Here is a 144,179-nt window from a genome sequence, read left to right as displayed (position 1 = left end):
TTAAATATTTCTATTAAGCTTTAATTTATTTCTTGTTTCAATTTTAGTTTTAGTACTTCAACCTAAACTTATTTTATTTCAATTAGCTGCCATGGCAATATTTACATTTTTTAATAAGTTTATGCCACTCAATATTTATAATTTATTATATTTCATTTTTTTCATTCCAATTAATGAAAACAAATTTTAATAGTTTTAGTTTTAGTTAACAGTAACAATATAGCCTAACTCTGTACTAATGCCATGATACTGATGTGACTTGTGGGAAATGCTGATGACATCTGGAAAGCTCTCTTGCAATTCCATGTTGCATTCAGGGTCCCACCCAAAATGATATTTCACAATTCCATATTTCCCATGTGATTTGTTCAATTGACGCTCACAATATGCAACTCATATAAAGTGAAAAAATATGAAAATTAATTGTGAAACTATCAGCTTCGAGCAATAGCTTGGAGCAGAGGCAGACTTTTAGTGTTATTCATATACACATATCAAACTCTGTTCTGCAGACGGTGATGATAGAATCACAGTCACTAAATTTAGCAGCATTATATTTAGTTTTTAGCTTTTCAGTTCAATTTACTTCTAAAGCAAACCAAGTTGTGCATCACAAGCATTGTGTGTTTCTTTGGTTCTTGTGTACTTGGGTCTGTCTTCTAGGATGCAATTTGCTTCACCTGTGATCGATTCCTGCAGTGCCTCAGAGACCTGTAAGGAGGGCTGTTAAATTTTTTTTAAACTGCTGCTGAAGCAGCACAAGGACTGATTTAAGTGTTTAAAAGACAGATGGTAATCTCTCCAGCTCTCTTTCTCTCACTCGTTCTCATTCTCTGTCCAAGATCAGGCCAGTCTCTTCTCTCTGCTGCTTAAGATAAGTTGTACGCTAGTGATTTGTCTCTGTCCGTGGCACCTGCCTCATTATTCCTGGTTGATGTTAAGGGACAGCTTAACCTATGCTGCTTGTCGACGAGAGCATTTGTCAACATTTAATAGCATCCTCCGCTGATACACCAGCAATCCGTATAGCCAAAAACAGGGAACAGGCAATAGAAGATGAGCCTAAACAAATGTCACGTACATCTTAATATCTGTAAGATAGCTTCATCAGTCGTAGTCAGTGGTTTATGAACAAACAACTAAGATAAACTCAATGAAAAACAAGTAACTGGTAGCTAACTATTTTGGAAAAACTTTTATAACTATGAAAGCTTGTTCCCTTTCATGGGAACTTGAGCTGCATTGTAACGCTGCAGGAACGCCTCTGCGTGATTGCATCGTGAAGCACGTATGAAATCAGTCCAATGGAGTGATGGAACATCATAGGCGGGTGACGTCACTGACCAGGAAACTAGAAAGCCGATTGAGGCAACTGCACTGATGGCATCCAGTTCTGAGGAATTGGATGTGGTTAGTGTAGCAACAGGAGATACTGAAGACTCGCCACTTCAGTCTCCTGCAAGTGAGGAGCTCATGGAGGTATTAACTCGTGCCGTGGCCAAGTTAAACATCGATTGGCTGGCCGAGAAACAAGAGCTCCAAATAAAGAGCAAATTAGATGAACGTTATTTACCATCTAGATCAGCTCAACCTCCAAGTCGGGGCTTACCATTTTTTTTTTGTTTTTACCGACCTGCTAAGAGACCTGGGGGAAAGTGAAGAAGTGGGGGTGGATGTGATTCAGGAGTTGCGTCAGTCAGCTGACTTAGGTCTCTGTGCCACCAAGGAGACGGCCAAATCCATCGGCCGGTCTATGACAGCCCTGGTGGCCACGGAGAGGCACTTATGGTTAAACCTTACTGACATCAAGGACAGAGATAAGACCTTCCGCCTGGACGCTCCACTTAACCCATCTGGCCTCTTCGGTGACGCTATCTCCACTGTCGCCGAGAGTTTTTTAGAATCTAAGAAGCAAGCAGCAGCACTGCAGCAATTTCTCCCCCGCCGAACCCAGGTCTCTGCGGGCGGGAGCAGCCGAAGCCGAGTACAAGCTCCACACATAGGGCGCAGCAGAAGCAGAGCGTTGCTACCCGTGCTCCCCCTCCAAGGAGCTGGGAGGCGGGGCAAAGCTCGCAGTCGAAGTCCTCGAAGGGCAAAGCGGATCTGAGGACCGTCATTGCTTCTAAGAGGGCTTTGTCGAAAAAATCCTGACGCCAGAAGAAGCGTCAGGATTCTGAGGGCGGTCCCCTCCAAAGTCAGGTAGCGTTCACCACTTTATACGGTGCCTGTCTTCCTTCGGTGCCCTCAGGGGGGCGCTCTGCCAACCCCGCCACAATGCCGAGAGGAGAGTTTTGGTGCAACCAAGCCAGTCGTTCCCTGCCAGTGCGCCGCTTCAGGGCACCGTGCTGGATGCCCTCGAGAGGCTGGTACCCTTAGTAGATTTTCTGGCAGAATGGAAACGTCTGTCAAACGTATCTCAGTGGGTCCTGCAGACAATAGAAAAGGGGTATGCTATCCAATTCAGAACTCGGCCACCCCAATTCAGCGGGGTTCTGCCCACGATGGTGGGCCCCGAGCAGGCTCTGGTTTGGGCACAAGAAGTAGATACTCTTCTGCGAAAGGAGGCTATAGAAAGGGTTCCTCCTCCCAGCAGGGTGTCAGGATTTTACAGCCGGTACTTCATTGTCCGAAAAAAGGATGAGGGATTGCATCCGATTCTAGATCTGCGCCAGTTAAATTGCTCTGTAGCAAAGCTCAAGTTCAAGATGCTCACAGTCAAACAAATCTTGTCACAAATCAGGTCTGAGGACTGGTTTGCCACGATAGATCTAAAAGATGCATACTTCCATGTATCTATCCTCCCACAACACAGGAAGTTTCTGAGGTTTGCTTTCGGGGGCGAAGCATACCAGTATCGGGTTCTTCCTTTCAGTCTAGCTCTGTCACCCCGCACCTTCACCAAATGTGTAGACGAGGCACTGACGCCCTTGCGCATGCAGGACATCCACATTCTAAACTACATCGACGATTAGTTGATTCTAGTTAAATCGGAGCAGATGGCGGTTCAACATTGAGATGTTGCTCTCGCACACATGAAGAAGTTGGGGTTGAGGCTGAACACAAAAAAAAGTGTGCTTTCTCCAGCTCAGAGAACCACTTATCTAGGCGTGGTGTGGGATTCGATTGTGATGCAGGCTCGTCTGTCGCCTGCCCGCATAACATCGATTCTCTCAGCTGTAACAGACATAAAGCTAGGCCAGTCACTCACTATCAAACAGTTTCAAAGACTGTTAGGTCTTATGGCAGCAGTATCCAACGTGATACCTTTTGGCCTGCTGAACATGAGACTATTACAGTGGTGGCTCAAAACCAAGGGGTTCTCTCCAAGGGGGAATCCTTTTCGTGTGATCAAGGTCACGCGGCGCTGCCTTCGTGCCTTAGTCACATGGAAAAAACCTTGGTTTCTGTCCCAGGGACCTGTGTTGGGAGCTCTTGGTCGTCACGTCACGCTAACGACAGATGCATCCCTCACGGGCTGGGAGGCGATTATGAGTGGTCGCTCTGCTCGGGGTCTGTGGCAGGACCATCATCTCACCTGGCACATAAATCGTCTGGAGATGTTGGCAGTATTTCAGGTTTTGAAACACTTCCTTCCAGACCTCAGAGACCATCATGTACTTGTTCGTTCCGACAACACATCGGTGGTCTCATATATAAACCATCAGGGGGGTCTGAGGTCATGCCCGTTATAGAGACTGGCTCATCAGATTCTCCTGTGGACTCAGGGGAAACTGCACTCAATCAAGGCAGTTTATATCCCAGGGTACCTCAATCTGGGAGCAGACATCCTGTTGAGACAGGGGCTGAGGCCCGGGGAGTGGAGACTTCACCTCGTGGTGGTGGTGCCCCTATGGGAGAACTTTGGTCGGGCCGATGTGGATCTGTTTGAGTCTCGAGAGACGACTCACTGTCCATTATGGTTCTCCATGACAAACCCAGCACCTCTGGGGCTGGACACCATGGTACAGGCGTGGCTGAGGCTACGTCTGTACGCATTTCCCCCGATTGCTCTGTTCCCAGGAGTTCTGGAGAGAGTTGGGACGGGGTCTGCCTGTTGCTAGTAGCCCCGTTCTGGCCGGCCCGAGTATGGTTGTCGGGCCTGATATCCCTTCTAGAAGGCTCTCCGATGGAGATTCCGATCAGGACGGACCTTCTCTCTCAGGCAAACGGGTCGATCCTTCACCCTCGCTCGGAGTTGTGGAAACTGTGGGCTTGGCCTCTGAGGGGGCCCAGCTCATAAACTCAGGTCTCTCAACTGAGGTTGTTGAGACCATCCTCCACTCCAGATCTCCCTCCACGAGGAAACTCTATGCCTTGAAGTGGAGATTATTCACTTCATGGTGCGGAATTCACCAGTTGGACCCAGTTAACTGCCCTGTCGGTGCGGTGCTGGATTTCCTGCAGGAAAGATTTTCCACAGTTCTATCCCCCTCCACAATAAAGGTGTATGTGTATGTTTTTGGGGAGACACCCACTTATTACCCGTTTCCTTCATGGCAGTATGAGACCGTTATTTTACAAGGCCTCTCTGTGGCTCCCTTCGAGCCTATCGAAGAAGTTCCTGAGAAGTTTCTCACCATAAAAACTATTTTTCTGCTTGCTATTTCATCTCTCAAGAGGATTGGAGACATTCAAGCCCTCTCGGTATCTCCATCGTGCCTGGAATTTGCACCCGGTATAGTTAAAGCTTTCCTGCACCCTAGACTGGGTTACATTCCTAAGGTCCCTTCTAATGTTGTAAGACCTATCGTACTGCAGGCCTTCTGTCCTTCTCCCTTCCGGACGTCAGACCAGGAGAAATTGAATCTGCTCTGCCCTGTGAGGGCATTATATGCGTATGTCCACAGAGCTGCCCTGTGGAGAAAATCAGAACAGTTGTTCGTCAGTTTCGGGTCACCTAGAAAAGGTCACCCTGCATCTAAGCAGAGGATGAGCAAGTGGGTGGTCAAGGCCATCTCACTTGCTTATGAGTCGGCTGGTCAGCCTTCGCCTTTGGCTGTTCGAGCTCACTCGACCAGGAGTGTGGCCACTTCCAAAGCGCTATTGTCAGGAGTTTCTCTCCAGGAAGTTTGTGATGAGGCAGGCTGGTCCTCACTGCACACATTTTTGAGGTTTTATGAACTTGACCTCAGCTCTACTCCAGGGGCGCAGGTGCTCTCGTCTTAGTGTGCGCTACGATTTCACACGGACGGTCACTTGCTCTTATGGCGACGTGGGTATTAGCGTTACCGCAGCGTTTTAACGCAGCTCGAGTTCCCATGAAAGGGAACGTCTCAGTTACGCATGTAACCTCATTTCCCTGAGTAGGGAACGAGACGCTGCATTGCCTTGCCATACTCCCGGCATGCCCGTAAGCAACTTGCTTCAGTTTTCCAGAAGCTGAATGAATGGGTTTTCGGGTAGGCTTTATAGTTTCCTGGTCAGTGACGTCACCAGCCTATGACGATCTGTTGTCAATCACTGGACTGATTTCATATGTGCTTCATGACACAATCACGCAGAGGCGTTCCCGCAGAGTTTCGACACAGCGTCTCGTTCCCTACTCAGGGAACTAAGGTTACATGCGTAACCGAGATGTTTCCAACTCGGAGAAATTGAAATAAAATGTTTTTTGTTTTTTTTCACTTGATACCTCACATTGCGATTTTCTCACAATTTTTATTTCGCAATCACAACTTTTTATTTCACTGCAACTTTACAATCTCACAATGTTACTTTATTATTTTTCACAGCTGCATCTTTATACTCATAATCGCGACTTCAAATCTCAAAAATGCAGCTGTTTCCCACAATTATGACTATATAAATTTCACAATGTGATTTAATGCTTTATTTCTCACAGTTGTGACTTTATACTCTAAACTTTACCTCACAATGACCCTTTTTATATGAGGCTTTTATTCTTAACCACCGTCTGGTATGGTGCACTTTGAATAAATGAGCATAGTTCTGACCCTGCTGGATTTAAGCAACTTAGTAAATGTTTGCCCCAGTTGTTGCTTAGCCCGCATTTTTCACTGTCCTATATCTTGTGGGCAATTAGGCAGATAAAAATCTCATAGCCTCACTTGGACAGTAACTTGATAAGTGAATGAATATCCTTGCAGGCTAGGATTGAAAAGGGGTCAGCCAGGCAAACTATGCCTACAGCATTCACAACATAGTGAACTGGGCTAATCTTACTGTTAAAGCTTGAGGCCAGTGCATGAATGGTAATATTTATCATATATTTACTGACAAATTGTGCACAACGTGAAGTTACATCGAGTGAAGTCTGAAGATAGTTCACATCCCCTAAAACCCCTATAAAGCAGATTCGGTTAAAAGCTATTATCTAACACTGTCATTAAGACTAATTACCTGCCTCAAGGGCAAGTAAACAGAGGATAAGTGAGATTAGACCTTGTTTGCACAGCTGATGAGTCCTGAGCAACCCCTTATTTCAAGCAGCTGTAGACAACCAGAGACAGCCGGACAACTGGACAAAAAGTCAATGATGATGTGATGAAATCGTGCATGTGGTCAAAACTTCATGATTGCTTCATCACACTTTTGATCACAGAGGTTTGTCCTGTGCATATGTCCTCAGTGGAGAAGAAAATCTGTAAAATGACAATCAATAAAAGCCATTACGTGGAACCCCATGTGACAAATCCATGCTGTGAAGCAGGTATTAAATTGATTTCTCCAGAACCAAGATGAATGCCAGGGATATAAGATTGAAATGTTTTACAATCCATGTCAACAAGTCTCTTTTTAAACATTTGTATGTATGATATCACACACATGCTATATAAGAAAGCTAAACAAAGACTATTTCCATCAGACAGACTTTAAAAAGGGTATTTGATGTGTGACTGCACTTACTGTCTCTGCTGTTATGTTCTTTCTGCCTGCTGTACCATGTTTTGCTTTGTTGCCTAGATTGCATGTATGTATATTTGCTATTATATTTCACATACTTAGAAACTTTTCATGCTTGTTATGAAATTGGTTGGTCCAATTTGGACAGTTTACAGAGAAAATGCAAACTTAATTGGAATAAATCGAGAAAATAAGTATGTTTTGAACACAACTGCATTTTCATTTGCTGATGTTTTTATCTCTTCATTCAGAATAAGCAAGAATGCATTACTATGATTCATTCTAGAAGACATTCATGTTAATGGAAGAGAGTGTTGATGAGGCAGAACACAGTCTATCAATCTGCACTAGTCCTATTTTTGTAATCCGTCAAAGGGAAATTAAAGATGCAAACCAAGACGTCTTTGAATTATACTGACACCTAGTGGCATGGATGATGCATTATACAAAACTGTAGAAATGTTTTATTTACTGTCAGCCATTAGTAATTTATTCCTTGAGATCACATGAAAGTGATCATGTGATCTCAACATAACCGTCTCCATGAGGTGACCATCTCTGGCCCTGTCTCAAATGACTTACTTGTGGACTTAAAATGGCTGCTGCATGCGGACGAGGGCTTAGGGTTCCATTTGAGACAGGGCTTCTATGTAAAATAAAACAGCTTTTATTAGGCTATACTGATATGACTGTGAGTCATATCACCGTGAGTGTAAATGTTTTTAATAGATGTGTAAAATGTACTGAGGGCTCATGTTATTTGATCTTAGGCAGAGATGTTTGTTTAATCTCTACTAGTAACGCTTTAGATCAAGAGTTTGTAAGGAGGTTCGTCTCAAACACCTGGCTTTGGTTGGATCTGTCTTTTCAAGCTTTACCTCTATCTCTCTTGTGCCTGTTCCACTTTCTCCAGCCATCTGCCAGAGAGGCAGAGAAGGACCCATTTCCCTGGCAATGTCTGTCAAGAGCCTCAAGGCCCACCAGTCTCTGCTAGTGCATCTTTCTTGGCAAGCCTTCCCCCATTCCATATGTCTGATTTGCAGGGCTGAGAAACTGCCACGGGAGGACAAGGTAAGAAAGAGCATGTCAGGGGGTGAAGAGAGACAAGCTGTTCCTCCGGTTTTCCTCAGAACATGGACAGATAGTGAGAGCGAAAAGCAAAAGTCTTTTCTGCTGGGGAATGTTCCTCTGATGTTCTCAGCAGCATAAAGACAAGGACACTGTTGGAAGCATCACTTAATTACTGTTACAAAATATGGATAATTAAACAATAATTAATGTTTATAGACAAGGTTGTAAGAAGTTGCACTCCTTGTAGTATATAACATGCTACTGGAACCAAGAGGTCGAGGTTTGGTTGGTTATCATGACACCATTAGCCCCTGCTGATAAATGTTGCAACCATCTGGCTGCAAAGAACTTCTTTCTATATTGATGGCAGTGTAGCTGTGTATTCTGGCATGTTTTTGTAACCAACATACAGTGTATATATTGTTAATATATAGTGTTTAATTTAAAAACAAAAATGCATATTCATTTAAATTCTTTAGCCATTTGGTTGTTTAACTTCTGCAACACTGTACTTCTGTTAGCATGGATTCGTTGCTTCTGAAAGATTTATTTGAATAGATCGAACACCTGCTTGTAACCTTGTAAGAAAGAAATTATTTAGAGTGTAAAGCCATAACAAATGGTCCCTTTACATTTTGTAACTTTCATGGTGCCAAATACACATGGCATTTCATTAAATACTCTCTCAAATTCCTCAGTGTTATCATCAATAGGCCCAAACTCCTTATCGCCCTCTGCCAGTCTTCTCAGTAAATATTTACAGCCGGGCTCACCGGACTTGAGGAATACTAACACAAAACCAAGGCCCTTTAAACAGCATGGGACTAGTGTGTAGCAAGCCATCAAGTCTACTTCAACATGACACTGATTAATACTACAAACATTTCCTCTAGCACATTCTGCAACCCCTTTTAATGAGTTCATTTAGGCTTGAGCGAACTGAAAGTGAATCACGCCAGCAGGCGGAGCTTTCAAATAGGTTGTCTGCGTTCAACACTTTCATCTAAAAAGAATGAATAGAAATTGGCTTTTAGTGTGGAAAAGCATAGGGGAAATAGCAGCCTACTAATTGCAATTTAGAGGGCCCTTGAGAGACAGAAATCATAGAAAGTTGAAGGCAGAGTGTCTTTTTTGGCATTAAGCCTACATAAAAAGTTGAGATGTCTTTTTGGCATTAAGGTATTTTTCCGGTATCGTTCAGGAAAATGTAAAATGTGAGAGTCACTTTAAAGAAAAGACCCATAAAGTCAACATGACATCAATTTTGACCATTTTTACTTTTTGTTAATGCAAGCTCTTCTTGTGAAAAATTCAACAGTGCACACATTTTTTTTCTTTATACAGAGAAAAAAAATTTCTGGGTAGGCTCAAAATGCACTTGCTCTTCTTCTCAAACCACTTTCCATTTTCGCTGACATCACTTGCCATGCATGCTGCTGTATAAGATTTAACCAATAGCTATTTATGCATTGTTTAAAAAAGAGCAATCAATCTGGCTCCATTCTGGTACTGTATGTAAGGTCCACATTTCAAAATCCAGTTGATTTCGGTATGATTATGCTTTTTCAATCGAAAATATGTTACATTGTGGCAAATCACTTTGCCTTTACAGATATCTACATGGAAAATGTAGAAGAAAGTAGCATGATATGACAGCATCAAATCAGACACATTGTTCTGCTGTGTTTCTAATGTGCAATTTCTATAACTGTCAGTTACTTAAATTCATTATATGTCAAGATTCAGGGCATGTCATTCTTTGAAAGACATTGGTCACCCTCATTGGTGACCCTTTCACAATAGCAGAAATTTGGTTGCAGTTTAGGAAATACTTTGTCATTATTTGGCATATTGACATTTATATGTGGGTGAACAGAAACAGGCAGAAATCAGTCTCAAAATCAGCATTTAACAATGCAACTCCATTGTTATATCTTTGAGTCCTGCATCCTCTTGATTTGTACTCCGTTGTGAAGGTGTCAGCCCTTGCTCAATCTCTCCCTCTGTCAATCCATAGAGCTGATTTCAAACTTCAGCAGCTAGACCCCTCAATTTCCTTGTTTTCTCACAGACACTTTCATTTAGATTTTGTCAAGATATTCAGCACATTGTGTGCATTGTTTTCCAGAGATTCCAGCCCCCCTCCACCAGCCTTTTGTGATAATATCAGGTAATGGGAGAATGTAGTACTCTGGAGAGGGTTGTTGATGAGAGCACATTTTACTCTGTATGAAACCACTATTGTTACTGCTTTTCAGAGTCATTAACCTGATTTACAGAACTTTCTGACTATCATAGCAGTCCACTTCACAAGCTACAAAATTGAATCACTTGAAAGGCTGTAAGGCTTTGAATTCAGAGGAAACAAGCTCACATCCAGTAAATTAACATACCTTCATTTAGTTTCAGACTCCACTGAGCGAGGGCTGCAGGAAAGCACATTTGTGATTTTCCTCATTCATGTTTGTTGTCATTTAAAATGTCTCTGTGTGAAAATGGTCTCATTCCCATTGCAGCAGAGATAATGAAGATTACAGAGTTTAGAGGAACTCTGTCCTGCTGTTGAGGCTGTGCCTTTACTGGGGACTGAGTGCAGAAAAGGTGTGTAAATTTTAATGTAAATTCCAATTGTTAATATATGTCTGCATTTGATCTGGGTAATTAAAGGTGCAGTAAGCGATTTCTGAGAAACGATGTTTAAAGTGCAACATGTCCTCCAACCAGTACTCTCATATAGGTCGTTTGTCACTTCCCTGAAATACGACCCATAGGAGTGTTTACTAAAGTTGCACCCCTATCGACAACAGGACACTTTCACTTTAATGCATTGGGTTTCATGTAGCGAGTGGTAGTGCGTTGCAATATACAACAATATGCAATCATGTGATCATACAATTGTGGGTTCATTCCCAAGGAACGCATGTGCTCATAAAGTGTATATGCACTATAAAGCACTAGGTTTAGGGTTGGGGTAGGTGTAGTCGTTAATAAAAAAAAATGAGTTTTGCTAAATGGAAATAGGACAAATGGTGGCTAAGGGGCCGTGTAAAAAGTCCACACATTGCAATTAAATGAAAGCGCATTTTAATTGGTAACGACGGTCATATGTCAATTCGTGACGACAGACGTAACACGACACTGTCATTATTTTTATGCCCACTAGAGGGCGCATGAATTTAAAACGTAAATATAGGTCATAATAAGGTGCTTGAAAAAACGGGAGGAGGACAGTCTCTTAAAGTGGATTGGACTGAGCACCACAACACAGTGTTGGCTAGTAACAGGACAGTTTTGAGTGTCATCGTTTGTCTGGAGCTGGTGTGCTGCTGGCAACTAATAACAAACTCTTGTTTGTACTCTTGTATACTGTATGTTAATTTTTTGTACTTCCTTGTCATTCATTCATCATCTTTGCTTTATTTTTCACAAAGCATTATTTTGCTTTGCTTCAGCTATGATAAAGTGACATGCACTCGTGCATTACGTGTTCGTTCATTTTGGGGGCAGAGCTATGAAGGGAGGGGTGTGTTTGTTTGGGTTGATTTCAAATATCAACGGTGTTTCTCAGAAATCACTTACTGCACCTTTAAGCAAAGTTAGGTGAAGATTTGGGGGATTGAGAACGTCTCACACATGTCTCACTTGGAGCTAAATTATTTATTTCCATTTTAGTTGTCACGTTACAGAATCTCTGCATAAATATGGCTGATTGGAAGTTTATTGAGTGCATAGCTAAAAATTTGTGTTGATTATGGTTCAAAGATGTCACCCAAGCTAAGTCTTCCTTATATGTGATAATATTTTGAATAGAACATAACTGAAAAATTATGTTTCCAGTTTTTGTGAGGGAGTCAGCTGTGAACTTAGTAACTGATCTGAATGATACATTCACTCACTGAGTTAGATCAAATCAATAACTCACGAGCAAGTTCATGACTTTTTCGTGAATCTTTTTGTTTGTTGCGTTGAAGAAACTGCCTATAGATGCACACACTGCTTTCCAGACTAGATTTTAAATTGTACATATTTACTTTTTGTCACCATTGGAGTTGCTGTCAGGAGCCCTGATTATTACGTTTGAGCTAGCATAAAGCCCTGGATACACTGCACGATTTTTGGCTGTCCCAGACGAAAGATTGCCATCGTGAAACAATCGTGGCAATTTCTGTGCTCGTGCAATCGGTGGTCCGGTACAAAGACAGTCGTTTTCCCGGTCTTGTGACCAAAGACAGCTTACGATCATTTTCTGACAGTGTCAGAAATTCAGCATGATCAACGCACAGTGTGTTTACTGCTACGACCTACTTCTACTGACCAGCCAATAAAAATGCGACATGAAATCAACGCGACATGGCGCTAAAACTTAAAACTGCTTACCTCAAGCTCTTTTTCCTTCTTCTTTCGCCGCTTCCTTTTTATTTTCAGCACATATAAAAACTACAACTGCCAAAGTGTGATTTATCATGGTCTTTTTGTTAACCAATCGCGCATGCTGATGACGTTTTATTCTTCTATAGAAACTTGCATCGTAGCTCACAAGTCAACAGATGCCATCATCGTACAGTCTACATGCATGTCGGACCCAAGTTTAATAGTTCCATGTTGCACAGTGTGATTTGTAATGATCTTATAGGATTGCTAAAATCATGCAGTGTATCCCGGGCTTAAGAGGTGAGTAAACTATCAATGCAATTAGTTAACACCTGTGCAATCATGAGGGAAAATATAGAGTTGCGTCTTAGCAACCACCCACAGCACAGTGGCATCTTCAGACAAGGTGAAAATGTTGTTGCAATTGTAATTAATGCTACAGCTAATTATTAATGTGTGGGGTTACACTTTGGCTTTTGTTTTATATTGTGTTTCATATATGTATTTCTATAGGATGGATCTGGTATGTATAGGATGGATGTGATCAGAGTATGTTTTGTGCCATTTGTAGCCTACCCATTGCTGTTTCTACATTATTTATTTTTAAACAAAACAAAATATGCATGATGTATTTGTGCATGTGTAATGTAATGAGATGGGATGTACAAGAAGAATTAGTCCAGGTTATTCTTAATTGTACAGCGATTACTTTTTTGACGGCAGTGTTGTAATTGTTTTGTTTTGTCTTGTCAGAATCAGTCAGATATCACTTGCTGTTTTATGAATGTTTTTATGAATGTCGAGAGTCTGATACTCAGTTGCCATTGGTTGTAATGCCACAGTCTGTATCTGGGTGCATGTCATCATTCTCAGCATTGTGTGTATTTTTTTTCTGAGGTGTGTTTGCTTACAAGCAAGGTTTCTTGCACTGATTCTGTCACTGTCAAATTAATAGATATCTGTTTGTACGTGTATAATATGCAGTATATATACTGTATGTTATGACAGATGAGATACATTATAGGCTGTGTCATTTTTCATGTCAGCGCTTTGCAGTGTTACAGAATCTGTGCGGCCAACATTTTTTTCCTCAACTAAGACAGTTATACCTGTCGTCTTAACATATGTGACACACATTGAGCACATTATGGGGGGAATTCGCTAAAAATCATTTGTGCACGTTGATAGCTGTTTATTTGCATATGCTGCTTTCATTGTCTAGATGTCTGGTTATAATGCTCCTTCCCATCATTTATTTATATTGTAACCCCTGCCATGATCAATTGAAAACATGGTGGGCAGTTAAATGAGTTATGTTAATAAAGTTCAGTATATACTGAGTCTAATTTACACAGAAGGTATGCATGTTTATGCTGAAAAATATGACAATGACTTGATTTAAATATATGGTTATATATGACTGGTTATATGTGAATACGGATGTTTGGTGAATAAGATGCAGGTTTTGTATTGATATATTGTGTGCAAAAATGGCAGAAGTGTTTACTGAATTCACTCCTACAGTAAGTGCTTTGTTTCTTGACAGTTGATGAAGCCTCTTGGATGAGTGTAAAGTCTTGGAACCACAAGAAATCCAAACAAATGAACTCTGCCTGACATTTTAATGTTTTTTTTATTACTAGCTAAACAAAACTCCATTAAAAACATCTCAACAAAACTGGACATTCAAGAATAGTAAGGACAACCCTCTGAGGTCAATTAAGCAATATTACATAAGCATGAGTGCTGTTTAAAAGCCACATTTCTAGCATCTGTAAAACTGCATTATTCCTTATCAAAAATATATAATTACGACATATGCTCTCAATGACAAATGCAGAAAAGTTAGTTTATGTGTTCATGACCTCAAGGCTAGATTATTGTAATGCTCTACTGGGTGGTTGATAGTCTGACACAACTGTGTTGTGCAGGCAGAGTGACGGGTGACCGAGTTGAAGCCGGAGGAACGAGGGAGCCCGGTGAAGCCGTAAGGAAGATGGCCACTGGTGGAGCTGAGGGAGGGAGGAGCCATAGTGGAGCCAACAGGTTGACGGGCCGAGGTGGAGTGACTGGACCAGTGGCTGTTTTTTGCATTATTGAATTGTTATTTTCCTGTTTATCACTGTAAAGCTGCTTTGAAACAATCTGTATTGTATGAAGCACTACACTGTAAACCCTAATGCTCAAAATACTTAATTGTTTTGAGTAGGGCAAACTTAAATTGAACAAATTAGTTCAGTTAAATTAACTGTTATGAGTATTTAGAACTTTCTTTTTCTTTTGAGTTCACAGCACTGACATATTTCAAGTAAACTGAACTGTTTTATTGTTTTGAGTTGTATGAACTCATTTCTTTTAATTTAGATTAACTTAAGTTTGACTGAAACTGGGCTGGGATTTCTAATTCCCAGCATGCTTTGCCCATGGCACTCGAAAGGGAGAGTAAATGCTAAAATTAAGTGATATATAATGTTTTTTTGTGCAAGATTAATAGTAAGGGAGATTTAGTAGTGATTAATGTTTTGTTATGCTAATTTAGAAGCATTTCTGTTAATGTGGGTTTTTAGAGAGTTAATATGACATTAATATGGTGACAAGTGGTGCATACGGCTTGGTTTGAGAGCAGGTAAGTTACATGTTTTAAGTTGCTGTACTCATTCAGGAAGTGTTATACCATACTATACCATGGTATCAAAGTGTATGAGTTAGCTAACTCAGTACTTCAAGTTAGGAGCAATTATCATGCATGAGTACTACAAACTCAAAACTTAATAGTTGTGCTTAATTAAAATTGGGAACATCATAACTCAAAAAATTTGATGTAACTGATTACCTCAAATTTTTTTAGTTAGCCCAACTTATTCGGGTTTACAGTGTATATAAATAAAGCTGACTTTCCTGACTTGACTTGTACTAGAGTATTAGCTGTTATTTCGGGTATTAAATATCAACACTCTAGGAATGCCGCTCAGCTAATCAAATAAGAGAAGCTAGCAACCATAATAAATGATTCATGTAAAAGATTAAAGAGTAGTCTGAAGTGGATTGAGAAAACCAAAACTATATTCACTTGTTGCTGTTGTTTTAAATATGCATTTGATTACTTTCACATGAAAAGGTTTTGTGGCAGTAAGACATAATTCATTTTCCTCTTTCTGTTTAGCTGTTTTGCAGGTCGGTGACCTTCAGATAGAATTGTGCGTTTCTCATCTCCTTGGCAATCTTTTCTAAGCCGGCTCTCATCTTTCCCATGATGAATTGGCCTGATCAGGAGGCAGAGTGGCTGATTAGCTGAGCTAGTGGGATATCCAAACAAGCAAAGGTGCTGAAGAGCTCAAACCAAAAATGATATAAGTGAAGTCTGTGCTGTGAACAGGTCCTTTCATGGGTCTGTTTACTTCAGTTTTCCCCAGTGCTTATTTGCTGTTTTTATAAGCATAATTTTGAGCCGTTTCAAGTGGCTTTTTGCAATCTGTGCCATCTCATCAAAATGAATGGGATCTAGTCGATATGTGTGCCATGTAAACAGATGAAACAGCCTGCAACATGCCATAGGTCTTAAAGACAGATATCAATTCCTGTCAGCTTACCTCAGAGCGTTTCTTCCACGAACTTACTTCAGAAATGGGTGATTACACAAGGCCATGCATAAATAAAAGTGACCTAAGAGTAAAATCCACCCGAGGTTCTGTTTAGTATGGTAATTCTCTAAATCCGACTGCAATCCTCCTTCCCAATCTATTGGTTTAATTTACGTTTACCCTAAAATGTATTCCAGTGTATTTTAATGCTTCTCTCAAAATTGGCAAATATATCTTCAGTGGGCCAGTGTCCTACTTTCTAAGTGCTTTAATTAATCTTGAGTTAAAGGCGAGACAACATCCACTCACATTGCTTTGGGGTGGGCATGGGGTTCAAATTTATATTTTCTTTGAATCTGATGATAATGTACCCCTCCACAGGGCTCTCTTGTGGTCTAGAATATTTGTAAATGGATATGTCTCTCCTATCATCCCATTAATCTCATTGTCACAAATTTTTGGCTGAGAGATGTTGGACCTGATTCTATATTTGTCCTCAGTTATTTATAGGTAACTCCAAATGCCTTTGTAATGATCCAATGACTCAATTTTGAGTAATGACTGAATGCATAATTTTGGCTTAGGTAATGACCATGATGATAATGATGGGTTGAAATGTCAAAAAATATGCCACAAATAATTGGCATACTTAAGCAGTTTTTTACGTTAACCGAATATTTTCCATCATTGACTGAATTTTTTAGCAGTGATGGAAAAATCTGAATGCCATATTTGAAATGTTTCTTGTGCTCACCAAGGCTACCTTTATTTAATAAAAAAAAAACAGTAAAAACAGTAAGATTGTAAAATGTTATTACAAATTAAAAGAGCTATTTTCTAAAACACTAAAAATGCCAAAACAGCTTAATAAATATGCCACTCTATGTCATGTTTCATTCATTTAGTGCTTCAGATCTGCTGTGAGATCCTGCCATGATTTGATAAGCCCTAGAATGAAACCTTTAGTATGAAATTCAACCTTAGTATAAAAACTCTACATGCAGCACTTTTTATCTACAGTTCAAAGAATAAATTTTTACTTACATTATAATCCACAATTGCTGTTCATGTTAAAGTGTAATCAATACTAATTGATGACAGGAAGTACTTATTTTTGAGAAGCATAAGTATATTGTTATTATTTATGTTGTTTATTAAAATGTGTGAAATGTGTAACATGGGCACTGTGATGTAAAATGTTTCCCAGAACACTTCAGCAGAGGATCGAGTAGGTGTAGAATGCATCATTAGTCCACTGGAAAGTGACCTCATATTCTGGTATTGATCATATCCTCTCGCCGCTACACAAAGCCAGTCTGCCTTTTGATTGCCTCCAGAAATGAAACAGTGAGGGAAATGCTGGCCCTAACCTGGTCCTGTTTTCAGACAGTAATGTTCATTTTACAATCTTCTATTACTGAAAGCGATAATTGGAAAGAATAACATCTTAGCACATGCCCTCTGCCATGAAGCTATTACTCCATCTTAATGAGGCCATCCATGTCATTTAAGTCAAGCAAGACGAAGCAGCTCTCAGCAGCAAACTAAAATACACCCCCTTGCACAATCATTAGACGACTAAATGCCCGTAATGTTTACACTGATCTTCAGGCTGTGTGGACAACGAAAGCACTTTATCCTCTCTGCATTGATTCTGCCATGGATCCTAAATCTCCTCCAACTGTTAAATGGGTAAAAACTGCATTACACTATTCCCCCAAGTCTTCAGCGTTAACACATTTTCTTCACCTTTTTTAGTGATTCATTTTATACGACAGGAAAATGCTAGCACTTCCTTGTGGTCTAAAGTCATTAGGTCTCATTCAGAAATAATTGCTTACAAATTGCATACAAATGGCCACAAAATAGGTTCTCGCACACGAGTCTGAATTATTCTAAGTGAGTGCCCACTGTTAGTAATTACTTGCTCAAACATCTTCATATGTCCTCATAACCATCATCTTCTAACCAGTAATGTAAGTTAGTTCAATCATGTCTCAAGTCTGGTGATCGCTAAAACTTTCAAGACCTCTGACGTATCATTATAGCCGTATGCCCTGTGGATTAAGCATTAGCCTCAGATGCATTAAACTATTAAGAAAGCACAAGTTTTGTACCATGTTGAGCCACAGGGCCTCTAAAGATGTGTGTGAGCTGCATTCCTCAACATACGTTGAGTCTCTTCAGGTTTCTTATTTCTTCTATGCTTCAGGGGATTAGCTCTGAAGAATATATTGATTTCTGCTTTTGTGCTTTTCTCAGAGAGATAATGAAAAGGTGGGACTCGATGGAAATTCAGCAACAACAAAGGGAGGAAGAGGCCTAATCTAAGTCGAAAGGCAGCCCGCCTGGCAGAAAAGCCAGAGGAGAGGTGGCTGTCGCGGTGAAGGGCCATGTGATTTAATAACTTTGAACAAAGAGCTAGCCTGATCTTTAATTATGCCACATGATAGGAGATGCAAGCCTCTTGATATTACCTCGCCAACCTTGATCCAAATCATTGTCTGACGGACCAAATGGAACATTTAGAAAGGGAGCTTTGAATGTGGAGATAGCCAAGGTTCCTTGGAAATAGGTAGGAACAGAGAGGTAGTAAGCTAAGAGGACATTTCGAGAGGAAAATTGATGGAGACAAGAGAGGGAATTGATAGTTAGAAGACAGGAAGCAGGCGGCAAGGTGATTATGCCCATCTCGCCTGTATGATTTAGTGCCCTCTAACCATATAATACAACAGAGAGAATTCATCAGCGCACAGATATACGGCAGGAGCCAATTTATACTTTAAGTTTCAATGATTTCCTCAAATGGAGCTGCAGGAAAATGTGGCTCTATTCTGTGAACACACTCTAACTTCTATATGGTTCTCATATAGCATTACGTACGTCTTCTTCTTACGTATGTCAGGGAAGTGATGACACATAGACAAATTCACAATGCTGGTACCATACCAGTCTAATGTTTGTCAGTAGCCCTGGTCCAGTTGGCTAATCTGTGTAGAACATGACAAAGGTGTAATTGCTCTTACCTTTTACATTTTCATTACCTCTCCAGGGAGTCTATTGATGCAGCCATTTATTCACCTTATTTTCCACGACAATAAGGTTGACGCCATTACGTTCATTTTGTCATCTTACTTCCGGCCGAGAGGGACCTAAGCTAGTCGCTAGTCGTAATCCTATAGCTGTAACGGTAGATGATAACAGAAAGCAAATATGTTAAGTATTATATGCTCAGTTAGGGGCTGCCATAACAATTGGATTAAGAAGAGAGAACAATTGCATCAACGATGCACTATGTGAAGCGGTCGGAGTGTTGCGGTGCACTTTACAATTTACACCCACCACCTTAAGACGAGGAGCACCTGAGGCAATGTTTGAAGTCGCTAAACTTGAAGTGCCCACCCAAGCTCCCTTATGTGTGTTCTTACCATTTCATGGACGGGAAGCTGACTGACGAACACCCTTACCCCGAGAAATGGCTCAGCTACGATGTTGCGGTAAAGAAGTCACTATGCTTCAAAATCACAACTCAACCTGAAGCCACCTACATCTGAATTTATTGCAGGGTGATCTTGCTGAAAGGTTTGATGTTTCAAAACCTGGTGTTGTGATAAATTCATAACTGCAAATTCAGGGTTTCTGGAATGCCTTCGACCAGGCGATGAAGTAATTGCAGACAGAGCAGACCATGATCTCTATGAAAGGAAGGTGAAACTAGTCATTCCAGCATTCACCAAGAGAGGCATGCAACTCCCTGAAGAAGGCACCACCAACACTAGGCGCATCGCTAGTGTATGTGCACGTTGAGCGGGTCATATGACTGAAAAATTTCAAAATCCTTTCTTACAACAGTTCCAATTAACCTCACCCCTAACGTTGATAAAATTTAGAGAATTTGCCGTGTGTATCCTTCTAAGCAACATAATTTCTGATGTAGAGGATGAATAAGTGTTGATTTGTAGGTGCGTTCCAAATCTGTCTGTGCTGTGGTTTTGCTTTAACTAATCAGTGTAAATAGTGTATGTAGTTATTTTTATAAACCTTTACAATGTGACCAGATGTTACCTGTTCTAGTTATTTTTATAAACCTTTACAATATGACCAGCTGTTACCTATCTGTAAATTATTTTTATAAACCTTTACAATGTGACCAGATGTTATGTTTTGAAGGGTTTTTTTTTTTATCTTTACAATGGCCAGATGTTACCTAACTGTAAATAGTTATTTCTATAAACCTTTACAATGTGACCAGATGTTGTCTGTCAGTAATTTTTATAAAACCATATCATGTGAGCTCTGTAGATTGCCCTTAAAACTTAAAGGAATTAAGTCTTCTGATTTAAATGGAATAAGTCATGTCAAGTTTGCAAATTAATTCCATCATGGTTTATTACATATGAAAATTAAATGGTTAAATATTACCTCTACATGAAGGTCAGTAAAAGGTGTCTCTAGCTTCCTGATAACACTCTTACAACTGATTTTATACAACTTATATTAAATTATACATTTTCTAAAACACAAATCACAAAGATATTTCTTGTTTAACAAAACTGATTTAAAATAATTCCAGTCTTCACCTACACCCTCTACATGCTGCTCCATCAACTCCTGACAGTCCCCATATGGTTACATCTGGCCACTTCTTCGTATCGTCTAACAATGACAATATGAGACCATCTGATCGTCGTATAAAGTTTTCTCCGTGCTCCCAATTTAAAACATTTACGGCATTAACGTTATTTGTCATTTCGCTAAAGTTATAGCTAGTTATAAACAATCTTCTAACTACTGAACTAGCTACCGGATGTGCCGCATCAGTTTAGCGGAAGTCGGATGACAAAATGCTGAAGAGCGACGTATTAAAAGTGGGCGGGGCGGAATAAGGTGAATACTCTTTTTCTGATTGAAAAGTCTGACTACAATGTGTGTGTACGCTTATGTATGTGTTTTTGAATGCAGTGCAATAACTTATGTAATGCAATAACTTATTATTCATCAGCTTGTTATATATTCCTCACTGGAATAAGTAACTGTTTTTATTATTTTGCAAAAGTGTGCAGAGAGTTTCTTATGGGCAGGGGCTCAAATGCATCTATCATCACTTTAATATCCAATATAACAAGTACTACAGTAATTATAATTATAGGCCTATATGCAAAAATAGACTAGTCACAATTATGAATATGGGACTACTGATATAAACTTCTTGTATTTTATATGTACAATAAGCAGAATAATTGCTACCAAAAAATAAATAAATAAATAAATAAATAGTGGACGAAAGGTTATGGCAACAACGTCTCAGATAGTCTGACACCAGACAAACAAAAAAACAAAACAAAAAACAGTAAACAAATGACTTTCGATTCATTTACAAAGGCACACATCAAATATGCTAAACACGGAAGCTCTCTTCAGTAGGTACTTATTTTGAATAAGTAATTTATTTCACAGCCACTAAAAAAATATGTTCTATAGTATGAATGTGTGTGTAGTATCAATGTAATCAGGATGTACATGTTCATTCGCCAACATTCGCCATGTTGTCATTATCCCCAAATAACAAGTTTGTGCCGGGCCAAATCCAGCCTACATCTGCCACACATGGTATGCTGATCTTGGCTACATGTGGCGTGGAATAATGGCGCTTGGGCGGACCGCTCCTGTTTACCAGATCTGAGCCACAAGCAGGCCATAGCAATGACACATGTCAGCCAAGAGCAAAGAAATAAACCAGAACTGGACCTTATCTGAGCCACAGAATCTTTATATATGATTTATAGAATCATCTTAGCATTAACAAGCCTGTTAACAAGCAGAATCACTGAAGGAAAGAAGAGAACAGAAAAAAAGAGACAAACAGAAACACAAGAGCTACAGCTGACTTCAGCCACAGCCTTAAGGCTGGAATACACTACACGACTTTTAAAATCTGAACGGATTTTTAAACAGCAGGCATCATACACTTGCCGACTTTGTAAATGGTTACAGAGAAAAGCTGGGCATCATACATTACACGACTGAGGATCACACTACCAGACTTTAAAATCGTTCCGAACACAAACAGAAACATGTGCCTCGTTGCCAGGAGACGCATGACAGGCGAAACAAGCGCAGGAGATGAGATGACCCGCAGTAGTGCGTTTGGTGATGGACAGGGGTGGGTACACACAGCAAAGAGTATACCCACGTAGAAGGCGACGTCCTTTACAGAACATTCGGGATGTTTCTAAAATGTCCTCTTTTGGTAATGAAAGTGATGCAGTTCAAGGTTCCTTATATGACTTTAGGGGGACGTTCTCTTTTGGTTATTTTATGGTCACATAAGAATGTTACAATGAGGATATTTGGGACATTAACAGAACGTTCCCACACTGTCCTCTGTTGGTCATTTAGTAATGTTCCCGATATAAGTTTAGGGGGACGTTCTATTTTGGTTATTTTATGGTCAAAAAAGAATGTTAAAAAAAGGACATTTGGGACATTAACAGAACATTCCTACACGGTCCTCTGTTGGTCATTTAATAATGTTCCCGATATGAATTTAGGGGGACGTTCTATTTTGGTTATTTTATGGTCGCGCGAGAACGTTACAAAGAGGATATTTGGGAAGTTATCAGAACGTTCTATAGTAATAGTCCCCTAAACATTCCCAGAGTGTCCTGAATGTCCCCTGAAGGTCCACCAAATAACGTCCCCCAACCCTTAAAAGAAACTCCACATCGTGACCGTCTCTTACCGGTGACCGGTTACCCCGCTAGAAATTTTACGCTCCCAGAACATTCTCAGAACGTCCCCACTGGTGTTATAGACATTGTCTAGTAACGTTCCGAGTACGCTTTAGATGGGCTCTTGATTCTTGATATTTTAACATTAGATTTTTCTTTGGCTGCTTTAACTGTGTTTCCAAAACATGCTTGTTACAGCAAAAATTGCAATAGAAATTCTGATCAGATGAATTTGATTATTTAATGATGGTGATTTAATCATCATGGAGTGTCCTGATTCACTGATCCTCTCCAGAGTCTAAACTCTGAGTGTATTAACTGTTAGTTTTGTATTAATTAAGTTTTATGGGTTTCCTTCTTTTTTTTTTTAATTCATTATACAGAGTTTTGAGCATTGTCTTTTAGACTCAAACAGACATCATGAATCAGCGTATGAACCTCAACAATGGTGACAATAAACAAAAATATTTTTTGTGACTTTAGTAGCTTGTTTTGTGATGCTCAGAACTAATGTTTATCTGAAAATTTTATCACCACTGTTGAGGTTCATATGCAGAATCTTGATGTCTATGTGAGTCTACATGAGCCTGTCTGAATAGTTTCTGCACAATGATAATTTTCAATCTATCAAAGCAGAACAGGATTTTACACATTATTGTAGAACGACTACAACATGAAAGAATTACAATATTCAGAAATCACTGAGTAAGACCACTGTATGATGATGAAATCATAAGCAATGAGCAACCAAACCCACTTGATCAAATTTTTTTTATAACAAATGTGCTTTAGAAACACAGTCACAACAATTGGAGAAAAATTGAAGTTAAAATGTCAAGGGTCAGGAGCCCAACTAAAGCAAGTGCTTACCTCCATAACGGTGACTTCAAACGTTATTATTTTTAATAAAACATCAACACCTCATTAAGATGTTTTGAATGAAAGTAATAAAGTCAGAGTGGCTTGTAATTAGTGAAGATGCTGAGATCTAGAGAGATCTGTTAGTGTTTAATGTTCTGTTTATTATCTGAGTTACCATTGTGCTGGAGAGTAGAGCCTGTGCTTCAGTCAATGATGAGCCAGAAACATTGATGTCTTGCTGCATGTTGCTTTATTTAAAGGCTGCAGTAACTGTGTAGTTGCTAATGCAGTGATACAGCAGTTATTAGCATGTGTTGTGATCAGCTAATGAATTACTACAAGTGAAAAAAGAAAAGGTTTTGTAATAATAATACAAAAAATACTTGTAAAGAGCCTTTTTTTTTTTGTAAGACACTTAAAAAAAATTAGTTTTTGTTTGAACAGCTGCTTTTGTTAGTCAAGGGACGTTCTGAGAACATTTCCAAATAAAATATGGTTCCTTAAACGTTCAGAGAACATCCTGAATGTTCCCTGAATGTTGCCAAATAACGTCCCCCAACCCTTAAAAGAACTCCACATCATGACCGTCTCTGAACGTACTGGGAACGTTACTAGGCAACGTCCTTAACACCAGTGGGGACGTTCTGAGAATGTTCTGGGAACGTAAAATTTCTAGCGGGGCGAAACTCTGATGCTTTTTTTTTGGGTAACAGCCACGATGTTAAATCAGTTCATGTGAGTACAGTGGTTCAATATTAATATTATAAAGGGACGAGAATATTTTTGGTGCGCCAAAAAAAAAAAAAACGACTTATATAGTGATGGCCGATTTCAAAACACTGCTTCAGGAAGCTTCGGAGCATAATGAATCAGCGGTTTGGAGCGCCAAAGTCACATGATTTCAGCAGTTTGGTGGTTTGACACGCGATCCGAATCATGATTCAATACGCTGATTCATAACGCTCTGAAGCTTCATGAAGCAGTGTTTTGAAATCGGCCATCACTATATAAGTTATTTTGTTGTTTTTTTTGACGCACCAAAAATATTCTTGTCGCTTTATAATATTAATATTGAACCACTGTCCTCACATGAACTGATTTAAATATGTTCTTAGTATCTTTATGGATCTTGAAAGAGAAAATGTCACTGCTCCCTATGTAGGCCTCACAGAGCCATTGGATTTTAACAAAAATATCTCAATTGGCGTTCTGAAAATGAACGAAGGTCTTACAGGTGTGGAACAGCATGAGGGTGAGTAATAAATGACAGAATTTTCATTTTTGGGTGAACTAACACTTTAAGGTCAAACAGTCAGTGAAATATCTCGGAATAACAACTAACAAATCGGCAAGAGAAAGACTGAATGACAATTTTACCCCTAAACTACAAAAAACTAAGACTATTTTCAATGGATGGCTTCAAAGGGACTTGACCATACAAGGAAGGACATTGCTTTCAAAGGCGGAAGGAATTTCAAGGATGGTTTACCCTGCCTTATTATTATATGTGGACAAAAAAACAGCATCTTCAATTGACTCTCTTTTGTTCAAATTTATTTGGAAAAATAAGACTGAATACGTTAAAAGGAAAACATTGATTAGGGACTACGCGGATGGAGGCTTCAGTGCTATTGATTTTACAACTCTCAACCAGGTGTTTAAAATCAACTGGCTCAAACAATGTATGCTGGGAGGAAATGCTCCCTGGTTTTTCATTCCAAACTTATTATTTAACCGTTGTGGTGGTTTAAAGTTTTATTTGACCGTTGTGGTGGTTTAAAATTTTTGCTGAGTTGTAACTTTAACTGTAACAAATTGCCAATCAAGTTAGCAAATTTTCACAAGCAGGCACTGGATTCATGGAAATTGGCTTCAAGCATAATTTTTCACCGCATAAATATATTGTATGGAATAATCAATATGTTTTGTATAAAAATAGGACCATATTTAACAAAGAATGTTTTGAAAAGAATATAATCTTTATTTCTAAATTCATAGAGACCTGCGGAAATCTGATTAGTTATGAAAAATTAATTAAGGAAAACAATATTAATATTACTCGTATAGAGTTTTTGAGGATAATTAATGGTATATCACCTAAGCTTTTACATCTTATTAAATCCTCCTTACATTACACTACATTAAAGGAAGAAACTCCTTGTTTAATGATAGGTGGAGTTGATTTGTTAGATAAAAAATGTAATAATAATCATATAAGAAAAATATTAATCTCTACGAGTAGTATTGCTCCTAAAGCAATTGGTTTGTCCAATAGGTTTAGTAGTAGATCCAGTAGTATTGCTCCTAAAGCAATATTATCCTTCCTTATGTTTGGTTAACATATGGTCTGCACATAAAAACTTTGTAATACCAAATAAGGTTAAAGAAATTCTCTTTAAAATCCTTCACAATTTTTACCCCTGTAAGTACTTTTATCTAAGTTTATGGATATTCAACTAGAATGTTCTTTTTGTGGATCTGAAAATGAATCTGTGCTTCATTTTTTTTTTTTAGATGTCCCATCACAATATCATTTTGGACAGAGATTTCAGTTTTGATTTTTACATCCTTTAATACCCTTTTTGATATTACAGAAGAAATGGTCTTATTTCTGCTTTCTAACACTGGTTCTGTTCCTTTAGATAATGCAGTCAAAATCCTGTGCATGCTTGGAAAAGGCCATATCCACAAGTCTAAATTTACAGCTGCGAAACCAAATTTTATTGTATTTTGCTCTGAATTAAAAAGTTTTGCAGATTCCCTATGTAAATTTAAAAGAAACAAAAAAGCAATTAAAACATTCCAGATATTAAATAAGATTATAAAGTCACCTGTGAATAGAGATACAATGTTTAGATGAAATCTTTCTATCCCCCCACCTAAGTCATAACGAAATTAAAGTTCTTTGTTTTTTGTTGTTGTTTTTTTGTGTAAATTATTATTATTATTTTTTGTGTATTATCTGTTTACTTTGTCCCTCGTACCAAGTCAGTTGTTCTTTTAATTGTTAAATTCAACTTTCAATATATGTTGATGGATTGAACGTTAATTGTTGTTACTTGAAAATTTAATTAAAAATAAAGAAATAAATAAAAACTCAAGACCAAAAAAAAAAAAAAAAACCGTTTACTTCATGCATGTCATGCGCGAGCTCACGGCTCCATCTAGCGGCCGTATTAGTAGAGTGCCTCAACATGATCACTCGTCAAGCGCCAAGCTTGTGGTCCGTGAGCTGGATAATGGTAAGTTTTTCCTTTCAGTCGTCTCCATTTTTTCTCGATCTTTATGACTTCGCACCCTTGATTTCCATTGTCTGGGCAGCGTATGACTGTACCATGTACTGTATTTATTAGCAACGCATATCATACACTGATATGTGTTCTAAAATCGGCTCAAAAAATCGAACATGGTTTAAATCCTCCGACTGGATGGATTCAAAGTCTGAAGCTAAAAAATCGGAGTCTGTGACCATCATATACTATGCGATTTTCCATGAAATCTGTCAGCTCAAATCTGCAGACTGGCTCTGACTTTTGGAAACTAGCGTCAACTTGTTCAGACTGTAAATCGGGGGAAAAGTCGTGTACTGTATTCCAGCCATTTTTTTTGTTTGTTTGTTTGTTTTTGTTTTTTTATAACTACATATTTTTAAGAAATGGTTTTGGATATGTTTAGAGGTTTGAGTGGATTTAATGGCTCAAAATATCCTTTTAATGCTAGAGTGTTACTAAAATGGTCATTTCCCTAAATATGTCTGTCCATTACGTTCATTTTATATTCTCTATAAAATGGTTATGTTTGAGTTTAGGGATAAAACATTTGTCTATAAAATGGTGAAAGGGAAATTATACAGATATCTTTATGATATAAAAGATTTGTAAATATTTTACGTCCATGTTGTATCTTTCACCATTTATTCAAACGTACAAAAAAGTATGTTTTGTGTCTGTAAAAGTTATGTATTAATAACTTATATAACAATGAGACCATTCAATACATTCCATAATTGAGGATATAACTTTTACTTTACAATAGGGGGTAAAATTGTCTTAGTACTGTTTTAATGGCCGTTTAGCCTTAATTATTGGCTTATTCTGGTCAATAAACTTGAATATCACTCAATAAGTGCCATAATTAATGAGGATTTAGCTTTCACTTTAGAATAGAGGGTCAAATTGGCTTTATTAGTACTGTATTAATGATAGTTTAGCCTTAATTATTGGCTTATTCTCATCAATAAACTTGAATATCACTCAATATGTGCCATAATTAATGAGGATTTAGCTTTCACTTTAGAATAGAGGGTCAAATTGGCTTTATTAGTACTGTATTAATGATAGTTTAGCCTTAATTATTGGCTTATTCTCATCAATAAACTTGAATATCACTCAATATGTGCCATAATTAATGAGGATTTAGCTTTCACTTTAGAATAGGGGGTCAAATTGCCTTTATTAGAACTGTATTAATGGCAGTTTAGCCATAATTATTTGCTTATTCTGGTCAATAAACTTGAATATCACTCAGTAAGTGCCATAATTAATGAGGATTTAACTTTCACTTTAGAATAGGGAGTCAAATTGCCTTGACCCCCCAAATTGCCAAATTGTCTTTATACTATTTTAGCAATTTATAACTGAAAATCAGCAGTAATTAAACACAATTACTAGCTTATTGTTCAGTTAACTTAATATAATGGCACAGAAATATAATTACATCACTACACAAAAATAAGATATGGCTTATTAAGTTGTAGATAATGATTAACAGGCATTTACTGTACATTCAATCAATCATTAATTACTAGGTTAAACTTTGTTTGTTTAATGTGTATCTTTCAAATGTTTAATAATTTGTAAATAATGGCTAATATGGCCTACTATATGTTAAGTTAATCATTAATTACTATTGTGTCCATGCTTAATTAAGGCATAATTGTGGCTTAATTAAGGCATAATTAATTCATAATGGAACAAAATCAACTGTCATTGAAATCTCATGGGGGTGGCGGAATGGATTCTGACAGCTGGATTTTTGCCATCGGATTCTGTTCCCCACATGGATCTTACACAATGAGGTTCTAATATTTATCAAACTGAGGACAGTTAGTTCATGCCAATAGCCTAGTGGTTAGCATGCTGATATATAATACCCTTATGCTTTGGGCAAACCAAGTTCAAATCCCAGCTCGTGGACTTTTCCTGATTCCGTTCCCACTCTCTGTTCCACTTTGCTTCCTGTCTACATACTGTCCTATCATGATAAAATGCAAAAACAGCAAAAAAAAAAATCTTAAAACTGATGCTGGTTAAGCTCCATCCAGAAACAGAATAAATTCAGAATCTTTTAAGCCACTACATCCAACATCTCTCATCATGGGGGTGGGGGAACGGATTCTGACAGCTGTATTTCTGCCGTCGGATTCTGTTCCCCCCATGGATCTTACGCAAAGAGGTTCTAATTTTATCAAACCGAGGCTAGTTAGTTTGTGCCAATAGCATAGTGGTTAGCATGCTGATACATAATACACTTATGCTTTGGGCAACCCCAAATGTTTTTTGCCTTTTTGCCATTTATTATGATATGAAATATGTTGACAGGAAGCAAAATTGGAGAGAGAAGGCAGCCGGAAAATTCCACAAGCCTGGACTTGAACCTAGAAATCTTTGTACACAACTGCACAAGAGGTCAACACACTGTCCACAAAGCTATTGGGAAGTTTGAGAGTGAGCCAGTTTGATAAACATTAGAATCTCACGGAAGAGGGGACCAGAATTCGATGGCAAATATACTGCTGTTAGATTGTGGTTATATTTCACAATATTACTGTTTTTTCTGTATTTTTGATCAAATGTGTATGTTATGGACTGGGGGAATGCACAGTGCATGCAGGGGGTGTGGCCTCAATATCCCTGCAGTAAGTAGTGTGCTGTGTGAATTTCAGGGTAAAAATTCAACTGAAATTGCCATTTTGAATTGCCAACCAAAATTATGCTGCAAGATATATATATTTTTTTAACTACATTTAAGTACCCTGTTATAGGCTAACCTGCAATTTTGCAAATTCCCTGTTTATTCCCATTAATTCCCGTTAATTCCCATATAATCCTGTTAATTCCCATGGAAAGTTTCCAGCTTTGAAAATTCCCGGAATTTTGCAACCCTAATTGTTAGAAGATTGTGCAAAGTGAGTTTATTGAAAGAGAGCTTCATTTATATATGAAGAACTCACACTGCCACTCACTGAAACACAGTTGAAAGATTAATGAATTCCTTGCTGTTTGTGTTTTTACAGTGTTTCAGCAATAAAACAATATATGTGCCACCAGAAGTCTCCGCCTCTTCTGTGTGCAACACATACGTAAATGTCTTTTTTTAATGTTAAAATATAAAGGAGAATATATATTAAATGTGATATAACTGGTCTTTTCTTATAGGGTTTTCAGTATGTTTTATCATCCTGTCTTGTGCTTTGGCATGAATTTTCTAAAATATTCTAAATTAGAGGACCCCCATTGTCCAACATATTATTAAGCGACCCTTATATTATAATATTAACAGAGCTATAACTATAATATAATTATTTAATAACAATAATTTAACAGAAACTGTAGATCATTATAGGTAAATTGGAGTGTCAATATAGGTAAAGTAATTAACCACAACTAATTTTTGGATTTCAGAACTTTCAAAAACTCTTTATGTTCCTCAATAAATAAAAATATTCAAAAAAGCCTGCACAATAACAATGAAGGAAAACCAGCAATTGCGAGATAAAACCACTTCTGTAATGAAAAATGGCAAACATTTCGGTCACTTTGTGACATTTTCCTAATAAATAAATTCTCAGTGCCACAACCTGAATCTTTTTCCCGATTGGAGTTTTGGTCTACGCACCTCATTTGGATGAATTTTTGAAGTGGGGTGAGTTATTCTTCTGTTGTTCCTCAATAAAAACAATATTTATTGAGCTTGGATAGTTAGATAGTTTTAACATTAATAATAATATTAATTAAAGAAAGGAATCTTATCTGTGGAATGGGATGTGAATAAGGGCTGCCCGTTGATTAAATGCATACAAGGTAAAGGATTGACATTTCATTCCTGGACACAGAGTAACTTCAATCCTACTCTAAAATAAATAATTGATACTGAAGCTCCAATCATCTGGTTTCCACCCTTGAGCTGCTGCACCACATTAACCCCAATTACAGTCTGGGGTTAAACTCTTTTCTGTCAATAAAATGTGGCAACAGCTTGTCTCTTTGAGGCACCTGACATTTTCACTGTTTCAGGTGTGGCTTTGTTATTCATCTAAATTATTTGCACTATTAAATAGTATATTCATTGTAACAAACTCAAGTAGCCTAGCTGATTTATTTAGTAATTTGAAATGTGTGCACAATTGACGCACGGTTACTCCCTGGTTGTCGTTAAGCCAGCTTGGGCATTTCTAGTGAACTGTTAGCTGTTCATTCTGTACTCGCTGTACCACCAGTGGTTGACTTTTTAATGTTGTATTCATATTTTAATGCAGTTATCACATTTCCCTAATTTGCCAATAAACCAGTTTTATTGATTGCAATAAAGACGAAGCTATTGGGACCGTTTAAGAAATGCTGTGTCTGTAATTAGACACGCACACGCATTATTTTTTCCAGCACTTCAAATGTTATTTTTAATGTGATGACCACAAACATTACTTGTTCATCCTTCTGAGATTGTCCCCATTGTAAAACCGAACGTTTCAAAATGTAGGAAATTCAACATTTGATAGAAAACACTTATTTAAAAATAAAAAAGACTACTACTATAACCAGCAGGTGGCGGCAGAGTAACATTTATTTGTGCAAATATCAGCCATTTCCTCTAATAGTTTTTTACTTAGTTTCGTTTTTGACTAAATATTAAACATTAGCCTATAAAATCATTAGGTTTCAAAATACATTTTGACAATGTGAAGTATGAAGTACTCACAAAATCTCATGAAAAACAATACATTTTCTTTTGAATGAATTACACAGAAAGCGAGCATTGTGTAAAAGGGAAACCTTTTTAATCACAGCAGCTGTCAGTCAGTGCAGCGCAAGATCAATGAATTCGGCACACTTGTTAAAACACACCTTTTATTCAATGAATCTAACTAAAGTGCACAATAAATATTTAATTTTTGACGCTTTTTTTCACACGAAAATGTGAAAACTGATGGTCGAATTGAATTTAGCCAAGGAGGAACACTGAGGTACGTCTTTATTTATTTCTTTTTTATGTCGTCTTACGTTTGAATAACTAAATTAATGCTATGCCTGACTATTTAAGTGACTATATTCTGATTATAGACTTAAGTATTACACTACTGATGCTCAACACACCAGCAAGTGACATCTCACCGGAAGTTTCCAGCTGGCTTATATTAATACGGAAGTTCTAAAGAACGCTCCGTGCAGTCAATTGCACGTCTCTGACATTTGGTACAAATCACATTTCCTACTTTCAGACTTTGAAAACAAATGCGATTTGGTAAATGTCACACCAGGTTGCAAATAAAGGAGATATATGCAGCAATTTAAGTTTTATTGACAAAAGAACTCTGAAACTAGAAACACGAACAGAACAACCACGTAAAACGCGAAAAAAACTGACCAATAACTGAAAGAAACACAGGGATTAAATAGACCAGACAAACCAATCAACAAAAACAATCCACAGGTGTATAACATAATGAATAATGAACCATTTAACCTTTTCGAATCATGTCTATGATTTGTGTGCGTGTTTTTGTGATTTATGAGGACACAAATTTGTATAATGACATGGGTATTACACTGGTATTATGATGTAAACATGAAATATGAGGACGTTTCATGAGTCCTCATATTTAAAATAGCTTTAAAAACATACTAAACAATGTTTAATAAAAAATGCAGAATGTTTTCTGTGATGGGTAGGTTTAGGGGTAGGGGTAGTGTAAGGGCATAGAATGTAGCCTACAGTTTTTACAGTATAAAAACCATTAAGCCTATGGAATGTCCTCACTTTGATAGTAAAACAAACCTGTGTGTGTGTGTGTGTGTGTGTGTGTTCACACTGCAAGTGACAAAACCTTTGCCAACTTCCGTACCATTTCGTAACACAGGAAACTAAACACATGTATAACCCACCCAAACAGATACAAAACCCAAATACTCCATTACAACTTTATCTGTACACACCACGGCTGCGTTTAACTGCACTTTTCCCTAAGGACTTTCCCTAGAGAGGCCATTTTGATGTGCATTCAACTTCATCAAGTGGGAGAAGGAAGTTTATTTGGACAGACCCTCGACCCCTTGATTTTGACAGAAAGAGTGAGTCTACTCAATATGTACACTTCAGGCAGATCCACAGACCGTATTGCCTAAAACAAAAGTTATAACTTCTGTGACTTATGACCTTAATTGACACTGGTCTGGGCTTCACTATATCTCTGCTGTCCAGTGAGTCACGCGGCATTGCCACACAGATTATGTTAAACAGGCAAAAACAGGCAAAGTGCCTGGTGTTGGCTATTAGGTAGTTGTGAGTGCAGGTGCGAAGTAAATTATTATTTCTGAGATAAACTAGTATAATAATAATATTTCTGAGATAAACACGCGTAGCTTGCCGAATTTATGGACACACAGAAGAAAGCCTTGTCTAGGCTCTGCCTCGGTATGGTATGTGACAAGCCATTCGTTAGTCTGGCTGTTTGATAAGAAAGAGATTAAATGTAGCTGCAATAAATGCGTTAAAAATCCATAGCAGCGGAGGACTATTATTCTGCTGCGCTGAACTGCAGAAGAACTGATGACGGCACGGTTTAATGTTTGGTTGACCAATCAGCAGAAAGGGGTGTTTCATAGAGTACCTCAGGGATGATGTGTTTTTGTAGGCCGCACGGGTTCCCTCGATCGAAAGCCTATACATTTTTCCCATAGACTTTTGGAAAATCACAAAAAATAAGCTCTGTGTTTAACAAAGGGTTATGACACTTACACGTTTTGTCTATCAAGATAATCTTTACAAGTTAACACAACATTTATACATTTTGAAGCCTAAATAAAGTCATCAGATATAAAAAGCTAACAGTAGGCTATAAATGGACTACGGCACACCATGGTCACCGATCAACATCACCACCACTAAGCTTCCTCAAACTTTATTTAGAAAACAACTTTATTTAAAAACATGTTCGCTGATTATGATCTGCGCTGTGTATGAATACTTATCCACTTTTTCATGAGAAGTGCTGTCCAAATGTCCTGTTTGTCATGATGACGTCTAAAGTCCCCGCCAAAGGAAGTAGTCCCTTTTAGCAATTTGTTAGCAACCGCCGTTTTTAAGACACAATAAACGTTTAAAAAATCACAAGCGGGTTATAACTGGTGTGTTTTATGTCATTGATCAAAACTTGAAAATATTTAGAGGCTTTGTTAACCACAGACCTTATTTCAGGAGATTTAGCAAAAACCCATTGACTTCGGAACCGGAAGTCCTAAAATGCTAACTCGCTTCCGGGTTTTGCCTACAAAAACACATCATCCCTGAGGTACTCTATTCCAGCCAACATGTAGACATCAAATATTTAAGTTGTTTATTCATTTTCTACCCCTGAACGAAAAATGAAAAATCAAGCCCAATTCTTGTTTTTCATTTTGTTTGAAAAAAATGAAAAACGAAAAAGGTGCCGTTTTTTTTTTTTTCATTTTCTGATTTCTATATTAGCTACATCAAAAAACGAATGACCTACTTTAACATTTCGAAATTAACCGTGTGAATGTAAAAGCTCTTGTGGCTTGTGCTGTTATTCAGTCATTCTGCAGTGAACTGTCGATGCGAAGGAGTTTTTATTTTCAGTCTTCACATTTCCAACTTCTAAATCTTCTAATAGCAGCTTTCTAATACAACTGCTATTAAAAGATTTAAAGGTTGCAAATGTGACAGCTGAAACCCCCCCCATCACAGATAGAATCTAACTGCCTCTATATGAGCACATTAGATCATATTTACTTCCTCATTAAATGTAGAGCTACTGAAAGCAACTTTGCAAGAGTGCAAAAGTGAAGTGATGTGGCCTTTGCTCAAATAGAGTTCAGCTGAGTTGCAGTGAGCATCTGTATATGATGGGGAGTTTTCGGCTTTCATATTTTCAGCTTCTTTATCTTCTAATATCAGCTTTATTAGATTGCAAAGGTAAGTGTCATTATATGAAGTCAAATTCTTTTAACCAACACAGAAACAAGATATATGCATAATATCAATGTGCTTTGGGTGTGTAAAGGCAGCATGGGTGTAACATGCATATGATCAGTGTCATTCATAGGCTATATAAAGGTTACTTATTTGGAAACTAACAATTCTTATTTGTTGTGCTAACAAATGGCTTCTGTTCTAGCTAAAATTGTAAAGCAAGAAAGTGTTTTACTGAGTACAGTCTTTGTTTTAATAAAAATTGTTTGGTGTGCAAAGACTTACCCTAACAATACATTTATATAAAATTGATATAAAACTCAATGGTAACGCTTTACAATAAGGCTCCATACATTAACGTTATGCATTATGACATTAACAATGTGCTTTACATTTGTTGCAGGATTTATTTATCTTTGTTCATGAGTTCATAAAAATACATCTGTTCACTGTTAGCACAGGTCCATTAAGTAATATTAACAGATACAACTTTTGATTTTAATAATGTATTAGTAAATGATTTAATATTAATAAATGCTTTAGAAGGATTTTTTTAATTGCTGGTTCATGTTAACTAACATAGTTAACTAATTTTAACAAATGGATCAGTATTGTAAAGTGTTACTAAGTTGATTTATGAATTTTTATACACTAGCAACCAAAAGAATAATTTCAGAAAATTTTTATTGTAAACCCTGCGGTAGTTTCCTGTCTTTCCATGTATCGGTTCTCTCAGGATGTTTCATTTCTCTTTTTAATTCCCCTTTAGCTCAGACAGAAAGACCCTGCAAGCAAGATTATCAGTTGGACATAAACTATGTTCAGGGTGACAATATGTCTTTTTCTTGCCTTACCACCACCCACGAGCTGGAGTCTCTAACAGTAAAACTACGCAGGACCAACCCAGTTAAAGACATCCTAATCTGTTCAGACACTTCTCTAGCGTCAGAGCATCAGAGATGGTCTGTGAGAAATGTTGCTGGAAATGTTACAGTTTACTTGAAAGACATCAGTTTATCTGATGATGGCCTTTATGACTGTCAGGTCTACAATGGTTTGGACTGCCTTAAAGTTACTCAATTTAACCTGAGTGTCATAAGTAAGAATGCAAATTTTTCAATCAAGCTAATAATCCTCATTGGAAAGCCATATACATATATAATATGAATACTAATGTGTTTCTCTGGTTTCAGAGTGTAAAATTTTGAACTCTGTTCATGCAACAGCAAATTCTTCAGTGTTGCTGCCATGCTCTGAACATTCACTGCAAAACATACCTACTTGGAAAATCATTACTGGTCACCAATCAACAGAAATAACCCAATATCGTCCTCCACACAAGCCCTTAAACAGCACAGAGAGAGTCGTGAAGCCTCTGTATGAGAGAGTGAGAATACAAGGGAATGGATCTCTGCTAATAAGGGATGCAGTAAACACTGATGGATCATGGTATCGGTGCAAAGTGAATGAAACAACCTGCTATGAGGTGAAGCTGGTGATGAAAGGTGTGTTTTTAATCCAATATTTTATAATTTAATCTAATTAATCAATATCACATGGGCAAGAGTGCTGCTGTTCTGAATATTACCGTCGAGCTAATATATAAATGGCATGACTGTGATATTGCTTTTACATGACAGATCAATAAACAAGTTAATTTAGATTTTACTAACTTAAATTGTAATTACAAAATGGCCAGGTGGTATAATTTTGCTCCACCAGTGAAAAAATCCTATCACAAACTCAAAATTCCTATGTTTTGCATCGTTTATGGTTGCTCAAATCTATCAAACCGATAAACCACAATGAACTTTTATCGTTTACATACCTTATATCGTTTCTTAACTTTAAAAGTTGTCACCTTTTATTGTGTTTTGCGTCTGCCGATACTGAAATGAATATGGATACCTGCTTAACTTTTTTGTTTTTGACTTGGTTAAATAATCACATTCTTCATGGTATCGTTTGCAGGGAAGAGAAGATATTTTATCCCATTGCATGATCATTTGGTGTTTTCACTTCAGTTTTGTAGAATTCCGTTTACAATGTCGATCTGGTTACCGTGAAAACAGTGTCACGCGCTGGGCACGTGCTGCTTGCTTTTGTTGGAAGGGTGTAAATGTAACTGTAGTTTTAATGTTGTCTTTGTAAATATTCACTTTCCCATATGACCACGGAGGACAATCAGATAGAGACAGAGCGCATTTAGGCCACGCAATCCAACCGTCTCCATTGACTTTGTATTGCATGAGGCTGCCTCCTTGTCATTTCTTACTTATAACAAAAAACAGAACAATGCCTTAAAGCTGCTGTGTGACAAAGTGTAAAGCAAACAAGCTAAAAACCCAGAACTAAGTTTTTATAAGCTACCGAGCCGTAAAAGCCAGCCTTTAAGGAGACAAAAGTTTACACCGGCAATAAGACGTAAAGCATCAGCAGGAAGAATGGGTAGATTTTGGGATCCTGACACTCAGTATGCCTCAGTAAGCCTACGTGTGTAGTAAACATTTTGTCACTGTTAAGTCAAATATCCAAATGTTAGTTTTATATATTATATTTCCTGTCCTTGATTACTTTACCCTCCAGTGGGCGTAGTTCTCATAGTAATATGACATGTCGCGCTCTGTCTCAATCGCTTGTATCCATTTTTAGTCCTTAAACTCTCGTTTTTTGGGTCGACAGCTTATAAAAACTTCTGGGTTTTTGGTTCTGGGTTTTTTTTTTAGCTTGTTTGCTGTACACCTTGTCACACAGCAGCTTTTAGACATTGTTCTGTTTTTTGTTATAAGTCAGAAATGACAAGGAGGCAGCCTCACGCAATACAAAGTCAATGGAGACGGTTGGATTGTCGCCACCTACTGGAGAGTCACTGAAAAATCCCCACTACTAATGGACAGGCTGACACTCTAATTTGTATAAGACCTGGAAATGGGTTAACATTTGTATTATTGTCTAAATATCTTATGAAGATGTTAGTAACATAAAACACACACTTTTGCCTGCATCACATGCATTAGTTTGAGTCTCCGAAAAGCCAAAAATAATTACTATTAAGCTGCTGTGTTTATAAAAGGAATGTTAAATATAACCCTAATTTTTTGATTTCTTAACGTAAAATGTTTGAATTTTATTTATAGATTATGGGACTTCTCATTCGACAAAAAAAATGGATACATTTTCCACAACTTGTCATACCTGTCACACTGGTAAGACGTAATATACTGTGTGTGTGTGTGTGTGTGTGTGTGTGTGCGTGCATGTACATGCATCTGATCAAAATAACCATATTAAATGGACTCATATTTAATATGCTTTTTTTGTGCCAAACTCAGCTGACATTCCTGTTGTCCAGACTGAAAGCAAAACTGACCTGAGTGCAGCAGTGACAACTAATCTGACAGTAGTGATGACCACAATAGTGTCTCTGTGTGTCCTCATATCACTGATCATCTGTGTGATTCATTTCAAAAAACGAAGGAGCAAAATCAACAGGCAATGTAGGTCTACAACTGAGGTCCTGAAATGTTTACCACTGTTGAATTGTCACTGTCATAGCAATGGCTTATTGAAAGGGAGAAAGAAAGTGATGACTATTATTGTCATCAGAACATAGTTCGTATGTGTATATTATACTTCCTGTTATATATTTATCCTTGACTGACTGACCAGTTATTCAAACAGAAACCAGGATCAGCTACACTGCAAACCCCCAAATATTTTTCTTCAAATTAGTGATTTTAAAGGTAGATGTTCTTTCTGCATTTGTAAGATATGATAGTAGTATGTCAGTAAGGGAAAGTTAAATGCTAAATTTATAAGGATTTAGGTGATTTTAGCTCTTCTGAGCATGTTTATACAATTGATGAGGTTGTGTTGCAATGAGAAGAGAAATGCAGCCTGTATGTTGTCTTCATGTTGGAAAGAAATGCCTTCTAAATTACTGTAACTTTTATGCTATAGTATGATGGTAGAACTTGATCAGAAGTACCTCTTTTTGTCTCTTGTAGCAACACTAAACTGCCAGTTTTCTGTATATTATTCCCACATTGCAGAAGGTAAGTGGCATTCTTTGTAAAATGTTTAAAAGACGTATAAAAAATGTAACCGATGACAGTATTTCTTCTTTTTTTTCTTTTTTTTCTGTTAGGATTGGATGTCCCAGTGTATTCTTTAGTGGAACAAAGCACAGGAACCATGACCACCTGTAAGTTACCACAAAGTATTTATATAATTTAATAATATATTTATGTAATATAATATTTATATATAATTAATTAACTGTATATGAAAAAAGTGTCAAATGAAAAAAGTTAACAGTTAAGCTGGGATAACACATCAGCTGAGATAACATCAAACTGGGTTGGACTACATTGCATTTCATGCTACACTAAAAGCATGATCTTTTTGAATGGATGAAATTAAACATCAGGTTTACAATTTGCAAATGTAAACATGATTCAAACAAATTCTTCTTCAATAACGGCAAGTGGTGTCAAAATAAATTTTTGAACTTTATCTCCCAACAGTTGGTGCTGAACAAACAGAAGAAGCTTCTGCATGTAAACCAGATGACATTTATGAAAAGTGAACATTGTGAAATGAATAATTGTTATTGTTTTTTTTTGTTTTGTTTTGTTTTTTTTACATGAAAGTCTTTGAGTAATTCCTAAATTAGTGCTTATATGGCATTTGTCACTAATTATAATAAAGGAGAAAATCTGTCATACACAAATAGTTCTGGGTGACACTCACAAGGCTCCCTGTAATGCTATTATGATTTTATTGTTTTTTAATACTCTAATGTGAAAGAATTATGTTGTCATGACTTTTGAAATCCTCAGTTCTTTCAAAAGCAACTTAAAGATTGTCAAAACAACTATTAGCCATTTTTTATCATACCACCAGACTGCCTGTGACTCTGAGATTTGTTTTGAGAGGACAGTCATAGCATGATACAGACTGATGATTTGATAACTGATCTGATGCAAGAATTAGAGAGTTGAAGTCTCATCATAACCACTGTTTATAATGTGAAGAGTGGAAGGTAAATTCATTAGATACATTAAATACATTTGAGAATTAACACACAAGGGCTGGGTTTGTTTCTTGTGAAAAAATTATTGTGGTTTTACATGTTATGCATCAGTGTCACGTTATATTGTATTAGTTTAATTACTTTTCTTAAGAAATCTGGACAGGTTGCACATTAAGATTTCATCATCACATTCAAGTGAAACCAACTAAAACCATCTTTTGGTATACTACCAGAAATAATAATAATAATAATAATAATAATAATAAACAGATTATAACTTATTTTATACACCATACAAAAGCTCTCCATTAAATTATGAACCTTTTTGTATTTTACAAAGAGGAGTCAAATCCACACCCTACACACAAGCACGCACACACACGCACACACACACACAGTGTATAGTATCACTGATCCATCCCAGTACATGGAAATTATTGCATAATATCAACTGTCACACTATTGCTATTTACACATTGCTGAAACTATTTTTAAGGAAGGGTCAGGTTTGTGTGTCATGCCTCTGCCAGATTTTCATGAATGACTTAGTATTATGAAAATGCTTTTTCTATGTATCATTTAACAAATAAAGCAATTTCAATTTAAATACAATTAAAACCGTGAAGATCTTCAAAAACAGAAGATCTTGCCACATTTAGACATAATATTCACACAATTGGAACGGCTATAAATGGACTTAAAGGGTTAGTTCATCAAAAAATGAAAATTCTGTCATTAATTACTCCGCCTTGTTCCAAACTCATAAGATTTTCGTTCATCTTCGGAACACAAATGAAAAACTTTTTGATGAAATCTGAGAGATTTCTGTCCCTCCATAGACAGCTACACGACTGACACTTTGATGCTTCAAAATGTTCATAAAGAGATCATAAAACTAATCCATATGAATTGAGTGGTTTAGTCCAAATTTTCTGAAGAGATTCGATCGCCTTTATATGATGAACAGATTTAATTTAGGCTGTTATTCACATATAAACATCGATCAGCAAACATAGAAGCTCAACCGAACTTGCCTGACGCGCGAGAACAAACCTCTTGCGGAAGCTCAAACATGCTGCGTAACACACGAGAATGAACCTCACTGGTTCTCACACATCAAGCAAACACGCTTGAGCTTCTGTTTGCCACAACTGATGTGAGTTGATGAATGTTTATATGTGAATAAGAGCTTAAATTCAAACTGTTCATCATATAAAGCGGTCGAGTCTCTTCAGAAGATTTGGACTAAACCGCTCAAATCATATGGATTAGTTTTACGATCTCAACGTGTCAAAGTGTCAGTTGCGTAGCTGGGACAAAAAGCTTTGGTAGCCGTGAGTGACTTTTCTAGACATATTTATAGGCTTCCTTAAGAGATGTAACAGGTTTGACGTTTTTTTAAATTTCAATTTGATATTATTACAAGTTTTGTGCTCAAATGTTTTGCAACTACAAGGTGCTTGCTATAATTTAATTATTACATTATATAATTGATTATATATATTATATTTATTATTGATTATATTTCTATAAAATCTACTTTAGTTATCAATTGTTTATATGAGTTGTTTACTATACAAAATCAAGGTAACAGTGATGACAAGTGATAAAGCGTGTCCTTGAAAACTTCAATGACAATGTCATATGACAAAGTTTTTAATTCATTGCCGCTAAGAGAAAACATGATAACAGGGTTGTGGTGCAATTTTATATACACATTTTGTAGAATAACTCTTGGATTTTCTTCTTTTTTCTGCATTAGCTCATTTATTATAATGTTTTTATTGCAATACACAATTTAACAGACTTAAAGAATGACAGAGACATATAAAGACAGGGATACAAATAGAGACTTTTGAATTTTCTAGTTATTTGGTGTTCCAGCATATGGCTGAAGCTATTCCTTATGTTGTATGGGCTATTTGAAACTGCTTATCAAACTACAGTTTAATACAGTGTCTGGTCTGGACCACAATGATGCAAACTTGTTAAATATGTACTTTCAGTGTGCATCCAATAATTACAGAGTGACACATCAAATTATAGGACTTTGAGATGGGATTGAGGTGAATGTTGACTATTAGGCCTATTACTCATGAGTCTGATTACCTCACTTGAGTTTGACTCTTCCTTGCTCTATATTATATATTTTAACTATTCAAAATATTTAATTGTTCATTATATTTATTTAATTTAGTTCACTAATTGATTGAGTAGGCTGCTGTACATTATGTATGTTAAATTATTATTTTTTTCCAATGGAGATTTAAATTGAGAAAATAAAAATACATACATTTTTCTTACTTTTTATTATTCTTATTCTTACTTATTATTATTATGAGACAAGCTTTACAGGTAACCTAATAAGTTTAGGCTACAGCTAATTTAAAATTCAATGTGAAATTGATGTGACCTTGAGTAGTTTATGCAGTCACACTTCTTGACGTCCTCCATCTTTTCTTTTGCTTTTAATAGGATTTTTTTTATAACTTATGGCCAGTCCTTTTCCAGCTATCACTCTGAAGTAGACATATTCTGTCGAATCACATTGCTTAATTTTCCGTAACCTCGGGATAGTGGAATGAGATAGTATCGCTCAGGTGAAACACGCCAACATGACAATGTTCCCGCGGGCTGAGGAGAAGCAAACGCAGAGATGGCGAAGTAATGAGGTCACACGACAGATTTCACTCTGACGCGTTATAAAGACCTGTGAAAAGAAGGAGGAGGAGGGGAGTGTCTGTCAGAAACGTTCAGCTCGCGGTGAGATCTGCACTGAGGCTATTTATTATTCAGCATATCGAACCAGATCAGAACACAACAAAACAAAACACCAACGAGCTCGCGCACGCAAGGGGGATATTCAACTTCTGCTGTTATTAACTTTATTTACTTAAGTACTATTGTCTTTTTAGTGTAGAAACATTAAGCTAAAATGAATCGAATGGGGAGTATGTGCACATTTGATGAAATCAGATGGGATGACAGAATGGTATGTAGACTTCGAAATTATTCACAATTTATTGTTTAATCTTTATAAAATATCAAATATGATGTTTGATTGTTTGTTTTTAAATGTATGCATATCTTTGCACAGGTCTGAATAAAGTTGTTTGACTATTTGAAACAAAGGCTACACATAGCCTACTTGTATGAATAAGTATAAGTGAAATTTAGTAAAAAGTAACTATTAACTACTAAATAACTACTATTAAGTTTTAAGGGAAAATGTTGACACATCTTAACAAAGTCTTCTGGGTCGTTTTCTCAACATACTCATAAAAGAGAACTTTGATCCCCCTCAGGCATTTCTTCCTGGTAAAATATTAAATGCGCTCCGTGTTCCTGATTGGGAACTTCTCTACCACATTTTTCAATGGTTTAGTGCTTCATTCATTCATTTATATCGTCAAAATGAAGTTTGTGAACCAAATTATCTAAGTGTGACTCTTTATTGATTAACAGTGTTTATAGTGGCAAGCTGCACTAAACCTCCTTTGCCTCCACTTGCCCTTGTCTGTGTGCACAACAGATGCTTAATCAGGTTTAATGTCACTTACTTGATATTTGGTTTCGCTAATAACCTGTGAGAGGAATTTCTGCCAGCACTAGTTTTCTGCTAGTTAAGCCAAACACCAGCTGTATCTGTTTCTGTTCAATCACCAGTATATAAAGTAGGCTACTGTAGGCCTGTATAAAGAGTGTTATGTCGAATTATGTGATTATTAACTTGATCTTTCCATCCAGGTTGACATATTGATAAGCATTGCTGGGCAGCCTTGTGCCCTTACCTTTTATGGTCACTTTTTGTACCACAGAATATAGGCTAAATAATATGAAGGTCTGTGCTTTCTACACGGAAGCTGGGCAAGAAGTCATAGGAAGAGAGATAGAGCTCAAGTATTTGCTTGATTGTGGCATTGTGATTGTTTCCTTCCTTTTTTTTAACATGATGGCCATTCGCTCTGACTTGACCATTCAAGTCTGACTTAAAGCACCGTACTGTATGTTTTTCAGCAGCTACAGTTTTTGCATGTATTTCATTTGCAAATATGAAAACAGAACATCATTCACTGCTTTCTCAACATGATGCTCTTTAATGGACTCGTCAAGCATTACAAGGTCAAAGACCATTTGAGATACATTCTTTAGAGAGTCACATGCTTACAGATTCTCTTCTGAAAGGACTTTCAGTGATTTCATGTAGTTCTCCAGAAGATTAGGGTGAAAACCTTTTAAAATGTTTAAAGTTGCTTTCATTTTTCACTTTTATTCTTTGAAAATGATTTGGAGAGGAAAAAGCAAACAAAAGCTCTTTTGTAGCTATATTGTTTTTGCAAGTTTGGCCGGATGACCTCAGGTTATGTAAGGCGTTTCCCTTTTTTTTTTTTAAAAACATTTTTTAAAAACCTTTGTTAAACCAGCTGTGTCTGTATATTTACTTTCTCTGTCCATTTTGCTCATTTACCGCTCCCTCCATAAATACCTCTTTCACTTTAGCAAGAGTCAAACAGCAAATATTTAACTTCAAACCTGTATTTACTCACTCTTAATGTGGCTTCTGTGCCTTTTTCATCAAGTTCGCATTATGAAGCAGGTTGCATGATAGTCATTAGCCCTCCTTGTGTCTATGGTTCTTATCCTAGAGTGATATATAGTACAGTACAGTGCATACAGTAAAGTAACAACAAATATGTACATTGTACTGTACACTTGTGAAAAGTAGGCTGGTTGTGTTGCCTTGAGGTGACAGAGTTCCACAGAACATTGCGGTGAAGTTATCTTTTTTGTCTTGTCAGCACTGGACGCAATAATGATTATTAAGGAATGAATAAACTCATTTTTTAGAAGAGTAGTGTGCAATGGCATTAAAAGGAAGGAAATGTGCTTTTTATGGTTGCAAAAATTAAGACAATTAAAATAAATGTCATTTTAGTGTATGTGTATATATATATATATATATATATATATATATACACAGACACATACACACACTAATATATATATATATATATATATATACATATATATTAGAGATATGGCAACTTAGGCAAATATTTTTGATATAGCAAGACATTTTGAACAACATTTCAGTGCATACTTTCATTTAAAACAACCCCTTTAGCAGATTCGTTATTCATTCAATGACGTTTGGCATTTCATAACCTTTTTATTTACTTTAAGTACTTTAAGTTTATAACTTTTATTAAGTTTATAAAGTTTTTTAAGTTTATATTTAAGTTCATACACTTAATATTTTATTAAAAAAGAATCAGTTTTTCTTGTTCTAGCATTGAGATTAATGATGCCATTATTAATGTTTCAGTTCACTCAGATTCAGTGTTTGTGTAAAGTCACCATTGTCTATCTACAGTCTCAGGTTTCAGCAGTTATTCAGATTTCTCGCGTGACCTTTACATCTTACCGAGGAAAAATGCTTGTGTGATTAGCCAAGTCTTTTGTCTGTCTCTTTGAGAGGTCCAGAGGCCTGTATCCAATGACACATTCCACTCACGGTTCTCTAATGTTCTCCCTCTTTTCATCACCCATCCCTCTCTCTATGTCCTGTGTGTCTCTCTCCCCTTTGTACCTCACACCTGTGTTCAGGTTTCACTCTGACCTGGTTTGATCTTCATTGAACAAACGCCATTGCTCTCTCTCCATCTGTTATTAATCGTCTATTTGTTTTCCTAATACCTCAGTGCCACCACCTCTCTGTTTTTCTCTATTTCCTTGGTACATAAAATATGCAAATCTCATAGAGCTATTGTATAATCTTTGAATAATGATCATTCCTGTGTGACAGTGTTTGCTCAGCCAGAGGCTTTGTGTGTGTATTTGTATGCATGTGTGTCCATTTAAATGAGCTATGTTGTGTTATCAGAGAGTTTTAGTATGTGACGCTATGTTGTAATGAATAGCCTGTTGTTCTGATGCCTCAAGCAGAATCCTCACAAACTCCTTTACACTCCTTCACATTTTTTTAATCCTCTCCCATTACAGGCGTGATAATTTTGTGTTAGGTGCGTGTCAGTTTGCAGGTGTGTGTGTGTTGTCTTTGTTGCTTTCTTGGGTTGAGGTGTGGTGTTGAACTTGGCTGGCTCGACTCTAAATGCTGCTTTGCCTTCTATGGAAACACCCGATTCGCACACAGTCACAGGACGTTCCTTCGTTAGTACCTCAGGTAAATATATTAATGCATAATTAATTATTTTGAGTTTGTTTACAGTCTTAAACGAACTTTTGTTGATTTTTTTTGTCATGTTTTTGTCAATGCTGACTATCCAGTTGCCTTCTGTCTAGTCTGCCCGTCATCTTGGTGGTGTAATTGTTGTTTTGTCTCGTTTATGGGATTGCGATAAATGTGTTGTTTTGGCCAGGTGGGTCGAGGTGTGGCTGTGTTTTGTCTAGTGATTTACTAAGTGGAACAATAATAATAGGGCTTTTTTTTTTTTACTTGGACAGCTTGCCTTTGCAAACTTGTATCACTAGACTAATTCTGAAATCCCTCCTGATAACATGTAATACACTGTAACTTCCAGCCTTACATGGAATGTTTTTGACCATAATGTCCTTTGTAATCGACCAAAATGTCAATTGCAGAGTGTGCTGCGGTAGTTTGTTGATATGATTTGATATGATATGATGATACATATAGTACCTGAATTGTGTAACAGCTGGACTTAGAGGTCTGTGCATCTTGGTTTTAGCTTCCAAAAAAGGTATGAAATGATATATATATATATATATATATATATATATATATATATATAATTTTATATTATGTTTACTGTTGTTGTTTCTGTGCACTAGAAGCTTCTTCTGCCACCGCTCCTGATCTCGACAAAACAAAAGATGTTTTCTCATGATCTCCCCTCGATAGAAAAAAAGTCAGCTGCAAAGAATTGATGAGCATCTGTCAAACATCATTCTGTAACCGCACAGATGTCCTGTTCCCTTGAGATGGTTGCCATAAAATAGACCACATGTTCAGAGTCAATATAGTGTTTGATAAAGTTGTAGCCTCTTCCTTAAGTGTCAGACACTGATTTGGAAGTAAAATAGCTTTGATAGTCAGAGCTATTTCAGCTTGAGTCAGTCCCTGATCAAAGTAAAAATGAATTTGCTCATCCGTGATGCACTTTAAAGGATTAGTTCACTTTCATATAAAATTTTCCTGATAATTTACTCACCCCCATGTCATCCAAGATGTTCATGTCTTTCTTTCTTCAGTCGAAAAGAAATTAAGGTTTTTAATGAAAACATTCCAGGATTATTCTCCTTATAATGGACTTTAATGGCCTCCAAACGGTTGAAGGTCAAAATTATAGTTTTGTAGTTTTATAGGCTTTAAACGATACCAGACGAGGAATAAGGGTCTTATCTAGCGAAACGATCGGTCATTTTCGAAAAAAATGTAAATGTATATGCTTTATATAAACAAATGATCGCCAAAAACCGTACTTTCGTATTCTTCAAAAAGCTTACGCTGTATGTCCTACACCTTCCCTATTCTATTTACGGAACGAACGCAGCGCCAGTTACATTTTTTCCGTAAGTTGAATAGGGAAGGCGTAGGATATACAGGTATCTGGTATCGTTTAAAGCCCTTTGAAGCTGCACTTAAACTATAATTTTGACCTTCAACCGTTTGGAGGCCATTGAAGTCCATTATAAGGAAAATAATCCTGGAATGTTTTCATCAAAAACCTTAATTTCTTTTCGACTGAAGAAAGACATGGACATCTTGGATGACATGGGGGTGCGTAAATTATCAGGAAAATTATATATGACAGTGAACTAATCCTTAAAATGTGTTTTGTTACCTCCAAACCAATAACACTTTTAAAGGGATAGTTCACCCAAAAATGAAAATTCTGTCACCATTTACTCCCCTTCAAGTTGTTCCAAACCTGTATACATTTCTTTGTTCTGCTATATGCAAAGAAGATATTTGGAAGAATGTTTGTAACCAAGCAAATCTCGTCCCCCATTGACTACCATAGTGTTTTTTTTCCTACTATGGTAGCCAATGGGGGACGAGATCTGCTTGGTTACAAACACTCTTCCAAATATCTTCCAAAGAAATTTATATAGGTTTGTAACAACTTGAGGGAGTGTAAATGATGACAGATTTTTCATTTTTGGGCGAACTATCCCTTTAAGTCAAGATCTAAATAAAACAAGATAGAAAAATAATATTAACATTAATTGTGTAATTTATATTAATAGAAATAATACAATAATAAAATATATAATAAAATAGTTAAATACTAAAAATAATGCATGACCTTTTAGGTCTTCTGTATACCTCTTTAAGGTGACTATATGAAAGCAAATCATGTTTTCACACATGCCAAAGATACTTTTCATTGTTTGTCAAAGGAATGAAAGAATACTTGATTACTTAATGACATACCTAATATTATATAATGTCATTTGCACTTTAATAGTAATTTGCCGTATATTGTATCTTATATTCTGTCTCATTATTACCTATTACTATATCATCCTTGTACCTTTGTACTATTATAGTGAACTCACTGCAGTTTCTCTATTTACAGTATACATGATGTCAATTGCACTATAACAGTCATCTCCCATTATACACCATTCACTCATGTCTCCTCCTGTTTTTATATTCCTTGTCATCTGCACTCAGCCCTATTCCACTGCCTTCTATATTACTTAAATAACACCTGCCCTAATGACAGTAAATAAGAATTACATCTAATCTAATAGAGTATGACTGGAATGTGTCTCATGTGAATGTGTAATGTCCTTTGTCACCTTTGTTCTGACTTTTTAGGCACTTGATCTTTACCCCAATAATGACCAGGGACATTTTCACAGTCAGTTCAGGCCTGTTTCCTACATATTTGTTAAAATGTCACAGTTTGTGCATGCAGTCTGCCACACACTCTTTTTTTAGAACTTCCCGTCCCCACTGTGACTCACTCAGACAACTTTTAGAGTCAGCAGACTCTTCTAGATTTATGCATGGACACACAAACAAACAAACACATTTGTCCATCGATTTGTGATTGGTTTAATAGGTCCACTCGTCATTGTTTAATATTTTTTGAACAGATTATGTTCCTGAAAACAATATACAGTTATTCCGATAGGTTAACATCAATATCTCTTAATTTGGTTACGTGAATGTTATCATAAGAGTGTTTCCTCTGATCTGTTTGTGTTGCCAAAGCTTTATAGTCTCTGTTTTGTCTCTTCCTGTGTCCAACAGACATAGTTTATGTTGTTGATGGGTGTCTGGGTTGTCATGGTGATATTCCGTTCTGCGCTGGAGTGCATTGTTCCGTTTAGATTTGTGGCATCCCGCCTCCGTTTTTGTTACGATTTAAATTTACATTCAAATACAAAGTTTTGGCAAAGCCTACAAGGCTCAAGAATTTTCCAGAAGCTGGGGAATGAATCAAATCAAACTTTGTATATATCCTAGAGACTGGACTGTAAATGCCTTTCGCTTTTGCTTTTTTTCTTTCACATTGAGTAACCACAGACACTCATGCCAAGCTTTAATGGGCCATTGGCCTCCAGTCAGTCTCTCTCTCTCAGAGGGCATTACTCAGTTTCTCCTCCCCACATGTTCCCCTTATCCGTACAGCTCCCTCCCTTTTGCTTTCTATAACGGTCTCTTTGTTGCATCCCTCACTCACATTTGTGCTTCTCTTCATGTCATTATTCAGAACGGGCACACAACGCTCAGACTGACTCTCCACGAGCAGAACCAGCAGCAGCCCACCACAGAGAAGGTAAATGTCTGTTTCTTTCTGTTTCACATGTAGTAAAATAGATGAGCGGTAGATGATCTGGTAGTGACATTTTTAGATTCAAGCTCTTTTAGTTTTTGTTTTTTATTTACATAAGATTTTAAAATATATTTGACTGAGTTCAGTGTTTCTGACTGAGGTTTTATAAGAATAAATACATGCCTGTTTGAAACCATTTCTGCATGGAATCTCTGATGTTTATGCTTTAGCTGAAGTTGTAGCAGAATGTTCCAGTATAATACCAGGACAGTAGTTAGTGTTATTGAGCCTGACTTAACTTGCTGTCCAATATTTATATTTATACATATTTATGTAAATTTAGATTTAGATCACATCAGATACAGTTTTGATGGTTTGTAGTTGTGTGTTGTATGCTTAAGCTTAATTATTTCTACTGTTGTTTACAGCCTGATTATTTCTGGTTATGCTGTGATAGTGGTTCTGTGGAATCAGTTCGGATTAACTTCAGTGGAATTACACGCCCACACATACATTCTCTTTGGTCAATTTCTTTTTATTTGTTTGTCTGCCAAAGTTCTTTAAACATAAGGAACATGTGGCTTTGTTCCAGGGGTCGTTCTTGTAGGACCAAAGGTTCTTTGTTTCAGATTCCAGAAATTGCATAACTTTCCATGTCCCTTTTTCCACATCTGCGTCCATTCCTGCTCTTTAGGGTTTTCCTGCTACCCTTTGTTTGTCAGAGTTATTTATACTTCGCATTTAGAAAGGGGCCCTTGTTTTCTGAAAAGACATGCAAATGTAAAGGTTGATTCTGAAAAACTTATGGACTGGTATAGGTTATCAGTTTTTATCAGAGATATCAGTTTGTATCTTAAATATATTAAATATTTTTTTAAAAATGACTATATGAAAACTCTAGACAATTAAGACATCATACTATTTAAATAAGTGGAAGTCCCGCTGGTTAAGCTTCTATATATTGTCACAAAACATAAAAGAGCTGTTAATAGACATATACTATGCATATACTATTGGCATTTAATATGTATTTTTCATGTCATTCCAGCCAATTGGCAGAGCTTTTGCTTTGGTACAACCAACCTATGAGAGACAGCCACTGAAGCCTGATCTGATCAAGCCATCTGAAGACCAGGGTGAGGTCATCAAGGTGGGTGTGTCTTAACATTTTAATTATTATTGATCATTATTACATGATCTGTATGACCTGTAATGTAAAAGGATAATTAAATCTGATACTAAGTAATTGAATTTGTAGCTCTGCCTAAACTAGGCAGAACTAGACTAAAATTTTAACACATTTCATTCAGGCATTTGTTGAAATCAGTGATGTCACTGCTTATGTGTTTTTTTTTTGTTGTTGTTTTTTTTTAATATTTTGGGTTTACTTGTCAGGTATATCTGGAAGACCGCAAAGAGGCACAAGCCAGACACCAACAGAGTCTAAAGATGCTCTCAGAGGAAGTTTCACAAATACAGGAGGTCAGAGCAAAAATACTCAGAAGCATTTCCCACTTTTCTGTGTTTGGCTGTTTTCAGAACATGTGTTTTAACTGTTTTGTACTGTGTGCAGGTGAGATACTGTCTAAAGAACCTCAGAGAGCAGATGGCAGCTAAAAGTCACAGAACAGAACATAAGGTGAGACAATCTGCAGATATACGTGTGCTCTTCTAAGCTGGATTAAGCATAAATGTTAACTAGCTCTCCTTTTCTCACCCTCAGCTGGTGTTATCTGGTCCTGGTCCCAGAAAAGTTACTCATTCAGTACTTACACAGACCCTAAACGGTTTTGAGAGACAGGTGAGAGTTTATGTGCCACGTTGCTTTGCACACACACACACACACAGGTTATCAAGTCGATATTTGATATTTAATTGTGCATGCTAATTTCCCCTTTTTATATTTAGAATACCTTTGCCATCATTGAACACCAAAAAGGAATAATTAAAAAAAAAACTGTTAAATATAAAATTTAGCAAATATCTAAATAAATATCATTTTTTCATACTGTACATTATAATGTTGTGATGCCTAAATTCTCTCTTTTTTAGCTTTTAGTGTTTTATTTTTAATATATTTTGACAAAATATGCCCATTTTACCATATACCTGTGTCTTCATCGAACCCTAAAAAATGAGTACTTTTTAACGCTGATAAATGTAAACTTTAGCAAATATCTAAATTAATATACATTTTTCATACTGTGCTTTATAATATTGTGATGCCAAAATTCGCTTGAATTATCTTTATAAAATATTGTCAACCTTAATATCTGCCATTTATTGATTGTCGGCCATAACATGAAAATAATTATCAGCTTATCAGTATCTCCAAGAATGTTAATATCTGTGAACCCCTAATTATCATACTAAAATAAAGATATTTTCTATTTTGAGCCATTCAAATAGCCTTTCAAATAACTATTCGTCTGTTCGCAATGACCAGCATGCTTCAGAGCAGTCATGTTATATAATGTGCTGTGTTAGAAAATCTGTGTCCTTTGGGTGATAATTGTTTTTTTGTTTTGTTTTTTTCTATCATTAAGGTAATTGCTTATTCACACCCTTATCTCTGCGATCTGTTGGCACAATGCATATCAACAAACCGCAGAAGTAAATACCCATTAGTGTATGTGTTATCCAGGAGCTGTTGAGGAATTAATCACCCAGGAAACCACACAAAAACGCATAGCTCGGGAAACATGTTAAGCCACCTGCAATAATTATCTTTGGTTCGTTCTAATCGCTGGTATTGGTTCAGCAGGTTTTAACGTTTCTCAAATTCTTCACATTCTTGTCTTTTGTTGCTTGATGAAACTAAATGTGGCGGCAGCAGATTCTTTTTAGGAATGAATAATGTGGATTATCCTCCCAGTGGGATGTGTGTGTCTGGGTAGTTAGAGCAGGAATATGGGTGGAAAAGCTGAGCTATGACAGCATACGTCAGTGTTTTAACACACACCCTGTTGACGCACGTACAGAGAAGATCCCTCCCTCTTTCTCTCTAACTTACATTGTCCTCCCGCGCTCACACACGTCTATAAATACCTGCTGGGAGAGATGTGGGCGTGTTTCAATGGAAATATTTTGTGGGACATATTTTGTTTATAACTAAGTGCCGTTTGCTACTATTTTTTTATTGCTTAAACCACTATGTTGTGTAACTAATGCAAGACACATGTAACAAGTACATGAACACACATACAAACTCATCTGTCACCAAACAAATTCCAGATTGTTTTCATTAACATTTTGTCACTATATTCTGTCTCTCCAGGATAGTATGGATGAGCAGGAAAAAGAGAAGATGAGGGAGGCCAGTAAGCGTCTGTATGCTCAACTCCAAGACGCAGAGAAGAAACACCAGGAGGAGAGAGAAAAACTGCTGGTTAGTCGCTTCTACTTTTTAGCATTCGCAGATGTTGTGGGTTTCTCCCTCGGTAGAAATCGCGTTCCGGGGGGAGAAATGGGAATGCGGGGGCACCGTGATGTGACCGCAAAGGGCACTTTCACTTTCGCGATCAAAGGGGCAGGGGCTCAAGGCCACCCCCCTGCAGTGGCAGACATTTCCACTGGTCAACTGGCTCAGATCCAGGCTGGGAAAGAACAGTGTGTGCAGGGGTGAGATCGCACATTCTTTCATGATGATGTTCTGTTTCATAATCAGCTACTGCTTGCATCTTATATGTCAAGGATTTCAGTGTTAAATAAGTAGCTGATGTCAAAACGATACTGTAAAAAACTAAACTGAAACTTCCTGTCTCTGTTGGTCTGATAAGGAATCATCTGCTATATTAAATACATGTAAAAAATAATAAACATTCAGCCATTCATTATTGCAAAATAAACCCTGATAGAGTGATCAGACACAAAGCATCATCCTGAAGTGGCTTATTTTCCTTTTTCCTGTTTATTTTCAATAATCAGTAACACTTAAGTTTAGGTGTTTAGTTTAGTTGTTTAGTTTACACGTGTATGCGTGTGACCTGTCCAATACTTATAGTTAGTTAATAGTGAGAATTGGACCCTAAACTAAAGTGTGACCTAATAATCTTGCTTATAATCACTGCTTACAAAACAAATAAATAAATCTTCCATTATTTAAATGTGCTTTCATCAAAAACTTGCTTAAATAAATAAATAAATAATCCAAAAGCAACATCATAGGTTGCTTTTATCAAAAACTTGTTGGCCTGTAAGGATATTAAATTTTTAGGCATTATTTGACAGAATTTGGAGATTTTTTTCTAACATACATTAACCATCATTGACAGCAAATATAAGTAAATATACAGCATATACTGTATATAATAATAAATTTACAATTTTAGTGATATTATATTCTATAGAGTTAGCTATGACTTATGGATAACTTTCCTAAGGTAAATGTAATATCAGGTGACAAATTGTTTACAAGCTGTTTTATTGAAAACTTACCATAAGAAGTATGAGATTGTCAGGGCCTTTGATTAATTATACAGTTTAGGGCTCATTGTACAAAACAATATTTGTCCACAGAATCCTATGATTGACAAATCAGATTTGAGTATTCCAGAAAGCTGTGTAATAGTTGAACATAAATGTGTCTTTTGTGCTTTGTGATTTAATTCTTTTTTTTTTTTTTGTCTGTGTTCATGTTCTTGTAGGCTGAGGCGCGTCAGTATAAGCAGAAGTTATCTGAGCAGAGTGAGTATCTGAAGAAGGTTCAGCAAAGCAAGGAGCAGCAGGATAAGCAGATCGAAGACCTCCAACGTCTCATGGGCGGCATGGAGCAGGAAAGCTCCACCCTCAGAGACCAGCTGATGACCAAAGAAGCCGAACTCCTGCAGCTGCACGAACTGAGGGAGGAGGGCCATGCAGGGAGGGAGAGGTGGGGGCTATGACATATCTTGCTGGTTTTGTCACATAATGCTGCTTTTTTAACTTTAAACATCTGTTGAGTGTTGTTGTAAACAGTTGCCTAATCATATAACAGGTTAGAAGAGCTGGAAAAGGAAAATGCGATTTTGAAAGAAAAGATTCATCACTTGGATGACATGCTCAAGAGTCAACAGAGGAAACTACGTCAAATGATTGAACAGGTACGTGTGCAAACATACACTCTCATATGAACTTTTGTCACGTTAGGCTCACGTACTAACACAAGCTTTCCATTGTTGTGTCATTTAGCTTCAGAACTCGCGCATGGTGATTCAGGAGAGAGACAGAGTGATCAGAGAGCTGGAGGAGAAGGTGGCCATGTTGGAGGCAGAGGTCAGTTTACAAGATATAAACACATCTAGGTGGGATTCACAATTACCAACAATTTTGGTTCTGGTTCCAATTCCTATGACTGATTCTAGTTCCTTAATGGTTCCATAAATGATTATTTTACTGTAGCATTTTTCAATTCTTTAAAATAAACAAATAAACAATAAACAGTTCTTTAAAAATGTGTGTTTACATTGACTTGTGACTTTTCACAGAGTCCAATCCAATAATTGGCCGTAACTACACAGAAAAAACAATTTGCAACAATTTTCTATTTCACAAATAATTACAAAGAAGTAACACATTGAAATAAACACGAAATTTTGAAGTAGAAACACTGATAGTATTTTCTTGTAACACGTACAGCAGTAATGTATATATGTATATAAGTGTATATATTAAAAAAATTAAACATACAAAAATGTGGTAACATTTCATTTAATAATAAGCATAAAATACTACTGATAAAATGCATAGTGTCATATGAACTGATTTTTGCTGCTTGTGTTTGATTCTCTAAAGAACTGACTCATTGGAGTCAATCATTCAGGAATCAGTTTGGCCACAATGGTTGTGCTGTGTCTGATTGATTCACTAAAAAGAATCGACTCTTTAGAGTCATTTGTTCAGGAATTGGACTACACTTGTTATGCTGTATGTTTTTGATTCACTAAAAAGAATCAATGAGAGTCATTCAGTTTTGATATTTTAAAAACATGGTTTTGAAAAAGAATCAGCTCTCGGTTTTCAACAATAGTTATAATTCTCCTGTCAATCATCTGATCATAATTTCATGAATTACTGCTGAAAATGCCCGCAAAATGTTTCTTTTATAAATCAAATAATATTCCTTTTACAGCATACAAAAGTGATTAGTGAATTCACCCTTTCATCTGCGATCTCATGAGTGTTTCCTGAAGTCTGACCTTTGTGAATGTGCTCTGCTTACAGAACAAACAAATGCGCGATCAGATGGATTACTACCTGGGGAGTCAAAGGTCAAATACATACCTGCCATCAGACGGCAATGCGCAGATTGTCTACAGGTAGGACATGCAAATTATCCCGATAGCTATGTGCAAATTATTTTATGCAAATTGTCACATGTGCTTGATAACGGACATACAAGCACACACATTCAAAGTCTATTTATGTGTCTCCTCCACAGCAAGCCTCTGAGACCTTCCACCCAGACCAACAAGAGTCTGCCCTTCATCAAAGTCATTGAAATTAAATCATGAACATTACCACAGCCACATCACATCACTGCTATGACCACCGCACCATCCTCCAATATCAGTGCAGGAGAATTCTAGCAACACAAATGACCACAGACTTTCACCAAAGGACATACAATTGCTTTAATGTCTAAAGGCCTTTTCTCCTAGAATGCTTCTAACAATGCAGAGGTCTGTTACTGTTATTGCTACAATTATTTACTACGAATAATCAATGTAGGTTTGACACAACAGGGACTGTTAAAGTGAACATATCTATTTTTATGAAGACAAGTGAAGAAAACAAAAATGAAGAACTCATTTGCATTATTGTGAGAAGTGTGAAGGGCTTCTAGATGGATGCTAGGGATATTTTGGTATTTATTTGAGGCTGGCCCTCTAAAGATGATGTCTTTCACCCAATATTAATGGACAGACAGATTGTGTTGCTCAACACCCTCATTGAGCTCGCTTTATCTCTCGTAATCTCCCTCGGTATTAACTCGGCTAAGCGCTTGTGGTATTAAGGGGTCTTTTTCTGAGTTCGAAAAATTATAGAGATGATAACAGATGGGGAAAACATTTTTATTTTATTTTATTTAAGGAATATGAAGTAAAGAAGGATGAAGGATTTTTATATATTATTTCGGAGAGTCCAGAGAGCATGGAAAGTGATCAGGAACAGCAGTGTTCCTTGTTTATCTTAAATAATACTGATAACTGATTGTGCTGAAAGAACTAAAAGGGAGACAGTGAGTTATGACACGCTTATCCTGAAACAAAAAAACTACAAAAAATATTTATTCTTCATCTACACGCTTTTCTCAACCAAAGAGAAACAGCGGGAGAATCCAATGACTCGCCTTCTATGAAAAACAAAGACGTCTTGTAAATGTTTCATAAGTTTGAAAGAATGTAACACACGTCTTCCACTGAGCCAGACTAGTTCAGGCCAGTAGAACACAGTGTGACCCCTGTTATCCAGTCCAGCCAGCTGCTGCAGTTACTCAGTTAGCCATTTACAACATTCAGTTAACAGATTTTTTTGGACCTGGTTAGAAAACTGATGTGATTGGCTGGAGCACCTGGTCACCTTAAAGTAATACGTAAACAGTTAATATCACAAAAGAGATTTATTTATACTTCATTAATTTAATTCTGGACAAGGGTGTGTTGAAATATGCATTTCATGACCGTGTTTATCTTCACTTTCACACCTTCACAGCTGTAGATAGTTTTGTGTATATTTTCTGTTTGTGTGAACTTTAACCTTAATGTGAATTCATTAGAAAGGCTTCATATTAGCATGCAACATCCTTTATTTTTTTTATAATAATATTTTTGTAGTAAAAAATGAGTGTAATGCTTGAATTAATGGCATCTTGTGTATTATATTTAAATAAACTAGTTTCATGAATGTTGTTGTCTTGCTTTTTCTCGTGTCAACAAAGGAATGTGGTTAATGGTTATGTGGTTGGTTTTATGGCATCTTAAAAACAATATAATACATGTCCAAACAACATTTTATGATATGGAGAGGTACCAGGGAATCTGACTACTGTCACAAACACAGCAGTGTTTTTATTTTGTATGGAAATACACGTGAGTCTCATAAGGTAACGATGAATGATTTCTGAAAGATCATGTGACACTGGAGACTGGAGTAATGATGCTGAAAATTCAGCTTTGTCATCACAGGATTAAATTACATTTTAAAATATGTTAAAATATATTAAAAAAGAAAACATTTATTATAAATTGCAATAATAGTTCACAATATTACTGTTTTACTGTATTTTAATCAAATAAATACAGCACTGGTGAGCATAAGAGACTTAAAAAAAAAAAAAAAAAGCTTACCAAGCTCAAACTTCTGAATGGTATAGTAATTATTTAAATAACATTACAGTTCTGACACAGAAGCCCATTTTTAATTGTTGTGTTCCTGAAATCATAAAAAAAAAAGGACTCAAGAGAGCTAAAAAATAATGAATAGGTTACATCCTTAACCAGTGATGTCTTTTTAGTGGAGACCCCTAAAGGCACAGCAGTGCAGGTACAGAAAACACAGACACTTTATTAGATCTGATAAGACTTTATAATACAGTGAAAGTCAACACAGACAGCTTCTCATAGCTCTTTATCTACATTACCATGACAACAACCATATCAATTAATGTCTCAAAGCACTTTGTTCCTCCTTATACCAACATGAACGAATTAAAAATTACAACTGCACGTAAAAAATAAGGACAATAAGCTGATCAGTAGCACAGAAAAGAATATTTGTCTCTCCCAGTTTCTGTTAGAATGATATCCAGCCTTGTCTTCTCTGACACAGGATCTTTTTTGGAAACCTCAAGGTTGTTTTAATATAAAACAGGTGTAAGAATGAATGTCCGTACAGCTGTTTTTAATCCACGTTTGTGCCAGAACAGTTATTCCAGTTAAAAAGAAAAGGGTAAACAGTAGCTATGACCTTTAAAATAAGAAAATGGTGTGAGTTCTGGCAGGACAACAATAAAATCAGAAATGTAACATTCTTGCATTGCTCTCACAATGACTTTTATCCCATAGATTTTGTTCTATCTTAAGTCATTCTCACATTCTCAATGTGATTTGAGGTTTTACTGCATCTCCCACTGTGGTCATTTCTACACGAAAGATTTTCCTGTGTAGAGCGACACTTCTGTTTCACAGTTTGAGTTAAATCTACACAGTTCCTTAAAAGGGTTTCGTCCTCTAAAGTGTGCTCTCTAGCGTATTATAGTTGTCTTTAAAATTTTTGAGCTCCAGGAAGTGTTTGGGCCTCTTGCTGCGCTGTCCAGTGGAGGGCAGGTAAGTAACCTGAATGGTGGAGGCAGATGAGGGGCCGGGGGAGCTGGTCAGATCTTTAGCTGCTGACTGGTGCTGCTGGTTTAGACTGGTGCTGCTGGAGTAGGACTTGACACTGTGGGAAATAAGGAATAACAGAGTGAGAAAAGTGATTTATGAGAGATGAACTGTAAAAAATAGACAGCAAAACTTACACAGCAGCCAGTTCAGCCAGATCTTCCTTATACTTCACAAACTCTGCCTCGCCAAACATCTACGGGGAAAGAGAACACAAGCCTCTTAAATATGTTCTGCAGCGCCCCCTGCTGTACAAAACCAATTAACACACATATGCACACTGGGACTGACCCCGGTCCCATGGCGAGCGCTGTCGTAGCCCTCCACTAAGCGATCTAGGAGCGCACCGTGACTCTTGAGCAGAGAATGAGAGTTTCGCAGGTCCAGCAGCCACTTCCTGTAGCGCCGCCCGGTCAGAGCACTGGCACTGCGACACAACTCGTGAAATGGGAGATCTATGTGTGGGACAGAGTTCAAAAATGGTACGGTTTCCACCAAAGTATTAAGCAACACAACTGTTTTCAACACTGATAATAATAATAAACGTTTCTTAAGCACCAAATCATCATATTAGAATGATTTCTGAAGGATCATGTGACACTGAAGACTGGAGTAATGATGCTGAAAATTCAGCTATAAATTCAGAAATAAATTTCACTTTAAAATATATTCAAATAGAAATCAGTTATTTTAAATTGTAATAATAGTTCACAGTATTACTGTTTTTACTGTATTGTTGATCAAATAAATACAGCCTTGATAAGCATAAAAGATTTCTTTCTATTATATATATATATATATATAAAACGTACTAACCCTAAACTTTATAGTGGTAATTATATAAAGTGTTACAAAATTTTGGTTTAGAAATTTATGGCAGTATTATAAATGCTAACAAAAACTAAAACAAACATATTTTTGTTGAAATATAAGAAAATAAAATTCATGACATTTAAAAATAAATTAAATAAAAATGGCCACAAATTAATTATGCATATTATAAACGGCATATTATAAATCCTGAAACTGTTCTGCATTTAATATGAAAATGTCCAAAGAAAACTCGACTGCACAGTGAAACTTAACAGCATTAGAAAAATTGTAAAAAATTCCACCTAATAGTCCTACAATATTAAAACAATATTAAATAAAACTAAGTAAACAAACTAGAACTCTGACAAAAAATAAATTAAAATAAATAAATTAGAAATAAAAACATCTAAATTACTGCATAATAGGGCTGATTTCTGAAATATGACATCATTAAACAAAATTAAACTGAACACAGCAATATCTTTGCATTCATGTGAAATTTATGCGAATTAATTTAAAACATCTTCCAGTGGTCTTGACCGAGCATAATCATTAAACAACACATAGGCAAAAGAGGGTCTTACCAGAGTCTCTGATGGCATCCAATGCTTGCATTCTGAAGAGATAATTATAACAACCTGCACAAACACAAACATGGGCATACGTTTTCATATCTGCAACAGTATTACGAAGAAAACTGCTAGGGGCTTCTTTGTTTCTCTCACCATTCTGGCCTTGATGCTTTAGTCGATCGTCATCTTTAGAGAGCAGATGTGGCTCATAGCGAATGTCATTCACTTTGGACAAACGGGAGTCAATCTCTTCTTTAAGGTCCTGTGAAAGATGCAGCTTTGCTTCAGTGCATTGCAAACTAGTATATACACAACAAAAATCATCATAGAGGTATAAAGAGAAAAGCAGCATCATATAAACAAAAGACAAGACTTTAAAATCAAGGTTATACTGTTTTGCACAAGGGTAGCTAGCTATATTGTTAAATCAATACAAATAAGATCCATGATAATACATGTGGTACAATGAAAATATTTATTGCACAAAGTACAGTGGAACATATACTTTTACCATTTATTGTCCTGTTGGGGGCATTTTGTTTTACAGCAGTGACCAAAATATTTAGCGGCTGTTACTACACTAAAATGGGACCAGAATTGTGCTACTTATGGTCTCAGAAGAATATATAGAATGAACATAGTATCAAATGTCCCCTACAGAGACAAAGTATTTTTTGGGTGTCAGGAGGAGCTGTACCTTCGGTGCATTATGACCCAGCGGGACGTGCGGTCCTCTGCGAGACTTCATAGCAAAGCGCATTATCTGCCTTTTCACAAAGATGAACAGCAGCACAAACACCTACAGAATGACAGAAGGGTTCAATCAACATATTACACACTCAAATACAATTCTGACACGGGCAATACAGGCTTAAAAGTTACTGAGCTGCCTATATAGACAGTATTTTTAGGCATCCTAGGTGCCAAATAATATGACGCTTTCTTGATGGGCAACTCAATACGTTTTGATACAGTTACTATCCAAAGTGGAAATTTCCATTATAATCCCCATTAAGAACTATTATTCACACATCTGGGCTGGAAATGCAGAATAGACGAAGAACAGACGGATACACATTGCTCCAGCCTTACTGTTGTTGTTGTTGTTGTTATTATTATTATTATTATTATTAAAGTATTCCGTTTACATGCTCAATAATACAATTATTATTATACAAATACTATGCAGTTTGGTACTTACCAGGCTTCCGTAGGCCATAACAAGTACAACATTTACACCGGAAAGAGTGTTTCCTTCTGCCATTGTGAGAATTTAGTTAAACGCTCATAAAAGGAAGATATAATTGATCGATACTGGCAGTCAGTTGTAAAATTCAGCTCGTTATTATTCAGGTTGACAGCGGCATTTTCAGGGGAGTTTTTGTTGACATCTCCTGCAGTCTCTTCGTCGCATGATTTTCATGGAAAAACTCTTCCGTCTACTCATCTTTGACGCCTCCTTGTGGTTTGGAATGAATACCGCAACATCAGTTCAGGGTTTCTCAAAAATGCCCTCAGGTCATGATGAGGTCAGCAAAACTATCCTTGCATAAATTATTGCATACTTCAAAATAAACTGCAATTAAATATGCCACCATTGCTGCAATACATTAGGCTATAACAGCCAAAATACATGTTTGCTGTTTAAAAAAAGTTCCCAAAAAGTTTGTTTCTGTGCTCCTTATCAGATAATCGTGTTCCTTTTTTTAAGGAAAGTTGTTTTTTTTCTCCCTTCTTATAACCACATGACGATGCCTTTCACATTCCATAATACTATTTTCAGAGAGTTACTCATACAGAAGTGGCATATAGGGTATATAAACTTACACCAATACCACTGTCTGTCATTGTTCCAAACCACAATGCTTTCCTGTCATCTTTTCCTCTGTGTGAGATTATAGCTCTCTAGGAGCTCACAAGCCACATGCACATGTACTGTCAATGCATCCAAACATTATGCACATGGTTTTTCAGTGTTCGACTTGTTTCTGTTGAAATGAAGTGAGCGGTGTCAGAACAGCTGACATAGTGGACAGCTGACCTTTATCAGATCAACACATTGAACGTGAACAATGACACCAATTCTTTCAGAAGGAACAGAGGTGGGTGGCAGATGCATGAAAAGACAACAAGGAATGAAATTGTTTTCCCAGTAAGAACAGATATCGCAACAATCATGACTTTATCTCACGCCCTGGTAAAATAAAATCTCTATATTGTACAGATTGTGGTAGAAAAATGAAGAAGAAAAAAAAAGCGAGGGGAGGGGGGTGCGGGTATAGACAAGTGACTCACTCTGTCCTGTTAAAAATAAACCACACACCATGCACTCTGCATTTGTCAGATTTGTATGAAAATCAGTGCGGAGATACTTTTTGGTATCAGATAAGGTATTAGTTTTCATAGCTGTAAGAAGGATGCAACGCAATTTAGCCACGAAGAAGTTAAATTCCTCCACTGTGACCAATTTCTCAAGGAAAGAGAAGCTGTTTTGGCTAAACAGCACATCAGACGACAAAAGATGGTGAAACATCTAATTATACTGTGTGTCCACAAGCAGCTCAACAATGTGGCTTATTTCATTTACTTTATCATTCCACACCGTCTGTCATTTTAGTGTGCTGCTTGCATTCACTTGCAGTCAAAAACTGGTAGAAAGAAACAGTTGCTGTTACATTTTTGTTTCTCTGAAACCACAGACTTAACCAGCTTCCTTTGCTGTTGCCATCAGCAGTCTGCATGTGTCTGTGATGCAAGACAGACCGTTGAAGGATGATGGTTACTGCACATGTACAACCGCTGTTAAGGTAAACGCATTCATTTATTTTTATTAATAGATAATGTTTAACAGTTATTGAATGTTTTTCTTTGGTTATATCACATTTATACATGTAATCAAAAACAAGTAGTACGTTGTTTTTAATATAATTTACATGCATATGCAAGATATAGGTTATACATAAAATATACAGATGTATACATATAAAACAGCACATTAGAAAGTGATTTTGTCTGAGTATCTTTTCATTCACATGTTTTAGAGCATGTAAAAGGTCTGGATGTCAAGTTTCACATACATTTAAAGCAAAACTCCCGCCCTTCTGCTCTCTCTCTCTCTCTCTCAGCCTCTGAGCAGCTTCTTTTGCAGCACTCTTCATTTGCTCTTGCAGCTGCAGGAAGTTGAGCAATTCAGCCCACAACTGTGCCACAGAATAACAACCAGGTAATCAATTGTCAAAATGTTTTGTATTTTTTTTACAAACGTATATTCTATTGTTAGAATAATGTTTAATTTAGATCAGTTTTAATGTGAGTTGCAACTTTTCCTACATCTTTTAAGGTCGTGTATGATCAGTTTTGCTTTGTATTGTGGCCTCCATCTACAGGCCCCTGTATCTTGAATTTATGTAAATGATGCTTGATGACGACTAACAGGTTAAAAAAATGCTCATGCAGTAGCTGTTTGCAAAGATGTCCTTGGCATTTCTGGGTCATGGTTTGCAAGATTCTAAAATTATGCAGTCTATTATTCAGCTGGTGCTTTTGGTTTCAGTTGAAGCATCGGTCAATGCTAGTCTATTAAAAAAAATCAAACTTCCCTTTCAAACACTTGCATTATCTTGCATACTCTTTATTCTTTGACTCATAATAAGACCATCTTTGTTATCATTCGTTGATGTTTTGACGGTCTTTAAGTCGTCAATGTTTGCCAACATTGGGCAACCATCTCTATAAATGTTTATAATCTCACATTTAGTCATATGTAGTGCTGCAAGTACTTGATTTCTAAGTCTCCAATGATCTGTTATTAACATAGGCCTTATATATAAAAAAAAAAAAAAAAAAAAAAAAAAAAGGATAACTGCTCCTTGCCACAACCACAATATAACAGATCACTTATTAGGGCCTGAGCACCGATCGTGTGAGGACCCTATTGTAATTGCTCGGTCAATTATTCTTCTTCTCCGAAATTAATCACATTTTTGAGGGCCTAAACGTGCTCGAAAACTCATGAAATTTTGCACACGCGTCAGAAGTGGTGAAAAATTACGTCTGATATCGGTTTCAGAATTAAGTGTGGCAAAATGGCTTGATAGCGCCACCTACAAAATTTCAATTAAGCGGCATTCGCGCTACGTTTCACATACAAGTATGAAATTCGGTGGACACATCTAATAGCCCAATACCTACAACAAAGTCCATAGGTGCAAAATCTGAAAACCCAACAGGAAGTCAGATATTTTGAATTTTCTCAGCAAAATTTTTGCAGTTTTTGCCATTTCCAGACATTGTACTTGAACGTAGAGCTTTAATCAGATCAACATCATATTTCGTCAGTCTAAACCAAATGCTTTTGCAACGTTAAATTGCGAAGATCTTGAGTTTTCGCTGAAGGGCGTGTCCGTGGCGGCTTGACAAAGTTCGATGCTTCGCCATGAAACATGAAGTTGGGCTTACAATGTCTAATCTGCCCAAAACTTCACATGTTTTATTAGAGTCCTGGCCTAAAGACATCTACATGCCAATCAGTTACAGTCATAGTGCCACCTGCGGGCAACAGGAAATGGCTTTAGGAAAACAGAGCACTGTGATTAACTCCTCATTGACATTTAACCAATACAACATCATATTTGGTCAGTCTAATCTTAAGGCCTTAGCGATGTTAAATTGTGAAGATCTTGAGTTTTCGTTAAGCGGCGTGTCCGTGGTGGCCTGACAAAGTCTGATGCTTCGCCATGAAACAGGAAGCTGTTGTAAGTCAGGCATACAATGTCCATCCTGCCCCAAACTTCACATGTGTGATAAGAGTCCTGGCCTGAAGACATCTACATGCCAATATTCAGTTAGTCATAGCGCCACCTGGTGGCAACAGGAATGGCATGCTTTATGCTGTAATTCACTCCCTGAAACACATTTATATGCCATGAAGTACCAAGCATGCTAGGAACATGTTTAATCATGCAACACTTGGTTAAGTGCTAATGTATGCGATAAACAGGAAATTGTTGTAACTCAGGCATACAATGTCCAATCTGCCCCAAACTTCACATTTGAGAAGAGTCCTGCCCTGAACACATCTACACGACAATATTCAGTTATAGTAATAGCGCCACCCACTGGCAACAAGAAGTGACGTGTTTAACACTGTGATGCACTACTAGCAACATACTAAAATATGCAAAGTACTAAACATGTTAAAACATTCTAAAACATGCTAGCAACACTTAGCTGAGTGCTAAAGCATGCTATTATATTTATGAAAGAGGAAGTTGTTTTTTTTGACTGCCAGTATCAAGGAAGTTGTTGTAACTCAAGCATACAATGTCTAATCTGCCTCAGACTTCACGTTTGATAAGTGCCCTGGCCTGAAGACATCTACATGCTAAAATTTAGTTAGTCATATCACCACCAGCTGGTAACAGGAAGTGTGGCAAATACAAATGACTAACATAGCCCACCGTGCTCTGTTTTCCTAAAGCCACCGGGTGGCACTGGCATGGGTGTGAGGGCCCTTTCATCACTGCTTGCAGCTTTTAATTTAATATTGTTACTTTACCATAAAGAGCTGTGAGCAAGTAAATATGTACAGAGAAAATTAATAAACGAAGGTGGAGGGTAGATGGAAGATGGAGCAGATAGAATAAAAGCTGCTCAGATAAATATATTTCTTCGCATTAGCATAACAAAACCCCTAATGTCAAGATTGAAAGGTGTGTTATTTGAAGATGCATAAGTTTCAAAGTGATATGTTAGTTATAACATCATACTGGTTAATTGTCAAAATTGGTGCAGAAACCTCATTTGAAGATATTAAACACAACTGGGGAGTTTGTCGAGGGGGTGAATATTTCCCTGATAATATAAAAGATGTTTTATTTGTTTTCCATTTACTATTGTTTCAGTTTTAGTGTAGTGGTGTTGGGATTAGTGTATTTCTATGGTCTTGGGAAGCTGACTGGTTCAAATTTGTAGTGATTTGTAGTAATTTTGTAGTGACATGACACAATGCATAATTGAATATGTGATTAAATACACATTGCATGTCATTTCTGTCTTTTGGAGCAAATGCACAACACCGAGGTCAACTGAAATTTAAGAAGTCAGTCCTTCATTTATCCAATATTTGAGATGATTGTCACAAACATTTACCTTAAACTCTTTAACATCTACTGAGTCACCAAGAAACCACGGAGCAGGAATGTTCTCATTAGACATAAAGGGTGTATATGTTGACAGGTGCGAGAGACAAAGAAACTGAGACACAAATAGATGGAAGGAGTAAAAGAGAGAGGCAGACTGAAAGAGACGGGGGAGGAGAGAGAGGTAGGGAAATGAGAGAGGAAGGCACAATAATCAAAGGGGGTGGAAAAGGGTAAGCATGTTGAACCAGTCAGGCGAGTTCTTATTACAGTAGAAATGCATCATAGAAAAATGACAGACTACAAGGAGTGAGAGAGAGCTTAAATGCACAAGGGAAGATGCGGAGAACCTGTCTCTCAAACTTCTAATGGACACAGAGGTCCTCTAAGGTACGTTAATTCTGTTTTAAGAGCTAAAACTCTACATGTATGATTAGATTATGTGACAGGTAAAGTGTATTGTTGTTTAAGCATGTGTGCCATGGGAGAACAGGTGTTTCTGTAAATTGACACTGACCTGTTTTCCTTGCAAAGTCTATAATGTTGCAGTCATATGGCACTGGTAACCTTATTTTGCAAAATACAAGGCACTAGTACATGGCCATTTGTGGTTATGAGCAACTTAATAACAAACTATATTTACTCTGTCAATGTTTCTTTTATTTGTTTTCAATCAGTTCAGGTTTATTTTCATCAGGTCTGTATTTGCGCTTCTGGAAGGTGTAAGTCACACCTCTTCCTCCTCCCACTCTATCTCTGCTTGCTGTTTGCTCATGTCTTTTATTTTAAACATAACTACAGAACTCTTGACCTATATATATGTTTAGTTTAAGACAACAAAAGCAATCTTTACAACAGAATAAGGTGGGGCAAACAAATCTGGAATGGAGCATTACAAAACCTTGATTCAAGTTTCAGTTGTTGATTCAATATTGTCCTGAAAGGCATTTAAATTGATTTGTATACAAATTTCTGTCGGTGTCTGCTTGATTGCATGTGACTTTTATCAGATGTTACTGAAGTGTCTGAATGAATTTCAATCTGCTGCTTTGAATGAACGTGGGTGTGTATGAGAGGCAGAGTTCCTGCTGGACTAATTGACATCATTCACAGATGTGAGATACAGTCTGAATGATGTTCTGTTTTAACCTTAATCAACAAGTAGAATCGGCCATGACATCCTCATCTTATCTTATTCCTTATTAATGCAGCAAATTTGCTCACCTAATGCAAGTTGAGTCGTATAGCTGGAGCTCACATACTTGGAAGTTGATACAGGAAATCAGCAGCCTAATAAAGAGATTGACTGGCATAAAGTACTAAAAAAAAAAACTAAACTTAAATGTATTCAAATACAAATTTTTATATATGTTGTATTTTAAATACATGTATCTGAAATACTGCCTTTCCCTGTTCATTCACACGTATTCATTGTAATGCATCCTCAGTAAGAATTATGTACCTTTAAATGTGTGCACTCTGACTGTGTAACATATGTGGTGTTAGACAGGATTGTAGTTTGGTGTGTTTGACCTGTTATCTGACGAGAGCTGAAGAGTGTGACAAGTAACATTAAGAATGTTGTAAGAGTAAACATGCAACAAAATGCACACATATACACACTGGTTCACTGATTTTTAAACCTTTTAGGAATGTTTGATTTTACAGAGTGAGGAATGCAAGTAAGGTGTTTGTCCAGAGTTTCAAGATGTTTACATATGATAGTATAGATGCTGTACGCCTGGAAGACATTTATGGACTCTCATTGTAATAAATACAGAGTTTCAGTATGTTGAAATCCTAAGATACTAGAACAAACCTGGGCAGGTGACTTGAAAATGCACTTTAAGCGTGTACACTGTTGAGTGGAAGGTGGTATATCTTAGTGGTTAAAGGTCTTGGCCAGGTTGTATGTTCAGACCATAGTACAGGGTTGTGATCCATTCAGAACTAAATTGAGAATGCCTTTTACATTCCAATTAAACTCTTGAAATACAATGAATTTATTAAACTTAATTTGTTTAAAGCTAACCTTCACATGTGGTTGTTGCCTTTACATCACAGAACAAGATAAGGAGCAGAGAGCACTGAGACCAATTACTAGCTCTTTTTGGATCCAGAGAGAGTGAAACATCTGTCAGAAGAGCAACAAACTGAAGCTAAAGTTAACAGGTCTCCTCCGCCACCCTGGATTACAAACACATTTTTCCAGATTTTATAACAATGGTAGGAAAATACAGCCCTTCTTAATTACTTCACAAATGCTGCCAATCTGAGAAAAAAAACGAATAAACATTTTTGATCAAGTTGCTGAAATATGTTAGCAACCAGCCTTCCGTTTATACTGTAATGAATATACTTTGTGACATTCAGAGACATTTAAAAACATGAATTTGCATACTGGAACTTCTGTATATCAGTTTCCTGAATCAGACACAACTGGCGACATAACTAAAGGTGCAGAATCATCCAGTGGAACAGCAGCACAAAATCATAGTCAGTCATCTGTAAAGACTTTTGGCTCTGCAGCTGCTAGATTCAAAATACGTTCAGCTAAAACACTTCAGCGAAAGGACCTGATGATGATAAATAACATTTCTGCAGTAAAAGTTGAAGACTCAAGCCAGAAATGTGATCCTGGTAAGGACCTCAACAAAGTCTGTACTTCTTCTGCTAGTGGTATCCATACTGACATTGATGACAAAAAGACAGGTACAAATTTAGGTAATTGCACTCGTAAGGACTCAGCTCTTTCCATCAATTCTGACAAGGGTGATGTGAGTGCTAAGCAGTCAAACACTCAAGAAGAAGAGAGTCAGAAAGCAAGTGAGAGGAGCAAAGGAGATGATTTGAGGAGATTTTACCAGTCAAATAAAAGCAAAAGCTTAGACTGGAGAGAAACGAGTAGTAGAGCAGGAAATGGGAACAGAACTGGGATGACTAGTGGGACCAGAGACTTTAATAATTTTATGACGCGATCCGATAGTTTTGAGAGAACAGAGGCAAACAACAAGGCAACTTCATACACGCAAGAGAATCAACCCAGTAGTGTTTCATGGAGGATTCAGGCTTACAGTGGAGCCAATCAGAACGCTGACAGAAAGATTTACCCAATCTCGGGATCTACATCTGTGAGAATGAACCGTGTAAATTTTGCTCTGGAACAGGCAAGCAGTGGCCAGTCACTTCCAGCCAGATTGAAGCCAAGACTTAGCCAAGGTAGTATCAGAGAAGGTAGCAGTCTCTGGGCACAGCAACAAGGTGAATCAAGTCTTGATCGGACAGACAACAGAATGGAATCCTGGGCCAGAGAGCAAGGACCTTCCAATACTGAGGAAGTAACTGGAAACCAAACAATAACGGAAAGAATTAATAAACTGTTTGGGGTAGATGCCAAATCTGATGCACACTCAAAAAATTCAATTGGATTAAAACGCAACAATACTCTAACTTCTGATAAATCATTTCCTAAATCAATGGACACTGTGGACTCTACTCCAAGTAACAGAAAATACACTACTGACTCTGTGTTTGAAACTTCTTCAAATTCTTCTGACAGCCAACAGGGGAAACCTTCTTTCAATGTAGAAAAAGCTAGATCATTGCCAAGAGGATTTTCAAAAACATACCTTGTTCAGAAGCAAGAACCCTCTACCAACAGGGAGAACAAAACTGTCCAAAGGGACAATTCCTCTGGATTAAGTTTTTCAATGTCACCAAAGCCTAAATGGAGTGCAGAAATGTCCTCTATTAAAAAAGTTGAGTCACTTCTGCCTGAAGACAATGAAGAGACAAGCAGAAGGGGGTTTACAGGCTCTCCAAAGTACTGTAGTCAGTCCTTAGAAAGGACCAGGAGTAGTCTGTCAGCAACTGCTCAATACAATGCTCGCAGGAACCAGTCTACATGTTCGGATAGTAGTTCAAGCATTTCCAGCCAGGGTGTCAAACATTTGTTAAACACTTCCGGAGGAATCAAGAAGGAAATTGGGAAAGTCAAACAATCAGATAAAGAGAGTGCAAAAAGACTGGACATAAATGAAAACAAGTATCTTGGTGGTTTGCAATATGGGATCACCCAACCCAAGTACCCACTAGCCTCAAAAGGTGCAGCACACAATGAAATCCATAAAGAGGAAGAGAAAGATGAAGTTTTCACAGGTGAAACTGAAGGAAGGAGAGGAGAAGTTGTGCTAGAAAAAAATTGTGTATCATCCTTTGATTCAGTGAAGAATACAATCAGCATGTTTGAATCTTTGGCTCAACAAAGCAAAAACACACCAGAGATTCTTCTTACCAGGAGGACCTTATCTTTACCAGAGCATCCCAAACCTGTGGCTCTTATAAGGAAGAGTGATTCAGATAAAAATCTACATTTTCGAAGGGTTGTGGGGAATACAGAAAGCCTAAGAACAAATTTCTTTAACAAAAGTTATTCCAATGAGGAGACTGAAGGCACTCTAGATACAAGTAGAACTCCTCATTCAAATTCCATAGTCAAAGTAAGACCAACATTAGAACGTCAGGAGACTTACAAAAAGAGTGTTGAGCTTGCTCCGGCATTCAAACAAATGAATGACTCAAGAACTGACCAAGTTAACAACATGAGGGATGAAGATAAAGCAACAACACTGAGTAAAAAACAAACAGATGAACCAGATTCTGCCATCACTTCAACCTCAGGGCTCAGAAACAAAGGGGCAATGGAAGAAAAAGCAGAAATCCCATCAATCTCCCAACAGTCAAATGTCAAAAATGTATTAAAACAACAGACAATTAATGTAAAAATAGTTCATGATGATGATGATGATGATGATGTAGAAAACACACCGACTAACTCTCCTGATACAGCCCCTCTTACAGTTAGCATTCAGAATCAGATTAACCCTGAAGCCATAACAGTCAATGGTACCCATCCCAAAGAGCTGCCCAATCTTTCTCAAAGCTTTACTCCTGTCCAAACAACCTATTCCTTCCTCAACAATTCGAACAATAACAACTATGAAACAAGGAATGATTGCACCATATCGACTACTAGCAAGGCTAGGTGGAGCTCCGATGAAGACGACGATGATGAGGAGGAAACTGAAACTGAAGAAGACTCTGACTCAGGAGAGTCATCCATGACCATCACAAGCAACATGAGCCAATCAGAACGCAGAAGTTTTTCTCTAAGGTAATTGATATGAAAAATAAAAAAGTGATACAAATGATTCAGGATGTAAAAAAAGAAAGACATAAAAATAAGACTAAAGTGAAATGTCAGCTTATTTCACAAGCACAAATCAGCAGGTTACCCTTACCTTGCATTTCTTCATGCTCCTGCCACCATATGCTACTGTAGCTCCTTTCCTTTAAAGTATTTTTATATTTCCACTTCACATAACCCCTATTCTCTGTTTTTATATATTTACCACTTACAGTCTTGTGGACCTATGTAATTATGGTGGGGTGGACTATAAACCATCAGATGGCAGTTTTTTAGAGGACTGTGAAGATTTGCCATCCACACGCTCTGCATCCTTGAGCTCAGACATCTCAGCCTTCTCTTCTGTGACTCTGTTGAGCACTGATGAACTGGATCGCTTACTGGATGATGTCAGGGGCTTGGGAGATGACACCCTGCAGGTAAAACAAGTGATATAAGTTTGTCTTGAAACATACAATTTGACAATGAAATAGATTTAAACTATCATGCCATGTACATTTTTAGAAATAAAGAAACCTTTGATATCATAACTTGTACCTCTGACTTATGACAGAAGTATGAAGATGTGCAAGTGGTTGTGTTACACAAGGAGGTGGGGAGTGGCTTAGGATTTACCTTGGCAGGTGGAGTGGATCAGAATAAACCAGTCACAGTGAGTATCACTAAATGCTATGTGAACATACCGATACTGATGGTCAAACAAAAGTCCACACAAAAAGCAGCAAATACAAAAAACTTAAAATTAGTTTAATACTAAAGTAATCTATTGTGCATCTAAAATTACTTGAACTCTGCATTTTACTGAAATACCAAATTTCTCTTTCTTTAATAAATACAAAGTTCTGGCATGAAACTCTAATGGACAGGCTAATAAGTCCTTTAACTTAACCTGCTCATAATCACATCATTATCTATAGGACACAAATGATTGGTTCCTGCTGTATTAGCAGCCAATAAGCTTGCACGCTCAATCTTCAAATACATGAGTTAGCATTTGCCTTAGCAGTGCAGCGCACTTCAGAAACCCTCCACCTTCCCCAGCTCCACCTGTATAGATCTGCTACGGGTAATTCATGTACGCTATATTGTACAGCAGCAGCGTGTCGTGTATGTATTGGCTGTAGCCCCGTACTTGCTCTGCAGCAGCAGCAGCAGCAATAATCAACACCAGAAGCAGCAATAAAGCAGCAACAGCAGATCTATTCCCCCAAGACCAAACATATCAACATTTTTATACCCATTACCATGCCAAACACTCTGAGAGTTGTCATGACAGAACTGGTAAATGTCCTTGTCTTTAAGATTAAATCCTAAAATGTTTATGTAACTTTTAAGTACACCATATTTCATTTTATACTTCAACACAGTTCAGCTGAACAATGCAATACAAGTTTTTTACTTTTTTGAAGTCAATGCAATTTGACTTTAACTGGAATGGGGTGTTTCACCCCCATCTCATCTCTTAGGTCCACAGAGTAATCCCAGGTGGAGTAGCAGAACAAGAAGGCTCTATCTTCGAGGGTGCTCGGGTGCTGTCCATCAATGGCACCGCCCTGCAGAACTCTGCCCACTGGGAGGCTCTGCGTACATTGAGAAAAGCGAGGGGGCAGGGCATGGCAGTGGTTGTTCTTCAGAGCAGTAACAGCAGAAAAGAGGCCACTGAAAGACCAGGAATCACAGGTGGGTGGAGAGATGACAAATGGGTGGTGATATGAAAGCAAGCATTTTATTATACACATGTACATATGTGGTTTTCACTATGAATGGGAAATCATCTGGAAATCAACCAACATTTTGGGAAGGTACTGTTTTAAGTTGTTTGATGATAATACTGATTAAGTTGCCTTACCTTGTATACAGGTGAGATAGAAAAGTGTGACAAAAGAAAGCAGTCTCTTGTGCAATCCCATGTTCATACTTTGTGTGTGTGTGCCCCCTACAGGCAGGAGAGTCCGTGTGATACTGAAAAAGTCCAGCTCCGATCTTGGCTTTAGTCTGGAAGGAGGGGTGGGCTCCAGCTCAGGAGACAAACCACTCACTGTACAAAAAATATTCCGTGGTAAGACCTCTTTTTCTCATATTCATATTCAATCATATTCAACACAACTATTCGCTAATGTGGATTATGTGAGAAAGTCTGGGAAAAGAAAAATGTTAATATGATTCTACCAATTACAAAAGTAAGGGCAAACTGCCGCTTACCTCACACCTTCTTGCTACTGGTATCCCTCCTGCACTTCAACACAAGAGGGCAATTTTGAGCTTGTGCTTAGTCTCATTCCAAGCTCTTTATGTCAATTTCTTGTTTCCAGGTGGACCAGTCAGTGAAGTGTTTCCTGGGGATGAGTTGTTGGAGGTGCAAGGTCAGAGTTTGGAGGGTATGATGCGGCTTGAGGCTTGGAACCTCATAAAGAAACTGCCCTCTGGTCCAGTGGAGGTCTTACTACACCGTCCTCACCAGCCACGCTGAAGACCTTTATTTCCTTCTTGCACCTTACTTCTCAAAGCGCTTCGCAATTCAGTCATAATTTAAACACACTGGTATAGTTTTTTTCCTCTAAGAATTAGCTGTTACGGGTTCTGTGAAGTTTTGCAAATGTTCAGTTCTGCAATTATGAAGTATCTTTTATTATAGTGTTTTCAAGTGTTCTTTTCTTTTTTTAAGATAACAATGAATTAATAATGCCATAAAAGCACTGGAGGCCTGGAGGTCATTCTTAAAGATTACTTATTTTAAATGTTTATGCACTCACATTATGCAACTATTATATTGTACAATTGTTTATTGTCTTTATCAGAAGTCATTATATATATTTTTTAGTTTTTTATGCTACATGTATATTCGTATATGTTGTCTGTACTGCACAGATCCGTCCCAATTAAACTTTTGTAATATTAAAGACAAAAGCAGCAACTACATTTCTTTCATAAGTGATTTCATTTATGATAGCACTTACATAACATTTCAATGCATTACTCTTTTTCATTAATTTTGTTAAGTAATTTTTAATTAATTTTGTTAATTTTTAAATGATAAAAGTGTAACAGAATATCTATTAAGAAATTGCATCTTTTACAACCATTATGAAAACTAACTGTAGAGACTAATTGCAGTTCTCCTGAAAGATCCATAAGTTAACTGCCTTGCTCAATCTTTAATTCAAACCAAGCAGGTAGTTATGGTATATTGACCCATCCTGTAGGAATATACTTAATACTTTCAATCATATATACTTAATTTCAATCATTTCAATCAATGCTTGGTTGAAACAGCAATATTATTACCAATCTAACATTACATGTGAGTTTAGACAATGATGCTGGCTTTGGGGAAGAAATGTGTACAGATGTTTGAGCTAGATAATTGCACAATTATTTAATTTTCATGTCATCTAATCTTACAATGTCAAAATGATTAGGTTATCTGGATGGAGCACGATAAGTGTTTTACAGCAGCAAATCATAGATCACTAAATCTTTCTTTTGCTCTCCTGCATGATTATTAATGATTTATAAAGGGGTCATGGTCGGACAAGCTATGATGTGGATGTTGCCTGCCTGATGTGGGATGTTTGTACTCTGCGAGTATATTTAAAACAAGGTTTAAAGGTTAGCTGAGCTAATAGACACAGACTGAGTTCAGAAGATCATCTGTGAACAGCACGGCAGCAGCAAGTTTTGCACAAAACCTCCAAGCCAGTACTAAAAATGAGTCGGGTAAAAATGATAGTTAAGAGGATGAAGGTGAAAAATGAACTGGCACGGCAGATTATGGGAGAGATTTTAGGCACTTTTGTACTTCTGGTAAGTTTTTGCATAGTTTTCACTATTAAATAAACTGAGCATAGTTATTGATTTATAGATATTGTTTATATTATTGGCACATGTTTCCTTATTGAAATATATTTAAGATGTTTTTTTTTTTAATTTGTCATTTAAAACTCATCACTTTGAAAACAAATTTTTTACAATATTGTAAAATTTGTTAATGCATTAAGTATCATGAGATAATAATGAATAACACTGTTTACAGCATTTATTAGTCAAGGTTAATGTTAATTTATAAAAATACTATTGCTCATTGTTAATTCATGTTTGTGCACATTATGTTAGCTAATGTTAATTTATAAAAATGTAAAGATATAATACTATATGTAAAAATGAACATTAGATTAATAAATGCTGTAAAAATATTGCTTGTAAGTTAACGATACTACATGCATTAACTAATGTTAACAAAGCGTTACTAAAATACCATGCTTTTGGTTAGATATTCTGACAATGCGTTTGCCAATGCAATTTAGGAGAAGCTTTTTATCTCAAGTAATGTGCAGTCCATTGTATAATATTCCAGTGCAGCGTCAATTTATGAGTATTAAATAGGGTTAGTCCCAATAGCAATGTTACACAAGAATGTTGCAACATTACTGAATAATACTACAGCTGCAATTAATCACAGTCATGCTGATAATCAGACCAACAGCTTAATTGAGAGAATGATATTTTTTTTATTCAAAAGTTTGATAAACAAGATGTTAATATGAAGTAACTTGTTTCTGGCAAAATTTGGCCAATTTATTTATTTTTTCTCCACCAACAAAAATGGTTCCGAAAAGCCAAAGCATCAGGCTTTGCATGTCACCAAGCAACACAGGAACAAATGGAGCAAAACATTCTTGTGCTTTAATGCTAAATATCAATGCTATCATTCAATCAGAGGACCATAATACTATAACTGTTGTATACACAACTAAAATAGACAACTAAAATATGTCATTTGTTTTTCTTTGCTGTAGCTGTTTGGTTGTGCTGCAGCAGCTCAGGCGAAAACCAGCAGAGAAACTAAGGGACAGTCTCTGTCTGTTAGCATGGCCTTCTCTGTAGGCGTCATGTCTGCCATGTACCTCTGCAGGGCGGTATCAGGTAAAATGGTTATAGACTGGGCTGTTGGGGCAGTTAAGGAGAAATCCTTTGTAATGTTACTCTTTTTTGGATCGACATACACTGACTTCTGTTTTCATATATATATTTTTTCCTCTCTCTATTCCTCCCTAAGGAGCTCATCTAAACCCAGCTGTGTCTCTGAGTTTCTGTGTGTTGGGAGACCTAGCCTGGATAAAGCTGCTACCTTATTCTCTCGCTCAAATATTAGGGGCTTACCTGGCCTCTGGGCTTGTCTATCTCATCTACCATGGTAAGAAGAGAGAAATAAAGACATCCTTTCTTTAAGATACACCCTGTATAGTATCACCATTATATTTTTGGCAGTATTGTGTTTTTGAAAAAGAGAGGATAAATAATGTTTCTCAACCCTCCTCTGCTCCAGATGCGATTATGGAGTACAGTGGTGGAATTCTGACCGTATTTGGTCCTAATGAAACTGCCAGTATCTTTGCCACTTACCCAACAGATGTGGTATCAGTGCAGACCAACTTCCTTGATCAGGTCAGCAAAATGACTATGGCAGATTAGACAAGAGCTCTGTAGTTAGTACAAAAACAGTACACATACTAATAATATAATAAATCAGTTTAGTTGAATCTAATCTGATCTAATATAAAGTGCTCTGAGGCAATATAACGTTATACAACATACTGTAATAAAAAGGTGTATGAAGCGATTTTCAAACACAAGTCAATTATCAATAGATCTTGCCAGCATGCTGGGTCTTCTGGCTAGACCATAATCTGTCTCTTGTTCGCCTGTGTGTAGGTGGTTGGCACAGCCATGCTGATGTTGTGCATTCTACCTCTGAATGATAAGAGAAATGCTCCAGCTCCCGAAGCGTTGCTCCCACCCATTGTAGCAACTGTTGTCCTAGGGATTTCCATGTCAATGTCAGCTAACTGTGGAGCAGCCATTAACCCTGCCCGTGATCTTGGTCCACGACTCTTCACATTCACAGCAGGCTGGGGCCCAGAAGTCTTCACGTGCGTACTCAGATGAGCCTACTAGATCTATTAACATCAGATTAAGGGTTTTGTTATCTCTGCCCTTACACCTCCTACCTTTCAGCTTATCTCTCCTCCGATAAAACAAATTACTGGTATTTCACTTTGCTTAACTCATTAACGTTTGCACTGAAGTGTGTAACCAGTGTTTCACTTCTCTATATGGTCATTATCAAACCCTCTTTTTTTGTGACCCAAACAGGTGCTATGACTACTTCTTCTGGATTCCATTAGTGGCTCCTATGGTGGGGGGCGTGGTGGGGTCCATCATTTATCTGGTCTTCATTCAGTGGCATCTGCCTGAGCCTGAGGATGAATCTGAGGAGTCTGAGGAGATTAAAGAGCAAACAAAGGTCATGGAGCACAACAACAAAAAAGACGAGCTATACCTTAAAATGTCTTCTTTTTAAAAGAATCTGCCTCACAGCATTTCTGTTTCCCCTCTTCTCCCTATTATTTCCGGACTGTTTTATACTGTAAATAAAAATGTGGAAATGACACAACATAAAAACTGAGGGAAAATGTACTCAAGGTGGACTCTAAAATCTTTCACAGCAGAGCTGAAGCCTTGATATACCGCTTATTATTTCCAACTCCCCAACCCCCTTTTCTCCTGAAATATTAAACTGGGACTAATTTCAACTATATGTAGATAATTACTATCACCTTCACTGTTCACTATTTCAAACAGTAGACGTGAATTAAAAGATTTGTATATAGTATGTACAGTATATTAGTTATTCTAGTAACTCTTGTTGGAAGATAGATTTGTTTGTTGTCTAGTGCACTCACATGTAAGTGAAACAATATGCTGCATGTAAATGTTGTGTCTATTACATCACAGGAATACATTGGGATGATTGTGTGCATATTTATAGATGTCATGTGGTGTGCATTAACAAGTTCACAAACAAAAAGTAAAAAAGTGAGTGGACCTGTTTGAAGCCCTTATTGAGCAAATATTTATCTGGCTTTTTAACTTTTGGGAATAAGTATATTGATTATACGTTCTCAGAAGGCAACTTTACTGGCATGGAATATCCCCTATTGAGAGAAATGATTTCACCATGCATTAAATGAAAGACCTAGCTATTCAAAAATAGTGTCAATAACTGCAACCATGACACAGGAATACAAGGATGGCAAATATAGCAAGAAGTCATATCTTCTGTCATAATATTACTGATCAGTATAGAGCTTTTTAGGTCCTATTTGGTTTGATCTGAGAAGAGACACTATGTGAAGTTGTACGTCCATGAACTTTTCCTTAGTGTTTGGGGTCACTCTTTCAACACATTAAAGTAACTGGCTAATAATTCTGGGAAAATTACTTGGGCCTTATGTAACAGATTTGCAGATTACAGCTTGCTGGACAGGAAGTCTTTCAAAACTACCTAATTCACTACCAAGTTAACTCTGTGAGCTCAAATCGGCCCAGATGTGTGGTCAAAATATCCACAACCATATAAAATCTGTTACAATCATACTACGCAGTCATATAGTCATCATTCCCAAATTTATGTTGGATGACAACTTCTAAGCTGTAGTACTGGTATTTAGTAGTATTCAAACACTATTACTGACATCAGAGATCCTCAAAAATTAATGTCCATCTTGCCCCGGCCACATTATAAGCCGAATAATTTTTAATGATCAGTATCAGGGTTGCCAGGTCTGCATTTAAGCCGAATATTAATTATAAATGTTAACTAGATGTGTTCACTACCTGTCTAGGAATGTGTGTTTACGCTGACATATTAAAAAAAAAAAAAAAAAAGTTTGTCTTTTCAAATCTTCTATCATGTGTCATTATATTCATTGAGCTGGCTCATGCGTTTTATGTTTCGCACTTCAGAAATGTGACGTAATTGTGTTAAGGGAGCACAGTAAATGTAACAAAGTGAAAGGTTCAATGAAGGAGGAGGCAGGAACTGGTGAACGTTCAACAAAGTTTAATGAACTTTTCCCCGTACAGACGACCCCATTGTCAAATGACCCCCGTTCACATGGATTCGTGAAGACAACTAAAAACGCTGTATTACGCATGTCAGGCCAGTAGTTGGTGATGTCACTTTGTAAAGAAACACTACGCACCTATAGACTGAACATGTAATATGCATGTTCACGACGTTTTAACAAATTTGAGTTTTTGTAGTTTACACAGAAACGATGCCTAATAAGAGGTATCGTTTTCAAAAACATGCACATTTAAACTCATTTTCAAATGTTTGCATTTTCAGGTCCCCAAAACAGTGTTGTCATGAAAATTAATTTGCCAAAACGCAGCCCTTAAAATGGCCGACTCCCTGATCAGTGCCCTGTCTAGTGAACTAAGGAGCAGATTCAGACGCACTGTTACGTCCCTCGTTAGTTAGATGTTATTGGAATATTATTAGACATAACAAAATAGTCGCACGTGTGTGTAATGGCAGTAACGGGAAGGCAAAAGAAAAAGGACAGACAACAAGCCAGCAACCTCGTTGCAAAGTTAATTGCATTAAATATAAGAAAGTGAAGTAATAATGTATTAAAGTAATAAATTGTATATTTACAATATATACAACGTAACAAGAATAAACAATCAACAAACGATCTGGAGGAGAGGAAGGAGCGAGAGAGTGGAGCTTAAATCAAAGAACTAAATATAACAACAACAAAAAAACCTAACTAAAGTTAAGGAACTAAACTAACAACAGAAAATGTAGAAAGAAACATCTTCAGCGTGCAAGACACTATAACTAAACTATACTATCTAACAAAAAAAAAAAAAATACATAATTAGCAGCACCACTCTTAACACTAGTGTGTCTAATACATACCGTTATCTACGTGTGTAAATGTAGGTCGCGACCTGCTTACCTGACCTACAACTTCTCCAGCCAGGCTACACAGCTTTGAACCGGGACATGAGATGAAGGTTTCACGAGTACAACGGTCATAAACATTCAGCATTTCAAATCAAGCACACGAGCGCAAACAAACACGGCCAACGAAACAAGAGAAAACTGATCCAACTGCAAGATAGTTAAAAGCAGTGAACCCCCAGGCACTGATCAATCTCTCAGACTGGTCTCTGAAACGAGAAAACAGTCCTCATAGAGCGTGCCTTCTCTCCCCAACCCATGCTGTGTTCGAAATACCTTCATTCACTATTCCCTACATTACTCCACTAATATAGTCCACTAGAAGGAGTGAATGAAACGAGTAAGTGAATTCGGACACTGAGTGCACCGGAAGGGCTGCCGATTTCGCATAGTTTGTGCTGTTGTTTAATAATCTTTTGAAATGTAGCAAACTGGCAGCTCCAGTAGTAATGAATATTTATGTTGTACTAACATGTTCAAAACTTTTAAACGATTTAATGATCAATTAAAAAGGAATTTATACCTGTATGATAATGATGGACCAGCGTGGTTTGGGAAATGAATGATGATTGATTCAGCTGCGGGCGCCATCTCCTGGCGAGACGCGGGAATTCATTCAGCGCGCGACTCTCACAGTGCATTATGGGTATTCTCTAGCCGTTGAGCGTGCATCGGTTGTACACTCTTTATTGCGGTGCATTGTGGGATTGAATGAGTGTACTCAACATCGTCCACTATGGTTTCGGACACCACTACAAATGGCTGTCCCCTCAAATAGTGCCCTATTTAAGGGTAAAGGGGCGATTTCGGACACAGCCCCAGAGTCTGTTTTCTAGCTGACTGACGCCATTGAAGTTTTGACCAGCGATTGGTGGCGCGATCCCTGACGTCAGAACCTTACGCCAGCAGATTGACAGACGGGTCGTCGAATCGAAATTCACACCTGAAACAAAGTCTGACACGCACACATATGCAGCAACATATGAAAAAAAAAAAAATTACATAGCACACCTTAACACGCACCCATAATAAATAGCTACATAGGCTTTTTAATTTTTAGCTTAACTGTCACAGAATGGAACGCACAGTATTGTGGGATATCAAAGGCAGCGAATAAAAATCAATCAGATGAAGGTATATCAGTGCCTTAATGCCTTCCTATCTTGGAATGCATCCTCTAAAGACAGCATTTTTAAACTTTCGGACGCAGCATAGATGCCTCTGGCCACTGGATCGTACGTCAACGTCACCACCATACTGGTCCGGGCAACTTGCCATAACTCTCACAAGTGCTGAAGACAGGTCTGGCTGTAAGAGATAGAGCTAACGACTTGATTACTTGTCATCAAATCGTGGCTCATATATATTTTTTTAAGCCTGCATATTTTCTCCCCATTTTAGCCAGTGGCAAGCAGGACAACACAAACCTCAAGGAAGGCTGAAGAAAGCCTGTCAGTGGACTGTTTTCTGCATTTCCAAGAGACTGTACCTCTTCTGCCTATTATATTACTACTTATACTACTATATTATTGTATTATCCTTATATTCACTATTTTATTTACTATTTTTATTTTATTGACTATTATTCTACAATTTATACTATATATATACTATTTGCTATTATTACTAGTTATTATATTACTAGCTACTATACTCATACTCAATAAACTCAATTGTATTTTTAGGATATTAATAATAATATAGGCTATTATTAATAATAATATGCTATATAATAAAGTTTCTATATGCTGTATATTGTACAATTACAATTTGACTTTATATTATATTTCATACAATTTATACTGTACTGAAGTTGTACTTTTTTTGTTCTACAGCTGTAATGTAAATGTTTTACCAGACCCATTAAGGATTACCTTATAATTATTGTGTTTGTACTGATTTTGTTTTTCCTTCTTCTCAAAATTGTGTACATATGGAGAACAAGTCATTCTGAGCAAACATGCTTAGTGAATTTATGATGTTTGAGAGGCTGAAAGATGAAAGCTGTGATATTAATGTTGCCCAGAAGGAACCACAGGATAAGAAATTTTTTAAGCCTAATCTTTTTTCTATCGGTTTCCATCCCTTTGAATGGAAATAAATGCATTGATTTAGTTCATTTGTATAACTGGTGTACTGACAGTATAGTTTTATAATTAGTGTAGGCCTACATAGAAATTTGTAAAATGCTTATAAATCACTAAATGTTTAATTTTTAAAATACTGTGCTGGTTCCTAAAATAATAAATACACAACTAGTTATTAGTAATCAACGGCATTATCGTTTTTATTTTTTATGTTTGTGGTTTCAAATTATTGAATTGTTTCGCCATCGTGCACTGAATGAAGAATCATAGTGTGCCCAGCAGAGGGCGCACACGACAAACCAAAACAATGAGCACATGGTAAAAGTCGGTACTGCCCCCATGCTGCACTGTGAACAAAGTTACAGACTACATCTGCTGCATTTATTTAAAACTGAATGATAAACATTATTCAAAACCATACTAAATAACAGAATTAAGGTGCGTGCAGTCATCAGCAATGTTTAGCCACACTTACTGGAATAAATCCGACATTTAACAAAATTGTATTCAGGTTTTTTTTGCTTTTACAGAAAACATTACTCTAGAGCAGTGCAAGACTGAAAGTGGGAAAGAGCAGATGCAGATGCAAACACCGCCCCTCCACCCCCGCCTCCCTCATCCTATTACTATGAGCAGCTGCTGGCCTATCGAGTCCGATACACTTTCACCTTTCAAGGATGTTTTGATCGTCAAGGATCTCGTGCATCCGATAAATAACCTATGTTGCCTTAACCCGACTGGATACCTGTAGAGAAGGAAGAAGCCACAGACAACAGACATGTCTGAAATCAGCATTGCTTGCAGGAGGAGCTGATAAAGGTAATGTGGTCCTCGCTTATCCGCCAATAAAAGCTTTACTTTTAGTTCAGTATAAGGCTCTACATATAGGCTAACAGCGTGACTTCTGAGGAAACTGTTAGAAAATACTTACATAAATATCACTGTTTTTCTCTTCTTTTTAAAACTGTCAAAGTAGCTTTGTGAAACTCACAGCGGCGTTCTGCGCATTGTAACATCCTGCTTTAACATTTGCTCTATATTTTGTTGTCTATTTCGCATCTATACCATACAGCCATGTAATATAGTAAAAAATATGGCCACCTAATGAATGCGATGAACTAATTATTCTCACAGATGAACGTATGCCAAGTTACTTACGCCATGCATTTTGAAGAGCGTTAAGCAGTAAACTATAAATGTCAGTTCACTTGTGGTCGCATCTTATCTCAACTGTGAAATATTTTTGAGCTGCGCATGTCTCAAGCTCCAAATGATACTTTGACAAATATAATGTTGATATAAAATGATAAATGGTAGATGTCCATCTTGGTAATACCTTCAAACGGCATGGGAACATATTAACCATTGATTGATTGATTGACGTGGTACAAATCACGGGTTTATAGGCCTACTTTATATATAACTTTTGATAAGAACATTACCCCAACATTACATTATATAACTAATGGTTAAAAGCATAGTTAAAAAAAAAAAAAAAAAATAGTTGAGTAAGAAATAGGCCTACCATGCAAATTATGTTTATGTATCATCTCCACAGCCCCCTTCAAGGGAAACCCGGTTGAAAACCCTGAATTAAAACCCTAAATGATTTGCTGTTTGTTGTGTTAAAAAGAATATCAGACTGTTTCAGACTTAAAAATGTGGGTTCAGAATTTTCAGGTCAGGTATTTGCAAGTAACTTGTAAACTTAATTGAGCCAAGGATTTAAGCTAGTTCTTGAAATTCCTTTGAGGGTAAAATTCTGACTGACAGCCAAGAAATTTGTTTTGTTGTGCTTGGAGAACCAACAGTGTAATAATTCCCTAGAGAAGAAAAGCATATTAACCGCAGGGGCATGACCAATTATATATATATATATATGTATATATATATATAACTGTAATAATTATTAACATAAATATATATATGCATTTGGCCACATATGAGTAGAGAGTGAGAGAGCAGACCCATCATTTTTTGTAGTCAATATCATTATCGTGGTTCTGGTTTAATGGTGATTTCCTGTTTGACCTTTTGAGACAACAAGCATGAAAAATGGAGGTAAAAGATATGGGAAGCCAAAGAGGGCTGAAGAATTACTGGAAAATAAACTAGATTAACATGTACAGGAGCAAAATACATAAAATATGCTACACATATGCTGATCGCAAATTATAGATCATAAAACTCAAACGCTGACTTGTTCATCCTTACATGAGCACAAATATATAAGAGTGTCTTTTCCTCTCGATTAAAATGCAAGAGCCACTCAAATTATTCAGTTTGCATTGTGTGACAGACTGTATATTCTTTATGCATGCATGTAACATATGTGAGAGAATCCATGCTGCCTGATGCTGAGTCAAATGACCTCCTTTACACCACTGCAGTCTGAAGATGTGTACTTCTCTGACTGTTTATATATGAAATGGCTTCCAGATCTGGGATATTTAGTGTCAAAAGCAGCCTGTTTACTGGGTCTGTCCTTAAGTAGCTTTATGCGTATCAGTGTGTGTCCTTGCTTGTGTGTGTGTGTGTGTGTGTGTGTGTGTGTGTGTCTATCTGTGTTGTGGGTCATTGGTTTTGACCTGCTGGTGTGTAAGCCTCCAGTCAGATACATGGTAATAGACTCTAATCATAGCTGACGCACATGTGTACCAGCTTGTCTGTCTGTGTGAGTGTGTGTGCATAGAATGAAATATTCCATCACACCCGAGTTAACCTTTAGTAGTTACTTTATACTGTGTTTTGCATCTTTGGATACTATCGTCTCTGGATTTGTTATTTTTTGTGAGAATATTTTTACCTGCAGCAGCATATAGTTCTTTTTTTTTTCTGTTCTCAACCCAGAGGTGGCCTCCTCCTACCCAGCCCTTCCCACGCTCTCGAATAGTCTGCTTTGATTGTCTACATAAAATGAAATCATATCTTTATTGTGGGTATTCAAAGCAACAGATCATTGTCAGTAATGTTCTGAGGGCAGCTCAAAAACAGAAAAATATCTCTCCGATGACTCTGCATTATGACCCCTGTTGGTTAAGGAAATATAAAAGTCAATATTTGCAAGCCAGTTATGATGACTGAAATTTCCTTCAGGGAAAGTCAAAATGCCTTAATGTGCGTAATGATGATCATGGACAAAAGCAATGAAACCAACGCATTGCTGTGTTGTTACTGAACCATAGGCATGATATTGAAATTCTGTCCAATACAGATAAGCCTCTATTTTCACGTTATGGACGATATTATAAATCTATACTGCTTTGTAAAAAGAAGGGAAGGTAAAACATTTTAAAACAGTATGAAAGATAAATATTCCTTTCAGGATCTTCTGTAGATTGTTAGAATTTAACTTTTAATAATAAAGGAAGGATAACTGCAATACTGGTAAGATTTAGTGCTCTTAAAGGGTTAAATCTTTGCCATAATTAATTGCTTCCCCTTTAAAATGGTGCTAGTGTTTCTAAATCACAAAATTGGGAGAACAATTTCAATATCCAGTATTGACAGATGGGTTAATGACTTGACGGGTCTTTTTTTTTTTTTTTTTTTTGTCCAAAGGCCTTAATAATAATAGAAAAAAAAATGACATCCAAAGCATGTAAGGTAGTACAACTAGATCTCTTTTATTGAATTCAAAAGGTTTTAATTTTATTTTGCTACATACAAAGGTATTTTAAAGATTTTGAAGTGTCAAAAGGTCATTTGGGTTAACTGTCCAAAAGCCAATACAGCCATTTCATGTGTGATTAAAATATCTTAAAATGTAATAAATGTATATATTTTTTATTCTGGCATGATTTTATAACATCATAAATCAACATAGTGCAAAATGGTATTGAAATTATGTGTAGAAGTCATTGCTTTGTTATGAGAAAGAATGTCTGGAAAAATGAATTTCATTATTTAATATAAAGGGACCATTTTGGATCAAGTCATGTGGTCAATATCACGTGACAAGATGTGGCATCATTCTGACACCTGCAAAGAACCACATGGTTGTGAAGCAAAGTAACTAACTCTCTTTTAACTATTTGAAAAATTAATTTTTTCACTTGCTCATACGCATGTCCCGAAACATCAGGTCATTCGGTACATACAACCGCTATAAAACATGGAAAATGTTGTAATATTTTAAAAACTTGTACTAAATATAAAATGTTTGATTGTCCTTTTGCTAGCTAGCTAGCAATCTAACTAGCATTGTTCAAAAATATTTGGTTTAATCGAATGACTTGTTTGGTGACAAATTTTGTCCATCTTGTAAAAAATAACAAAAGCTGAGTTTATTGATTATAAAAACCACATAATCTCATTGCTAACACTTAATAAAACATCAAAATTCAAAATTAATTATATATCCATTATGTTTTTTTTTTTTTTAACACTGTTAAAAACTTTATTCGTCAATGACCTGGATACAGTAAATAAGAAAAACAGATATCAGCTGATAAATTACATGATGTTGATATATTGAACATTCATAATAAACCAGGTCCCTGTATGGAATGTGGTACATTATAAACTGATTTATACTGATTTTTTTATTTCAAAATACAGTATTTGATCTTTAACTGTGTCTAATTATGTGATATAACACTGCAGAGTATAGCTTTACTTTCTGTTATCTATTGAGGTTTAATTTGTACCATCTGCATTCATGGAACCTGTTTTTTCATCATTTGTTTTATTGTATTCATAGTAAGCAGAACCACACTAATATAGAAAAGAGCTTTTCAACCTCCTGTTGTATAAAATTTCTAAACCATTGAGCGAGGTGCTGTCTGCCTCTATATTCCCCGTGCTTCAGGCATAGGAGACAGAATGCAGACAGCATGTGGCATCTTCAGAAAGAAATTTATTGGTAACCAGACCCACAGACATCAATGTGTTTCTGGAACAAACCTAACCAGACCACTTCTATCACTTAGCATTAGCATTTAGTCTTATTAACAGTGATGTTTCCAGTTTTGTTTTATAACTAATGTGTACATGTAACCACCTCAAACAATTGTCTTATCAGTTATCTTAATATTATCATGATTAGAAAATTACAAAAAAAATTTCTAGGTATCACAAAAGTTAAGCATTGAGATTACGGCGACAGGTTCATTAGCAGTGGCTTAGTTTTAGCTGACTGATCTGCATACTGTCGTTGTCAAGGATTAAATATCATTGAATTTCCTGAGTGAGCGTAAACTGTTGGTACGTCCCCTGTTTTACCCTTGAAATCCTGTTGACATTGTGGTTCTCTCTCTCCCTCTCTCTCTGTCTCTTGTTGTGTGTGTGTTTGCACGTCGGTGTAGATTTTCCCATGGGACGGAGCGGCAAAATTTCAGAGGTGTGGAAATGTTCAGAAAGAGACCTCCCCCAGGTAAACAATTAGCTACTCTCCCTAAACACACACTTTTAAATTTAAATATCATGTTGTGCTCTGAATTTAAAATACGCACATGCTCATCTAAGAGGGCTCTGAATCTTCAAAACAACTCAGTCTTCACTCTCATGGCACTTTGTAACTATTTAATGTTGTGGTTAAATTCGTATGAATTCATACAATCTCATTTGTACGTTTTTGGACAATCTACCAATTCCCCACTAATGGTTACGTTAGGAGCGGACCTTCATGCTTACTTTTTTCTAAAATTGCTTGCTAACGTACAAATCATAAAAATTCATACAAAATAATAAAATAGGTATGTTTTCTCATAACAGAAGGTTGCTCAGCTCAAGCAATGGTGTTAATAAAAGTTAGCCTCTTTGATTTCCCAGTAGCCTAGTAAGATATGAAATATCTTCTTCATGCATTACACTTTTAAAAATAAAGGTTGTTTATTAGCATTGATAGTTCCATGCAGAACATTAGCTTGAACCATTAGCATGAACATTTTTATAATTTTTTGTGTGAATGGTTAGCCATGGGTGTGATATTGTTCCAAAGCTTGGATCTTGTTTTCACTGTGGTGCAACATCAAAAGTTAAACACGAACACGTGAGTTGGGAGGGTTCCTTCCTTTGCACGAGATTCCCCCTCTCTCTACACACTCTGAGATACATACAGACCTAGCACGTGCACAGACACCTGACTAGTCCAGATGTCTTCCGCAGTGCCACCCCTTCTTACCACCCTCTTTGCCCTGGTATGTCACTGCCCATTTGTCAGAAGCCATTTTGGCTCTGAAACGTATTACTGTGTGGATATTTTATTGCCAGAGGAGCCAGTATGGTCGCTGTCTCCTCGTGTCTTACATCTTTCACAGCTCTGCAGTGTAAGTTGCCTCGGCAACCTCATCAGCGAGTTCCTATTGGCCACATCCTTGGCCAATAGAACGGCTTTCTGATTATGTCATATAAAAACAACGTCGTAGTTCTTCTAGTGGCGCCGCTCAGTGTTATGACAGGGTCCGGTGAGAGTGTTGATATGTCGTCGTCAGCGTCAGCCCAGTCAAAAACCTATATTTTTAGCTGTATGTCAATTCATTTTTGCTTATTTGGGAGTTTAAAGCCATATCAATTTATTAGACTGTAACGTTTAAGTAAAAAAAAAAAAAAATTATACATGCATATCTGAAAAGCAGAAAGTTACTCAAATTGAACTGCATTTAAATAACAGTTGTATATAATTCAGTTCTGTGAAAGTGTAATCGATTCTGATTCACACCGAATGACCTGAACGACTCTGCGGCAAATCAAAAGGGAGAGGGAGTGAGCTAATTTACCGCCGCGACTGTAATTTGATGTCTTCCACTCACCGCTAGTCATTCGGCGCCGGTCTGCAGCTGCCGCGCGCACGTTTCTCCGTCGCTCCGCTGGCGTGAAGTCCGGTTGCTGTGTACGCAGAGCGATATAAATGAAACAACGGTGGGACAACATGACTATCCCAAAAGACATCCCAGAGAAGTGGTTTCCAATCATTCTCCCTCTAAAAAGGAAGAAAGAGGGATTAACCAACTCGACAAAAATAAGAAACGGAGCAGGTACCTTTGCTTTGCGTTGTCACTTGTTTACCACAGATGAATTAAGTCTAGCTGGTGATTTTTAGTATTCTAAAGTACATAACATGATATTCATAGTGGAATAGGCTAGAGGTCATTTAAACTTTAAATCAATAATGTAAAATTTATTTTTATTCTTATTTTTATCAGTGTTTCATCCTCCTTGAACACTTCCCTGCCATGTAAATAAAAAGCATTTGTGTTCTCCCATAAGTGTTTATTCATTCATTATTTCACTCTAATGATTGTCTCACAAAATCACACCAATATCCAGTGAACACTGTGTGCGTGTGTATGTTTGTGTGCTTGTATGTCCCATGACCTTGTGATCGTATCCATCATGCTTTCCCCAATCAACACTCACAGTCTATTCACAGCATCTCAATTCATTTTACATGTAAAACAGTCTGTATAGTCTCAGGCTTTAGAAGGGCTTGTTATTGAATGTTTTTGAGATGATTGCATAACCTAATTTCTACAGTACATTGAAAGTAAGTCTTTTTAAGATCAGTCACATGATATATCTCACAATATTTAATTCACTCACTTAGACTCTTTCTCATCTGCATGTTTTCCATGCCTCATCACAGCAGTTTATTTCACAGTATGTTAAATGAGTGAACTGTGTAAACTGATTATCAACATGCGGTCTAATTTTTTGTAGGTTCGCCCCATTTAAATGTAATTTATGTAATGAACACAGCCAGCAGTATTTTCACTATCATGCTTTGTTGATGCAACACAGCTTATATTTTTCACTAAAGGTAATAATTGTTAGAAATGTTTTTTTGTAAACCTTTGTTAGTGAAATTAAAGTGTCTGGATGGTGAAATGTATTTAGCTGTTGTGGCTTAGAGTTGAGCTTGACCTCTCAGATTCTGTGACGCAGACTGCAACTGAACAAGCATGGCTGTTTGTTTGGGGATTTTAAGTTCAACTTTATGTGTTCTTTTTTAGGTCTGGGGGATTTTTACACTCAGTTGCCTTAATGTATGTGTAGTTATTTCAATTTAGTATGTACAGTCATTTGTGGTACATTTTTTTGTGATTTTTTTATTTTTATTTTTATTTATTTATTTTTTTTACCTGTTCAAAAGGCTGGAAATGATTATGAGATTTTTCATTTCTTTGTGTTTCTGGTTTATTTGTCTCACTTTTCTCATGTCAAGATATGTTAAGATTTCTGTCACATCATATCACAGTGTTTATCACACCATAGTCTCTCTCATTATCAGTCACTAGACAGATAGCACAATTTGAAAATGCCAGAATGACTCAAACAGACAACAGGTGTACAAGACCAGCAGTTTCATTTCAAATCAAGAAGAGGCCTAAAAAATCACCTTTGCTGTCTTCTTTGTTACTTGTTATCATTCGTCAAATAATTCAAATGTGATTAGGGCCCGAGCACCAAAGTGCGAGGACCCTATTGGATTTCAGCCATTTATTAGACATTGTGTTCCTTTTTCAGTCATTTAAAGGAACTATCCTTAAGTTGACCTTTAAGGCCAAGAAATATCCAGTAGACAAGCCGAAGACACATAAAAAATGTCTTGTGGTGGACTTTTCCACCTTGGGTAAGAATAGTTATTGTCTTAGTAATTACAGTAACACTGTTCCTGGCCTTTTCAGGGGTTGATTTCTTAACACTGGGTTTGAATGTCTCCCAGCAGTCTAATCTGACACAACAGTGATCATCTCCTGCATGACCATCTTATCTCTGTAGTGCATTTAACATTGCCATTATCATCGTTACTTCCAATTAGAGTTATAATTTAAAGGTTTAAGGGAGATAAGTGTCTTTTTGTCATCTCTGTAGATAATTTATGCCATCAAAATGGATGTAGCTGTATTTTATATGGCAGTGTTAGGTATAAGTCTGAATGTATTGCATAATTATTATAACGAGAAGGGCTTAAAGGGGGAATTTTCTACTAGCAAGGTTGGCTTTTAATAAAATTTGGCTTTCTCTGCATTATAAATGTGAAAAATTGATTAGAGAAAGCAGAGAATAAGGGCTGTGGCAATCTCTGTTGATGGTGGCACTCTCTGTTCTCAGAAATGCAGAATTTCGATCTGTTTTTACAAAAGCCCTGGAACTGTGGAAAGTCCACCAGATGATGCAAAATGATGCAGTTTTCATCATCCAGCAGACATTCACTGAGAAATAGTGTAAATGGGGATATCTGGGTGCAGGAAGCACAACGAAAGAGTATATTGTTTATTTCCATATGCTACCGACAGTGTGAAAGTACAAAGCTGGTTGAAAATCGAAGTGCTGTACTTTCAGTCAGCTAGAAGAACTTGCACGCAGTACACACTTTAAATCACACTTTTATGATATGCTGAAAATTGTATTTATGCCTTATTTATTTGTATTTTTTAATTATACATTCTGTGTCTTCTCCAGTGTGTTTGAGTGCCAACTTCTCTGGTTTGTTATAAGTGCAGTTGTCCAAGTGCTTCATATATTTTCATATGCACACACACACATCTAAAACAGCCTCAAGGAACATGTATTTGCCTTTTGCTATACTGAGTGCATTTTGTTTTTATCTGGAGAGAAATGTTCTTAGTTGCAGTCAGTGGGTGTTAAGCCTGTCCTTATGTGAACCCCTGTAATTCCTTGACTCTGAGAGTCTGCTAACTTACTCATAGACGGTCATACTGTGGGGCAGTTGTAGCCTAATGGTTTGAGAGTCTCAGTACAGGCAGGAAAGAGTGGGGGGAGTGAATAAACAGCGCTCTCTTCCACTTTCATTACCCACAACTGAGGTGCCTTTGAGCAAGACACCTAACCTCCAATCGCTCCCTAGGTGACACAGCAAAAATGGCTGCCTGCTGCTCCAGGTGTGTGTTCATGGTGTGTGTGTTCAGTACTCACTGCTGTGTGTGTGCACTTGGATGGGTGAAATTTCAGAGCTCAAATTGGGACAGGGACACCATACTTGGCTACACATCACGTCTTTTTTTTGTTTGTTTTGTTTTTCACTTTATATTGGTGGTTTGGGTGGATGGTTTTGGTCAGTGCAGCTAAGGAAAGAAGAAATGGATGGAGGGATAGATGAGTCAGCCAGCTGGGCATATGAAGGCACATGGCAAAGAAGGAATGGGGAAATGGGAGCAGACTGCAAGAGGAGAGAGTGCAAAAGCAAGCAAATGATGCAGAGACTGAGATGAAATTAAGGTTCATGTGAAGGTCATGTGCATATTTTATCAGATTAACAAATGCCTCATGATGGCTCAGCATATGTTTTGGCATTGGTGTGTAGCATAGTAAACTTTCCCTCACCATACAGAACAGAAGGACCTTACTTTAAGGAAGACCAAAGAATGTTTAGAAGTAAATAAAGACAATAACAAACACCTCTTTAGGCAAATGCAACCAATTTACGTGAATGCATTAGCGAGTATTTTGCCTCTGTTAAGGATGGAGTCGTTGTATTTGGCTCGTTCCTCTGCTGTGTTTGCAGAAAGGTTGAAGTACAGTAGCAATTAGCTCACCCACTTTGAGGTTAATTTGAGCCTGTGGCTTGTCTCTTTTAGACGTTAAATGAGACGAATGCTTTAAAATAGTGGAGACAACAGGCACTTCAATTGTGCTTTAGTGCTACTTTGACACGTTGATTAAATGTGTGCTGTTTTTGAGACCTGACTGAAAGTTTCCCTTTGATAGGAATTGATTGTGTTCTTTTATATCAGGCATGGAGTAATGGCTGCTGAAAATTCAGCTTTGCTATCACAGGAATAAATTACATTTTTAAATACATTGAAATAGAAAACAATTGTAATAATTTACAATTACTTTATTTTTAATATGTAATAATATTTCACAATAGTACTGTTTTACTGTATTTTCCATCAAATAAATTTAGCCTTGGTGAGCATAAGAGTTGAAGCAGGTTTGTGAATGTTTATGCCAAAAAATACTTAATTTTAATTATGTATGCTTATCATAGAAAAGGTGCTTATCATAGAAAAGGTGTATTCAACATGTATTTAATGTTGTTGTTGTTTTGAATAAATTAATAATAGATACTGTTAAAAATGAGCATAATGTCAATCACAGTGAAGCTTTCCATGACTTATAGTCCATCTATGCACCACTGGCTAACACAAGACATACTGTATGTACTGCAACATTGCACATCCATAACTTGCTGGTCTGTTTGAATTTGCAGAGATTTGTGAGCTAGCGTAACGGATGTCCTTGGCAGTAATGCTGAATCATAGCAATAACGGCTCCTTCTCTGTCAATGACTGTTTTTTGAGAAACACCACACAAGCAGCGTTTCACTGCGTCTCTTGCTTGTCCTTGGCTGTATTAGTAAGGGCGCTGTGTTAAAAGTGCTTAATGGCCCAGTTTGCTGAGGTGCTGTCCGGATGGAACCAGACTCTCCGACGGCCTGAGCCATTATGTCATCGGCAGCCAATAGGCAGGCAATGCACTCTCAGACTCTGGCAACAGCAGTGTTGCTTTCCATCAGAACTGATAACAGAGAGGCAGAGAGTACAACAGATAGCCACGAGCAAGGGAAAAGAAAGATGTGACCTTGAGGAAGAGGAAGAAAGCGAAATAATAGGGGATGAGTACATAATGAGGGAGTGATGGGACAGGAAGGAGATAGTGTACGAACAGAACATTTTCATAATTGCCGTGACAGACACGGCCCGCCCCCGAGGACTTATTTTTGAAACCTATCAGTAGGTTACTCTAAATAAAAAAAAAATTGACAAAAATGCCCATCGCTATTTAGAAAAATTATTACAACTTTATAGTTATCGCTATCATTATAGTTATCAATCTTGGTGTGAATGGGCCTTTAGTCTATATACATGGTGCATTGTTGACCTTCATGACCTTAGGAATGGTATTTAAGTACATAGGCCCTGTCCCAAATGGCACACTTCATATGCAGTTTGGGGCTTGTGGACTTACAATGGCTGCTGTGTGAGTGTGTCAGTTAAGTCCATGAGACCATAGGGCAGGGGTTGGCAATTAAGTTTGGCATCGGGCCAAAACAAAATTTCGCCACTAGATAGCGGGCCAGAACATAGTCAAAGGAAATTAATTGATGTAAAATGCAACTAGAATTGCCTGTGACAGACTCTTACAGTGTCTTTTGTAACTGGTATTGAGCTGTTACTCTGGGACAGTACAGTCATTAACAAAAGCCACATTTGTGTTGCGGTGTCCGGGTTTTACACTGGATAAATTAATAAAGCAGAGTAGTGACACGTAACCTGGCAAGTATATTCATTCACCAACTTGCAACACAGATCGCCTTGTTAAAACATATGTGGGAGATGCGGAATGGATAAAAATAACTCAAAAAATAAAAGAGGACTTGAGTAAGCCCAGTAATGGCATGTTTGAGTCATGCTCTTAACGAACTATGTTTTATTTCCTCTTTCCATATTGTGAATAATAAATGTGTATCATTTTAATTTGCTTGTTAGCTACACAATGGAGCCTAACTTATTGTAACAATTATTTGACGTAGCCTACTTTTACACTTAGAATTATTCCTTGGCATCCTCGCGTACTAAACTGAATTTTTAAAAATTGTTTGTGTGAGGTAGGCTATTACGTCGTGTGCAGAGTGATGTTAACATTTTAGCTAGTTGGTGAGAGAAAATGGCACTATTAAAGAGTCTAAAGAGGAAAGTTGACAGCGAAAATAGGGCATACAAAGAAGAATGGAAAGACAACTATGCATTCACCCTACCTAGTTTTGTGAATGCAAAGCCGGTGTGTCTTATCTGCAACGAAGTTGTCGCTGTTTTCAAAGAATGTAACACCGTGTCTACACCGGGCGCGAGCGGTGCGATGCGACGCGTCAAAAGATAATAGAACCCATTAAATCAGTACTATTGTCCACGCTGGACACAACACATTCCCGACAGTAAACGGATTCTCCGTTCTGTTTCTGACGTAGCCTAGTCCAAGTGCTTTGCAACGGTCGGTTTGTCGCGTTCAGTGTAGACAGCTTTTAGCTGTTGAGGTGCGACGCAACGCGATGCAAAAAAGGCGAGTCTGGTGTAGACGCGGTGATAATATTAGAGGCGAAGACGAGACGAAGATTCAGAACCCGCCGCTATCAAAATAATCTGGCTGCGGGCGCGGGCCAGATATTATTGCTGGCGGGCCAAGAGGCGACACTTTGATACTTTTTATGTAACAGACCCCCCCCCCAAGTCATACAGGTTTGGAATGACATGAAAGTAAATGATGACAGAATTTTCTTTAAGGGTAAATATTAGTGCCCTAACCCAAGATATACAGGTACATACAGAACACAAAGGAGTGTTTTTAATAGTACTGCCCCCTTGACAAGCTAAATGTAAGTTTTTTTTGCTGATGTGTAGAGATTTTTTTTTTTTTTTTTTTTGTGGCAGCATAAGGTGTATGTGCAATTGCTGTGTGTTTGCTATGTGGGCAGCGCATATAAACCGGACATTATAGGGGAGAAATATGAGAGCGCCGAGCTATCTTAACACAGGAAACCACAGACAATGAGAGTCTTGGTGACTGAGCTGAGGACCAGAGCAGGTGTGAGGGGCTCAGTGCAGGAGGAAACAGGCTACAGACTGGCTATATCTGTTTGCGTGCATGGGTTTATGGGTTTGACCTTTTGATGCAAACATACAGTAAATGGTGCAGATGCAGCTCTTGGCCATTCAGCAGGCCTCTTTCTCTCACTATAATGCAGGGAGTAAATGAGGTCAGTCTTTTTTTGAAGTAGAAGATTCCTATCAATATTACAGGAGCACGGAGCGAAATCAGATCAACTAAATGCTTCAATGTATCTTCATCTGCAAGCTACTAGAAAACTACAGTGAAAGGTTTTGTTGAGGGTGAAGAAGAGATGAGAGATAAGAGTGAGTTTCGGTGTCTTTTGTCTTGAGAGGAGATGTTTTGCTCAACACTTCCTTGGTCTATCAGCTCTAGCCAGCAAAAACTAGACTGTTTGGAAATTCATGCTGGTCTATGATCTTTTCAGCAGAATAGAGCAAAGGAACATGTCTCCTCCACTAAGATGCAGCAAGTCACCCATGGATAATATGATGTGATGACACAGACACACACACACTCACATACAGACAGACAGTCTGTCACATGGAGTGGCCATTACCTAACACAAAAATAACTGTGCAGCTGTGAGCACAGGATGTGATAGATGCATAGTGAAGTGAATCCGACAAAGACATTTTCTACAATTTCTGTCAAAATAGGAGGAAACCAAAAGAAAAAGAGCTTTTCTCAGAAACAAGCTGTTTACTACACACTACTGTGTGTTTTTGTATCGTGTATGTCAGTCTGGCTGTAAACAGGTGTTAAGGGTTTAATGTGAGCTTCTGAAACTGTGAGTCACGCTTTTAACAGAAGTGAAAACTTAGGTTTATGACTAAATGCTAACCACAGTCTATTCTGTCACAGACCTGTTTTCAACCTCATCATGCATAAATTAATCTGTCACACTACAATTAGCCATTAGTTCCTTCTTCCTTTTGTTTTATGCTTGACTTAGCAACCACAGCTCGGTCTCACTTGATGAAAGTTGGTGTTTAGCATTGACACAACCCTCTGACCGTATAGTTTGTCTTGTGAGGAACTGAAAGTTACTATATGCCACTCCCACTGGATGATGTCTTTAAGAGTCTGACTTTTATGGCTGTAGTAGTGACCAGCGAGCTTCTTTTCACACTGAATAACTGAATTTTTCCTCAGCAAAACTAAAGTGCATTTTGCATGTGTTGATTGTTATCCATGGAACACAAAATCTCATTCATTCACAACATTTTAAACGTTCTGTTTCTATTTCAATTCTTTTTAAGCATTTCAGAAGATTCAGATGAGGGACATTAGCAAAATTTCAACCCTGTTAACAAATTTATAATTTAGGGTCGTTTTCCAAACATTCTATTTTTGGTTGTTATTATTTTAAGGTTAGCATAATGTTCCGTCAACATTATTTTAACCTATTTTTATCAACATCCTATGAATGTTTATTTGTAAATTTGCAACAAAGTAAATATGATCAGTTTCCTTAATGTAAATATAGCGTAACAACTCCACATTCCAGGTACATTGATTTGTAATATGTGCAATACAGTACGTGGAACGGCACCTTAAAGGGTTAGTTCACCCAAAAATGAAATTTCTGTCATTAAGTACTCACCCTCATGTGATTCCACACCTGTAAGACCTTAATTCATCTTTGTAACACAAATTAAGATATTTTTGATGAAATCTGAGGGTATCTGAAACACACATAGGCAGTAACGTCATTGTACCTTTTGAGGTCCAGAAAGGTAATAAAGACATTGTTAAAATAGTCCATGTGACTACAGTGGCTCAACATTAATGTTATGAAGTGACGAGAATACTTTTTGTGCGCAAAAACAAAACAAAAATAACGACTTTATTCAACAATTTGAACCGTTGTCATACATAGTTGACGTTGTGAACTCAGTGCAGGCTTCCTTGTTTACGTCCGAACACCAACTCAGTATTGGCCGAAGCGGAACACGTGAGCACCTCGACGCATGTGTGTGATGCTGACGCAGGAGCCAGCCAATAATGAGTCGGCGTTCAGACGTAAACAACGCTTCGTAACATTAAGGTTGAACCAATGTAGTCACGTTGACTATTTTAACAATGTTTTTACTACTTTTCTGAACCTCAATGCAATAACATTGCTGCCTATGCATGGTTCAGATACCGTCAGATTTCATCAAAAATATCTTAATTTGTGTTCCGAAGATGAACGAAGGTCTTACAGGTGTGGAACGACATGAGGGTGAGTAATTAATGACAGAAGTTTCATTTTTGGGTGAACTAACCCTTTAAAGGAAATCACTTTGTAGAAACTGAGAAAATATGTCAAACAAAAAAAAATTGAAGACACTTTTGTAATGTCCACTTTAAATGTATCCTTCATCAGCCTTTGTTTATTTTTTATTTTAGATATTTCAGCCTGTTTTTACATCTAATGTTTTGTTTTCTTCACAGAGGAGGAAAGGAGAGTCCGAGCCAATGATAGAGAATACAATGAGAAGTTCCAGTATGCTGTAAGTCACACATTCAACCTGTACAGCTTAAATATGACTCAAGTGTACATTTATCTTCTGCCTATTCATCTCCCTTCATCTCTTTCCTTGTTCGCAGAACAACTGCATCATGACCTCAAAGTACAACATTGTCACCTTCCTACCAGTCAACCTGTTCGAGCAGTTCCAGGAAGTTGCCAATACTTACTTCCTGTTTCTTCTCATACTGCAGGTATATGCTCCAAGTAAATGTTTATTATGAATGCTGATTATGTGCAGATAAAACAGTAAGGTCATTTTCAAAGGTCTGTTCATGGCTGTGACCATGACATTATATTAATCTACTACGCCTAAAGGCTGTAGTTAACAGCACATGGACACCCATTAACACTCATGTTCTCGCTAATTACTATTGTTAAGTGTGTTACAAATGCCTAAAAATAATTGTGTGTATGTTTTTGTCTCAGTTGATTCCCCAGATTTCCTCATTGTCTTGGTTCACCACCATTGTGCCTTTAGTGCTGGTACTGAGCATCACTGCAGTCAAAGATGCCACCGATGACTATGTGAGTCTCACACTCACACACACACACACACACACACACACACACACACACACACACACACACACATACACGCATACAGTAATTTACTGTACCTGCGAAACTCCCCATCCACACAGATATATTGTAACACTGATAAGATCACACCACAACTACCACACAAAAAACAGCCAGACACACACAGTTCACACACATCTCTGTTTCTCTCACAGTTTCGTCACAAGAGTGACAACCAGGTGAATAACCGTCAGTCTCAGGTCCTCATCGGTGGCATGTGAGTCTTATATTAATATACACACTTCCTTTTACATTGTGTTTACAAGAACATCTGCTAAGAAACTATAAATGTGTCTGAGCTGTTGCACAAAAGGTAGTGAACATAAAAGTATGTATTATGTATTTTAGTATACATAATACAAGTAAATTGTAATTTATAATTGTAATTTGTAAATTCACACAGCATATATGTGTGTATATGTGTGTGCATAATATATATATATATATATATATATATATATATATATATATATATATATATAAATATATATATAATATATATGTGTGTGTATATATATATATATATATATATGTGTGTGTGTGTGTGTGTATGTGTGTGTGTGTGTGTGTATATATATATAATAACATCACAACAATTATATAGCATTTTTCCAACAATCACAAAGCACTTTTTTCACTTTCTCAGTCTTCAGAAGGAGAAATGGTTGAATGTCAGAGTGGGTGACATCATCAAACTGGAGAACAATCAGTTTGTGGCAGTGAGTTTTCCTCTATAGTACTTCATGACATTAATTAATTAAACATGGTTTATTAAAATAAAAAGACACTTTACTAGCTCAGCAGTCCCAGACATTGCTTTCAGTAATTCATGGTCATGTGCACACTTACAGTGTCTGATGGGATTTGCTCTTGAATACTGCACTGTGATATTGATCCAGTAGCCAAGGTCTGATTCGCTGATAATGCCGCTGGTTATGTAACTCTGTCTCCTGAGGATACACAGCAGCTTAGATGTCTTGTTAATATGCTAATTGCACTTATGATCTCACTGTATGCCAGTGTTATTTTAGTATTATTTATATACTATTGTAGTTTTTATTAATATTTTGAATTGGCTTTTATTTTTAGACTTTTACAAAGTTTTAATTTTAGTTACATTTTTAGTAATTTTGTTATTTGCATTTGTTATTTTTATTAGTTTTTCCCCTTAAAATATTAGTATTTAGGTTAATTTATTTTTATTTAATTTTTACGGTTAGGTTCTAATATTTTATTTAATTTCAGCTTAATTTCAATGAACAAAAATGTTTTAATAGTTTTAATAAAATGTTTTAATACTGTATATTTGTTGCAGGCTGACCTGCTCCTGTTGTCCAGCAGTGAACCACATGGCCTCTGTTACATTGAAACCGCAGAACTGGATGGGTAAGACTGTGTTTATTTCTTGAGTTTGTCCTGTTGATGTCATGATTTCATGTTTACATTGCGACTCAATTCAAAAAAATGTCTTTGTTTTTCTGTCACAGCGAGACAAACATGAAGGTGCGTCAGTCTTTGTCTGTTACCTCAGAGCTAGGAGATCCTAATAACCTGGCCCAGTTTGATGGTATGTCATTTGGTATTAAATGCACTCCAGTTAGATGTGAAAGTTAGTGAGAGTGGAAATAGAAAAGAGAAAGAGAGAGATGAGCAATCTTGTGAACTGATAAATGAGTGAATATGTTTGTGTACAGTATGTTTCAGATTTGCAGAAGTGCATGGAATAAGAATAGAAAGGCAATAAAAGGAACTGCATAATTTCAGAAGGGCATTCCAGTATGAGTTGCACTCACTGATAGCTCTGTATATTTGCATGTACTGTCTGTGTTGTGTAAGCACAGATTTACTAAAAGAATTATGCAAATCAGGTAACAGCACGAACTCATCCAAAAGAAATCTGTGCTGTGTGGTTGAAGCTTGATTGTGACATTCAGCAGACTGCAGTGATTGGGCAAACTTTACTAGCACCACTGCACCATCATTTGATGAATTGCATGATTAATAAAATAAAATAATAAAATGAAACTTGTATTATTAAATAAAATAAATTATAAATGCACTAAAACTTCCTCAACTGTTTTGCCCAACTGTGAGTTAGTGTACTAGAAAAAGAGAGAGAGAAAAAATATACTGAGTCAAAGTGTGAGGAAAGTAGTGTATGTGGTGGACAGTTTCTCAGCAACATTTCTTTAACACCCAGCACAGCGTTCTGCCACGCACACACACTCAAGCCATCAAACCTGTGTCAGCACAGACCACCCACGCTTCCTGTTTTTTAAAGAACAACAAAAAATTCCAAAGCTCACAATTGTACCAAGGCCCAGGATGCTGAACAGTTGGTCATGACACATATTACATAAAGTGGTACTGCTTCAATATTTTCATTATGTGTGACCTCATATTTTTACTTCTCTCTCTCGCGCTGTGTGTATCTGCAGGAGAAGTGGTGTGTGAGCCTCCAAACAACAAGCTTGACCGTTTCTGTGGGACTCTGTATTGGAAAGACTGTAAATACCCCCTCAGCAACCAGAACATGCTGCTCCGAGGCTGCGTACTGCGCAACACAGAGAGCTGCTATGGCCTCGTTATATTCGCAGGTTGGTGTGTGTGTGTGTGTGTGTGTGTGTGTGATTAGTTTTCATTTTAACCTGTCATAATGGTACATCTCAGGTCCTGACACCAAGCTGATGCAGAACAGCGGACGGACTAAGTTCAAGCGGACCAGTATAGACAGATTGATGAATACACTGGTGCTCTGGGTGAGAAACTGTTGACAAACACACACTCTCCTACAAACCTCTGCTGAATGTGTAATGATTTGAGTACCAAAATTTGTAGACAGCACATACTCTGCAAATTAATGTTTTGAATGTAAATAAACAGGCACACAACTCAATAATTAGATAATTTTCCCCTCCTCAGATTTTTGGGTTTCTGGTGTGTATGGGAGTGATCTTGGCCATAGGAAATGCAGTTTGGGAAAAAGAAGTGGGTGCTCTTTTCCAAAGTTTCCTACCCTGGGACCCTCCAGTGGACAATTTCCTGTTCTCTGCCTTCCTGTCCTTCTGGTCCTATGTCATCATCCTCAACACAGTCGTGCCCATCTCTCTCTATGTCAGGTGAGAGAGAGCAAGATGAGGAGAGATGAAGGATGTAATGAAGGGAGAAAGTTATGAATAATCTGGAAATGAAAATACGGAAATGGCCTGAAACACACAAAAGAAAATGTTTTAAACAAATGGTCAGTGAAAGGTGGTGCTTAAACCTTAAATTTATTTAAGCTGTTTTATTCTGTTTTTATTTTATATGAGGTTTGTCAACTATGTTTGTGACATTTGTGTGATTTTGCAATTTTCTAGTGATAAACAGAGCTAAGCATTTCGTTTTTTCTTCATTCAAATTAGTTATTAATTTTTTTTATTACATTTATTTGTTTTATCAGGGTTATTATCGATAACTAAAGATACTAAAAACAATTTTGTTAACTGAAATAAAGCTTAAATAAAATATACTGTAAATATTAGATGAAAAAATTAAACTACATGAATTTTACAAATGTTCCCATGGAAGCTAACTAAAATAAGTTTAAATTGAAGCATTAAAATTGCTAACTGAAAAAAAAAAAAACTAAAACTGAAATAAAAAAACCCCTAAACAGTAATATTTAAAATAAATAAATAAACAACATGACAAAATGACTAAAAATTAAACTAAAATTAAAAAATATAAAATAAAAACTGATTCAAAATATTAATAAAAACTGTAATAGTATATAAATAATACTAAAACAACACTTAAGTTGTATGATTTTAGTCATTGGAGACTGTCTAGAAGGTCAAGACCTCTGTGACAGGCCAAAATCAGAATTTTAAGGGGGTTCTTTTTTTTTTACTCTGTTAATTTTATGTAAGATAATACTTTATCTTTTGCTCTTGCTTATTAAAAAGTTTAGAGTCACCAAAGTGTATCATATTCATGAAAAAGGCCTATTAAATCTATTTCTCTAGATTTTTTTTTTTGTATTAGCTACAGTTAAATTTATTCTTAATACATCCTTTATGTATTGTTCTGTTTATTTTATTTTGATTTTTTTGTTGTTTTCATGTTTCCTCAGACTTTCCCTAACAGGTAAGAGAGAGAGCCCATAGACTCCCCCTTTTTTCTCTCTTTGACATAGCAGCCTCCCATATAACATAGTCCATATAACACCACTAAAGTCCTGATCCGAACCCTTGTGAACCAGCTCTCTGAATGAGCGCTAACTCTGCTGTGCGGTCCAGTGAATGTAACCCACCTCTGACTGGTGCAGACTCATATAGGAAGAACTGTAGCGTGGCACTGAGCAGCACCATGGCACAGCACACACATACTCATAGTCTATTTGTGCATTTTTTTTAATGAGATTTGTGAAAATCTATAAATTAATATGATTTAATCTTGCTTTTAATGGTCTGACAGACTGTTGTGCTATTGTCTGTGTCAGCTGCACGCTAAATAGCCTATGTCTGTAGAACAGGAAATCTTTGTAAATTTTTGTGTGTCTGTTATATTTTGTTGTGAGTTTGCCATGTATCAGAGGTCTGTCATTTTGAGTGTTTCTATAGGAAATCACGTCACATTTGCATTGTGATAACCCTTTGTCTGTGTCTCTTTCCATCTGTCTGAATCTCTTAGTGTGGAGGTGATTCGTCTGGGTCACAGTTACTTCATTAATTGGGACCGGCGGATGTTCTGCAGCCGTAGTAACACAGCAGCGGAGGCCCGGACCACCACACTAAATGAAGAGCTGGGACAGGTGGAGTACATCTTCAGTGACAAGACAGGAACCCTCACCCAGAACATCATGACCTTCAACAAGTGCTCCATCAATGGTCATGCATATGGTGAGGAACACACAATACTTGCCCTTATATCAGAGGTATAATGTGCAAATAGCTAGTCATTATCACAGTATCAGTCTTGTATCATCTTGAAGGGGTTTATATTGTGATAATGGCTGTTACCTTGCTTTTACACAGCTAAATGGACATGAAATTAACAAATGAACAGATAAAACGATCAGTGAGAGGTTAAATGGTTGGTTCACCCAAAAATGAAAATTCTGTCATTAACTACTCACCTCATGTCGTTCTACACCCGTAAGACCTTCGTTCATCTTTTTTGGAACACAAATTAAGATATTTTTTATTAAATCTGAGAGCTTTCTGACCTCCAATAAACTGCAACGTTATTACCACTTTCAAGGCCCTTTCTGGTAGTAAAGACATTGTTAAAATAGTCCACGTGACTAAAGTGCTTCAACCTGAATGTTATGAAGCAAGACAATACTTTTTGTGCATGAAAAAAAAAAACTGACTTTATTCAACAATTTCTTCTCTTCCCTGTCATTCTCCTACTCTGTTCACATAGTAAATACTGTTTACTCAGTATTGTAGCACAGAGGTTGCACGGAATGCATTTATTTACCAACCATGATCGCAAATAGCGCGGTCAAGATTCTTGTTTGTATTTATTAAAGTTTGTCACAAAGAAGGTTCGCTTGCTGATTTAGTAGCAGCAAATCGCACACGCAGCCTCGTGAAGGAACACAAACTGGCTATATGACACTGTCATTGGAGCAGAATTTCACAATGAACATCTCTTAAAGGATTAGTTCACTTTCATATAAAATTTTCCTGATAATTTACTCACCCCCATGTCATCCAAGATGTCTTTCTTTCTTCAGTCGAAAAGAAATTAAGGTTTTTGATGAAAACATTCCAGGATTATTCTCCTTATAATGGACTTCAATGGCCTCCAAACGGTTGAAGGTCAAAATTATAGTTTCAGTGCAACTTCAAAGGGCTTTAAACGATACCAGACGAGGAATAAGGGTCTTATCTAGCGAAACGATCGGTCATTTTCGAAAAAAAATGTAAATGTATATGCTTTATATAAACAAATGATCGCCTTCCAAGTGCTTCCACCAAAACCGTACTATCGTATTCTTCAAAAAGCTTAAGTGAATGTCCTACGCCTTCCCTATTCTACTTACGGAATGAGCACAGCACAGTTACATTTTTTCCGTAAGTAGAATAGGGAAGGCGTAGGACATACAGCGTAAGCTTTTTGAAGAATACGAAAGCAAGTTTTGGCGTACCAAATTCTTATTCTTTCTATTTCTATTCTTATTCCAAATCGCCTTGGAAGGCGATCATTTGTTTATATAAAGCATATACATTTACGTATTTTTCGATCGTTTCGCTAGATAAGACCCTTATTCTTCATCTGGTATTGTTTAAAGCCCTTTGAAGCTGCACTGAAACTATAATTTTGACCTTCAACCGTTTGGAGGCCATTAAAGTCCATTATAAGAAGAAATATCCTGGAATATTTTCATCAAAAACCTTAATTTTTTTTCGACTGAAGAAAGAAAGACATGAACATCTTGGATGACAAGGGGGTGATTAAATTATCAGGAAAATTTTATATGAAAGTGAACTAATCCTTTAACTCCAACATAGATGTCGGAGTTGTCAGAGCATCAACGCTTTTTTGCAGTGCAGAGAGAGCACATATGCATGGTTGCCAAGTTGAGAAGATTAAGAAAAAAAAACCTGTTTAGAGGATTTATTCTTTTGACATCTGGCAACCCCAAACAGGAAAGATAGTGGAGGTTTGTTACCAATGCAAGATAATGGAAATGTCAAAATAAAAAAAATGTTTTGGGGACAAATAATCAGCGGGGCAAATATCATGATGATTATTTTCTATTAATCGAGAGAAGCAGAAATCGTTATCACGATTAAAATACAAATAATCGTGCAGCCCTAAGTGATAAACATTTAAATGATTATTAAAAAGTAAATCAACAACAACAGTAATAATAACAATAATTTGTTATTTAAAATTAACATATAAGTAATTAAAAATAAAACCAAATAATAATAATTAATCAAATAAAAAGCTATGCTAAAAAGGTTGCAGATTGCAACAATTTGCAAAAATTGTATCTATTTTAAAATCTGATTTTTGTGGTATTGTAATAATTAAAGTTGTATTAAAAAAATAGAAAAAAATGAACAATTAATCAAATATAAATAATCATAATAATGGAAAAAAAGGTTGCAGGTTTAAAACATACAGTATAGTTGTCATGCTGGGATTGAAGCAGCATGAATTAAAAGATTAAGTTTATTAAATCAAAACAAAGAAACAAACTGTCAGAATGCATAGAATTTGGCAAAATACAATCAGAATCAACCTCAGATATGAGCAAGATCAGACAAAGAACTGAAGAAACACAGGGCTTAACATACACAAGCAAACTAATCAATGAAAATGAGGTACAGACGCATAGAATGAAACAGAAACTTAACCACCATAGAAACTACCTCAAAACATAGAAACCTAACCAAAACACGTGCAAAACCAATACAAACACAGGCAAGATTACACGTGACAAACAAACTAGAACTCAGATATCCCTTACAAGAGTCACAAACACAGATATGTTGTATTGTATTAGATTTGAGTTACAAGTCTCATTTCAGTCTGTCTCTTGTTTCAAGGAGACGTGATTGATATTCTGGGTACTCAGCAAAAGGTCAGTGCAATCCAGATTCACTTAGTGGAATTAAAGAAGATGCTGTCATTGTTAAAATATTGCTGCACAGAAAGAGCTAACATAGTCTGTTTTTCTCAGAGGGTCCAGCCCCTGGACTTCAGTGCTTGGAACCCCTTAGCAGACCGGGGCTTCTGTTTCTATGATCAGTCTCTGATAGAGGCAGTGATGGTGGGAGAACCAGCAGTGCATGAATTCTTCCGGGTCTTGTCTCTCTGCCACACTGTCATGAGTGAGGAGAAGAGCGAGGGTAAGGATCTGGAACAGTCTTTAAGAGTCAATTATCTGCCTTACTCAGTTATTTCATCCAATGCAAATGTTTAAATAAGGTTAAATAAGGAAGCTGTTGACTTTAATATTGTTAGGATGGAGCAATTCTGGATTGTAATATGATTATTATATCTCATTATCTGTCCTTGCTTATTCTCTCTGTCTTTCACTTCCTAAAGGAGAGCTGGTGTATAAGGCTCAATCTCCAGATGAGGGGGCGTTAGTAACCGCTGCACGTAACTTCGGCTTTGTGTTCCGCTCTCGCACACCCGGCACAGTCACCACACAAGAGCTTGGCAAAGCGGTCACATACACGCTCCTCGCCATCCTGGACTTCAATAACATCCGCAAAAGAATGTCTGTTATAGGTAACACAAGCACACACTCTCATTCCTGCATCTTACATAACAAAAATAATTTGAATATGGTTGTAAAATGCACAGTATGAGGTATATCACAAAAATGGAAGAGCTGCCACGTAAAATCATTTTAAAAGGGAAGTTTTAACTAACTTTTGAGCCAAAACTAACACTTTATTGTACAGTTAACTGTGGCAAACTCCATAGTGTACAGTTTTTAAACATTGTTTAGGCTGTAATGCCAGATGGTTTAGTACTGTGCAAGAATGAAAGAGCCAGTAAAATTCCCTTGGGACTAAGAAATCTAGATACAGCATAAATACTGCCCTGCCAAGCATCATAAATAAGTGGAGCATTAGCACTAAATTCAATACACAAAGTGGTGCTTACATTGCAGCAGGCATTTTATTTTTGTTTATATATTGTCATTTATGTCCATTTGGTCTGTGTTTACATGGAGAAGTGAGAGATTTATTGAATGCGCTGCAGAATTTTCTCTAATCAGTTTTGTTAATCATTTTTTCCACATAACAATGTCCAAAATATCTTAGAAGATATTAGATAAAAGAAGATATTTTGATTTATGACTTATAAAATGAATGATATGCTTTGTTAGATTTTGCTAAAACAAGAAAAAATTATTTGCCATATGGGTAAAAAAAAATACAAGATGACTATGAGATAATGGGAGCTATAATAAGAGCAGAGCTTCTGCCATCACTGCAGAGGCACAAGCACAATATGTAATTTAATGTGTGTGTGTCTGTGTGTCTGTGTGTGTGTGTGTCTGTGTCTGTGTGTGTGTGTGTGTGTGTGTGTGTGTGTGTGTGTGTGTGTGTGTGTGTCTTAGTGAGGAATCCAGAGGGCCGTATTCGTCTGTACTGTAAGGGGGCAGACACTGTGCTTTTCGAGAGACTTCATCCTTGCAGCCATGAAGTAATGAATATCACTTCAGATCATCTCAACGTGAGTGTTTTCATTTTCGTGTTTTGTTGTTAGATTACCTTGACCGTTTGTATCCAATATCAAGTCCTAAAATTACTCTCAAGGAGAAGCCAACTGTCTGCTGCTGTTAAACAACAGAGCCCTCTTGTGGATGTTTTAATATTGAAAGTTTATTAGTTGCACTGTTACTAACATTATATGAGCTTTTGTTGTGATTTAGTTATTTGTCTAGCAAACAAACAACATTTGGAATATCAAAATATAAATAAAAATAGTATGTGTAAATAAAATGAGGTTGCAAGTAACAGCCTAAATTAGGCTGAATTTTCAACCCTATCACTGAGTAGGGGTTAGCAAGTTTGGGACCATATATTTGTTTGTTTGTTTTGTTTGTGTTTCTCATAATATTTATTATAGGGAAAAAATTCAGGTAACAGGGTTGAAAATTTTCTATTTTTGCAATAGAAAGAAAATAAAGTTGTAAAATCATGCACACAAATCCTATTTATATATTATTTTAATTATATAATTTATAATATTTTTACTACAGTAAATCAAATATCAACAGATTACACTAATATTCTTTTCGAACTTTCTATTCATCAAAGAATAATGAAAAACCATGTATCACGATTTCCATAAAAATATTAAGCAGCACAACTTTTTTCAACCCTGTTAATAATAAGAAATGTTTCTTGAGAAGCAAATCAGCAATTTAGATTTCTGAAGGATCATGTGACACTGAAGACTGGAGTAATGACAGGAATAAATTACATTTTAAAATATAATAAAATAGAAATCAATTATTTAATATTTTAATAATATTCACAATATTAATGTTTTAACTGTATTTTTAATCAAATAAATGCAGCCTTGGTGAGCATAAGAGACTTCTAACAAAAACAAAATCGAACTTTTAAAAAAAAGTTTTTAATTGTTGATAATAGTTTATCTAATATATCTAATGGTTCTCACAACAAAACATACATTTAACATAATTATAAAGTGACATTTATCTTGCGCTGATTTGTGTATGTGTGTTGTGTTTATGTAGGAGTATGCAAGTGACGGGTTACGGACGCTTGCAGTGGCCTATCGGGATCTGTCTGAGGAGCAGTGGGAGGAGTGGTCAGAGCATTTCCGTGGCGCTGATAAAGCCACAGACTGCAGGGATGACCGGCTGGCTGCTGCCTATGAGGTGATCGAACAGGACATGATGGTATGTTTGTGTGTCCAATTCATTTGTTTTTTTTTTTCCCCATACTATTTTTTGTTAATAATATCAATTATTTAATACTTGTTATAGTTGTTGGGGGCCACGGCTATAGAAGATAAACTGCAAGAGGGTGTTCCTGAAACCATTGCCATTCTCTCACTGGCAAACATCAAGGTCTGGGTGCTCACTGGAGACAAACAGGGTAAGAACTGCATTGGATTCTAATTTCTTGCAGATTGGCCACAATAAATGTTATTTACTTGACATAATTACAACTTTAATGAGTCTTTTCCTCCCTTTTGTGATAGAGACTGCAGTGAATATTGGTTATTCCTGTAAGATGCTGAGGGATGACATGACGGAGATCTTCATTGTAAATGGACACACTGTCCAAAGCGTACGCGAAGAACTGAGGTAGAATGCTTACGTTTGCCTGATTCGTCCATCCATTGATCCATGAAATATGAGAGATGAAAAATTTTTGTCATCCTGTTTTGTTCTGTGTTTTTTTTTTTTTTTTAGGAAAGCAAGAGAGAGAATGCTGGAGTCATCACGCACCAGAGATGGAGGGAAGGAAGTTGAAGCTCAGGGATTGGGTGGGGCGTGTGCCTTTGGAAATGGATGTGGAGGTGGTGGTGCTGCTAACTGGTTGCCTGATGAGAGTAAATGCCCCCCTCCTCAGGCTCCGCCCCCCTCATTATTAGAGTCAGTCAGTGGAGAGTTCGCCCTCATCATCAGTGGACACAGCTTGGTAGGTGGGAGCAGCATTCAGGAATGTAATTTGAAGGAATGAGCCATGAGTGTTTTAGGGTACGTTTACACAACAAAGATGTACTAAAAACGGAAAAGTTTTTCCTTTGCATTTTTTATTTGCAGACGACACCATTGTCAAAACGATCCTCATTTACACAGATCCGCGAAGCGAAAACAACTAAAAATGCTGTATTATAACAATACACGCCTATATACTGAACACTGCACTGTATAGACACTGTGCTTTTTGAGAGACTTTATTCTTGCAGCCATGAAGTAATGACTATCACTTCAGATCATCTCAACGTGTTTGCATTTTCGTATTTGTTTAATTCGTATTTTCTTGTTGACTTACCTTGTCTGTTTGTATCCAATATCAAGTCCTAAAATCTGCTGCTGTCTTTTTAAGTTAAACATCAGAGCCCTCTTGTGGATGTTTTAATATTGAAAGTCTATTAGCTGCACTGTTACTAACATTATATGAGCTTTTGTTTTGTCTAGTGAACGAACAACATTTGGAATATCAAAATATAAATAAAAAGTATGTATAAATAAAATGCGGTTGCAAGTAACAGGGTTGAAAATTCAGCCTAATTTAGATAAAAACTATCACTAAGAAGTTTGGGACCATATGTTTGTTTGTATTTCTCATAATATTTATTATTGAAATAATATCTTATTATTATTTTATTTTTTTCAGTAACAGTGTTGATAAGTTTCTATTTTTGCAATAGAAAAAAAATAATGCGGTAAAATCAGGCACATGAATCCTGTATAATATTATTTTAATTATATAATTTATAACGTTTTTACTACAATAAATTAAATATCGGTTCAACAGATTACACTAATATTCTTTTGAACCTATTATTCATCAAAGAATAATGAAAAACCATGTATCACGGTTTCCATAAAAATAATAACCAGCACATATAAGCAGCACATATTAAACAGCATGTAACACGCATGCGCATGACGTCACCATTTTCACAAATTTGCATTTTTGTAGTTTGCATGGAGACTTGCACTTTGAAACTCGTTTTCAAAAGTTTGTGTTTTCAGGCCCCCAAACGCCATTGTCCTGTAAATGAATGGCCAAAACACATAAAGAGTTTTCAAGTTCTGTGTAGTGTAAACAGACCCTTGAACAGTGTCACTTTTATTTGTTTTCATTTTCATATTTATGGTTAATTATTTCAGTAAAATTTATATATTTCAGTTTTAGTCATTTTAGTGCTTCATCTTATTTCAGTTAGTTGCCAAGGCAACATTTCTAATTTTTGTTTTAACATTTCTAGTTTTTCATCTAAAGTTTTTCATCTAGATATTCTAATAATATCTAATATAAATATTTTATATATATTTTATTTAATTTCAGCTTTATTTCAATGAGCAAAAACAAATTTTAATAGTTTTAGTTACTAAAGCAAAACTGGTTTAATTCAGATCCCATTTTTAAAAATCAAATACAAACCCGATTCCAAAAAAGTTGGGACACTGTACAAATTGTGAATAAAAAAGGAATGCAATGATGTGGAAGTTTCAAATTTCAATATTTTATTCAGAATACAACATAGATGACATATCAAATGTTTAAACTGAGAAAATGTATCATTTTAAGGGAAAAATAAGTTGATTTTAAATTTCATGGCATCAACACATCTCAAAAAAGTTGGGACAAGGCCATGTTTACCACTGTGTGGCATCCCCTCTTCTTTTTATAACAGTCTGCAAACGTCTGGGGACTGAGGAGACAAGTTGCTCAAGTTTAGGAATAGGAATGTTGTCCCATTCTTGTCTAATACAGGCTTCTAGTTGCTCAACTGTCTTAGGTCTTCTTTGTCGCATCTTCCTCTTTATGATGCGCCAAATGTTTTCTATGGGTGAAAGATCTGGACTGCAGGCTGGCCATTTCAGTACCCGGATCCTTCTTCTACGCAGCCATGATGTTGTGATTGATGCAGTATGTGGTCTGGCATTGTCATGTTGGAAAATGCAAGGTTTTCCCTGGAAGAGACGACGTCTGGATGGGAGCATATGTTGTTCTAGAACTTGGATATACCTTTCAGCATTGATGGTGCCTTTCCAGATGTGTAAACTGCCCATGCCACACACACTCATGCAACCCCATACCATCAGAGATGCAGGCTTCTGAACTGAGCGCTGATAACAACTTGGGTTGTCCTTGTCCTCTTTAGTCCGGATGACATGGCGTCCCAGTTTTCCAAAAAGAACTTGTTAATTGGGAATTGGTGATCCTCTGCCCATCTTGACTTCTGAGAGACACTGCCACTCTGAGAGGCTCTTTTTATATCCAATCATGTTGCCAATTGACCTAATAAGTTGCAAATTGGTCCTCCAGCTGTTCCTTATATGTACATTTAACTTATTGCTACCTGTCCCAACTTTTTTGGAATGTGTAGCTCTCATGAAATCCAAAATGAGCCAATATTTGGCATGACATTTCAAAATGTCTCACTTTCAACATTTGATATGTTATCTATATTCTATTGTGAATTAAATATAAGTTTATGAGATTTGTAAATTATTGCATTCCTTTTTTAGTCACAATTTGTACAGTGTCCCAACTTTTCTGGAATCGGGTTTGTAAATGGTATTAATATCAAGTCAGATAGAAGATATATTTTAGCTGGTTTAAGCTGGTCTGACCAAGCTGGTGTTTTACTTGTTTAGCTGGGCAGGCAGCCTGACCATCTGAGTGCCCAAAACCCCTCTAAATCCAGCTCACAGACCAGCAATCCAGCTTAGGCTGTTTTAAGTCATTTTTAATTTTCCTGTCTTTCTGGGTCAGGCTCATGCATTGGAAGCGGATATGGAGCGCGAGTTTTTGGAGACGGCGTGTGCTTGTCGAGCAGTGATCTGCTGCAGAGTGACTCCTCTTCAGAAAGCTCTGGTGGTGGAGCTGGTTAAACGACATAAGAAGGCTGTCACACTCGCCATCGGAGATGGAGCCAATGATGTCAGCATGATAAAGAGTAAGAGAAAAAGAGATGCAAACAGACATGTTCAGCACTTGTAGTCTTCGCCAGGACATTTACACTTTCTTTTTGACAGCTGATTTGTTTTTGATGTGCAAATTTTAGGGTTCTCTGAGTCAAATTACTAGGATTGGTTAAGGCTATGAATAATAAATGTTCTGTATACATTACAAATCATTGCCGATATTGTTACTGTAACTGTCACCATCAGAATCTCTATAATATAATGTAACGTAATTATTATTGTGTAATTATTATAAATACACTACCATTCAAAAGTTTGGGGTTGGTAAGATTCTTTAATGGTTTTGAAAGAAGTACCTTTTTTTTTAAACCAAAACCACAGTAAAAACAGTAATATTATGACAAAAGTATATTTTAAAATAAATATATATTTTTTTATTTTAATACCATTTAAAATTTAATTTATTCCTGTAATGGCAAAGCTGAATTTTCAGCATCATTACTCCAGTCTTCAGTGTCACATGATCCTTCAGAAATCATTCTAATATGCTGATTTGCTGCTCAAGAAATGTCATATTATTATCAATATTGAAAACAGTTGTACTACATATTTTTGTGAAAACAAAATTAGATTTTAAGATTTTTTGTTGAATAGAAAGAACAATATTTATTTGAAACAGAAATTGTTTGTAGCAATGTCAAAATATTGACTGTCATTTTTGATCAATTTATTGCCTCCTTGCTGAATAGAAGTAGTATTTAAAAAAAAAAAAAAATCTTACTGACCTCAAACTTTTGAACTGTAGTGTATATATTATTGTAATATAATTATTATTTGTAAAATTTTGAGCTTATTCAGTTTATTTTGAAGATAATTAGCAAGGTTTAAAGAATTAATTTCCTTTTTAATTGCATTCATTTAGACTCATATATGATGCACAGGTAATGATTACAGATAAAGTACAGTGTATGTTTTAATCCACACAATCTCGTCTTGTGGTAATTCTTGTAACCATGAGAGTATGGAATCTAATTTAACTTTTTTAATAAGTACAAACTGTGTTTGAGTTCCTTTTTTTAGACTATGCAAAGGTGCCCCAGAGAAACCAAATTAGTGATGTTCGTTCCTTCGTTCAGTTTGTTGTTGTTATATGTGGTTGTGTCACTTCCCTCGACTGAGCAAAAACATCTCCGAACTCTGTCCTTGGGCTCTCACAATGTCACAACTATATTTCAAAAGGCTGCTGTGAACATGGATAACGAGATGTGGAGGATGTGGTTTATGTCTAAATCTCTTTACACCATCCTGTTCTGTCCCAACTCAATATATTTACACACACACAAGTTTTTGCAATGTTACATCTTCTGTTTGTTTGATGCTTTGGGTGTGTTATGTTCAGGGGATTCTGCTGGTGTGTAGCAGTAAAGTGTCAATAAAAAAAAAAAAAATTGTTCTTCACACTAGTACCATTGTCAGTCAGTCTTTTGATGACTGTTTCCTGCAGTTTTAATATTATTTAGACTGATTCACATCACTTTGGATTGTCCCAAATCTATGGTTTTAGTAAAAGGGAGATTCAGGTATTAGTTCATCTGCCTTAACCCAACATGTGGAGCGTTACTTTAACCTGACCATCCGAGAGCTGACACCCAAGAGCAGGGGTTTTCAAACTGGTCTCCAGGGACCCTCAGGAGACCTCAAGTGGGTGGAGACATGAGGGGGAAAAAAGATATAATGTGTGTGTAGGGGTGTCAAAATTACCATGATAACTTGAGACATTCAGTATGTTTTACGCAATAAATGTGTAAATTTGCATAATCAATTTACTCATTTAATGGATCAGATAATAGCCTATTACTGATTCGAAATGCTAGAATCTTTCATAATGTGACTGAATTGTGATTGTTAATTACAATTACATGCATATACAAAAATACAAAATTTAATCTATATTCAAATATATGTATATATGAATGTATACATATAATTATATATAATTATATATATTCAATAAATATAATTATATATATTCAAATATAAATACAATTGTTTCGGGTATAGTTCAATGACAAAATAAAAGGCAATTATTTAATTATTTGTTGTTGTTTTTTTGTTTTTTTGTTTTTTTTAATATGACGTTTAATATTTTTCTCGCACAGTATAAATGGATATTATACATAGCTTAAAATAGAAGATTAGTGCCCAGTTTCACAGACAAGGCTTAAGCCTTGTCCTAGACTGAAATGCAAATTTGAGCTGTTTTAACTGAAAGCAACTCGCTGACATATCTTAAAATATGTCAATGCCATTGTTCTGTCTTAAAATGCTCACCAGTCATGTTTTTTTTTTTTTTTTTTTTTTTTTTTTTTAATAGGGCATGTTTATAAAAGCTACTTAAATGCCCTAATTGAACTAAGGCTTAGTCCTTGCTTAATCTGTCTATGAAACCAGGCCTAAATGTTTAGAATAATAATATTTAGCATGTTTAAAGTACAATTAAGTAACCGTTTAAAAATGTTAATTACATTGAATTAACACAGTAATTATACTGTTTAATATTAAATAGCATTAGAAAACATTGTAGAGTATATTAACTGAAACTAACTTGATATTATTATAGCTGATTACTTAAGTCCAGTTTTAAAATAAGGCAATTGGTATCCAAATATTGTAAATTAAATAAGTAAGTAAATTGAACTTAAAACTTACAGTATACACTATATTGATAAAGTATTGGGATACCCCTCCAAATCATTGAATTCAGGTGTTGCCAAGCGACAGAGAAGAAACCTTAAGGATTTAGAGAGGATCTGTAAAGAGCAGTGGACCAAAATCCCTCCTGAGATGTGTGCAAACCTGGTGACCAACTACAAGAAACTTCTTACCTCTGTACTTGCCAACAAGGGTTTCTCCACCAAGTACTAAGTCATGTTTTGCTTGGGGATCAAATACTTATTTCACTCACTGAAATGCAAATCAATTTATAACCTTTATATAATGTGTTTTTTTCTGGATTTTTTGTTTGATATTCTGTCTCTATCCATTAAAATAAACCTACCATAAAAATTATAGACCCCTCATTTCTTTATAAGTGGGCAAACTAACAAAATCAGCAGGGGATGAAATAATTATTTTCCCTACTGTATATTGAACCCCTGAATTACCAGCTAAATCCAATTGAAAACCCCTTAAGTAAGATCAAATATTAAATTGAACTGCATTATCTAAACTTGTGTTTTTCTCCTTCTGTAGCGGCTCACATCGGCGTGGGCATCAGTGGTCAGGAGGGGATCCAGGCTGTGCTGTCATCAGATTACTCATTTTCCCAGTTCCGTTTCCTGCAGAGACTTTTGCTGGTACACGGACGCTGGTCCTATCTGCGCATGTGCCGTTTTCTCTGTTACTTCTTCTACAAGAACTTTGCCTTCACTATGGTGCACTTCTGGTTCGGGTTCTTCTGTGGGTTCTCGGCACAGGTGGGAGATTCATTCTGAGGCTCAAAAAAAAAAAAAAGGTTATTTATGAGGTGATGTCATAACCTTTGTTTACTGTGATTTCTTTTATTTAGACTGTCTACGACCAATACTTCATCACTCTCTACAATATCGTATACACATCCCTGCCTGTGTTAGCCATGGGCATCTTCGATCAGGTAAGAAAAAGAAAACATACATCAAATACTCATTTTTGTTTACATTTTATAAGAAACTGACTTCTACCTCAAACATTGTCTATTTCAGGATGTTCCTGAACAGAGGAGTCTAGAGTATCCAAAGCTGTATGAGCCAGGCCAGCTTAACTTGCTGTTTAACAAGCGAGAGTTCTTTATCTGTATCGCACAAGGAATCTACACTTCCGTGGTTCTGTTCTTCATTCCGTACGGTGTTCTCTCTTACGCCACACAGAGCAATGGAGTCCCATTGGCAGACTACCAAACTTTTGCAGTAACAACAGCAACGGCCCTTGTCATCGTTGTCAGCGTCCAAGTGAGTCCATGTCGAAAGCTGTTCAAGATTAGCACTTAAATAGGGCTTTTGAATGTATATATGGTTTAGTGCTTCTCATTTTGTTATTTATGTGACAAGAAATGTCACAACTATTTTTAATGGCTCAAGCTTTTTGTTACTACTTTATAGATTGCTCTGGACACGGGTTATTGGACAGCTATAAATCACTTCTTTATATGGGGCTCTTTGGGTACCTACTTCACTATCCTCTTCGCTATGCACTCCAGTATCCTGTTCAGCATCTTCCCAAAGCAGTTTCATTTCCTTGGTGAGTCAGCACTCTTTGGGCCAACAGAAATCTTGAACAGAAACCCACATTTGATAACATCTATACAGTATGTGTCACAAGGACAACTTATCAGCCAATATCATCTGGAAATGCAGCATTACTCTATATTCAGGTTTTTAAATTTCAAAATAACTGTTTATGGATACACTACCATTCAAAAAGTTTGTGGTCATTAAGATTTTGTTGTTGTTGTTGAAAAAAAGTATACTTTTGTTCTGAAAGGACACATTAGTCATAATTAAAATAATTTATAGTATTTGTTACAAAAAAAATCTATTTAAAGTAAATGCTGTTCTTTTGAACTTTGTTTATCAAAGAATCCTGAACATTTATCATGGTTTCCACAAAAATATTTAGCAGCACAACTGATTTCAACTTTGTTAATAGTAAGAAATGTTTCTTGAGCAGCAAATCAGCATATTAGAATGATTTCTGAAGGATCATGTGACTGAAGACTGGAGTAATGGCTGCTGTAAATTCAGCTTTGACATCACAAGAATAAATTACATTTTGAAATTTACTAAAATAGAAGCATTGTATTAAAATAAGCAATATTTTTACTGTATTTATGATCAAATAAAAGCAGCCTTGGTGAGCATAAGAGACTTCTTTCAAAAACATTTAAAAATCTTACCAACCCCAAATTTTTGAACAGTAGTATACATATAAATTTCCTTCATTGGTCAAGTAGGCTGCACAGTAAAACCATGTTAAAGGAATAGTTCACCTAAAAAATTAACATGTAAACATACATTTCATACAAAAAAAAATAAATACAATGAAAAGTCTTTAAAACACGCATGGACTTTTAATTGTATGATTTTGAAATTATATGTTGTTTGTATTTTATCTTGATCCAAATGTGTGTGTACATTTGGTGTAAATATGTGTTGCTTAATTTGTTTTTATGTGCATATGATGTGTTAATTAACCACAGGAAGTGCCCACAACACACTCGGACAGCCAGTGGTATGGTTAACTATTGCTCTGGCTACCGTCATCTGCATTGCTCCAGTCCTTGCTTTCCGCTTTCTCAAACTGGATCTTAAACCTCAGCTCTCAGATACCGTAAGTATGCATGTGACCCTAGTTTGTCTGGCCTAAATCTTAGGCCATCTTTGAATTAGTTATTATTCCTCATTTTATGTTTATATTTAACCAAACATTATTAGTCTATCACAGTAAAGGTCTGTCTTACACAATACTTAAAAGGATTATATTTAATAAATGTTCTCAATTTTCTATTAAACGAAGTAATGTTGTTACTTGCATTGGTGTTAGTGTGAGTTAAAGAGTGTTTTTTTAATGTTAATATTTAATATTACTATAAACATTTTAATAATTAATGTGGACATAATCTTGTTAATTAATGTTATAATATTTCTTTATATATATTTGTATCTATTTGCTTAAACACAAATATAAAGGTTAAATATAAAGGATAAAACAGCATTTAAAAAAAAATGCTCCCCAGTATTAATCGTTGAAATTATATTTCTGGTTGTTTGAAAATTATGTTAGGTTGATTATTGCATATTCTGATTTATAACTACCAGAAACTACAAAAAGTGTCAAACCTACTGATGTGAAACAAATATGATCTATATTTGTTTCACATCACTAGGTTTGACACATTTTGTAGTTTCTGGTAGTTTCCCCTCACACTCATCCTCATCCTTTATTACATTCTCACTGTCTTTCTGCAGGTGCGCTACACTCAACTTGTGCTGCAGAAAAAGCGGAAGCCTGGTGGGCGTGTGGGTCGTGGAGTGGGTGGTTCTGGAGTAGCTAGTGGCAGTGCTCTTGGTCGCTTGGGGAGAGGTGGATCTCGGCGCTCCGGTTATGCATTTGCGCATCAGGAGGGCTTTGGCGAGCTGATCACTTCAGGAAAAAATATGCGTCTGAGTTCGCTGGCTCTCGCTAATTTCGCTTCCCGCCACAGCAGCAGTTGGATCGATACCCTTCGTAGGAAAAAACATGCTAACAGCCCAGGTGTGCAGAACACCCCGCCCACCGGAGATGACAGCGCCGCCTCCTCTCAAGCCCCGCCCCTTTCCACATCTTCTTCAGTAAATAGTCGTCAGGACACAGTGGCAGGCGAGGCAGGGCAGCAATGCAATGAACCCGTCCTCACTCACAGCCCTGATGATATCGCTCTCAGCGTGCTCAGGTGTGCGGACAGAGAGACTGGAGGATATAGTACTGGAACCGTGCAGGTAAATAAACATTTGAAAACAAGTTCAAGCACAAATTGTATACAGATACACCACACACAGGCCAACATACACAAATATTTGACACTATCCCCTGCGAAGGCCTCCTTTTCTTTCCTTTCCTTTCCCTATGTATAAATAAAACATTATCAAAATTATTCCAGTTCACAAAGATCCGCGGACACGACTAATTTTTCTGTATTATGCGGACCAGACAAGTAATTTGGCAATATCACTTTGTAAAAAAGACCAAGCGTCTGCACGCATACACATTCAAACATGCAAACCTATAGACTAAACTCGTAAATGAATGGCAAGAATGCATTAAAGGTCTTCGGTTTTCAGTAGCAAAGGTGTCATTTAAGTGGCCCTTAAGTAAATAATTAACAATTTTTACAACAGAAGTGATTCAATCAAAAACCTACTTTAGCTCGATAATAATATTTTTTTAGAGCTGCTGTAAAGCCAAAACAGTCTCTGTCATTTAATTTTCCTATTATCACTGTGAAGCTGCTTTGAAACAATCTGTATTGTGAAAAGCGCTATATAAATGAAGATGACTTGACTTGACCTTATACATTATACAGCACATGACAGAGGGTTGATTCAGAGTCCCTTTAAGACAAGTCATTTCACTCGGCTGGCCATCTTTGAAACACCTCTTGGGCATGCAAGTGCAACTCCTATCTCTTTGAATGGGGAAACATCAAATTCTCCAAAGCTGTTTGCCAAGCTTTCGATTAAATTTCATATTTGAAATCACCAATGAAGTCTGACAACAACTGTCTCATAAATTTTTTTTTCCAAATGCTCGAATCATGACAAAAAACTGTATTTTTTAGGCTGGATCAAGCTAATGCGCATGCGCAGACCTAAATGCGTGTCTCTTGTGCCTCGTTTCGGAGGCGCACATCTGACTGTTTCTATAGAAACCGGTGCTTCTAACGGCCGCTGCAGTAACGCGATGACTTTACCAGTCGGCGATTGGCTCTTATTTTGAAGGCGGGACTTATTCCGCCATATTGCGCGTTACACTTTCTCCCATTCAAAACAATACGAGTGACACGTCTTGTGTTATTCTATAGTCTTTGGTTGATTCTGCAGGCTCGCCTGACATTTTGTGGATTGACAAAAAAAGAAAATTTCCCCAAGGAGGAAACGGCCGGAAGCAGAACTATTAAAAACACTTTCATTTCTCACTTTTTGCACATAGTAGTGGTCTCTGCTATAGTTGTCAGGAGTTCCTCATTAATTAGAAAAATGCTTATTGTGTATGTGATTCATTTTTTGTAATATATACATTATTGTTTAAAAGTTTGCAGTCAGAAAGATTTTTTGTTTAAAAGAAATTAATACATTTATTCAGCAAGGACGCATGACATTGATCAAAATTGAACATTTAAAAGTGTGTGTGTGTGTGTGTGTGTGTGTGTGTGTGTGTTACAAATAATTATTATTACACAATATACAAATTATCAACTTTATTAGGTCTATGGTGTAGACTATGCAAATGTTTAAAATCTGAAAGCCTAGCTGTTTTGGATTTTTCACTTCTTTTTTCCTCTCTTTACTTTTTCAGTGCTTGTTCTTTAGACATATATCTCACACAGTGGAAGAGTTTCTTTAAATTGTCATCTTAAAATGTTTAGCTTGACTATGAGATGGGACCAAGCAGCTGTTGTTGACACACCACTTTACAAAAAAAAGCATATAATAAATGCTGATCATTAGGGATGCACCGATACCAAGCTCATGTACTTGTACTCGTACAGAATTTTCCGTGCACAGAGACACCGGCGGCAGCAGCAGAAACAATGTCAGTCTCAAGGAAGTGGAAATACTTCAAATTAATGATGACAACTGCATGCTTTCAATCACAATTCGTTATCGATTAGTGGAGGCGGGATAGGCAGAATCGCGTTGAATGACACAGACTAGAAGTGCTCCCTCTCGCGCGCTCTTATCTCTCTCTTCTTTGTGCTCTTCCTGGGCTGTTAGTCTCAGAGAACTGGGATCGCACGATCAGTTCTCCTTGAGCGATCAGTTCTCCATCTGGGTGAAAACAGGATATGTGTCAGTATCCATGGATTCGGTCTTAAAGGGACCGTAGCCTATATTTGTAATTAATGTTAATAAAACAACAAAATATGTTAAATAAATGTATACATGGTAAATAAACCTACTGTATCTGAAAAACAAGTTTATTTAATTTGTATCTATATAGTAGGCCTATTTGTTGTATTGTTTGTAATTTGTTTGTAAAAAAAATTTTATATAACAACAATTATATATATTGGTAATTATGCCCTTTGAAGGTTACTGGACAGTTAAGTTTGTGACAAGCACATAAAAATTATTACTTTTTTCATTAGAGTAATAAAGAAGCTGTCCTACATTCATTAGTCTCACTGTGTTGTGCTTGGAAAACTGCAACATCACCAAAAAAAAAAAAAAAAGAGAGAGAGAGAAATTAATAAATGTATAGGCATCGGTATCGGCGAGTACTAGAAAAAAAGTATCGGTACTCGTATTCGGTCCTTAAAAATGGTATCGGTGCATCCCTACTGATCATGTACATAGTTGTGTTTGCAAAGGGGGGATTTAAGAGCAAACTAAATTTGCTGAATGATTTCTGAAATATTACACAACACTATTTAATTAGTAGCAAGTAGTTGTGGTCTCCCCAGTCCATTGTTTTATGTAGGAAGTTATACAGTTTTAGCTTCAGTTAAATAATAGTAATGTGAATCTATATGAAACAGACCACTTTCCTTTCAATAACAAAATAAACACACACAACAAAATGGCAGCAGTGAGAAAACAGCAGTTAAGAAAGCATGTGATCATAGTGATATGGATGTTTGCACCAGCTCTGCAATTCGGCACTCCGTTCAGCTGTTGGTAGTTTAAAGGTGTTTACTAGTCTGAGAAAACTTTTCCAGAAAGTTTGATTTGGCAAGCTGTTTCGAATTCCTGAAACAAACTCCAAATGAAACTCTTTGTTTTGGCCTGATTTTGTTGGAAATTATGTCATGCCAGTTCATTTTTCGATTTTGCTTGAAGTATATCAGGGCCTTAAGAGGCACATTTATTCTAGTTCATTTTATGTAGGTAATATGACCATATTTTTTCTATTGTTTGTTAGTCCTTTTATTGATTCTTTCTTCTAGGAAGCACCGTTTGTGTGGAAGGGATCTGGAGCTCGTATCTGTGGTGCCAGCAGCCCTGGACCTCCTCCCATTGCAGAAGAAACTTCCAGTGGCGATTGATAGATAGACAAGAACAACTGGAATCCTTCATGTGGATGCTCATGTTTCTGTCTGAGGACATGGCCAGAGAAGACAGCGCCCCAGACAGTTTGGGAGTAAACACTTAAAACACACATGGAAATGGATGCAGATTCAGTAGACAAACTGTATACAGACAGCAAAAAGAGTTTCACTCCTCACATTTTCTTTATTGTTCCCATTCTCTGATTTCTTGTCAGTGAAAAGGACAAATTTTGTTTGACTGAGTTTTTCATTCTAGCCAAGTTATTAGACTTCAGACCAAAATAACATTGCCAAGGCTGATATCAGTAGCACACCTGACTATCCAAGTAGGTGACATTAATTTGGAAACAAAGGAAATTCTCCCAGTTTTTTGCATTACATATCAATACATATCACAATACATATCACAATATATTAATACATTACACATATAACCGTTTCAAGTAATGGTTATACAAGTATTACTGATAACTAAATGGCCTGCAGATATATCAGGTTTTAAGTTTTTTTTTTTTTTCAAATTGAACAGTTCTATCTATTTCATTTGAAATCTCAGTCAGGTCAAGGATTGTCTTTATCTCTATATATTAAGGGTGGTTTATCTTCCGTTTTTTTAATCTCACAGTGACTTGGTGTCATACTGTTAGGACAATTTTGTCAGCAAATTGTTTTGCTGAGTCAAATACTTCAGCTTTTTGTCTGTTTGTTTCTCAAAGGTTGTGTGGCAAGTGAAGGCAAGTGAATTTCCCATGTGCTAATAGAAAAATCTGCAGATTTTCTGTTTTTCCCCACTGCTGAAAACAGCACTAAGATGTGTGCAGTTCTGTGTGATAAAACACTACAGTTCTCAGTGAGAACGTGACTCTGCTGGATGAACCCGTTCTTCCTCATCCATTTCTTTGCACCATGTTGGTGCTCCAACCCTGACTACTTGACTAGAAGTCCAATTCAACCCCAAACCCTGCTCTGCTGGACCCTTGAGGGTCTAGCCATTTGCCCAACAGGGGTGCATTGATCCAGTGGACTGTGATAACAGATGTGTTTGGATTTTTTTTTTTTTTTTTTTGAAGTTGGATTAAAATAATTCACACAAGAGTTACCAAATGGATTCCACCTTGACCGTTATGGTCTAAATGTGGCCTTTTCCAGTGTTTGAATTTAGGTAAATGGGCTAATAAGAATATAAACACAATGGTGTGTGCGTGTGTTTTATTGTGTGATAGACCAAGAAAGTTGATAAAGATGTTTGAAAAGTTAATGAGCTCCATACTTGTCCTGTTCCCTGTATAAGTTAGACCTAGCTCTCATACTGTTAAATAGGTAACAATTATATGCCTTAAAAGCTAAATGTGTGAGTGTGTGTTTTTTTTCAATGTTTATCTCTTTCTATCCACACATTAAAGTATTTAAATAATATTGCCATTACAGGTTACAGGTCAACTCAGAATCTAGTAGTGGCATGGTCCACATGACTTGTGAAGTAAACAGTAGATAACTCTGCTGTTGTGAATGAGCCTAGTGAAAAATGAAAAATAGATATGATTAAATTATTTTAATTAAGTAAAAAAAAACTGTGTCTAACTGTGTTTAATTCAACAACAACAAAAAATTAGAATTGTTATAATTTGCTCACCATCGTGTCATTCCAAACATGACTTTAATTTGTGGAAAACAAAAGGTGAAATTTTGCAGAATTGTACTGCTCAGTTTTTTCCATGCACTAAATGGGAAATGAACATGTCAAGCTTTAAAAAGGATACAAAAACACCATAGTGATGCCCGTTTTGTGAACGATTTGTTCTTCTGAGTCGGATCTTATCGCTGAATCAATTCATACGGTTCACGACTTGTTTGAATGATTCAGTCACGAATTGGGCTGACTCGGTCTAGAGTTCGTCTCTCAATGATTAATATTTCACTGGAGGAATTATTAAATAATCAATGAATAGCGAACATGGACTTTTTATGACGATTTTATTAAGCTTTTGAAGCTTGAATTTCTCCTTTTGTGTACTACGGATGACAGAAAGTCAACATGAAACTATTGCTAACTTCAAAATAAATACGTTTCCATCAGCACCTCAGATGTTATTTCGACTTAATATTCTGGTGACCCTCAGCAACATAGTAAATCTTGGGTCATCTACTTCTCTGTAGTATAAACCTGACCGCAAACAGAAATAAATATTTTCTCGTTCTTTGCCTTGTCAAATAGGAACTTGTTTGTCTTTGTGGTTCGCAGTGTCGCAATAGCGGATTTGTTAGTTATAGATAGTCTAATGTGCGAGAGGAGAGGAAGGGGCAGCAGTCTTTTGGTTCTCTCACAAACGAACGAGCTCCAGGTCGCAATCTTACCTTGAAGCAACTGAAAATGTTTTTTGTCAAACGAAGAGTTAATTCTTGTCCCAGATCTGTACAATGCTTCAAATAAGAACGTAACAGTTTTAGGTTGTCGCTGTAGGCTATGCGTTTTTCCCTTTTAGGCTGTCTAAAATATTGATGTGAGGAAAATGTAAGATCATCTCGTTAAACTTGCTGAACGGGTTGACATTATGACCCGTTTTACCCATATTTCATATTTTGGTGGCTGATTATTTTTTGATAGTGAAAACTATAATAATGTGGACCCGATCTACATTCATGTTTCTCTTCGGTGTATTCTCTGCGATTAAAGTTCAATCTGCCCAAGAAGATGAGCTGTGTCCTCGACAAGGTAATTAATCTTTTAATTTCAAAATACAATCGAGATCTTTTCTTTTGGTTTCAACTCAAGAGTTTTTGTAATTAACCCAAATTAGTTATACTTTACGCATATTACAGTAGGCAATATTTTGACTTTAAAAACCTGAATTAACTCTTCCATGGTGTTGTTGGGTTGTAGTGAGAGTGATTCACTTCTGACTCGGTGGTTAATGATTAATGATGAGCGCTTGTGGTAAAGAAGCTAAAATTAATAGACATTCACTGAGAACTGTAATAGTCTAAATATTGATCCTATTTCATCACGGCACTTTTATACAGTTTATTGTGAGCTGCAAATAAACAAATCCATTAAGCCCACTGGAGAATGGGAGTAAAGCAAGAATTTGTTTCTTCAGCTACAAGCACTTTTATGTTCCAGACAGGGGTTAGTTTTATTAGCTACATTATTTTATTTCATTCACATTTTCTTTTATTTTTTTATCTGAAAGTCACATTCAAACTGTCTTTGAAACTTTTTACCATGCCTTCATCATTTTTTGTTTTCTATTTTCAATCTTAAAATTCGAAAAACCATCATAAAAAAAAAAAAAAAAAAAAAACAGTTAGGACTATCACGTTTTATTTTTTTAATAATCTCGACAGAGTAAAATAAACATTTATTTTGTGAAAATGATTTATATTTTATTTTTTATAAATTATTTATATCTGTATCTGAAATGATTTACATAATGGACATTTCACTTTTGGAGAGAATTTTTATTATTATTGTGCATCAATTACAATCAAGTTATAATGTCAGATCATGCAAAAATTGTGAAAATATTATTTAACTGCATTTCAGATACATCATACACGTATGATTTTAGACTTGGCAAAACAAAAGTGTCTGCTTTTTCATTCTAAACATGTAAAAAAATTAATTTCCACCACAAAATGATCTTAAATGAAATATATAATATATAATTTTAAACAAAGATGTGGTGGAAATGACCATGACTTTCAGGACAAAAAAAAAATGTGTATGTCCACTATTGGACATTGTTAGTGGACAAGTTAAAAAAACAAGTGAGAGTTTTTTTTTTTTTTGTACAGTGAGAGCCATAGTTAATTAACTAATTAATAATAATAAAAATAATAGGTGTCAGTGAGCATTTAAAGGGGTATTTCTCTGGTAATGTATTAGCAAGTGTTTGTGTATGACACATAAAAATGAGGGATAGTATGGACATAGTATAGATTTTGTAGGCTTTCAGCAATTATTTATTGTTTAAAAGTGCCATGAACGTGGAGATAAAAAAAAAAAAGATTTATCATTTATTTGGTGTTGTGTTGGTGTTTATCTGGTGTTGTATTGCCTTTGCATCTTGTCCACTGGTGCAGCGAAAGAGTGATTGTTAAGAAGTATCTGGGGGATTTTAAAGGAAGTGAAAGCAAAAGTGCTTCTTTGTTGTATAATTGTGTTCCATATTTAACCAACGCAATGAACTGTGGGTGTAATATACTGTGTATGCTCCCAGCTGTGCGCAGAATGTTCTGAAAAGGATTATTAATGTGATTAACTGCTGTATTTTCTTGTTTTAAATCTTCTTTAGAGCCCCTTCCTGGAGTTTTGGTCTTGAAATTAGGAAGCAATGTTGTGCTTGGCTGCAGAGGCCATGTCACTGTGGACGACGTGCTGTTGGCTTCGACCAGTGTCATGAATAAAAAATACAGAAACAAGCAGAGAGAAGACATCACTGTCAGCTGGACATCCAAAAGAGTTTATGCTAATGCTACACAAATAACCAGTATGAAGGGAGATGCTACAATTGGAACATACCAAAAGACTGATTCTGGTATGTATACCAAAACTAAAGGGGACACGACGGTCACTATGAAACCCCCTGTAGCCATAAGAAAGGAACAAAGCACTTCTAGACGAGTTTTGCGTGCTGTCAGTCAAACTGCTGGACATGAAGAAGAGGCCTTCGGTATCACCATGGGCACAGATCCTGATCTAGATGATTATGAGGACTATGATTATGAAGAGGAAGGCTCCAGGGTTACACGAGGCATCAAAAAGCGAACACGCTGGACTCTCAATGGACGACAAGTGCATGTTGGTGTGGAAAGGGGTGGGATTTTAAGACGTCCGCATCTCAGCTTGGCAGATGCTGGGAATTACAGCTGCTACAGAGGAGAGAGACTCATTTCCACATTCAAAATCAGCGTAGGGGGTGAGGACTTTCTTTCGCAAGCATATTGATAAATGATTTACAAATATAGAATACGCAGAAGAAATTCACATTCTTGTGTTATTTACACAGCGCCTCCAGAGAGACCCACTGTCTTTTGCTACAGGAAGTTTCACACTAGTAAGGTCCGCTGTGATTGGACGTCCAAAGATCCGGTAACCCCACGGCCGCTGTGTTACCTACTTCTTAATAGAGGGTGAGCATGTGTTTGGTAAATGTACAAAGACAGACTGAATTTATTTAGCGGCAATCAGCACTTTAGGAATAAGTGACATACTGTCATGCCATTCCAAACTCGTATGCTTGTATTTTTAATCACATTCAGTTTTGTGTGATGCCTGATTTCTGGAGTGTTTTAGTCAAAACACACAAGGAAGTACTGATTCAAAGTCTTTAATAAAATTAGCAAATAACCATGATCACACTCTACATACAGATGACACGGAACAAAGAACAGACAGAACTCACGGTTTAAATACACAGGGGTAAACAAGGAAGCTAAATGAACAACAGGTGAACTAAATTAGTAACTAACTGGCACACGCTAGGAAACTAAGGCTATGTCCGAAATCGCCCCCTATACCCTTAAATAGGGCACTATATGAGGGGACAGCCATTTGTAGTGGTGTCCGAAACCAGTGGATGTTATCGAGTGCACTCATTCAATCCCATAATGCACCGCAACAATGAGTATCCAACTGATGTACACTCAACGGCTAGAGAATACCCATAATGCACCGTGAGAGTCGTGCGCTGAATGAATTCCCGCATCTGACCTGAAGATGACACCCGCGGCTGAATCATCCATCCATCCATTTTCCAAACTGCTGGTTCAATGTAGCTACAGCGTAATATCATTCAGGTATAAATTTATTTTTAATTATTAAATTGTTTAATTAAGGTTTATACATGCTAGTTTGCTAGTTACTAAGTTTCAAATGATTATTAAACAGCAAGCACAAACTATGCAAAAGTAGCAGCCTTTTCGCTGTCATTCACTCCCTCAAGTGGACTATATTAGTGGAGTAATATAGGGAATAGTGAATGAGGGTATAGGGAGTGTTACGATATTCGGCATCTGTTTTGTTTGTTTTTTGTGTGGAGTTTTTGCTCTTTAAATGTTTGTGCAGGGATTGGTTGCTGCAGTCAGAAGGTCATTGGCTGTGCCTGCGGCTGCTCCGTTTAAAAGGGCGGTGCTCTCGGAAGATGGCGAGCTCATTCTGGCGTTGGCCTGCTGGCGTGAGGAGCTCCAGGTTCCTTCTCCCGTCGGCAGATCTTGAACCACTGTTCCTGTTTTTGTTTGAAGTTATCTAATTAAGTTTCTGTTTATGCTTTAGGAGCGTAGGGGTGTCCTGCCATTTATTTTGACTTTGTTTGCGATTTGTTTGTTTTAGGGAGTTAGGGAAGTTGATTGTATTTTTGTTTCTTTTGTTAGGGTATTTATTTATTTTGTTTTATAAGCTATTTTGTTTGTTGTTTTGGCCTTGGGGCACCCTGAAGTTATGGCTCCTTTTATTTTATTTTTTTTGTATTCCACCTTAATAAATCTTTTGTGGATCTTATTTTGATGTCTGTGGTGATCTGTCGGCTGGAGTCGGTTTCCCCGTTATCCATCAAACTCACGTCGGCCCCTTTTCTTAATAGAACGGGGCGTAACAGGGAGTGATTTCAAACACAACCTAGGTCAACATACAAATGGCAGGGAACCTGAACAAAAGACCAAAACACAATGAAACTAAACATAACTGTTACATGTGATATATTAAATATTTATATATAGTAAAATATATATAACAGAAATGTTTATAATAAAAATGTGTATATAAAAATGAATATATATATATATATATATTCATAAAGATTTTTACACTTCAAAAGCGTTTTTGCATTTTTTTTTTTTTAGTCAATATGTCTAAATATCTCAACACCCAAAATCGTACCTGCAAAAAAAAAAAAAAAAAAAAAAAAAAGATTTTCATGAAAAACAAAATCAGCATATGGATTTGGAATGTATGTAAATCATTTCAATTATTAAACCACATTAAATTAAACAGCATCATCTGATCACTTTTGTGCACTTCTTTTCCTCCCTCTCTTTGTCCCTCCAAAGATTGTTCGGTAACATCACTCATGTACCTTGTTCATTCTCCCGGTCCCGCTGTTGGTGTGCTTTCCCTGTGGAGGAGGGTGACAGAACTCTCCATGTGGCAAAAATGTGTGTGTCTAACACAGCAGGCAGTGCCACGAGCCCTGAACTCAGCTTCAAGCTACACGACATCAGTGAGCGCTTGCATGTTTTTCTGTCCTGTAGGATGTTGATTAGTTACTTTTAAAAGCATACCACCAATTTGTCTGTGAAATAAAAATCTCTTTTTTTTTCTCTGTAGTTAAGCCAGACCCCCCAACCAGAGTGGTGGTGAGAGCAGTCGAGGGCCAGAAGCATATCCTTAAAGTATCCTGGTCTTATCCCAGTTCCTGGAAGCATGGCTTCTATGTCCTGCATTTCCAGCTGAGATACCGACCACAACTCGCAGAGCAGGTAAAGTTGGAGGGCTTGTATATACATATGCATAGATTTTTTGGATGAAATGACTCAGTGGCTTACATTGGGTTGTGTGTAGAGTCTGTGTCTATATTTATGAGTGCTTGTATTTGTATTTAGTACCAGCCAGTGTTGATAGATGATAGGGCTGACAGACAACAGTCCTGGACAATTTATGATGCTCTGCCTAACACTCAGTATGAAGTGCAGCTTCGGGCCAAGGATGAGTTTGATGGCGTCTGGAGTGACTGGACTGATACTGTCTTGGCAGCCACTTGGTCAGGTAACAAAATACATAGTAATTTTTAATACTGCAAAGAAAACACTGCTATCAGTAACATTTAATCAAAAATGTGCCAAATAATATGTGTGTGTGTGTGTGTGTGTGTGTGTGTATGAATAATATAAGATACGTATACAACTATATACAAATTTGATCAATTTTGGTATATGTGTGTGTATATAATATACATCTATATACATACAGATATATACAAATTATATCAGTTTTGCTATATGTGTGTATGTGTGTATAAAAATAGCATACAAAACTGTTCAAGTGATCCACTTTAATCAAGCCTTAATGAATCCATGCCTTAGTGGGAGTCTTTGGCACAAACCTGTACTATTGATTTTAAGAGAGCAAAGATCAGTGTTCATCGGACAAAAGCCTCTAAAAACATTGTTTTGGGTCCCATCCAGATGGTGTGCTTCACTGGGAGACTAGAATGTATTTACACTGTTTGCATTGGGAAAAGCATCTGGTTGTCTATTGGACATTGAGCTTTCAATCAACTGGGCAAGCTCTCAAAAAGGACTTTCCAACAAACGTTCAAAATTGCAAATGACAGCTTTAACTGACAGTGTTCAAAATTCAAATCCACCCATTAAGTTGAAGACCCATTTCATTGAAGTCTTTCACATCGCATTAAGTGTAGTGTTTATAATTGTAAATATTGAAAAAATACAGTCTCTATACCATAATCCATATATGTACGCATTATCATTGTCTTATTTTCTAGCGTAAAATATGCAAGAAAAAAAAATACAGTGAAATTGCTTAAAGAATGTAATTGATCAGACTGTATTTTATTTTCAATATTTTAATCAATAATTCTCTAAAAATAAGTCTTAATATCTTATAATGTTTTGCTGTAGGAGAAGCAAAACAACAGATTTAAGGTTACAACAACCATTTATTTTTACCCTTATAAACACATTTGTACATTTGAATGTTTGATTGTGTTTCTTTGTAGATCTTGAGACGACTACTTCCTCTGAGAGCAATACCTTGGTGAGTTGATTCAACACAGTACCACACACAAACACAGTAGCGGCTTTTCCACTGTCGGGCCAGTGCGAGTCAGGGCTAACAAAGTGCCGTGCTGGGCCAATAGCCTCGGACCTGAAGCACCGAGGCCAAAATCAAGTTGCTTTTCCACTGTCGGGCCACTTCCCTAAAACCCGCCCTTAACACGCTTCCACAGAACAACGTCACATGACCTCACCATTTCACCAGTTGACTGAAAACTAGCTAGACCACAAAATGAGCACGACAGAAGCAAACGTTTGGTCTTTAATTAAAGACTTAAGATTCCAACATCAATAGCTGACCAATGTTTTACAATAAAAAAAAAGTTACAGTAACAGTAATTTATTAATTTGTATCAGGAGTGCACATCAGTCATGCTGAATCAAACTGTTTTTTACCATTTCACATAAAAAGAGAACACATACCTATTCGGTTACACCTGCTGCTTCCATTTATTTACAATCACAAGAATGCACAAAACAACACCATTAAAGGGATAGTTCACCCAAAAATGAAAATTTGATGTTTATCTGCTTACCCCCAGGGCATCCAAGATGTAGGTGACTTTGTTTCTTCAGTAGAACACAAATGATGATTTTTAACTCCAACCGTTGCAGTCTGTCAGTCGTATAATGTATGTCAATGGGAACACAATCTATAAGAGTCAAAAAAACATGCACAGACAAATCCAAATTAAACCCTGCTGCTCGTGACGACACATTGATGTCCTAAGACACAAAACGATTGGTTTGTGCGAGAAACCGAACAGTATTTATATCATTTTTTACCTCTAATACACCACTATGTCCAACTGCCTTGCGCACGGCATCCGGTGCGTGAGGTGTGTACGCGCTCTGGCGTACACACATCATTTGTGTTCTACTGAAGAAACAAAGTCACCTACATCTTGGATGCCCTGGGGGTAAGCAGATGAACATCAAATTTTTATTTTTGGGTGAACTATCCCTTTAAGGCTTTTAAATCCAAAGGATTTATAATGATAAATTAATAATTTACACATTTAAAATATCATACGTTTACGTCACATTTCGGAGCATTTCTATTAATTTATACGATGATTACAATCAGAGGAGGTTTAAGCGATCTCTCCGTCTCTATATACTGTTATCCTTTCAGCCAGAGCAACAGAGGGAGCTCATGAGAAGAAAACAGGAGTTATGAGTTATACAAGTTAACCAGAGTGTGTGACAGATATGCAGAGGCATTAGTCCGGTATCAACAAAGGCAAAGGGAAGAGACAGATAAAACATTAAACCAAATAAATACACGATTATAATCATATATGAGTAGTCTACATTCCTAATGCAGTTTCTGGTATTTTCCATAAATGTGTATATTTATTATTGCAATGATTGGTATAAGTAGTCTTTAGCATCGCATATAAATATATTTCTGCCTCATACGGTGATCAGAAGTTATTTCAAACAGTCTCTGAAAGTGAGTTTTGAGCTGAAAATTGTTTAAAATGTCTTAAATGTTGAGGTTAGCTGGTAGTCTGATATAATAACATGGGAAATGAGCAGTGGTGTTGACCGTCTCCTGACTCAGGTAAACTCCACCTCTGTTTATGACCACTCCTCAAGCCCCTGTTGGCCTTCTTTGGAACAACGTATTAGCTACTGACATTCTGTACATAACGGAGACCAGCTAGAAAGAGCTGTGCAGATAAACCTCACTCCTCTGGCCTCAAGAGGCGCACTAGCAACTGACGCTAGAGGCTGCAGTCTTTAGCATCCTTGTTAGCGTGCGTGCCTGCCTCCCACGCCGGAGACCCGGGTTCGAGCCCCATACAGAGCGGGGCGAGTAGGACCTGAGGGGTTACATTGGTGCCGTGACCCGGATGGGAGTGAGGTTTAGGGGTGTGAGTGTAGTGGAGGCCATTTAGTAAGAGCTGTGCAGATAAACCACACTCCCCTTGCCTCAAGAGGTTTGCTAGAGGCTGCAGTCTTCAGCTTCCTTGTTAGCATGCCCACCTCCCATGCTGGAGATGTACAGTACATGCATGCATGCATCCACATTCACTCATACGTTCACATTATCATATTTAAACCTTGTCTTTATTATCTCTTCCGTTCTCTTCCGCCTTTCAGGAACCCTTTGAGATGTTTCCTGAAGGTTCTGGAGGATCTGGAGAAGATCCTGGTGTAGGTGAGTCTGAGCAAGAAAACAAGGGTAACATCTAATTGTTCTCCTTAAGGTACCTTTACTCACACATCTGTTAATTCTATAATGAAACGAGAAAGGAAATGAATGTGGTACATTACTGGAAAGTCAAAACAGGAAATGGTAACATGTTTGAAGTTTAACAATGTGCTGTAATTTCCAAATGTTTCAGCCTTATGTGACATTTCACCTCTATCCTGTCTCACTCTTTCTATTTTCAGGATCAGTAGTAATAGTTGGAGCTGATGATATTGGACATGCTACTGCGTGGCTGTATGTGTCGTGTGTTTTTGGGCTGTTTTTTCTTGTAGCCCTCACCATGCTCACAGTCTTTTTCTTCAGGTAAAACTCTTTCCTATCTCATCCATCATTTAATATCCATTTAGCAGTTTCTTAGCTCTGAAAATGTCTCTTAAAAAGTCAAAGTTGTTCCATTAAAGTCTGTTTCTTTCTCCATTCAAATCTTTACCGTTTTCATTTTGTTCTTGTGTCTTCTCAGGAATAAGCTGCATTTTATGTCTAGATTAGGAAAACAGACTTTGCCCTTTACGTTGCTCCTTCATTCCTCTCGCCCTTTTCCCGCTCCTGCTGCCTCTGAACAGCTTCCAGAGGAGGGAAAGTCACTGATGTCACCTCCCAAGCACAGCCTGCAACACTTCCTTCCTGTTGAGCAGGAGGGCATTCATCTGCATAACATGGATTATTTCCTGTCTCCAGGGTCTGAGAGTGTGAGGGTCTGACTGAGGGACAGACATGAGTAGATGAAACCTCACTGTAGTAGATACACTGTGATTGACTAAAGGTCACACACTGTGTCTTTGTTATGGTTCAATAACAGTATTATGAGTTTGTAAAAAAAAATTGTATACAAAGTAATTCACTATCCTTTCTCGATATTTTTGACTCCTTTCAAAACTATTTGTAAATAAGTATTTTTAAAGCAACTTCTACAAAATGACCATCTGTTGGGCAGTCTCACATGTGAAGCTAAAGCACTTTTTATAAGTTGCTCTGAATAAGAGTGTTGGCTAAATGCCTTACAGGAATGTTACAGGTTCAGTACAAGATAATCTTATTCAACACACACACAAATGATAATGCTAATGATACAGTGTAGATTTTAACATTGACAGATTTGCCCCATTCACTTCCATTGTTAAAACTTTTTAAACTTTTTCAAATGTGAAAATGGCATACAATCATGTATAATTTGCAGTGCTGAATTATATTTTAATTTCTGTCTGTACATTGCTTTTTAAAATGCATATTGTTCCAGCTTTATAAAGGATAGTGACTTACAAACCCCAAAAAAGTCAAAGGTGACAATGGAAAGAATAATCCTTTCAAGTGGTTGTGTGAGATAAGGGAGAACAAAGATCTTGGCAGATCTTGGTTAACACAAATTTGAACAAATTTCTTCAAATAAAGAAAGAAATCTATCGATAAAATGAAACCGAAACTGATATAACTGTTTTTTCATGCCATCTGTGTGTGTGGACATACTGGAGCATCACTGGACTAAACGTACAGTAGACCGGCAGTGAAATACATTTCTACTAGAAATCTTCACATCTGCACAATCAGACACTGAAAACCTTGGAGGACAACCTGTATTCAGTTTGTCAAACATCAAGAAAATATCAAATTTAAGATTTATGCTCTGTTGATGAGGCAAACCAGAAGGTAAGAGAAAACACTTTATTACGGCAAGTGTAATAATAATTAATTGTGATTAATTGTGAAACTCAGGTGTGATGCCAACATTTTTTTTAAACAAATGTCATATCACTATCTTTGATAAAAAATAAAAACTATCAATTTATGTTGTGATTTTTTGGGGTATTTTTTAATTTATTTACCTCTAAAAGTACCAGATTTTTTAATGTAAAATATGCTTGTTTTTATTTATAAACTTAAGGATGATCCAAGGCACTCGAATAGCGAAACTATTTTAAAAAGTCTTTATTTCATCTTGGCTAAATCTTAAAAACAGGTAACACGTACACAGACTGCACACCTACGCGTTGCAGCCGTCGCTACTTTCTTCAAAGAGAATCACCACATTTCCAAAAAGAATTGCTACTTTCCTAAAAAGGAATCACTACATTTTCAAAAAGATTCGCTACTTGCCCAAAAAGAATGGCTACTTTCTTTAAAAATAATTGCTACTTTCCCAAAAAGAATCACTATTTTTTCCAAAAAGAATCGCTATTTTTTTTAAAAGAATCGCTACTTTCCCAAAAAGAATGGCTACTTTCTTAAAAAAGAATAACTACATATCCAAAACGAATCGCTACATTTTCAAAAAAGAATCGTTACTTTTCCCCAAAAAGAATCGCTATTTTCCTAAAAAAGAATCGCTACTTTTCACCAAAAAGTGTATTGTAATTGTATCATTACAATAATAAATGCACAAAATGTATTGACATAGACATCGTGGGTATTATAATAATTTCGTCCTTACATCTACTATAATGCAATATATTGTTAGTCTCGAGAGTATTTACGTTAGTCAATAAATACGTCGATCCGCGTTTATCCTTTGGTTGTCTTGATGGAGTAGTACCGGAGTTTTAATTCAGTGTGTCAGAGGTTCTGGGTTCTGATCCAGCCTCGTGTAATTTATTTATTAATTTTTTTCTTACAACCAAAGATTTTTATCAGTGATTGTATATCAGAAGCAGGAACACGTTTATATGCATTTTGTTTTGTGATTTCACCGGAACGAATAGAGTCTCCAGCCGATAGATTGAAGCGCTAGTCCGTGTGAAGACTGCGCAGTGTGCACGAGCGCCAACACTGTTGCGCTACTGATAACAGCGGCAACGAGCATTTCAACATGATTTCAAAAACAACACATCCCAGCGATAGATCGCCTATTTTTTAACGAGGCTGAATCCAGCTTCTTATTCGCAGCTTTTTATTGACGCTATCCGGTCCACCTTAAAAGACGCGACGCTTCCGCGTTTGTAGCTTCTTATTCACGCTCAATTTAGGGACAGTGCGGTTCCCTTTCAAGGGAACTCGCGCTGCGTCAAGCGCTTTGGGAACGCCTCTGCGTGAATGCGTCGTGAAGCACATGTGAAATCTGTCCAATGGCGTGACGGAACGTCATAGGAGGGTGACGTCATGACCAGGAAACTATAAAGCACACCCGAACCAAACAGAGTTAGCTTCTGTGTCTTCAGTAAGCGCTTTCTGTGAAACTGTCTGTCTTATTTATTGTTGTTTGTCTCTCACGTTATTCAAGCACACATATCTAAGACACTATTATGGCGACACAAGTGCAGCAATTCAGGCCGTGTGCGTCTCCTTGTCCTCGCTACATTCCGGCGGGAGATGCACACGAGCTTTGTGTTGTTTGCTTGGGAGTGGAGCATGCCCAGTCAGCTCTCGAGGGAGCTGGCTGTGAGCATTGCGAGCTGATGTCTATGAAGACGCTCCGCTCCCGCTGGGCGCTTTTCGAGGAAAGCGGTTCGGCTCGCGCTCCCCGCGGCTTGGGTCCCGCTGCTGCCGAGGCACAGCGAAGGCTCGCGTCGTGGGGTTCGCAAATGGATCTTGCAGAGGGGTTAGAGACGGGCCCCGCCCTTTCTCTGCCTTTACCTGCAGGATCCAGCGCTTCATTTCAGGAGCTAGAAGCACGCTCTGCGGTTTCTTCTGCCCCTGGTGAAGCGTCGATGTTGCAGTGCTCTAGTTCTGAGGAATTAGACGTTGTCAGCATCGATCAGTGTGATGAGTCGCCACCACAGTCACAAGCATATGAGGAGCTAGTGGAGGTTGTTACTAGAGCGGTGGCCAGATTAAACATAAGCTGGCCGACCGAGAAACAGGAAGCCCGTCAGGCCAGTTTATTAGACGAGCGCTTTCTCCCGTCTCGCGCACAACCTCCACGCCGGGGCTTGCCTTTTTTTCCCGACCTCCACACCGAGGTGTCGAGGTCGTGGAACAGACCCGCGTCCTTCCGGGTCTATAGTCCACAAACATCTAATTATAGTAACATCTTAGGACTAAAAAGGCATGGTTATGGGGAGATGCCGCGGGTGGAAGAGACGCTCGCGAGCTATCTCTCCCCCGAGTCGGCAGCCTCTCTCAAAGCCCCGAAGTTACCCACTAAGCCCTTACGTACATCTTCTGCTTTAGTGGGTAAAGCGTACTCGGCAGCAGGTCAGGCGGCGGCATGTTTACACACTATGGCCGTCCTTCAAGCCTATCAAGCCGACCTGCTTAAAGACCTTGATGAGGGTGGGGAAGTCAGTCGCGAGGCATTTTCTGAGCTAAGGAAAGCTACAGATCTCTCTCTCCGTGCCACCAAGGAGACCGCCAGATCTATTGGGCGGTCTATGGCAGCCCTGGTGGCCACGGAGAGACACCTTTGGCTCAACCTCGCTGACATGAAGGAACGAGATAGATCTTTTCTCCTTGACTCTCCTATCACGCCGCCTGGCCTCTTCGGCGACTCAGTCAACACAGTCGTCGAGAGGTTCCAGGAAGCTAAGAAACAGGCGGCGGCTTTCTCTAAATTTCTTCCCCGCCGATCTCAGGTCTCTGGGGCTGCTAGTCATAAGGAGCAGTCCCAGCCGAGTACGAGCTCCTCCCACAGGGCGCAACAAAAAGTGAGCGTTGCTTCCCGTGCCCCCCCGCAGAGGGACTGGGGGTCGGGGCAGCGCTCACAACCGAAGCCATCCAAAGGAAAGGCGGATCTTAGGACCGTTATTATCCAGCGGAGGGCTTTGGGAAAGAAGTCCTGACGCCAGTGGTGTCAGGCTTCTGAGGGCAGTCCCCTCCGAGGCGGGTCAGGTGTCCACCTCAGTACACGGTGCCCGGCCCCCTGAGGGCACCGAGGGGGGCCGTTCTGCCAACCCTGCCACCTCGCGTGCTTCAGGGCGCAGCAGCTCCCAGCGAACGCTTATCTCAGCGTCCACCCGGCAACGTAGTGGCGCTGGGATGTTCGCTCCCTCCAAGGAGGGACCAAAAGTGGCCAGTTCAGTTGCTCCCTGCCGGTTCGCCGCTTCAGGGCACCGGGCTGGTCACCCATCTAACACCAGAGGTCAGTCTCGAGAGACTGATTCCCTTAGTAGATTCATTGGCAGCGTGGAAACTTCTGTCAAACGTATCTCAATGGGTCCTGCGCACAGTAGAATTTGGGTACAGAATTCAGTTCGGGTTGCGACCGCCCAGGTTCAACGGGGTTTTGTTCACCGAGGTGAGCCCCGAGCAGGCTCTGGTTATGGAACAGGAAGTACAGACTCTCTTGCGAAAAGAAGCCATAGAAAGGGTTCCTTCTCCCAGCAGGGAGTCAGGGTTTTACAGCCGGTACTTTATAGTTCCAAAGAAGGATGGAGGGTTGCGTCCCATTCTAGATCTGCGCCTATTAAACCGCTCTGTAAAGAAGCTCAAGTTCAGAATGCTAACTCTGAAACAGATCGTGTCACAAATCAAGTTCGAGGATTGGTTTGTCACGATAGATCTGAAGGACGCATATTTTCATATATCCATCCTTCCTCAACACAGGAAGTTCCTGAGGTTCGCTTTCGGGGGCGAAGCGTACCAATATCGGGTTCTTCCCTTCGGCCTAGCTTTATCTCCCCGCACCTTCACAAAATGCGTGGATGCAGCTCTGGCTCCTCTGCGACTCCAGGGCATCCGCGTGTTGAATTACATAGACGACTGGTTGATTCTAGCACAGTCAGAAGAGTTGGTGGTTCAGCATCGAGATGCTGTTCTCGCCCATATGAAGCGTCTGGGGTTACGGCTAAACGCAAAGAAGAGTGTGCTTTCTCCAGCTCAGAGAACCTCTTTTCTAGGCGTAGTGTGGGATTCAGTGTCAATGCAAGCTCGTCTGTCGCCAGCTCGCATAGAGGCCATTCTCACAGCCGTAAACAAGCTGAAGCTGGGTCAGTCACTCACTGTGAAACAGTTTCAGAGACTGTTAGGTCTGATGGCAGCTGCGTCCAACGTGATACCTTTTGGCCTGCTGTACATGAGACCTTTGCAGTGGTGGCTCAAAACCAGGGGGTTTTCCCCGAGGGGAAATCCGTTTCGCATGATCAAGGTCACGCGGCGATGCCTTCGTGCTTGTGTCATGTGGAAGAAACCCTGGTTTCTTTCCCAAGGCCCGGTGTTGGGGGCTCCTTGTCGTCGCGTAACGCTAACGACGGATGCATCCCTCACCGGTTGGGGGGCGATCATGAGTGGTCGCTCGACTCAGGGTCTGTGGAGGGGTCATTATCTTTCCTGGCACATAAACCAGTTGGAGATGATGGCTGTGTTCCTGGCACTCAAACACTTCCTCCCAGATCTCAGGGGCCATCATGTGTTGGTCCGCACGGACAACACAGCGGTGGTCTCATATATAAACCATCAGGGGGGTCTGCGGTCGTGCCCCTTATGCAAGTTGGCACACCAGATCCTCCTGTGGGCCCAAGGGAGGTTGCTGTCAGTCAGGGCAGTTTACATCCCAGGGCGTCTGAATCAGGAAGCAGACATCCTGTCGAGGCAGGGGCCGAGGCCCGGGGAGTGGAGACTCCACCCCGAGGTGGTGGAGCTCCTTTGGGAGCGCTTCGGGAAAGCGGATGTGGACTTGTTTGCGTCTCTGGAAACGACCCAATGTCCTCTCTATTTCTCCCTCTCATATCCAGCCCCCCTGGGGTTGGACGCTATGGTGCAGACGTGGCCGAGGCTGCGTCTGTACGCCTTTCCCCCGATTGCTCTGCTTCCGGGAGTTCTGGAGAGAGTGCGCCAGGACGGGGTCCAGTTGCTCCTAGTAGCCCCGTTTTGGCCGGGCCGAGTATGGTTCTCGGACCTTATGTCCCTCCTCGACGGCTCTCCTCTGGAGATTCCGGTCAGGAGGGACCTACTCTCGCAGGCGGGGGGCTCAATTCTTCACCCCCGCCCGGAGTTGTGGAAGTTGTGGGCGTGGCCTCTGAGGGGGCACAGCTCTTAGATTCCGGTCTCTCTACTGAGGTAGTGGAGACTATGCTCCATTCCAGAGCTCCCTCCACGAGGAAGCTGTATTCCTTGAAATGGAATGTTTTCTCTTCTTGGTGTAGAGAACGTAATGTTGATCCTGTTAACTGCCCAGTTGGTACAGTTCTGGAGTTTCTTCAAGAAAAATTTTCTTCTGGTTTATCTCCTTCGACGCTAAAGGTCTACGTGGCGGCCGTTGCGGCTTACCATGTTCCTGTGGAGGGTGCTTCTCTGGGCAGACACCCTTGGGTTACTCGCTTCCTCCGTGGTACTCTGAGGCTGAGGCCTGCGGCACGTCAGAGAGTTCCACATGGGACTTGGCTATAGTGTTGGAGGGCCTGTCTACTGCTCCTTTCGAGCCTATTGAAGAGGTTCATGTTAAATTCCTCACTCTAAAGACTCTTTTCCTCCTCGCTATCTCTTCGTTAAAGAGAATTGGTGACCTACAAGCCCTTTCGGTCTCTCCCTCTTGCTTGGACTTTGCGCCAGGCATGGTAAAAGCCTTCCTCTTTCCTCGGGAAGGTTATGTCCCTAAGGTCCCCACTAATGTGGCGGGCCCTATTATGTTGCAGGCCTTTTGCCCTCCTCCATTTCTGGATCCAGACCAGGAAAAACTTAATTTGCTGTGCCCTGTTCGGGCTTTGGATGCTTACGTCCACAGAGCTGCCCTGTGGCGTAAGACGGATCAGTTGTTCGTCTGTTTCGGGGCCCCACGTAGGGGGCACCCCGCATCTAAGCAAACCTTGAGCAAGTGGATAGTTGAGGCTATCTCACTTGCGTATGAGTCTGCCGGTCTTCCTTCTCCTCTTAAGGTCCGTGCTCACTCTACACGGAGTATGGCGGCCTCTTTGGCCCTGTTGTCTGGAGTGTCCCTCCAAGAAGTTTGTGATGCGGCCGGCTGGTCCTCGCCGCACACTTTTGTTAGGTTTTATAACCTAGATGTGGCCTCTACCCCGGGGTCTAGGGTGCTGGTGTCTTAGTGTGCGCTGAACAGTTTCACACAGACAGGCACTCGGTCTTATGGCGGCGTGGGTATCTCGTTCCCAAAGCGCTTGACGCAGCGCGAGTTCCCTTGAAAGGGAACGTCTCAGGTTACGTATGTAACCATGGTTCCCTGAGAGGGAACGAGACGCTGCGTCCCGTTGCCATACTCCCTGCATGCCTGTATCGACTTACTTCGACTTTCAGAAGCTAACTCTGTTTGGTTCGGGTGTGCTTTATAGTTTCCTGGTCATGACGTCACCCTCCTATGACGTTCCGTCACGCCATTGGACAGATTTCACATGTGCTTCACGACGCATTCACGCAGAGGCGTTCCCAAAGCGCTTGACGCAGCGTCTCGTTCCCTCTCAGGGAACCATGGTTACATACGTAACCTGAGACGTTTTTCTCTTTTTCGCGCTTTTTTAAGGTATTGTGTTGCTTTTTGTGTCTATTTTCAGAATTAAAGGAAAATAAACTATTTTGAAATGCAAATAACACTGATATATCAGCGAAAATAGGCTGCAAAAATATAAAGGCACATAAAATATAATTACAGTATTCTTTGTTTATTGAACGTGTCATCAGCTCAACTTGAAGGACCGTGTGGTTTTTCTCTTATTCACGCTTTTTGTTATTATTGTCTATTTTCAGAAAAAAATAATAAACTATTCTGAAATGTAAATAACACTGAAATATCAGAGAAAATTACTGTAAAATTAAGAAGATATATAAAAAAACAATTACATCATTGTTTTTGCACGTCATCCTTTGAATGCATTAATGAATCAGTTGAATAAAAAAAAAATAATTCGAGCAAATATTACAGATTTCAATATCACAAGATAACTAGAGACTATACCAGCTCCAGGAAAAAAGGCACAAAATTGTGAACTGTGTCGGTGCTGGACTTTTAACTATCTGGGAGGATGTCTTGTGTACCACAGTTGAAGTTTTAATTTTCTTCCCTGCGTCCTCCTCAACTCTGCTGACAAGCTCTTACAAGTCCCAGCTTGGATCCAGCCTCTTATGAAGACTTCAGATGAAGGACTCCAGAATATCAAACATGGATGATTATACAGAATGATCATGTTATCAATGCTTTGCACACTACTTTTGCTTAAAAGAAATACTACAATCTGTATATCTTACAACTGTACGTTCTGATATCATCTCATAAAAGAAGACTATTGTGTTTTTGTCACATAGAAACATGAATTTGCTGTAAAGCTGCTTTTGAAATATGTATAGTGAAAAGCGTTATACAAGTGAATGTGAATTAAATTGCATTGAACTGAAAGAGCCCTTGGATTGTTGGTTACTGTACCATTTTGGGGTGCTTGACTATCATCATTCAAATTTTTAGACTTTTTTATTTTAGCGTTATGATGTTATGGATTCATTAAATTGACAAAGCGTGACAGTACAGTTAGAAGAGCGATTGCATCGTTGGCCCAGTTGGGGGTGCTATATCTCAGCTAATGTTGAGGGTGCGTTAAAGGTTTCACCGAGGCCTTATTTCCAGGGCAATTGCCTGTCACCATTCACATGTTCAGACATTTTTACTGTAGCATTATGAAGTTATGGATCTATAAATTTGACAGATGTGACAAAGTAACAGGATAAATTGCATCATTGGCCCAATTGGAGGCGCTATATCTCAGCTACCTTTGAGGGTGCGTTAAAAGTTGCACTGGGGCCTTATTCGCAATGCACTTGAATGACACTATTAAAATATTCAGACATTTTTACTGTAGCATTTTAAAGTTATGGACCCATGAATTTGACAAATGTGACAATACAGTTGAAAGAGAAATTGCATTATTGGACTAATTGGAGGCGCTGTATCTCAGCTGCCTTTGAGGGTGCGTTAAAAGTTGCACTGGAGCCTTATTCCCAATGTACGTGACTGTCACCTTGCAAATTTTTAGACATTTGTACTGTAGCATTATGAAGTTATGGATCTATGAATTTGACAAATGTGACAATACAGTTACAGGAGAAATTGCATTATTGGCCCAATTGGAGGCGCTGTATCTCAGCTGCCTTTGAGGGTGCATTAAAAATTATGGACAATTTTACTGTAGCATTACGAAGTTATGGACGCATGAATTTGACAAATGTAACAGTACAGTTACAGGAGAAATTGCATTATTGGCCCAATTAGAAGCACTATATCTCAGCTGCTTTTGGGGTTAAGTTGCTTTTGT

At 37.4% G+C, this 144,179-nt stretch overlaps 7 protein-coding genes across 12 annotated transcripts; 6 read left to right on the top strand and 1 right to left on the bottom strand.

The window, feature by feature from the left end:
* The first annotated feature begins 31,559 nt into the window (after window positions 1-31,559).
* Window positions 31,560-39,777, top strand: LOC127497042 (uncharacterized). Of its 2 annotated transcripts, XM_051865133.1 has the most exons (9): window positions 31,560-31,721; window positions 32,738-32,826; window positions 35,457-35,786; window positions 35,881-36,192; window positions 37,825-37,893; window positions 38,020-38,184; window positions 38,695-38,742; window positions 38,835-38,891; window positions 39,214-39,777. In XM_051865133.1, the coding sequence occupies exons 3-9, from the start codon at window positions 35,522-35,524 to the stop codon at window positions 39,273-39,275; spliced, it is 978 nt and encodes a 325-aa protein (XP_051721093.1). In that variant the 5' UTR covers window positions 31,560-31,721; window positions 32,738-32,826; window positions 35,457-35,521; the 3' UTR covers window positions 39,276-39,777. The 2 variants fall into 2 exon arrangements, with proteins under 2 accessions (XP_051721093.1, XP_051721092.1); XM_051865132.1 differs by lacking the exons at window positions 31,560-31,721; window positions 32,738-32,826 and adding an exon at window positions 34,509-34,690.
* Window positions 39,778-42,452: 2,675 nt separating this feature from the next.
* On the top strand, window positions 42,453-57,379 carry tuft1a (tuftelin 1a). 2 transcript variants are annotated; one of them, XM_051865131.1, is made up of 12 exons: window positions 42,453-42,714; window positions 49,433-49,498; window positions 50,544-50,645; window positions 50,891-50,977; window positions 51,069-51,134; window positions 51,219-51,296; window positions 52,773-52,883; window positions 54,142-54,365; window positions 54,471-54,576; window positions 54,665-54,748; window positions 55,697-55,791; window positions 55,914-57,379. In XM_051865131.1, the coding sequence occupies exons 1-12, from the start codon at window positions 42,658-42,660 to the stop codon at window positions 55,984-55,986; spliced, it is 1,149 nt and encodes a 382-aa protein (XP_051721091.1). In that variant the 5' UTR covers window positions 42,453-42,657; the 3' UTR covers window positions 55,987-57,379. The 2 variants fall into 2 exon arrangements, with proteins under 2 accessions (XP_051721091.1, XP_051721090.1); XM_051865130.1 differs by lacking the exon at window positions 42,453-42,714 and adding an exon at window positions 45,820-45,906.
* A 658-nt stretch (window positions 57,380-58,037) lies between these two features.
* Window positions 58,038-61,701, bottom strand: c16h1orf43 (chromosome 16 C1orf43 homolog). Its single transcript, XM_051865137.1, has 7 exons — window positions 61,441-61,701; window positions 60,937-61,038; window positions 60,393-60,501; window positions 60,252-60,305; window positions 59,146-59,309; window positions 58,992-59,050; window positions 58,038-58,912 (listed from the first exon to the last, which is right to left on the bottom strand). Exons 1-7 carry the CDS (start codon window positions 61,501-61,503, stop codon window positions 58,705-58,707), a joined length of 759 nt encoding a protein of 252 aa, XP_051721097.1. The 5' UTR covers window positions 61,504-61,701; the 3' UTR covers window positions 58,038-58,704.
* A 1,200-nt stretch (window positions 61,702-62,901) lies between these two features.
* On the top strand, window positions 62,902-74,502 carry si:dkey-92i15.4 (dentin sialophosphoprotein). 2 transcript variants are annotated; one of them, XM_051865127.1, is made up of 8 exons: window positions 62,902-63,046; window positions 63,365-63,462; window positions 68,444-71,552; window positions 71,800-72,004; window positions 72,139-72,237; window positions 73,052-73,265; window positions 73,528-73,644; window positions 73,898-74,502. In XM_051865127.1, exons 3-8 carry the CDS (start codon window positions 68,767-68,769, stop codon window positions 74,053-74,055), a joined length of 3,579 nt encoding a protein of 1,192 aa, XP_051721087.1. In that variant the 5' UTR covers window positions 62,902-63,046; window positions 63,365-63,462; window positions 68,444-68,766; the 3' UTR covers window positions 74,056-74,502. The 2 variants fall into 2 exon arrangements, with proteins under 2 accessions (XP_051721087.1, XP_051721088.1); XM_051865128.1 differs by lacking the exons at window positions 62,902-63,046; window positions 63,365-63,462 and adding an exon at window positions 63,531-66,769.
* A 691-nt stretch (window positions 74,503-75,193) lies between these two features.
* aqp10a (aquaporin 10a) lies at window positions 75,194-78,470 on the top strand. Its single transcript, XM_051865134.1, has 6 exons — window positions 75,194-75,389; window positions 76,382-76,508; window positions 76,642-76,779; window positions 76,912-77,030; window positions 77,298-77,515; window positions 77,739-78,470. The coding sequence occupies exons 1-6, from the start codon at window positions 75,294-75,296 to the stop codon at window positions 77,944-77,946; spliced, it is 906 nt and encodes a 301-aa protein (XP_051721094.1). The 5' UTR covers window positions 75,194-75,293; the 3' UTR covers window positions 77,947-78,470.
* A 4,604-nt stretch (window positions 78,471-83,074) lies between these two features.
* On the top strand, window positions 83,075-124,395 carry atp8b2 (ATPase phospholipid transporting 8B2). 3 transcript variants are annotated; one of them, XM_051865126.1, is made up of 29 exons: window positions 83,075-83,306; window positions 87,794-87,861; window positions 98,499-98,557; window positions 98,655-98,768; window positions 99,004-99,102; window positions 99,312-99,373; window positions 99,803-99,875; window positions 100,472-100,542; window positions 100,644-100,723; window positions 101,595-101,753; window positions 101,827-101,915; window positions 102,079-102,275; window positions 103,831-104,039; window positions 106,707-106,741; window positions 106,841-107,009; window positions 107,209-107,397; window positions 108,239-108,354; window positions 109,388-109,552; window positions 109,640-109,751; window positions 109,858-109,963; window positions 110,072-110,300; window positions 113,115-113,298; window positions 116,519-116,742; window positions 116,835-116,918; window positions 117,007-117,252; window positions 117,403-117,541; window positions 118,500-118,630; window positions 119,269-119,778; window positions 122,946-124,395. In XM_051865126.1, exons 2-29 carry the CDS (start codon window positions 87,837-87,839, stop codon window positions 123,042-123,044), a joined length of 3,975 nt encoding a protein of 1,324 aa, XP_051721086.1. In that variant the 5' UTR covers window positions 83,075-83,306; window positions 87,794-87,836; the 3' UTR covers window positions 123,045-124,395. The 3 variants fall into 3 exon arrangements, with proteins under 3 accessions (XP_051721086.1, XP_051721083.1, XP_051721085.1); XM_051865123.1 differs by lacking the exons at window positions 83,075-83,306; window positions 87,794-87,861 and adding an exon at window positions 88,877-89,464; XM_051865125.1 differs by lacking the exons at window positions 83,075-83,306; window positions 87,794-87,861 and adding an exon at window positions 98,235-98,286.
* An 893-nt stretch (window positions 124,396-125,288) lies between these two features.
* Window positions 125,289-135,844, top strand: il6r (interleukin 6 receptor). Its single transcript, XM_051865129.1, has 10 exons — window positions 125,289-125,760; window positions 127,343-127,966; window positions 128,057-128,180; window positions 130,095-130,264; window positions 130,372-130,523; window positions 130,647-130,809; window positions 131,783-131,820; window positions 133,950-134,007; window positions 134,244-134,364; window positions 134,522-135,844. Exons 1-10 carry the CDS (start codon window positions 125,667-125,669, stop codon window positions 134,760-134,762), a joined length of 1,785 nt encoding a protein of 594 aa, XP_051721089.1. The 5' UTR covers window positions 125,289-125,666; the 3' UTR covers window positions 134,763-135,844.
* Window positions 135,845-144,179: the final 8,335 nt, after the last annotated feature.

Source organism: Ctenopharyngodon idella, chromosome 16 (genome assembly GCF_019924925.1).
Source record: "Ctenopharyngodon idella isolate HZGC_01 chromosome 16, HZGC01, whole genome shotgun sequence".
NCBI classification, from domain to species: domain Eukaryota; kingdom Metazoa; phylum Chordata; class Actinopteri; order Cypriniformes; family Xenocyprididae; genus Ctenopharyngodon; species Ctenopharyngodon idella.
This window is presented reverse-complemented; position numbering and strand designations above follow the sequence as displayed.

Bases quoted from the DNA above. Each gene is read 5' to 3' on its own strand.
- LOC127497042 (XM_051865132.1), top strand. From the start codon at position 34,618: ATGATGGGGAGTTTTCGGCTTTCATATTTTCAGCTTCTTTATCTTCTA. The intron at 34,691-35,456 runs GTAAGTGTCATT...ATTCCCCTTTAG, and splicing joins AGCTTTATTAGATTGCAAAG to CTCAGACAGAAAGACCCTGC. The intron at 38,185-38,694 runs GTAGGTCTACAA...TGTCTCTTGTAG, and splicing joins GAGCAAAATCAACAGGCAAT to CAACACTAAACTGCCAGTTT.
- tuft1a (XM_051865130.1), top strand. From the start codon at position 45,835: ATGCTGCTTTGCCTTCTATGGAAACACCCGATTCGCACACAGTCACAG. The intron at 50,978-51,068 runs GTCAGAGCAAAA...TACTGTGTGCAG, and splicing joins AAGTTTCACAAATACAGGAG to GTGAGATACTGTCTAAAGAA. The intron at 54,366-54,470 runs GTGGGGGCTATG...ATCATATAACAG, and splicing joins GGCCATGCAGGGAGGGAGAG to GTTAGAAGAGCTGGAAAAGG.
- c16h1orf43 (XM_051865137.1), bottom strand. From the start codon at position 61,503: ATGGCAGAAGGAAACACTCTTTCCGGTGTAAATGTTGTACTTGTTATG. The intron at 60,306-60,392 runs GTGAGAGAAACA...GTGTTTGTGCAG, and splicing joins AAAGCATCAAGGCCAGAATG to GTTGTTATAATTATCTCTTC. The intron at 58,913-58,991 runs GTAAGTTTTGCT...TATTTCCCACAG, and splicing joins CTGGCTGAACTGGCTGCTGT to TGTCAAGTCCTACTCCAGCA.
- si:dkey-92i15.4 (XM_051865127.1), top strand. From the start codon at position 68,767: ATGAATTTGCATACTGGAACTTCTGTATATCAGTTTCCTGAATCAGAC. The intron at 72,238-73,051 runs GTGAGTATCACT...CTCATCTCTTAG, and splicing joins ATCAGAATAAACCAGTCACA to GTCCACAGAGTAATCCCAGG. The intron at 73,266-73,527 runs GTGGGTGGAGAG...TGCCCCCTACAG, and splicing joins TGAAAGACCAGGAATCACAG to GCAGGAGAGTCCGTGTGATA.
- aqp10a (XM_051865134.1), top strand. From the start codon at position 75,294: ATGAGTCGGGTAAAAATGATAGTTAAGAGGATGAAGGTGAAAAATGAA. The intron at 76,509-76,641 runs GTAAAATGGTTA...TTCCTCCCTAAG, and splicing joins CCTCTGCAGGGCGGTATCAG to GAGCTCATCTAAACCCAGCT. The intron at 77,031-77,297 runs GTCAGCAAAATG...GCCTGTGTGTAG, and splicing joins AGACCAACTTCCTTGATCAG to GTGGTTGGCACAGCCATGCT.
- atp8b2 (XM_051865123.1), top strand. From the start codon at position 89,338: ATGAAACAACGGTGGGACAACATGACTATCCCAAAAGACATCCCAGAG. The intron at 101,754-101,826 runs GTTGGTGTGTGT...GGTACATCTCAG, and splicing joins TGGCCTCGTTATATTCGCAG to GTCCTGACACCAAGCTGATG. The intron at 101,916-102,078 runs GTGAGAAACTGT...TCCCCTCCTCAG, and splicing joins TGAATACACTGGTGCTCTGG to ATTTTTGGGTTTCTGGTGTG.
- il6r (XM_051865129.1), top strand. From the start codon at position 125,667: ATGTGGACCCGATCTACATTCATGTTTCTCTTCGGTGTATTCTCTGCG. The intron at 130,265-130,371 runs GTGAGCGCTTGC...TTTTCTCTGTAG, and splicing joins CTTCAAGCTACACGACATCA to TTAAGCCAGACCCCCCAACC. The intron at 134,008-134,243 runs GTGAGTCTGAGC...TTCTATTTTCAG, and splicing joins TGGAGAAGATCCTGGTGTAG to GATCAGTAGTAATAGTTGGA.